The sequence below is a fragment of the Amblyraja radiata genome, chromosome 29 (genome assembly GCF_010909765.2).
Source record: "Amblyraja radiata isolate CabotCenter1 chromosome 29, sAmbRad1.1.pri, whole genome shotgun sequence".
Lineage (NCBI taxonomy): Eukaryota > Metazoa > Chordata > Chondrichthyes > Rajiformes > Rajidae > Amblyraja > Amblyraja radiata.
In genome coordinates, this window is record NC_045984.1 from 24,459,083 (window position 1) to 24,571,946 (window position 112,864).

Genomic DNA, 112,864 nt, shown 5'->3' on the forward strand with positions numbered 1-112,864 from the left:
ATTATAGTAATTGCCTCAACTTCCCCACTGGCAGCTCATTCCATTTACCCACAACCCTCTGTGAAAAATGTGTCCCTCCAGGTTCCTATTAAATCTTTCCCCTCTCACCTTAGACCTATTTCCTATGTTCTTGATTCTCCTAAGCTGGGTAAAAGCCTTTATGAATTCACTCTATCTATTCTCATGATCCTATATTCCTGTATAAGATCACTGCTCATCCTGCATTCCAAGGAATAAAATCCTATCCTGCCTAACTTCTCCCTGAAGCCCTCACAACCTAGTAAATCTCTGCACTCTTTCCAGTTGAACATCAAAAAACATCCAGGGCTTTATTATTATTGTATGTACTAAAGTGCAGTGAAAAGCTTCTTTTTTTTTTTGCATGCTATCCAAAATGATGAGATTGTATACATAAATACAGTCAAGTCAAACTCAAGTGCAATAGATAAACCAAAGGAACATATAGAGTGCAGAGTATAGTTCTTGCATTATAGCACATGGGTTCCATAGACAATTTCCACAATAGGGTAATGATGAAACTCTTTGTAAAACTCCACCTATAAATAAATCTCTGTATATCCAACTGGTGGGTTTGCTAAGATTCTACCTGAAAGCACATAGCTGGATGCAAGTGAAAAATCTGTGTTGTACTGTTCATACCCCATCTTCATTTCGATGGAACCTGCCACTTCATTTCTCGGAGATGCCTGCTGACAGTTGTTGTTCCATTCTTAAAAAACATTGGGCACAATTCCCATTGAAAGCAGAGAATCAAGCTGAAAATGTATTCTTTTGGCAACAAGTGCAGAGGTAGATCTGAAGATTTATTGGGCCATTACATTCCCATGTGAACATTGCACGCAAGGGCTAAGCTCTTAGTTGTAAGTCCTGTCTTTCAGAATCCAACATCTGACCTTGGAAGCTTGCAAGATGTTTTCAGTTAATTCTCAGTTTGGCATCCTGCACAGAGTTAGTGGGTGACAAAAGGTGGGTAAAATGATTTAGACAAACCTTGCTGTCTTATCAGTAAGGATTGGAAGATTGCATTACAATGTAGGAAACATGGCTGTTGTCCAGAAAGCAGGCAACGACCGACTTTCTGGATCTCAATCTTGTAGCCAATTGAAAAAGTTTTTTGTTGTTGTTGTAATTTTGCTTTTACAAACCTGTCCTGATCAGCCAAGAGTATTTCTTTTAAGGAATGCATTCATTGTGATTTAGTACTTACACAATGAGATAATTTAATTAATCATTTATTTTAATACTGAGGAAAAGAGTGACCCTGATGTGTTGAATTTCACGTTATTTGAAAGTCTTTTGGTTAAATCTGAAATGCCCCTTAAATTTACAGGTGATGCAGGTGGTAGACCTGCTACTTGGCAGCACTTGAAACTCAGATTCAATCCTGACCTCAGATGCTGTTGGCGTGAGTTTCCCTGTGACCACATTGGTTTCTTCTGGGTGCTCCAGTTCCCCCTCTTTCTCTTTCTCCCCCCCCCCCCCCCCCCCCCCCCCACCGCCACCACATCCTGTAGAAGTCTAAGAGTCACTAGAGACAAGTCTGAGGATTTGGAAGGGAATAGAGGAGGTCGCGGGTCTTTTTTCAGAAAGCATCCTTTCACAAGAAAAACAAAATGAGTAAACAATCAAAATAAATTGCAGCTTTTGAAGATTTCTTCAGAAAAATGATTGACGACAGTAAACATGGACTTTACTATTTTCCAGTTTCTGAATGTAATGGGAATTAAGCAAATGGTAAAGTTGTTTTTAACAAATGTTTTTATGGAAAGCACGTACTAAAACTGAAGAACCAAGGGTGTAATAGGAAATTAAGGTTATTAATATTTGAAAAGAAAAGGTACAAAGGAAATCATTAGGGCCAAAAGCCAACAAATTTATTTTGAGTTTTTGCCTACATCCTGATATCTCATGAGAGCAGGCGCATTAATATTGCTCACACAGAACTTTCTAGATTCAAATGGTTCTTATGGACAGGAAGATAGTGAGTCTAATCTTGCTGTTTATAAAAGGAATAAGAACTGAAACTGAGCTCTGCCCAGTTAGTTTATTACACTGTTGTGTTCAAGAAGGAGTCTGAAGAAGGATTTCGGCCCGAAACGTCGCCTATTTCCTTCGCTCCATAGATGCTGCTGCACCCGCTGAGTTTCTCCAGCAATTTTGTGTACCTTAGTTTATTACACTGTTGAGAAATCACTAGAGTCCATTAAATATGTAGTAGCAGGTTTGGCAAATAACATTGTGATTGTGGTCAGCATTCTTATGAAAGTAATATGTATTTGATCAATTTGTTAAAGAGTTTTTTGTAGATGCAACTAGTACCAATGGATAATAGTATCTTTCGGTTTTCAGAGACATTTGATAATGTGTTATATTTGGAATGTCATATGGTTTTCCTTTACTTCCCAGAGGGGAAATCCTTCGTTCCTGAGAAAATTATTTAGCAATTTTACTTTAAAACAAGGTTCCTTTCACTGGTTCCAAGAATAAGTGGACTTTAATACGTAGAGATTGAGTAGTACCTAGAATGCAGAATCATGTGTTTTTGTGAAACCGTGTAAGATTATTGGAGGTACACAAAAATGCTGGAGAAACTCAGCGGGTGCAGCAGCATCTATGGAGCGAAGGAAATAGATAACGTTTCGGGCCAAAACCCTTCTTCAGACTGATAGGGGGTGGCGGGGAGAAGGAAGGAAAAAAGGAGGAGGAGGAGCCCGAGGGCTGAGGGATGGGAGGAGGCAGCTCGAGGGCTAAGGAAGGGGAGGAGACAGCAAGGGCTAACAAAATTGGGAGAATTCAATGTTCAATTCTTGAACAAGATTATTGGAGAGCTTGATCGAAAGGATGTGAGGATGTTCTGTTTTCCCCCCAATTGGAGAGTCTAGACTTGGAGGCCATAGTTTAGAGACACAGCATGAAAATAGGTCCTTTAGCTCACTCAGTCCATGCCGACTATTGATCACCCATTCACACTAGTTCTATGTTATCCCACTTTCACATCCCCTATGTACATACCAGGGGTAATTTACAGAGGCCAATTAACCTGTACACCCGTACATCTTTGGGATGTGGGAGGAAAGTGGAGCATCCGGAGGAAACCCACGGGGTCATAGGGAGAACGTGCAAACACCACACAGACAGCACCCAAATTTAAGCTCAAACCCCAGTCTGGTGCTCCTCTACCAGCTGTGCCATTGCGCTGGAAAAAGAGGAGTCTTCCATTTAAGACAGATGAATGATTTCTGCAATCATTTTGAATACCCTTGAGGGCTATGGATAGGAAGCAAGTAAATATGCATTTGTAAGACAATAAGATTTTGGTACTAAGAGATAGATCAGCCAGAGTAGACCTGAATGGCCTAAGTCTGTTCTTAAGACTTTTGAACTTATGAATGATGGAAGGTAAAAGTTTACCCATAACAATGAATGAGGGAGAAAATTGGGTGAACAACTGTTTGTGTTCACTGCCCAGTTTTCTCTTTGGAGACTACACCTAGCCTTATCTCAGTGTAATTTGAAAATGTTTTTACTTTGATGTAAAAGACCAGTTGGCATATTGACAGGGTTTCAGCAGGGATCTAATGACAAGATTCTCTATTTGATAAGGATATTTAATAATAAGGATCTCTGACACTGGTGAATGATGGTTGGTGTGGATTCAGTAGACCAAAGGGTTTGTTTCCATGCTATATCACAAAACTAAATTAGTCTTGCTGGTCTAAAGATAATATTGTGGCAGAATGAAGGTTTACAATCGAAATAAATGAACATTTTGCCCATGTAATTTCCTTGCAATTGCAATAGTTTAATGAAAATGACCAAAGGTGATTTCTGACTGACCTCAGTTACAACAGTGTTCAAAAACACTCTGGAGGTCGACAAAGGTGAGATAATTGCGAGTTGTAATGTTTTATTTTTACAGTGGCACCCTCCACCTTTACAATAATCATCTTTACGGCTACATCTTCTATACCTTAGAAAATAATTCTGCAATGCAATTTAAAAAATGTATACATGACAATTTAAGTAGTGGATAACACGAAAATGGAAAATTGAATGAAATAATGGAATAATTGTATCATTTTATCTGATGGCACAGTAATATTTTTGGTCAAAGTTGTTTTTCCAAAAGAACCACATCCTGCTGGCCGCTATTTATCATCAAACTAAAAATAAGACCACTAGAGCTGCTGGGTCTGCTTTACAACATCCATTTTAAAACTGTTAAACTGAAAGCATTGTTGTAAATGCCTTTTGAGATGGCCCTTGAGTGTCTTCAATGTGGAAGGGTACATTTTAGGATACTTTTGTTAATTATTTGGTGGATGCACATGGTACAAGGTAAGACCATTTTTATGTTAGCACTTTTGGCACTCAAGACTATATAAATAAGTTTTAATATTCTAAAAATCTGGACATGAAGGGGCATTTAACCTGATGCGCCCATGTTTACATTAGTGCCACCGTGTAACTCGCTCCCATCTGTTTGATCGCAGGGTAATCTTTTTAATAATGGTAAATACCTTTTTTTGTGGCTCTCAAACAATTGCACATAAGTTATGTTACAAGTGTTTCATAAAAATTATCATGCTACTAAATCGATTTATTGGTGAAGAGAAAAGATTACACCTGATTAATTAATGATTGTCCTCATAAATACAATTTGTCTAACATTTTATAGCAAAGTTCATGCAAAGCTGAATCAGATATTATCTGAATTTGGTATTAGGAGCATAGGCCACAGAAACAGAAAATAGGTGAAGGAGGACGCCAGCACTGCCTTCGAGCCAGCACCGACATTCATTGTGATCATGGCTGATCATCCACAATCAGTAACCCGTGCCTGCCTTCTCCCCATATCCCTTGATTCCGCTCACCCCTAGATATCGATCTAACTCTTAAATTCATCCAGTGCATTGGCCAGAGAATTCCACAAATTCACAACTCTGGGTGAAAAAGTTTTTTCTCATCTCAAATGGCCTCCCCTTTATTCTTAGATTGTGGCCCCTGATTCTGGACTCCCCCCCCCCCCCCCTGCATTTTTCCTGCATTTAGCTTGTCTAGTACTTTTATAATTTTATATGTTTCCATAAGATAGCCTCTCATCCTTCTAAATTCCAGTGAGTACAAGCCCAGTCTTTCCAATCTTTCTTCATATGACAGTCCCGCCATCCCAGGGATTAAACTCGTGAACCTATACTGCACTGCCTCAATAGCAAGGATGTCCTTCCTCAAATTAGGAGACCAAAACTGCACACAATACTCCAGATGTTTCTTGTAAATCATCATCTTTGTACCTTCTCTCGCAACATTTTATTGTGCTAAGCAGTAGGTATTTAACGATCGCAACTAATGAAAATAATTTATACATCATATATTATCGGAAATCCACTTTATGTGTTTCCCCATCTTTAGGCTATAGTCAAGGCAGATGTCCACTAAGAATCTTTTATTCAAGATCCACCATTTACGCAGTGGAAGGTGGCGTGTTCTCTCTTTCATGCAAAGCAACCTATTGTGAGAAGAGTCCCTCGAAACCAGAGTTGATGTGGTGCAAGCAGACATCAAATGGTTGCAGTTTTCTACCTCATCTGGTTGAATTTGCTAATCGAACCAAAGCCATCCTACATTTTGGATCGGGTACATTGATTTCAGTTCTGCAGATTTCCCCAGTTCACATCAACCACACCGGTATTTATCAGTGTCGGGCCAAGTTCCCCAGCTTCAATCCAATTACTGCGATGGGCCATCTGATAACAGTTCTGGTGATTAGTAAGTACAAGAACATTTGGTATAAGATATTATAATTTCAAATGATTTTATGACATATTTCAATAAGACACTGAACCTATAATTATTATACTTTTAAGAACAGTTTAAACTTCCTCCAATTTTTGTCGTACACTTCAGCCAAGTGTAAGCACTTGAATGCAATTTTAATTGAAAAGTTATTCACAGTTCAGACACATCTGAAATAGTTAGAGCCATTTATGCATTTCACACATTCTTATGTGATCACCAGACCAGAGGTGTCCACAGCGAAAGGCTCTGTTGGCAATGAAATGACCTTTTTCTTTTGATGAAGTTAGAACAGTTTCATGGCATTTTAATCCCATGTACTTTATCACTTAAATGGAGTAATATACCATTTTAAGGACACGTGGAATAAATATTAAAGATGTCGTTTTTTCCAATGTTTATTTGTTACTGGGACTATGCCCATACACTAATTAACTTCAAGTAGAAGATATCCTAACAGAGCCAAATTTAAACGTTGTTAGTGCGTTTATGAATACATTTAATTATTAACACGTAATGCTGATAATAAGCTAATTAAGTTATGAACATGCATTCCATTTTAAGTTCATTATCTTTAATTAAACCTGCTGCTCTATAAATCATTTGGAGCCAGTAAGCATTTATGAATTATTGAAGATAGACACAAAAAGCTGGAGTAACTCAGCGGGACAGGCAGCATCTCCGGAGAGAAGGAATGTGTGATGTTTTGGGTCGAGACCCATCTTCAGACTCTGATGTCACCCATTCCTTCTCTCCAGAGATGCTGCCTTTCCAGCTGAGTTACTCCAGCTTTGTGTGTCTATCTTCGGTTTAAACCAGCATCTGCAGTTCCTTTCCCTTCCATTCCACACTCGAATTCCACTCGAGTCCCACATTTCCCTTTTATCCCCCTTATTTCCCCTCTCTGGCATAGACAGGGTGGGCTGAAGGGCCTGTTTACTCCAAATTGTTTGAGACCACCTTTACATGATCAATAAAAAAATAGGATTTAAAAAAAACTATAATTAAGAGTGGTGTCTCTGGTATTACGTTTAAATTAATAACCTCAACTTCTATACATTATTTATTATCATTACAATATTATTTATTAGTATAACTGCATTATTCAAAAAATATGACTGCATATATATTATTATTAATACATTATTATTCTACAAATAGCTTCTTGTTGTCTCCTAAGAATTCAAAGTGCTTACTCCGGTTTCCAAAATGAGTGGGCTCAGAGGAGACTCCCTGAAGCTGAGGTGCATTGTGGAATTTGATGAGTATTTGAATACAACTCTCACAGTGCACTGGACAAAGGATAACAGATACTGTAACGAGTCGCTGAGCAGATACAAAACCAGCAACCAAACCATGGCAACTGACAAACGTAGTTTTACCCTGACGCTCTCCAACCTCCAGAGGGAAGATGCTGGAGTGTACCACTGCTATGTTGCCTCACATTTGTCAGCCCAGATCAGCGGAATGGGCTTGATCAATGTCAATGTCCATTGTAAGTTAGTCAATTATACTCATGCTTCTATTATTGATGGAAACTCGTAAAGTTTTGTCCACTGTTCAGTTTGGGGCATTGTGGATTAAACCAGATGGTGAAGCTTACTGGATTGTGCCCAAAGTTAGGCAAGTGCAATGAGTTAACGGAGCCAGAGGGACAGAATGGAGGTACAAGTGAAAAGGACGTCATTGGCAAGTCTAACAATCTCAGAAGTACCGCTGAACCGGGGCGTCACAGTGTCGCACCTGTAGAGGTGTTGCCTAACAGCGCCAAAGACCCAGGTTCGATGCGGACTACGAGTGCTGTCTCTATGGAATTAGCACGTGGGTTTTCTCAGGACCTCTGAAGAAGGCTCATGACCCGTAACGTCTCGCCTCCAGAGATGCTGCCTGACCCGCTGAGTTACACCAGCACTTTGTCTAGCACGGAAACAGGTCCTTGCTCCCAACTTACCCATTCCAACCACGTTGCCCCATCTACATTAGTCCCACCTGCCTGTGCCCATATACCTGTATATAAACCTTTCCCGTCCATGTACCATCCTAATGCAGGTTACGAATCATTGACCATCGTGAATTCTTTGAAGACCAACGACCGAATGGCTTTTAGATGTTGTTATAGTATCTGCTCAACCATCTCCTCCGGCAACTCGTTCCATATATATCCACCGCCCTGTGTGTGAAAATGGTGCCCCTCTGATTCCTACTAAATCTTTCTGCTCTCACCTTAAACCAATGTCTCCTGGTTCTTGATTCCACTACTCCAGGTAAAAGACTCTGCATTTTATCTCTATCTATTCCCCTCGTAATCTTAAATACCTCTATAAGATCATCCCTCGTTCTCCTACGCTCCAAGGAATAAAGTCCTAGCCTGCCCAACCTCTCCCTATGGCTCAAACGCTCAAGTCCTGGCAACATCCTCTTAATTCTTCTCTGCGCTATTTCCAGCTTAACAACATCTTTCCTATATCAGAGCGACCAAAACTGAACACAATACTCCAAATATGGCTTCACCAACATCGTGCAAAATACATGAATACAGTCAGAATGAGTGTTTGATTCCACATAAAAGCAAAATCTTAACATTCATCATGTTTTTAGCAAGTCTAATTTTCACCTCTGTAAACTGGTCACTATTGTCTTTTTGCCTTTGCAGCTGTCAATTACAACCTGGTATATTTTGCTTCACTCCTCATCTGCAAAGTAGTCGCTCTGGTGATTATCATCACAGTTGGCCTAACCTTGATTTGCAAAGAGAAAAGGTGAGGACATTGCTCTTTAAAGGGTTCATGACGGCCAAAGATCTGTGACCTGCAGTGGTGACGTAAAACTGCAGATGCTGCAAACCTGAATTAAAATGCAACACATTGGCGGTACTCAGCATCTGGAGACAAAGTTGACATTCAAGGGCGATGGTCTGCGATTGTTTCTTAACTGGAAAATTGATGCTTATTTATATACCAGCATTCTCTGCTTGGTGAGGCTCAGTTCATTTTAAGTGATGACCATTGTAATTTAGGGAAATTTGCAGTAAATTTGAACACAGCAGTGGCTACAAACAGCAATGATACAGATGCCAGGACTTGAGGGACTTCGTTTATAGGGAGAGGTTGAGCAGGCTAGGTCCCTTTTCCTTGGAGCGCAGGAGGATGAGGGGTGATCTTGTAGAGGTGTACAAAATCATGAGAGGGATATGTCGAATGGATGCACAGAGTCTCTTGCCCAGAGTAGGGGCATCAAGAACCAAAGGTCATAGGTTTAAGGTGAGGGAAAAGATTTAATAGGAACCTGAGAGGTAACTTTTTCACACAAAGGGTGGTGAATGTATGGAACAAGCTGCCAGACGAGGTAGTTGAGGCAGGTACTATAGCAATGTTTAAGAAACATTTGGACAGGTACATGGATAGGATAGGTTTAGAAGGGTACGAACCAAACGCAGGCAGGTGCGACTAGCATAGATGGGACATGTTGGTCGGTGTGGGCAAGTTGGACTGAAGGGTCTGTTTCCACACTGTTAAGTCTATAACTATGAGATGCTGAGGTGCGGTTTGAGGGGGTAAACCTGCGGGCAGAATAACAAGAGGACTTCACTGCTCTTCTTCAGAATCGTGTATGGTCCACCTGAGACGAGGCACACCTGAGCCACAAAGCAGTGCCTCTGTCAGTGCTGCACTGCCAGTTTGTTGAGTTGTGTTGGCACGATGAGACTCCACCCAGCCCCTCACTTTCCAACTTGTATGCGACTTCCCAATTCTTCCTCAATTATTGGTGTTGAAGTTCACCTGCCAATCCTACAAGTTTTGAAAATGAATAAAATATCTTAATTTGTTCCAGGCCCCAGCAAAAGGATGACGATGCATCCCAGAGGTCAGTGAGAAACGAAACGAAGAAGAATTTCGTTGTCTAGAACTGCTGCAACATTTAGCAACTGTGGAGCCCGCTTATTTCAATGCCTTGAACATTTTCTTTGGATCTTTTCATCAGTCATTTCATAGGTTCAGTTCAGTTTAGTCTATTGTCACGTGTACTGTGATACGGTGAAAAGCTTTTGTTGCGCGCTTTCCAGTCAGCAGAAAGACAATACATGATTACAATCGAGCCATTTACAGTGTATAGATACATGATAAGGGAATCACATTTAGATAGGTTTACAAAGTCAACTCTTGAGCAGCATCAGACCCACGTTTGAATGCTGACACGACAACCTGCATCTGTTTATATCCCCCTTCTCTTCCTCCGACACCTACTCTCTCCCTCCCACCTCTTACTTCCCCCCCCCCATTCTCCCAACTCTTACCCCCTTCTTTCTCACTGCTCTTACCCCTTTCTTCCCCTCACTCTTACCCCCTTCTCTCTCCCCCTCCTCTCTCTCCCTCCTCTCTCCCCCTCTGTCATCCTGCAGAAGTTAGAATGATTCAGGAAATAGAAACATAAAATAGGTGCAGGAGTAGGCCATTTGGCCCTTCGAGCCAGCGCCGCCATTCATTGTGATCATAGCTGATCATCCACAATCAGTAACCCGTGCCTGCCTTCTCCACATACCCGTTGATTCCGCTAGGCCCTAGAGCTCTATCTAACTCTCTTTTAAATTCATCCAGCGAATTAGCTTCTACTGCCTTCTGTGGCAGAATTCCACAAATTCACAACTCTCTGGGTGAAAACGTTTTTTCTCATCTCAGTTTTAAATGGCCTCCCCTTTATTCTTAGACTCTGGCCCCTGGTTCTGGACTCCTCCATCATTGGGAACATTTTTCCTGCATCTAGCTTTCCAGTCCATTTAAAATTATATATGTTTCTATAAGATGCCCTCTCATCCTTGTAAATACCAGTGAATACAATCCGTCTTCCGAATCTTTCCTCATATGACAGTCCCGCCATCCTGGGGATTAACCTCGTGAACCTACGCTGCACTGCCTCAATAGCAAGGATGTCCTTCCTCAAATTAGGAGACCAAAACTGCACACAATACTCCAGATGTGGTCTCACCAGGGCTCTGTACAACTGCAGAACGACTTCTTTACTCCTATACTCAAATCCTCTCGTTATGAAGGCCAACATGCCATTAACTTTCTTCACTGCCTGCTGTACCTACATGTTTACTTTCAATGACTGGTGTACAAGGACACCCAGGTCTCGTTGCACTTCCCTTTTTCCTAATCTGACACCATTGAGATAATAATCTGCCTCCTTGTTCTTGCCGCCAAAGTGGATAACCTCACATTTATCTACATTATACTGCATCTGCCATGCATCTGCCCACTCACTCAACCTGTCCAAGTCACCCTGCAACCTCTTAGCATCCTCTTCGCAGTTCACACTGCCACCCAGCTTTGTGTCATCTGCAAATTTGCTAGTGTTACTTTTAATCCCATCATCTAAATCATTAATAAATATTGTAAATAGTTGCAGCCCCAGCACTGAGCCTTGTGCTCTAATTTTGCACACTAAACTCCTGTGTGGGACCTTATCAAAGGCTTTCTGAAAGTCCAGATACACTACATCCACTGGCTCACATTCATCCATTTTACTTGTCACATCCTCAAAAAATTCCAGAGGATTAGTCAAGCAGGATTTCCCATCATAAATCCATGCTGACTTGGACCTTTTACTGCTATCCAAATGCATCGTTATTACTTCTTTAATAATTGACTCCAGCATCTTCCCCACCAGGCTAACTGGTCTATAATTCCACGTTTTCTCTCGCTCCTTTCTTGAAGAATGGGATAACATTAGCTACCCTCCAATCCACAGGAACTGATCCTGAATCTATAGAACATTGGAAAATGATCACCAATGCGTCCACGATTTCCAGAGCCACCTCCTCGAGTACCCTGGGATGCAGACCATCAGTCCCTGGGGATTTATCAGCCTTCAGTCTCATCAGTCTACCCAATACTATTTCTCACCTAATGCAAATTACTTTCAATTCCTCTGTCTCCCTAGATCCTTTGTCCTCTAGTACATCTGGGAGATAGTTTGTGTCTTCCTTAGTGAAGACCGAACCAAAATACCCTTAGAATCTTTCTTCTTCTTTGGAATGAAATGATCCTGCATCTTCTGGGTTATGCCCAGAAATTCCTGCCATTGCTGTTCTCAAAAGTATAACCATTTTTATCTGTTAATGCAGACTAATAAAAAAACTAATAATAGTCATAAGTTTCCAATGCACTGTTATAGTCCAGTGAAGTAAATATGTTTAGATTTATATCTAATTTTGTTTGAAGAACATGAGTGACTCCATAAACACTGGAATTCCAAAAGCAGCCTGCGTTTATCTTAGTTGTGACGACACAAAGAACTTCAGAGGCTGTTTTACGGGATTAAAAAAAAGCACAAAATGCTGAACTCTAGCACTATGTGTCCTAGCTTGGTTGTATTGTGCTTATTGGCTGCAGAACGCAACATAGGACGTGTGCAACAAAGTGCGAGACCCACAGCTGGAGTTGTCTGTCATTCCCTGTTAAAGTAATCTCATTGCAGCAGTTCAGCTGCTGAGGTTAGGCAGGCAGATGGAAAAATACAAATTGGTCTGAATTGTTGGAGAGTCCAACAACAGTAGCAATAACGCAAAGATTTCAACAAGGATTTCTCATTAATAATTACTCAATTTTTTAGCCCATTCGTCATTGGTACAGATACACCACCAATATTCCGGAAACTGCTGGTCCGGCACCTCCTTTAATCCGGACAGAATTACGAGGGCGTTGCATGTGGCACACGCTCTTTTAGGCCAAGCGCCTCCGTCCTGAAAGATTAACGGTTCACTTCTTTGTTAATTGTTAATTCTTTATCCAAGATTCTAGCAGTGCATGGTGCTTTAGAGACACAGAAAGGGTATAATTAGTGGTTCAGAGGTGTATTGTTGACTCATTATTACATGGCCTCTCTTGGTCCAGGAAAATGGATGATCCCGCAAGGCTCTGGAAGGAACCAAGGGTGGACCTGCAATAGAGGCAGGTATTATCATAACATTGAAAAATACATTTGGACAGGTACATGGATGGGACAGGTTTAGAAAGATTATGAGCCAAGCGTGGGGAGGTGGGACCAATGTAGATGGGGCACCTTGGTCGGCATGGGCAAGTTGGGCCGAAGGGCCTATTTCCATTCAGTAAGACTCTGGCATTTGGCACAGACAATGCAGCAAATAATTGCCCTGGTGACATCTTGCCTCCTCCAGCCTCCACATTTTGTGGGGCAAATCAGGAAATACCCCCTTTGCCTCACCTTAATGCCATTTGTTAATTTAACAAGCTATTTTAAAGTATGAACCAAAATTGTGTGGTCTGAATTCAACCTAGCGGGTGAGAATCTATGTACCCAGGGTGCGGTGTCAAAGACTTGAGGATATAGTTTAAGGTGAGAGGGGCAAGGTTTAAAGGAGATATGCGGGGCAATTATTTTTAACACAGATGTAGATGCCGGGAACATGCTGCCCGGTGTGGTAGTGGAGGCATGTACAATATTGGTGTTTAAAAGGTTTTTAGATAGGCACATGGATAGGGATGGGATGGAGGGATATGGATCACATGCTGGTTAGTTTATCTTGCCATCATGTACAGCACGGACATTTGTGGGCTGAAGGGCCTGTTCCTGTGCTCTGTTCTAAATTTATTGTCGAATTTCCACTTTGTTGACCTTGCAGGTTGGGGTACCTCTAAGAGACGATGCTATTTTCAGCAACCAGAAAGTTATTGAAGTTCTTGCTGATAATGCCACAGTGCACTTTGCTCAGCGATGATGCTGGCAACCTGTAGAGTCACTTTGCATGCCCAGTATGCAGAACTGCCGGAGATAAAATCTGTCAGACTGCAAAGTGAGATTAAGCAAGTGGGGCTGTGGTTAGGACATTACAACCAACCAAAAAGACTGTCCATCAGGCATACTGTGTGACCAATTTAGTAAAAAAACACCTCATTCAGACAAACAGACCGCAACTCTTAATTGCACTCAGTCAAATAGAGGCCTGACTGAGGCCACACACAAACTGCAGTGCTTCATATTCCGCTTGAAGTACTCAACCCTATGAACCCTTATTGAATCCTCCAATTTTAAGTACACCCCCTCACCTCCCTCGCTCTCTCCTATGCCCCAACACTCTCCCCGCCACTAGTCCCCCTGACCCTCTTTCATAAGGTCATAAGGAATAGGAGTAGAATTAGGCCATTCGGCCCATCGTCATAGCCTAAGAATTAAAGGATGTTATTTTAGGAAGGAGATGAGAAATTTATTTAGTCACGGAGTGGTGAATCTGTGGAATTCTCTGCCACAGAAGGTAACTGAGGCCAGTTCATTGACTATATTTAAGAGGGAGTTACATGTGGCCCTTGTGGCTAAAGGGATCAGGGGGTATGGAGAGAAGGCAGGTACAGGATACTGAGTTGGATGATCAGCCATGATCATATTGAATGGCAGTGCAGGCTCGAAGAACCGAATGGCCTACTCCTGTACCTATTTATTATGTTTCTATGTCTACACCATTCAATCATGGCTGATCTATCTCGCCCTCCTAACCCCATTCTCCTGCCTTCTCCCCATAACCTCTGACACCCGTACTAATCAAGAATCTATCTATCTCTGCCTTAAAAATATCCACTGAGTTGGCCTCCACAGCCTTCTGTGGCAAAGAATTCCACAGATTCACCACCCAGTGACTAAAGAAATTTCTCATCTCCTTCCTAAAATAACATCCTTTAATTCTTAGGCTATGACCTCTATTCCTAGACTCTCCCACTAGTGGAAACATCCTCTCCACATCCACTATCCAAGCCTTTCACTATTCTGTACCATTCAATTAGGCTCCCCCTCATTCTTCTAAACTCCAACGTATACAGGCCTAATGCCGACAAATGCTCAACATAGGCTAACCTACTCATTACTGGGATCATTCTTAGAAACTCTTTTATTCCCCACCCCTCCCAAGTCCACTTCCACGATGAGCCCCCTTCTGGCTTTACTTTTCATTCCTCCTTCTCTGCCTTTTCATCTCGAGCCTTTATCCACCCATTTGCCAGTCAACCCCCCCCCCCCCCCCCCCCCCAAACACAATCAATCTGAAAAAGGGTCTCAATCCAAAATGTCCCCTGTCCATGGCCTCCACAGATGCTACCTAACCTGCTGAACTCCTCCAGTACTTTGTGTTTTGCTCATGATTCCAGCACCTGCAGTTACATGTGTCTACCAGTCAAAAGGTGTTTTGTGTGATACAAAGAAGATTAATATAAACAAGGTGTTGCATTTCAATGTAAACGTATTAATTTTATTCACTTTCAAATGTTTTACAAAGAGCATACCCTAGTCAACTACTCACTACGGCTCGTTAATATTGGAGGTTGAGGCCCAGTAGATTGGCCTGTTGTCTGGCTTGTCTCAGACTCCCCACGGTACTGGGTTTTGGAATCAAGTCTGATAATTTATAAGAGTGATGAATGGCAGAAGGAGTTTGAAGAGAAGAGGGAAACTTTCGGAAGCAAGCGGGGTACAGGGCAGGAGTCTGATTACCATGTGGGTTTGGAGCAGGGATTCCATAGCACGACTCTGGGAGCAGAACACTTGCCAAAGCCAAGTGGTGCTGGATCTGAGTGTGTAGACTTGCACCATGTTGCTGCAGGTTGGGACATTCTGGGACCGGAATCCTGATATCCTCCTCTGTCTGCACAGTCTTTGCAATGGGATCTGCAAGAAACATGCCACGTTTTAGTTTAGTTGATTGCAGGTACAGCAGGCAGTGAAGAAAGCAAATGGCATGTTGGCCTTCAAAGCAAGAGGATTCAAGTACAGGAGCAATGAGGTCCTACTGCAGTTGTACAGGGCCCTGTGTGCAGTTTTGGTCTCATAGAAACATAGAAAATAGGTGCAGGAGGAGGCCATTCGGCCCTTCGAGCCAGCACCGCCATTCATTGTGATCATGGCTGATCATCCCCTATCAATAACCCATGCCTGCCTTCTCCCCATATCCCTTGACTCCACTAGCCCCTAGAGCGCTATCTAACTCTCTCTTAAATCCATCCAGGGACTTAGCCTCCACTGCCCTCTGTAGCAGGGAATTCCATAGATTCACAACTCTCTGGGTGAAAAAGTTTTTTATCACCTCAGTCTTAAATGACCTCCCCTTTATTCTAAGACTGTGGCCCCTGGTTCTGGACTCGCCCAACATTGGGAACATTTTTCCTGCATCTAGCTTGTCCAGTCCTTTTATAACTTTATATGTTTCTATAAGATCCCCCTCATCCTTCTAAACTCCAGTGAATACAAGCCTAGTCTTTTCAATTAGATCCTCATTAGAGAAAATCTGAGATGACGAAAAACATTTTCACCCAGAGAGTTGTGAATCTGTAGAATTCTCCACCACAGAAGGCAGTGGAGGTCAATTTACTGGATGTATTCAAGAGAGAGTTAGATGTAGTTCTTAGGGCTAACAGGACCAAGGGATATGGGGAAAAAGCAGGAACAGGGTACTGATTCTGGATGATCAGTCATGATTATATTGAATGGCGGTGCTGGCTCGAAGGGCTGAATGGCCTACTCCTGCGCCTACTTTCTATGTTTCTATCAAAGATCCTATAGCGAGCAAGATAGACCACTCGACGAAAAATACGTAGTACGGTAATGGGCAGATTCATGGGTAATTTTCGGCCCCATTTCTGTAACCGGCTTCCGTCTACGCACCAAAGATCCTATAGCGGAGCAAAGATACTAGTGCGGAGACGGAAGCCGGTTACAAACTGGTCCCCCGCAACGTTGATTACACTGCGGGTTAGGTCGGGGCCGGTTACGGAAATGAATTAAAAAAAGGCCCACATACCGCTCCATTGCGTACTACACGTCAGCCCATTGCATTTAGCAGGAGTGGTCTATCTTGCTCCGCTATAGGATCTTTGGTTTCTATTATCACATCATAGAGTCATAAAGCGTGGAACCAGATCCTTGGGCCCTACTTTCCCACACCGACCACCATGTCCCATCTACACCCGGAGGAAATCCACGCAGTCGTGGGGAGAACATGCAAACTCCACCCAGACAGCACCCGAGGTCTGGATTGGACCCGAATGTCTGGCGCGATGAGGCAGCAGCTCTACCAGCTGCACCACTGGCCTGTTTATTGACCACTCAATATGAACAAACATCTCAAACATATACCAGGCCGTAAAAAAAACACATCTGAAAGGATGGAGGTTTCCGTTTCTCACCTGTACTTGCAGCAATATGATAATTTTCTCGATTTTCACTGTCGGACTTTGTAACAGACAGACTGGTGGTTCTGGTCTCAGTGACTGACCACTGGTCACAGGTGCCACAGGATTCCATTGAGCCTTCTCCTCCAATGCAATGTTTATCTTTCTCTTGGTGGATTTTTCTTTCTTTGCTTTCACTCGTTTCCCGTTCATTTATTCCCGTCCCAATCTCAACTTTCTCTGCACCCCGCTGGTGTTTGCGATACTTGGCTCTTCGATTTTTGAACCACACCTACATTTAGTGAAAATTTAATATTTTTGTTTAAACCGCTGCTTATGATATATAGAACTATAACTAACAATGATAAAACAAACTTAAATATCATTCGCAATTGTTTCCCAAGTTACATTGGACACGATTTGAAATATTGTATATTTTCTGCATTCTTTTCCCAGGATGTTTACAAATAAGTTAGGATTTTCCTTTGGCTGGAAAAATCAGAGTGGATGACACTTTAGTTTTAAAGGATAAAGGGGACTGAGATGAGAAAAACATTTTTTACACAGAGAGTGGTGAATCTCTGGAATTCTCTGCCACAGAAGGTAGTTGAGGCCAGTTCATTGGCCATATTTAAGAGGGAGTTAGATGTGGCCCTTGTGGCTAAAGGGATCAGGGGGTATGGAGAGAAGGCAGGTACAGGATACTGAGTTGGATGATCAGCCATGATCATATTGAATGGCGGTGCAGGCTCGAAGGTCCGAATGGCCTACTCCTGCAACTGTTTTCTATGTTTCTATGTTTAAAGATACAGCATGGAGGCAGGCCCTCCGACCCACTGAGTCCAGCTGGCCAACGATCACCTGTTCACACTAGTTCTATGTTATTCCATTATCTCATCCACTCCCTACACACCAGGGACAAATTACTGAGGCCAATTAACCTACAAACCTGCACGTCTTTGGGATGTGGGAGGAAAGCCATCCCAGTCACAAGGAGAATGTGCCAATTCCACAGCCAGCACCTGAGGTCAGGATGGAATCTGTGTCTCTGGCCCAGCGAAGCAGCCTATTGCCAACACAGGAGTAATACAAACCAGAAACTGGCCCTTTGGCCCAACTGCTAGCCCCATATTCCCACTGAAATGAAACGTGGCAATATTTACCTGTCCTTTCATTCCTCCCCTTTGCCAAAGCAAAGTGCAATAGCATGTGCCATTTTACCCAAGTATTTAGAACAGAATACTGACAATGTCCCAGCGCAACTATGACCACATTCAGTTGCCCTGACTATTTATCCAAATGGACTGGCTGCAAAAAATGACAAATAGGTCAAACAGAACGTGCCTGGATTCTTGGCTCTGGGAGGTTGATGTACATTGCCAGCCGTTCCCGCATGGCCATGTCGGGATAGCGGGTTGTGTGGAAGGCCGTCTCCAGGGCCTCCAGCTGCTGGGCGCTGAAGGCTGTCCTGCCTCGCCGCCGCTTCAGATGGCCACTGCCAAACCTCGCCTCCAGGATGATTTCTTCAAAACATCAATGAAATAGCAGCATGAAAATCACACTGAATGACCCACCATGCACAAACAAGCTGCACACTGCCACGGCATTTTACAATATGCTTTTCTTTTATAGTGTGGATGTCATTGTTGTTATCTTTTCCTTGTTGATCCATACGAGGGAAGCACGTAGGCGCAGCGGTAGAGTTGCTGCCTTTACAGCGCCAGAGACCACGGTACGATCCTGACTGTCTGTACGGAGTTTGTATGTTCTCACTGGGACCTCATGGGTTTTCTACGGGTGCGCCGGTTATTTCCCACACTTCATAGACATACAGATTTTTAGGCTTCTGTAAATTGTATATTGTCCCTAGTGTGTAGGATAGTGCGAGTGTATGGGGAGATCGCTGGTCGGCACAGACTCGGTGGGCCGAAGGGGCTGTTTACATGCTGTATCTCTGAAGTAAACTATAGTAAAAGTGCAGGGCACCATTATTTCACAATCAATTAACTTCCATGGTATCGATTTATTATAGTAATGTGTACCGAGATGCAGTGAAAAGCTTTTGTTTGAACTTAGAACAGTACCGCACAAAAACAGGCCCTTCAGCCCACAATGTCTGTGCTGAACATGATGCCCAGACCATCTCTTATCTACCTCTATATAAATAATTTCCCTCCACATCAATGCATGCCTGTCCATAAGTCTCTTATATGCCACTAACGTACCTACCTCAACTACCGCCCCAGGCAGCGCGTTGCAGGCGTTTAACACCCACTGTGTAAAAAGGTTGACTCTTTTAAACTTTGTCCCTCTCATTTTTTATTTTTTTTAATAAAAAGCTATGCCCTCTAGTATTTGTTTTTTCCAGCACATGGTGCCCCACCTGAACATTAAATAACCCTCCCCCCCCTTACCAGCCTCCCTTTCTCCACCTCTCCCCTGTGCCCCACCTAGAATTGGGCCGATTTCTTGATTCTCCCTCCCCTTCCACCTACATCCCTTCATCTAACTTCACAAAATTGCAACGCTTCAATCCTTTTGTCTCACACCTGTTGTTTAATCGTTGATGTTTAAGAAGGAACTGCAGATGCTGCAAAATCGAAGGTAGACAAAAATGCTGGAGGAACTTCCGCCCCCCCCACCCAACCCCCCTTCTCCATTGTTTCTCCAGCATTTTTGTCTACCTTGTAATGTCAACCATCTGCCTATAACCTGCTGTGTTACTCCAGCAGCAGCACTGGAGTCCCTGCTATGTCCCCCTTGGCTTTTCCTGGGTTCCTGAACAATGAACACTCACCAGCTAAGTGTTCGGCCACGGTGAGGGTGTGGATGAGTGGTGGCCGCCCTCCCGGCTGTGCTGGCTGCACCTGTTCACCCACCTGACGGTGCAGGTAGAATCCTGTAGCCAGCGAGTTCACATTCTGCCACCAGTGGCTGTTCTCACTATAATAATACACCCTGTTCATGACACTTGGCAAACCTTGTTATAGCGAGAGATTTTAAGTTTTCCTTTATATTTTTCGCAGTTAATATCTAAAAAAAAAAAGAAAATGTGATTTTGCATAATATATTAAACAAAGATATAGAGTGTTTTGATATTTCCCCACTGCCCCCATTAAACAGCTGGATGTTTAACCATTATCAGACAGAATAAGCAGGCAAACGCTACTTCTTACCGTATTTAAGTATTTTTGAGTATCTAGAATCTACGACACTATGTTGAGGAAGTTTGCAATTGCCTGGGCATTCATTAATAGACAGCCACAAAATTGCTGGAGTAACTCAGCGGGCCAGGCAGCATTTGTAACGTCACCCATTCCTTCCCTCCAGAGATGCTGCCTGTCCCGCTGAGTCACTCCAGCATTTTGTGTCTATCTTCGATTTAAACCAGCATCTGCAGTTCTTTCTTCCAAATTAATAGACAGTAATCTACATAGGTTTGTGGATCATTATCCAGTGGCAGATCTCCAAGTCTGAAAACCAGACTGCACTACAAATCATTGACCACGTAATCCTACTTGATGCATCAGTACATTATTTGGGGCTACATTAGTACATTGAGGGAGACCTACACTGTTTAAGGTGTTGTCCTGGAAATTGAAACGTTAAACCGAGGTCCTCTCTTTCCTTCAGAATCGAGATGAATAATCCCACATCAGATCTCCCCTTCCCTTTCAAACACAAGGAATTGCATGTTCTGGTTTACAAAACTAGACCCAATCTGCAGGAGTGACTCAGTGGGTCAGGCGGCATCTCTGGAAAACATGGATAGGTGGCCTTTCAGGATGGGACCCTTCTTCAGACCCTAAAGTTTGAAGATGGGTCCTGACCCCAAACGTCACCTATCTACAGTATGTTCTTCAGAGATATTAGCTGACCCGCTGAGTTACTCCAGCATTTTGTCTTTTTTCACCCTATGGAGGGAGAGGAGGGGGGTGAAGGAGGAGGGGGATGAGAGGGGAGAGGGAGAATGGGGGAGAGAGAGAGAGGAGAGAGAGAGGGGGAGAGATGAGGGGGAAGAGGGAGGGGGGGGAGAGGGAGGAGAGGGAGGAGGGGGAGAGGGAGGAGGGGGAGAGGAGGAGGAGGGGGGGAGGAGGAGGGGGGAGAGGAGGAGGGGGGGGGAGAGGAGGAGGAGGGGGGAGAGGAGGAGGGGGGGAAGAGGGAGGAGGGGGAAGAGGGAGGAGAGGAGGGGGGGAGAGATGAGGGGGGAAGAGGGAGGGGGGGGGGAAGAGGGAGGAGGGGGGAAGAGGGAGGAGGGGGGAAGAGGGAGGAGGGGGGGGGAAGAGGGAGGAGGGGGGAAGAGGGGGGAGGGGGGAAGAGGGGGGAGGGGGGAAGAGGGAGGAGGGGGGAAGAGGGAGGAGGGGGGAAGAGGGAGGAGGGGGGAAGAGGGAGGAGGGGGGGAGAGGAGGGGGGGAAGAGGGGGAGAGGAGGGGGGAGAGAGAGGAGGGGGAGGGCGAGGAGGGGGAGGGCGAGGAGGGGGAGGGCGAGGAGGGGGAGGGCGAGGGTGGAGGGGGTAGAGGAGGAGGAGGGGTGAGAGGAGGGGGAGAGAGAGAGAGAGAAGGGGTGAGAGAGAGGGAGGGAGGGAGAAGGGGGGGAGATTAGAAAGTCAGATTGTTAGAGAGCGGTAAAGATAGATTAGAGATCATTAGAGAGGGGGGGGGATTAGAGAGTCAGAGAGGGGGTAAAAAGACAATCAGAGAATGATGGACAGAGAGAGAGAGACACACACACACACAGAGACAGAAGTTAAGAGCCGGAGATCGTGACAGAGAAGGGTCTCGACCCGAAACGTCACCCAGTCCTTCACAGATGCCGCTGAGTTACTCCAGCTTTTTGTGTCTATATTAGGTTTAAACCAGCATCTTCAGTCCCTGCTTACACAGAGGAATCCTGTCCGGTTGTAGTTTTCAAAACACACGGTGCTTCCTCGCGGCCCCTCGGTCCATATTTCCAACAAGTCGCTTTCTCTTTACAATATTCAATTTTCGATCACGATTGAAGGAGGAATTGACACAGCGCTTCCGGAACTCGGTGCTAAAACGGTCCTTCTTGTGGACGGCAGCTTGGATGAGCGAGTATGACCGAGTGTGTAATTTACAGAAGACTCGACCGGAATGTATGGGTGGGAAAAAAATGAATGCGAGGAATGGACTGTGTTTAATGTAGATCTTTAGGGGTTCCACATGACGGGGGGGGGGGGGGGGGGGGGGCACCCTTGGGTTCTCTCTCTACAAGGCATGTACCAAAAAGTTCTGAAATACGCCAACCCAAACCATAACACGCCTCAGCTGTGAATGGTGCAGGAAGGAACTGCAGATGCTGGTTTAAACCGAAGATAAACACTAAATGCTGGAGGAACTCTGGACAGGCGGCATCTCTGGCGAGAAGGAATGGGTGACCCCGAAGGGTTTCGGGTCCAGACCCTTCTTCAGACACCACCTCCAGTCTATACAAGGGTCTCGACCCGAAACGTCACCCATTCCTTCTCTCCAGAGATGCTGCCTGTCCCGCTGTTACTGCAGCATTTCGTGACCTATCTTCAGCTGTGAATGGTTCTGATTTAACCCATGCTCGCTGAAAGACTATTCTACAAACGCGGATCTCACTCCGAACTAACACAGCAAAACTCACGAACCTTCTAGTCTATTTAAAAGAAAGTTTAAAAAAAATGAAAACAAAAGTTACCAAATGAGTTACTTAAATCTGTAGCAAGAATGGATAAGTTTAACGTGAATCAGTCTGAAGGAGGTGTTCCCCACCCGGGATGTTATCCATTCCCACCACAGATGCTGCCTGACCGCCGAGTTGCTCCAGCCCTGTGCCTTCCTCAAAATATTAACCAGTCTTTTCCCTCCCTAGTTATTGATCGAATTGATTTCCAGCACTTTTTATTTTCATTTTCCAGCAACTTTTATTCCCCTTGTGAATAGCCCAGACCAAAGATCTTATAGCCTATAGGATCTTTGGCCCAGACCACATCAGTGCTCTGCTCAAGATTCCAGCATCTGCGCGCAGTTCCTTCCTTGTGTCTCCACAAGTTCACGTTTTTGCCTGTCTTTTCTTTGCCTGCGTTTCCCAGCTCAAATCCCAACCCAATGCCAACCCCCGACTCAATATCTGCAGCCCCAGCGTGTTATCCAATGGTCAATTAGATTTAACAGTTTAAAAGTTGGTCTCGAATGAAAGTTTCTGTCGCTTTTGGTCGCGGGTAACTCACCGCTCGCTAGGTTTTACTCACAGTTTCACGGGAGCAGAAGTCCTCAAACGCCCCGCTGTGTCCTCTATTCCACTAGGGTATCCCCTCTCCAAAGGGGCTTATTTATAGCGCGACGCTTCCACGTCCTAGCGGCGATGCCCGGGCTTGCAGCCCCCCGCTGGGGCAGGTATGGGGACTGACCGCTAGCCTAGCGCTGTACAGCCAATGGATTTGGCAGAGATCGCCAATGGATCCACCCACCTCTCAAATGAATTGCATTTAATTGAAATGTCCAGCATTGAAATCGGCCTTTGTGACCCACCGAGTCCACGCCGACCATCGATTACCCGTTCACACTGGTTCTATGCTATCCCACTTTCTCACCCACTCCCTGCAGAGCAGGGGGCAATTGTACAGACGCCGATTAACCTACAAATCCGCACGTCTTTGGGATGTGGCTGGAAACCGGAGCACCCGCTACATAACGCAGTGGAGGCCAGTTCACAGGATGCATTTTAAAGAGAGTTAGATAGAGCTCTGGGGGCCAGCGGAATCAGGGGATATGGGGAGAAGGCAGGCACGGGTTACTGATTGTGGATGATCAGCCATGATCACAATGAATGGCGGTGCTGGCTCGAAGGGCCAAATGGCCTCCTCCTGCACCTATTTTCTATGTTTCTATGAAATGCACGATGTCACTAGGAGAACGTGCAAACTCCACACGGGCAGCAAACCGAGGTCAGGATCGAACCCGATTTACAATACGAAATTATTCAAAACAAACCCATCGCCATAGAACAAATGAAGAAGGGTGTCGGCCCTAAACGTTGCCTATTTCCTTCGCTCCATAGATGCTGCTGCACCCGCTGAGTTTCTCCAGCTTTTTTGTCCACCATAGAACAAATATTCTTTAAAATGTTACAATTCTTATTGAGGATACATTCCATCATTGGGTAACATGCAAAACAAATGTTCACTGGACCTCAGTATACGTGACAGTAATAAACTGAAGTTTACTTGGAGGTAAGTTTGTGGGTTTTGAGGTAGCCATGACTCAGAGAGCTTCTTCCCCTCTGCTACCATGCTTCTAAACAGCCCTTCAATAAACTAGATGTCCCCAGCTGATATTCTTTAACCAACCTGTGCTCCCTTCAATCTCTGTGTTCAGTTTCTGTGATTTTTTTGTAGAAAGTGGCCAGAACTGCACAGCACAGAAGCAGGACTCTCCGCCCATGTACTCCATGTCAACCAAGTTGGCATTCTGGGCTACTCCCATCTGCCTGCACTTGGCCCATTGGACTAAGTCTTGTAGAAACAAGATGCTGGTTTACACAACAGGACACAAAGTGCTGGAGACCATGGGTTGGTGATGTTTCAGGCTCTTCAGTCCAACTTGTCCATGCTGACCAAGATGCCCATCTATTCCAGTTCCATTTGCCTGGGGTTGGCATAAATTCCTCTCAACCTTTCCCATCCATCCATCTGTCCAAGCATTAATCTCACAGACCATTTCTGAATGCATCACTTCTGGCAGACTGCCCTTCCATAGGCTCCAACCTTATTGTTTCCCAGCCCCGCACAGACCAGTTCTACCTTCTCCCCAAAATTGATTGTTTCGCTGAACGCCTTCGCTCAGTCCGCCTGGACTTCCTGACCTCCCGGTTGCTAAACACTTTAATTCTCCTTCCCATTCCCACACTGATCTTTCTGTCCTAGGTCTCCTCCATTGTCAGAGTGAGGCTAAACACAAATTGGAGGAACAGCATCTCATATTTCGCTTGGGCAGCTTGTAGCCAAGTGGTATGAAATTGATTTCTCTAACTTCAAGTAACCCAGCATTCCCTCCCCCCCCCCTCTCTCTCTCTCTATCCCTCCCCCACCCAAGTCGCACCAGCTTCTCGTTTTCATCCAACAACTAACAATGGCCTGTTTCCTTAATCATCGTTACTTTTTTGCATACCTTTCATTCATTGTTCTTTTCCTCTCTACATCAACGTCTATATCTCTCGTTTCCCTTATCTCTAACTAGACTGAAGAAAGGTTACGACCTGAAACGTCACCCTTTCCTTCTCCCCAGAGACACTGCCTGCCCCGCTGTGTAAGACCAGCTTTTTGTCACACTTGAACTAAACTCAGTTTAACACCGAATGAAGTGCCACTAAACCACGCTTGCACCAGTGGTTGCTATAAATGGATAGGAAAGGTTCACATGGACAATTTTCAGAGGGATAAGGGCGAAACGTGAGACCATTGGAGTTGACATGGGGGCATCTGAGTCGGAGGTAGAAAAAAATGCTGGAGAAACTCAGCGGGTGTAGCAGCATCTATGGAGCGAAGGAAATAGGCAACGTTTCGGCCCGAAACGTTGCCTATTTCCTTCGCTCCATAGATGCTGCTGCACCCGCTGAGTTTCTCCAGCATTTTCGTCTACCTTCGATTTTCCAGCATCTGCAGTTCCTTCGTAAACAGGCATCTGAGTCGGCATGGACGAGGTGGGCCGAAGGGCATGTTTCCCTGCTGTGTGACTCTTGTGTCAGCCAGATAGATACATTGTCTTGGTTTAAATAGCAACAAGCAGTTAGCAGCTCGCGGTTGTTAAGTTCTAATTACTAGATCTATTAGCTGTAATTGGGACTGGCCCAAAATGGCAATTTGGTCGACATGGACAAGGTGGGCCGAAGGGCTGAAGTCCGTGCTGCACAAAAGAGGAAAATACTTGCGTAGAGAGGGATGCTATCAATCACCATGAATTTCCCACTCAACCAATTGTAGGTACGAAATGACCTCGTTATAGACAATAGGTGCAGGAGTAGGCCATTCGGCCCTTCGAGCCAGCACCGCCATTCAATGTGATCATGGCTGATCATCCCCAATCAGTACCCCGTTCCTGCCTTCTCCCCATATCCCCTGACTCTGCTATTTTTAAGAGCCCTATCTAGCTCTCTCTTGAAAGCATCCAGAGAACCTGCCCCACACCGCCCTCTGAGGCAGAGATCTTATCATTCATTATTTGCAAACCTTATCATTCATTATTTGATGCTATATGATGTCCATTAATTTATCGACAGATTGTTTTGCTATTCGCCGTCTTATTTGATCAAAACAAAAACATCAAGATTATTACAATTCTGGGAGTACGTGGCTTGTTGCTACAACAGCCTTTCGTGAGAGCAGTGTTTATTGAACGTGTTATTCAACATCAACACGGAGGCTATTGTCGCTTCACTTGAGCTCCTCCCTGTTAAAAGACGTGTCAATATGTCCCTGACCTGCAAACTTTTTCAAACAACGTAAAGCTAAACGCAATTTTAGAACAAGCTAGAAAAAAAATTGATGCAATTTGACAGTGATTTTTTTTTTTAAACTTCCCCGAGTTGCAGGCGATCGAGTGAAACGTCGGTGACAACGTTCAAGGCATTCAGTAGGAGGGATTCGACCAGAGCTGGAGAGAAAGGGTCGGCGCTGAGCATTCGAGCCCTGAAAATTGGGAGCGACGTTAACCGAGACCCCGTTGTTTATTGTGAAGTTAATGTTGGAATTGATGGCTGAAAAAGGGATCGAGAAGTTGGCTAACAAATTAAAAAGCAGGATTTGGGAAAGGAACAATAACACACGGCAAATCTGCAGCCATGATGCGACTGACTAGAAACCAACAGGAGAATCTCCAACCCACCAGCTTCTTGTGCACAAGGCGTCGCTTTGTAAGTATCTAATCCGCAACCGACAGCATTTTCGTGGCATTGAGGGATAAACGGACGATTAAATCGCAACTTTTTCTCGCGGCAAATCTTTCCTAATCCCCTGTGTGGCTAAACAAAAGGCCCCCGCGCTAATCTGCCCAGTCCAAAAGACTTGGGAATTTGGGCAAAAGATGATCTAAACGACTTATTTTGTTGGAAACTAATGTAGCTTGACAGGCAAAGAGGACTCGCGGGCGCCCGGCCAGGGACAGGTTATTGATCATGTTACAAGACAGTTATTAAAGAGCAGGCGAATGTGTGTATGGTCCACAAAGAACGACCACTTTGTGAATTGGAGGCCAATTTGCTGGATGTTTTCAAGAGAATTTAGCTCTTAGGGCTAACGGAACCAAGGGATATGGGGAAAAAGCAGGAACGGGGTACTGATATTGGATGATCAGCCATGATCATATTGAATGGCGGTGCTGGCTCGAAGGGCCGAATGGCCTACTCCTTCACCTATTGTCTATTGAGTGTGGAGGTCTGTGATCTTCTCAAAGACAAGAGAGTTGAAATAGGAAGGACGATGCCAGGTATAAGATGCTGGCAATTGGACAAGGTGCGAATCACAATAGTAACATTTTTACACCCCCATTCCTTGGCTCCATGTAATCCATCTTCAGTTCTTTTCTTCCTTCTCTCTTTTAACAACCGTGGATGGATGGGCAATTACACCCACAACAACCCAGACTGACTCTGCTATTCATCCTCCATTCTGTAGGGACTATGTGCGCCATGTTTCTGTCTCAGTCTCCTCCATTCACACTATTCCACGCAGGGTCCATGGTTGTGCAAATCCCAGTTCCTAGACTTCATCTTGCACCCCACTGACTACCCTCTCTTCAATCTTCATCCCAAGGGCCTCCACATTCTAACTTCACCATTTCTAACAAGGTTTTCTTCTGCTCCCCCCCCCCCCCCCTCCCCCCTCCTCCAGCATTTCCAAGTAACTGTTCGCTTTCCAATACACAAATCAATTTTTACCCTAACACCCTACTCCTTTGCACGGGGCCTTGAAGTGCAGAAGATGAGACATCTGCCCTTAACCTCATCCTTTCCCACTAAGCAGGAGTGCAAACGCTACTGGCACAAGAAACAATGACTTAACATAGAACAGTACAGCACAGGAACTGGCCCCTCGGCCCACAATGTTAGTGCTGAACATGAAGCCAGGTCAAGGGCATCTCCTTTGCTTGTATGTGATGACTTTACTTCCACTTTTACACTTCTGTATACACTTTTACTGTATTCAAAGTTCATGACACAGGCCCCTCTCCATCAGGGAGATCTAATGCAGAGTAGGAAATCATTAAGGGCAAGGATGACTAAGCACAACCCTGGGCTTCCAGCTACTTGCCATTTTAAACACCAGGCCCACTGTAAAGCTTTAGCTTCTGAGGCTGTTCAATAAAAACTTAATGAAAGCTGACGGGACAGGATTCCACCTTTGAATTGGTCACCTTGTAGTTTAAATATGTTGTCAAGCTGGAAAGGGAATAGAGAACATTTACGAGGATGTTGCAAGAACTAGAGGGTCTGAGCTATAGGGAGACGTTGAGTAAGCTGGGACTCTATTCCTTGGAGCGCAGGAGGATGAGGGGGTGATCTTATAGAGGTGTATAAAATCATGAGAGGAATAGATCAGGTAGATGCGTAGAGTTTCTTGCCCAGAGTAGGTGAATTGATAACCAGAGGTCATTGGTTTAAGGTGAAAGGGAAAGGATTTAATAGGAATCTGAGGGGTAACTTTTTCACACAAAGGGTGGTGGGTTATGGAACGAGCTGCCAAAAGAGGTAATTGATTATCTATGGCAGGAATTATCCCACCATTTAAAGAAACAGTTGGACAGGTACATGGACAGGACAGGCTTGGAGCGATATGGGTCAAACGTGGGCAGGTGGGACTAGTGTAGCTGGGACATGTTGGCCGACATGTTTGAGCAAATTGGGCTGAAGGCCCTGTTTCCAGGCTGTATCACTTTATAACTCTCTAATTGAGTTAGAGCTCCCATTATGTGCAACGATTCTGCCGCTGCCATTGATACTTTCACTACACTCGTCTCTTTTTTTGTACAAATTTCATTCAAGCATTTTATTGCCCATCCCTAGTTGCCCTCGAGGTGGTGAGGTGCCTTCTTGAATTGCTGCGGTCCTTGAGTTGTGGGTGTACCCACAATGTTGTTAGGGAGAGAGTTTCATGATTTTCACCCAGTAAAGGAAAGGCGATATATTTCCAAGTCAGGATGGTGTGCAGCTTGGAGGCCAACTTCCAGATGGTGATTATAACTTTATAATTATAGGTTATCTCACAATAAAACACATTGCCTGGGGTGATGGTGGAGGCAGATATATGATAGGGGCATTTTAAATGACTTTTGGATAGACACATGGATATACAGGGGAATGTTGGGATATGGATCACATACAGCCAAAAAATAGTTTAAATTGGAATCATGTTGATCACGTGGGCCTTCGGGCTTGTTCCTGTGTTGTACTGTTCCATGTTCCAAACTACATCAACCTACATTCAACTATTTCCGATATGGAAAACATTCAGGAACCTACAGTTCCAAAGGTGTGACCCATGAGCCTGAGCAAGGTCTGCACCTCCAGCAGCTCCAAACAGTGATAAGAGAACTGTTCAAGTAGATTTAAATAACTATGCTAACAAAAAAAACTCAATTAAAAGCACTGCAAATAATTATAAAAATTAATGGAAAACAAAACACATCCACTTACCTTTGTCTACTTTTCTTCACAGGGTGCGTAATCCAAGTGAAATGAACAAAGTCAGGGTTCTTGCTCCAGTTTGCCTTGGCATGAAGCTGACGGACTAAATACAACGTGTACCTGGACATCGGTACTCTGTTGCTGGTCTCAGTAGTAAGTTGAGCCATCAAGTGGCCAATCAGATGTTTGGCTGCAGAGAAACGTTTACCAAGCCAATGGAACTGGTGACAACTGTGGCAATCTATCTCCACCACGTCTATTAGCCTGATGGAGGCAAACGTTTTGTTTTGTTATTTTCCAAACCAAAATTTGAAGACCAGCAACATCTATTTTACAATTAAATTATTTCATAATATTCTCCTACCTTACGCAACATGCATTCAGTGCGTGTCCAAAGCTCATAAAACATTTTTATATTCTGAGAAATAGTGTACTTGCATATCTTAATAAATAATATCTTATCAACTTGAACAAACCATTAATTATATACTGTCTTGAAAATACAAGTACATCTATATGTAAAATAATTTTAGTTTGGTATTGTTCTGTAGGATATAACCAAGCAAGCAGTGCAAGGTGAAGATCCTTTGATTATGGAGGTTATTGAAGAGCAGGGAGGCACAGCAGTAGAGCTGCTGCCTCACAGTGCCAAACCCGGGTTCAATGCTGTCTGCGGATGTTGCCTGTACGTGACCGCATGGGTTTTGTCCGGGTGCTCCAGTTTCCATCCGCATTCAAAGACGTATATGGGTGATTGATGGTCCCAGCAGACTCAGTGGGCCGAAGGGCCTGTTTCCACACAATATCTCTAAATTTAAAAAAAGCACTAACATTAAAGCAAGTGTAATCACAATCACAAAATTATTGCAGATGTAGTTGGGCCATGCATCAGTAATGGCCCTGATGTTTCTCAATGTATCTGGTGAGCAACTAAATAATTCTAAGAATTCCATCCCCACAACCCTTTTAATAAGTCCATTCCATGCTCTGTGCAAAGTACTTCCCGAATCTTATACTGGATTTGTCTTGAGTGAAAACGGGTGCCAGGTTAAATTTCCCCCCCCATTTGCCTCATAAATATATTCAAGACCAAACTAGCCAAGTCTCTCAACACAACTCATATTCAAATAGTTATGTGCCTCGTGAACTGTCTACAATATCTGCTGCTACATGTGCTTATGTGAACAGAATTGGATATATTGCACAATATATTGTCTCACCAGCATACTTTTCAAGGTGTGGTTAGAATGGTGTAGACTTGCTATGTTATTTGCTAAGACAAATCGTTGTCATATCTGTACCAGTAAGACATGTTAAATGCCAATCACCAACTATTAATAGTACTTTTATTCCACCCTCATTCTTAACTAATTCAATCAAATTCGGAGTATGTGATCTCCTTTCACATCCCTTCAGATATTTTTGTAATCACATTTTAAACATTTTGCTCCAGTGACCTATATCTGAAACTTGGCATGGTACTTTAAAAGTTGCCTCCTCACTACAATGACCATTCTAGTTGATAATCTGCAAAATTGAACTTGCATGGGGTTCGTCAATGTGAAATGGAAACAAGATCATGGCCATCCCATTCAGCCTAAAATACAAACCCTCACCTCCGCCTTCACCCTAAGGTAATTCCTCCAAGTACATGTTTCATTTTTGTACGTCCTTTTTCAATTCGTAAGGAACTTTGTCAAAAGTGTTTTGAAATGTGTAACCATTTGTCACTTAGATAATTCAAGATTGGTGAAGAAGGTTCTTTAATTAATGCCCTGTTATTACTGTAAACATTGTTGGCAACACCCGATATTAAATTTCATAATTCTACTTAAGGTAATTGAATAGAATTCAGTTCCACCCTTCACTCCGATAGTGCGTTGGCCTTCAACACTTTTGCCATCTTTAAAAAAAGAGTGCTATTGACATCCCCATAGAGTTGTACATGGTTTGATTTAATTCACTGGTTAAACTCAGTTTATGGAGTAAAAGAAAGTTGCAAGGAAATGTTTGTGTCTCATATGCACTGTTCTTTGTTTTGTAATTCTTCACCAACTGCCTCCTGGCATCATAAAACAAGCAGCAGATATTTAGCCTCAAAGTACGCTCTGATCCACCACTTCAATTGAAATTTGTCAACAAGTTAAACCAGGTATTCTGCACCATTTTAGAAAAATAATATTTTGTCCTGACATGTTTAATAGTCCTTTGCAGTGAAACATGCATTCCAATATTGTTTAGATTAGTTACAAAATCTAATTTTGAAAGTAAGGTGGGTAATATATATATATATGAGCAGGTGAAAACTAGGTTTCTGAAATTTGCATTGGCTTTCTCTTTCTACAACAGATGTTCAATCAGCCAATCTGTCCAAGGTCAATTTGATAATCACCAATCAATATAGAAATTAACATTGGTATTCACTGGTCAGTTAAGCACTTAAAAGCTCTTTACTGCTCTGCAAAACTCAATTGGTGATCAATGCCACCACAATGTAGCTTTTCAACTTTAAGAAACAGATGACAACATAGCATGTGCTACCAAAAGCACAATACTGAAAAAGTTAAAAGACTTCCTGATTACCAAATTCGATCTCCCCGTTCACCTATAACCCAAAGGGTCACGGACATTGTGTGGAGGTCAACAGATGAGGCTAGCCCTTGGAAAACAAATCTACAGATCAGTCACCCAAAATCAGCTTTTCTATCCGTCAGGGTTTAAAGATACAACTGTTTAAGATAAAATGTTGGTCATTTTGAAAAGGATCGCACAAAGTAATGATAATCATCAATTAAATAAACTGTTGCACCAAATGAGTTACTTGTTCAAGTATTTCACATGAACGAGCAATAGTTTAAAAAAAATCTTATTGGCAAAATATTATGTGATTTTGTAGGTCTTTTCAGTTAAGGTTTGCAATCCATTTCAACATCGAAGACCTAAAATGCTTTTCTCCCACAAGCTCAATTAATCATTCTATGACTAAAACAATGAATAAATGACCATCAAAATGTAGAAACAAGGAACTGCAGATGCTGGTTTATAAAAGACACAAAGTGCTGGAGTAACTAGAATAAATTACCACTGCCAGCTAATGCACTTTGTAAATATAGCCCCCAATACCTGCTTCTCAAATGGATCTTTCAGCTCCTGTTTATCACAAACACGAGCTGTTTTGCTGCCTTGCATTCTCTTGAAGATTTCTAGACTGGATTTATCCACTGATTTAATTTTTGTTGTGGCTGTGACAAGCTGCAAGTGTTGGACTGGAAGCTGGCTGCTGTTAGCTCAACTCCTCACAAAAGAAATCTGGTTAAATATTTGATCACAACTACTCCACGATAAATGGAGAAAAGTAATGAGATATAAACTCTCTCGTAAAAACTACCCATGTGAAAACAGTTGCGATGCATCACGCTTTTGAAACATTTATTCTCACTGGTATTGTATTAGCTTAAGCATTAAAATATAAGCAATTGCACAAATTTTTTTTTCACTTTTTTAACAAAAAAGTTTATTGCAAAACAAGGAACGTGAATTACTACGGTATATGTTCTTAGTAATTTTATACACTACAGAAGGTTAGTTTTTTACCCAATGTACACGATTGGATAAGTATTATACTTAAATTGATCAATATTTTCAAATTATTAGCACAGTTATTTTCTGTTCAGAGAATAGCCACAAAAATTGAGGAACTGAACATATTTTTAATACTTTCCCTTTACAAAATTTACTATTTTTCATTCTTAAGGAACATTAAAGGTTCTACATTGTTCTGGTTCACAGAACAATGCACAACATTCACTGAGTTATTCTGAGGAAGAACTATAGCACTTTATATCTATTAAGGTATAAACAAATAATACACAGCACATTAAATAGATTAAGATATTAAGTGGTGATTTGGATTTTTTTTAAATACTCAAAAGGTCATGTTTGCAAATTTGTTTGTACATTTTAAATAAAACCTGTTAATTTGCTATTGCTATTAGACCATAAGATAAAGAAACCTAGAAATCTTGACAAATAATCTCTCCTCTTCCAAACGTACTAATTTTGGTAATAATTACAACACTGCTTTCTAAATGTGCTTATTTATTCATTTTGACTTACCAGTAATCAAAGATTTTGAACCAAAATCAGAGGAAAGTAGGATTGCCCGAACACTACCCTCCCTCCTTTGCTATTCAACAGCAAGCAAGGGGGGCAATTCAGCAGATCAGTGTTTGTTTTGTCCTTGCTCGAACTGTTCTGCCATCATGAGGTGATCTTAGTAGTCCAAGATCAAGAAAGGTGGTTTGCTAAAACAGCGAGTATTGGAGAAAGAGATTCAGTCGGGTGCCCTGAATATGGCTTAGTCTTCTACAGTAACCACTGTCTCACTATATTAAAACCTGGGGGGTTTGGTAGAAAAAAGATGGACAATTATTGCTAAGATAGGGCTGAAAAGGTAATTAAAAACTGAATTTGTTATTCTATCAGTATCGCCTCTGTTACCTTTTTGAAACAAGAGATAAAGCTCAGATAATGAAACTGCATTCAATAAAGTCAAATGAATTAAATATGAACAGTCTCCCCTTGGTTCCTTTCTCAACTCCTTCTGGAGTGAATTCCAGATTCCCCGAGTAGAAGCCAAATTATGCCATCACTACAAACATGCACTTAGCAGTAGAGCTAGTGCAGACTGACCATTCAAAGACAGATAGAGCATGCAGGGTTAAGGAAAAGGCAGTGGCCATTTATGGTGTCTCAACTATTGCTGAGGTCAGGAAACAGAAATTCCTGTATGGTTTTGGACCACAGAAAATGGCATTTTTCTCCAAGCCATGAAGGAGCTCCATGAAAATAATAGGTTTTTTTTTCTCACCGACATATTCAGTACAAATCTTTCTCCTTACTATTTAAGATTGATAAAATATTTATAAGCAGCTCATTCCAAACACCGAATAACTTGGACAGTATATTTGCTAGCTTTTGGTTACATTTTCTGAACTGAAATCTCCAACTTATTTTTGCATCGTAATATGCTGACAGCTCTCCCATACCTCACATTGATTTTCACCGTTTCCCCCTTACATAGACTGCTTTTGAATGGGGAGTAAAAATTAGCTGATTTTTTTAGCTGCAGTATTCATATTTTCAACCACTGCTGTTCATCAATTTGACCTTGAACTAATCATGAAACATTTCCAGTATGGTTCTATCCTACACTGATTATTAATTGCACAAAGGCTAGAGGACAACTTTAAAGTGAGAGGAGCAAAGTTTAAAGGAGATGTGCAGGACAAGTTCTGTTTTTACACTGAGGGTGGTGAGAGGCTGGAACACACTACCAGGGATGGATGTGGAGGCAGATGTGATCGTGGCATTTGAGGCTTTTAAATATGCACATGGACATGCAGGGAATGGAGGGATATGGATCACGTGCAGGCAGAGGAGATTAGTTTATCTTTAGGTTCGGCACAGACATTGTAGACAGAAGGCCTGTTCTTGTGCTCTACTGTTCTATGTTCTAATCAACTGAACTTTCAAGTAGCCCACAGTAATATTAACTCATGAATTTTCCTTGTTTTACATTCCATTAGCGACACCAGCCCTTTATGCCATATGGCACAAGCTATCTGGAACATCATGATTGTCTTCATATCTTGACGTGCAGATCCATAATTACTATAAATGGTCTTTAGAAGGAAAAAGACTCCCTTGCATAAAATCAACAATTTTAGCAGTTACAAGAACAATCTTGAAAGTATCCAGTGATACTTTCAAACTGTTGTCACCTACTTTCAATCTTAAATATTAAAGTATAGGTGTAAACAATATAGAGAGATATTTATACAATTCACTGGAAAAACAAAATATATAAATCGCAACAATCAGGATATGCACTGCACAAGACATTATTTGTAAGTGCAACTACAGCTGTTTGGATTTTCATTATAGCAAGTGTCTTAGTGCCATCCTAAGAGTTTTCTGAAGCAAATCCAATCAAATATTCTGCAAATAAAAGCAGTATTTTTTTTAGAAGGTCATTCCATTGATGTACAAATTTTAGCTATAAAAAAAAAACAGCCAAATATTTTCAGTATAAACACCTATATTTAATTTAACCTTTTTAAAATGCACTGGCATGGGAGTGGGGTGCATTTCAAAGGTGCGTGGGACAAAGCAATGCAGCACATTTTTAAGAATGCGTTCACCAAATATGCTCCCAGCGTTTCCACTTCTATTGCAACAGTTGGCAAATGATAAAAAATAAAGTACAGTACAAAAAGAAAATACAGACAAAAGATCAATATCGTAACAAAGTCAGAATATCAGTCAGTATTATTTAAATATTAGTATGAAATTGGGCAGTAATAAAAGGTTAACCAGTGCAAAAGGGAGACAGTGTGCCTTGCTTGGTCTATAAATGTCTAAAAATGGACCCTCATGGCCAATTAAAAGGGCGTAAGAGCGGTGAAATAATGCTTAACCAAAACGATAGGATAACGTATTCTATTTCTTGGTGGATAATGGGAAAATGAGGACATGACATCTCAAGAACAATCCAATAGATTGCTACTTCAGAAGTATAATGCAACACTAGACTTGGAAGATAACGTACCATGCCTTTCTTACAAGTACATTTTTGAAAAGGCATGTACAGCAAATAGGTAAAGTTATGAGCAGGCACTACATACAAAATAATCATACCTTTAATTTATTTTTCAGCATTGGAAACCACAAAACTGATGAACGGAAACAGAAAAGGGAGGAGAAAGCATATCCATTTTTCTTTCTTAAATCAGAGTTTTAAAAAGCCACTGGTTTTGCACATTTGAGTTACACTTATCCTTACACAATAGTTGCAGCAAGAATGGCTGCATTTCTTGGAATGCCATTTTAAAGAAATGCCATAATGCTACCAAGTCAAATTGCAGTATTTGGACATTTACAATGGACACGGAGCAATTTTTCAGAAAAGATTGCCACATGTACAAAAACAAATAAATACTGTAAACAAAAAAGGCAATTTTGAATCAATCTGTTTCTTTCTCTAAAAAAACCAGCCGATCTTTTCCTTTAGTTTTGCAAATATCCTACGAATCATAACATCCATATCTTGTCATATCCACTGTGAATCTTGCTGACAATTCCAGTCCTCTAGGTGCATGACAAAAGAAGGGACACAGGAGATGTCATCTTCTCAGTTTTGCATCTTCTTTTAATCTCCAGATCATTAGTTCCATACAGGCACTGGCATCTTCACTGGAATCATGTCCTTCAACTAGGTAATGAAAATTAAAAAAAAAGAATTATTGAAGAAATTCACTTTTACAGTTGTGCAAATTTGATGAAAACAACAATGAAAGCGCTGTGCCTAGTTAGGTTTTATAACAACGGTGTTATTTCTCAAGGGAATGTTAATCTGCTATAATAAACACAAAAATGGCTGGAAATGCTCAGCAGGTTAGGTTGCATCTGTGGGAATAGGAACAGAATTCACATTTCAGATCCAAGATAATGAATGTTCTGGTGAAGTGTCTACTACCTGAAACGTTAACTCTGTTCCTCTGCCCAGATATGACCTGACCTGTTGAATGTTCCCAACATTTTCTGTTTTTATTTTATAGTTGCAACTTTACTGATTTCCAATAATGCCCATCTATCATTCAAGAAATATTATTTGAGCCGATCTATTTCTTGCACTAACCAGCAAAGAGAGTTGCAATTGTGGTTCAAGGTTTTGCATTGCCCTATTCATAGTAACATTATTCAATAATTAAAGATTCCCATAAATTTCTGAATAATAAATTATGAATAATACCTATCCAGTACAAAGGAATTTTCAAAAGCTTCTGAGTTTTGGCTTAATAACTTGGTTCTTTCCATAGAAGGATTGCAGCCTCGATATTCCAACAAATAACTCAATGATAGACCAGCTCTTTAAAATCAAATCAATTAATGGATTGCATCCAAGCTTTTAGGAGCTGCAGAAATGATTTTTGTTTTTCGTTCAACTACACACATTTCCCATCTACGGTCATCTACAGCTTAGTATCCTGAAGGATAATGGGATATCACTGGCATATCCAGTGCTGTAGGTTCATGGCAACAATTTCAAAGCCTAAAGTAAACATGCGTAAATATATAACAACATTATTTTCATATAACTAGAGCTTCCAATCCGAGTTCTGACACTGCCTACGTTCATAGATGATAAAAATGTTTGTTTGACTTTGACCACTTACCGTTATCCTGGATAATGCGTTTGAGGTAGTCTGCCATCAAATTTCTCAGTGCTCTTTTATATGGCAATCCCAATCGATGTGGAAACACAATCGCCGTGTCAATCACTGTGCTATGCATAAGCTGAAGGGAAAGAAAGACAGGGTATTGACTCATTATTATACCACATCCATTCTCCATCTATTAATTCAGTGGAATCCATGTGAATTGAACTCCATTTTAATCTTTCCAGCCAAAATATAGTTGAATATACAGTCACATTAACAAAACTTAAATTTGTATAGCAACTTTAATATAAAATGATCACCCCAGAATGTTTCTGGGTGGTTATCAAATACAATTTAAAATCAAGATACGCAAGGAAATATTAAGGCATGTAACCAAAAATGTTTCCAGGTTTTAATTTGTTTTTTTCAAGATGCAAGAGAGAGTGATAGAAGTTTGATTGATTGATTATTCCTTTAATAATCCTTTTTCAGGAAATTACAGTGCCACGACAGCTTCAAGACAAACATAACACCACGCTTTCATACATAACAAGTTAAAATACGTTAAAATACAAGTTAAAATACAATTAATTTAAAAAAAGTGCAGTTATTTATGCCCATTATAAAGTCTTATAGCAGCTGGTAAACAGGACTTCCTGTATCTCTCCGTTTTGCACATTGGTGCAATCAGCCTCTGGCTGAAGATGCTGCTCTTGATCACCTTCAGGGCATGGAGTGGGTGAGTGGGGTTTGTCATTATGGAACCTAGTTTATTTAGTGTTCTGGCCTCTGCCACCTGCTGGACCGTTCGTTGCTCAGCCCCGACCACTGAGCCGGCCTTCCTGATTAGTTTGTCCAATCTGTTTTTATCCGCTATACGGGCGCCATCTCCCCAACAGGCCACAGCAAAAAACAGAGCACTGGCCACCACTGAATGGTAGACACTGCACAGTAGGGGTTGGCAGATATTAAAAGACCTCAGCCTCCTTAAAAAATACAGTCGGCTTTGTCCCTTCCTGTACACCGCCTCCATATGACACTTCCAGTTCAGCTCACTGTCAAGCTGCACCCCAAGGTACCTGTGATTAGCAACCACCTCCACCTCAGTGCCCTTAATGGTGATCGGCGTTGCTTGAGTCCTCCTCCTCCCCCTCCTAAAGTCCACCACTATCTCCTTTGTTTTTTTGGTGTTAAGATGGAGATTATTGTGTGCGCTCCACTCCACAAAGTTACTTATAATGTCTCTGTATTCCTCCTCATTGCCCCCTTTAATGAGGCCGACAACAGCTGTATCATCCGAAAACTTCTGCAAAAAGCAGCTGTTGGTGTTCCATTGGAGATCCGCTGTGTAGATGGTAAACAGGAACGGAGCCAGCACGGTTCCTTGTGGAGCCCCTGTGCTGCTCAAGATGGTGCCCGAGACACTGTTCTGTAGGCGCACGTACTGTGGTCTGAGGGAAAGGTAATCCAAACACCACAGTACCAGTGATGGATCCACTTTCATCTTCTCCATCTTCTCCCCTAGCAGTCGGGGCTGAATAGTGTTGAAGGCGCTTGAAAAGTCAAAAAAAGTAATCCTTACAGATGCATCAGTAGTGTCCAAATGTGTGTACACCCTCTGCAGCATGTAAATGAGGGCATCATCGACACTGATGTTAGGCTGATATGCAAACTGTAAAGGATCCATGTGATTTGACACACTAGTCCTGATGTAGGAAAGGACAAGTCTCTCAAATGTCTTCATTATGTGAGAAGTGAGCGCTACTGGTCTGTAGTCATTGTAGAGAGTGGGATGGGTCTTCTTTGGAACAGGTACCAGGCAAGATGTTTTCCACAGCCTTGGAACCCTCTGTAGACGTAAGCTCAGGTTGAACAGGTGTGTTAGAATACCACACAGCTCTGAAGAGCAAGTCTTCAGTAGCCTTGGGCTGGTGTCATCAGGCCCCACTGCCTTCCCTGGCTTCAGTCTGTCCAGCATCACCTTGACCTGAGCAGTATAAAGAGTCATGGGTGGGGCTGCCGGTGGAGTGGGAGGTGGAAAGAGGGGACTCCGTACAGGTGACATCTCAGGAGTGATGGAGAGAGGGATGGGAGGTGGAGAGGAAGCAGCAATGGTCAGCAGACCAGGTGGGGGAGGCTGGGGTGGTGTGGAGCCGTCGAATCTGTTGAAGAATCTATTCAGATCATCAGCCAGACTCTGTTCACCATCAGGCAGTGTACCACCGTTCTGCTTCATGCCCGTGATCTTTCGCATTCCAGCCCATACCTGCTTCACAACATCTTGCTGCAGCTGTCGTTCCAAATGTCGTTTAAGAGGCGAACTCCAGAATTGAACAATTAAACAATTGAAGGTGTTACAACTAAATAATTAAAGCCATTAATAAAGTAAGAGTTCAGAAACGCGAGAGCAAAAACCTAAAATCTAGAACCCAGCGTGTGTGTGTTTGTATTTTTTAGAGTTTCAAGGGAGGCTCTCTGCAGAACAATGGAATCAGTCCATCAGCTGAATCACAATAGTTATGTCAGTATCTGCTCGATTGCCCATCATTAGACTTCATTTTTATCAGCATAAAACTCAATACATTCCAACTCTATGATAAATTCTCAATTCTCTTCTGCACTTTTGTATTACTTGAATAGAAGCTTGTTACATTTACATATTTCAACTAAGTAGCTTATCATAATCTATAATGGGACATTGGATAATAATACTTTCATGTAGTTACAACTTAAATTCCTTTTCTGCTTCATGTAATTAACAAGGACTTTTAAATAGGTTTTCTTATTGAGAATCATCAAATTAAGATTAACATTAAAACTGAAGTCTACACGGTGTAACACCTTCAGGTCTACACCGTGAAGCTTCCCATATTATACTTTTCTAAATAATAATTCCGATACAATAATCATCTTGCTGCAGAAACTTTACAATAAGTTTTTTTTGTTAGGTACTGCATCGTTTGCTTGAAGGGACCAATGTACAAATTAAGTTTTATCTAAAAGAACATACCTTTAGTGCAAATAAATCACTTTCCAAGCTGTGCCCCATTAATATGGTGGCAGCACTGAACATATTCAGTAATACTGCCTGTACATCACGAATTGTGATTGTTGTGCTTGCCATATCCTCCTCTGTTACACCAGAAAATCTATATGAACACAAAATTTTAAGACCCCTGGTTATAGAAACATAGAAACATAGAAATTAGGTGCAGGAGTAGGCCATTCGGCCCTTCGAGCCTGCACCACCATTCAATATGATCATGGCTGATCATCCAACTCAGTATCCCGTACCTGCCTTCTCTCCATACCCTCTGATCCCCTTAGCCACAAGGGCCACATCTAACTCCCTCTTAAATATAGCCAATGAACTGGCCTCGACTACCCTCTGTGGCAGGGAGTTCCAGAGATTCACCACTCTCTGTGTGAAAAAAGTTCTTCTCATCTCGGTTTTAAAGGATTTCCCCCTTATCCTTAAGCTGTGACCCCTTGTCCTGGACTTCCCCAACATTGGGAGCAATCTTCCTGCATCTAGCCTGTCCAACCCCTTAAGAATTTTGTAAGTTTCTATAAGATCCCCTCTCAATCTCCTAAATTCTAGAGAGTATAAACCAAGTCTATCCAGTCTTTCTTCATAAGACAGTCCTGACATCCCAGGAATCAGTCTGGTGAACCTTCTCTGCACTCCCTCTATGGCAATAATGTCCTTCCTCAGATTTGGAGACCAAAACTGTACGCAATACTCCAGGTGTGGTCTCACCAAGACCCTGTACAACTGCAGTAGAACCTCCCTGCTCCTATACTCAAATCCTTTTGCTATGAAAGCTAACATACCATTCGCTTTCTTCACTGCCTGCTGCACCTGCATGCCCACTTTCAATGACTGGTGTACCATGACACCCAGGTCTCGCTGCATCTCCCCTTTTCCTAGTCGGCCACCATTTATACCTTTATACATTTGGATGGACAGGTATTTTGTTCCCATCTATACCAAGACTCTGAAAGTTTACTTCTCGCATGGATGTAATTTATTCATGCTAGGCTTTAGAGATACGACTAGGAAACAGGCCCTTCTACCCACCAAAGTCCGCGCCGTTCAGCGATCACCCCGTACACTAACATACTCGGGACAATTTTATAATTTTTACCCAAGTCAATTAACCTACAAACCTGTACATCTTTGGAGTGTGGGAGGAAACCAGAACACCCGGAGAAAATCCACACGGTCACAGGGAGAAAGTACAGACAGCACCCACAGTCAGGTTGAACCCAGGTCCCTGGTGCTCAGAGGCACCAACTCTACTGCTGCGCCACTGTGCCACACTGGAGTGCAACGGAATGAATAAACTACACCCATGCAAGTAGTGAACTTTCAAATTGGAAATATAGGAGAGTGAACACCAATTTCCAAAAGCAAGACATTGAACTAAATAATCTAGATGAACTAAAAGTGCTTTAAAGGACACCAAATTTTGAAGGCAAGCGGCTAATGCATTTAATAGCAGAGTATCTAGGACTTGAATGTGTGCATCTGATCATCAAACAATCTGCCAGAACATAAATAGAGAGATTGTCAGAGGATTGTGGGGTTGAAGAGTGTTGTAAATGGATGGAGATGAGGCAAATGCAGGTTTTGATAGGAGGATTTTTTCAATTAAATCAAGGCTTTAATGGCTCAGGAACTGAGGGAATAGAGAAACTGCAGAGCTTTGAATGAGCTATGATTTGGAAATGATGGAAAAGGAGGCAAAAAAAAAATAGAAGAGCATTATATGGTTGATTGCTAAATTGACAAAAGCACAGTTTAAGGATTCTTTAGCAGATGGGTTGAGTCAGGGGCAATGATAGTCAATATTGTCGATGTGAAAGTAAGTGGAATGAGAATTGGGTAGAATATTTCCCAGAAGCTGCACTCAGGATCAAAAAGTGATGGTAAGGCTGTAAACAGCTTGGTTTCAGCTTTGATACTGAACAGGGAGGATATAGGCCACAAGTCGAGACCAAAGACAATTTTGGTCGTCCTAATTTTCAATTTGAATTTAGGTCTTAAAAATATCCTTTACAGTTCCTGAGTGCCCGAGTAAGAATACTGAAAGAATAATTCAGTGTTCTCCTTGGGCACCAACTACCTCTGCTCATTTAACCCCAGTTTAGGTTTGCTTATTCCAAGATGTAGAAAATGTGATGAGCAGATTTTCGCAAGAATTTCGTGTGATTTAAGGTCTAACTTTTGCATGCACCTGAAGGGAACCGCCAGGTAAGATTTTGGGTGTACTCCAGTAGAGTACAAAGGATGCTCAGAAAGGTATAACAAAACAATACATTCAGGAGATGTCTAATGTATTGTGGCAATATGGAACTAAATTTCATAATTTAGAGGATTGATCCCATTCTCAACATTTAGGGCAGCACGGTGGCGTAGCGGTAGGCAGCACCAGAGACCCAGGTTTGATCCTGACTATGGGTACTTGTCTGTATGGAGTTTGTACATTCTCCCCGTGACCTGCATGGGTTTTCTCCAAGATCTTTGGTTTCCTCCCACACTCCAAATATGTAAGTTAATCGGCTTGGTATAAATGTAAAATTGCCCCTAGTGTGGGTAGGGTAGTGTTAATGCGCGGAAGTTGCTGGTCGGCGTGGACTCTGTGGGCGCAAGGGCCTGTTTTCACGTTGTTTCTCAAAACTAAACTAGATCTTCCAAATTGCTTTTCAATAACAGGTTGCTTTAAATAGTTTACAAGAAATCACACAATGAAGTCATACTTACAAGCAAGACATTGAACCAGCTCTGAATTTGACACCATGTCTGCCTGCTGAGTTAGTTAATTATATTTCTTACTACTAAACAACACATATCTTTGTACAGTACAAGGTGTAATTATTTTGTCCATGGGACTGATCAGTGTGACTACAATCAATACCTGTGATCAGGCACTGGAGTATTGACAGCACAATTAAACTACAGCCATGCAAAAAGTAAACTTTAAGAACTGATATATCTCAGAGTGAACGGCAATTTTCAAAAGCAAGATATTAAACTAAATCATTAAGTTTATATTAAAATGTGTAATTTGGGAAGACAGGGTTTACATTAATGTCCTAACGGTTTAAATATAAACTTCAAATATTCCGGAAAGAATCCAGGTGCTACTGGGAAGCATGCAAGTATCAACTTTATAAGAAACTTGTCATTCAGTAAAATATTTTGAGGCCCCAATAGTTTAGTTTAGAGATAATAGTCATGAAAATAAAATATGCTCCACAGAATGACTAGTAACCCTGCTGCTGTGGTCAGTCTTCAGTATTGTAACTAGCTCCTGGCACAATTTTATCCGCTATAGTCAAAGTCTTAAAAAGGTAACTGAAAGCTTTTGTCATTCTGAGCCAATTCTAAAATGTTGCAAAGAACCTCAACTGTTGACTCAATAACATACCTGGTGTTATAATCAACGACCTTACTGTCCGGTTTGACAAATGTATCGTACATCACCTTTAGGTCAGAGTTTACAACAGTCAATCTGCTCAGCTCCAAACCTTGTTTTGTGTAGCACTAGAAAGAAAATAATTAATTTGTTATATATTAAAGAAAACAAACTATTATTATCATGAAGCTTCATATGCACTCATTTATGTAACAATCCTATAAAATATAATATTTTGAACACCTACAAAACTGCAATACTTGTTCAGGATCGATTTCAATGTGGGCTCTTATAATTTATCAGCTTTTCTTTCTTCAAAAATTTGTGCATTGCACCAAATAAATTAAAAATGTGATTTTTAAGCAGAAAGTCAACCCACGTGTCAACGGTAAATAAAGTTTAAAAAATGAACCCAATGGAATATTAAATTGTTATCAGTAACTCAAATTGTTATTTAATACAACTGGTTCAAGACAATGAAAGGACTAAATGTTGATGTATACCTCTAGCCTTTTGCATTCTGCACTGCAAATACACTGATGATAAAACAGTCCTTCTACTTATTTGTGCTCCATAGCCTGTCTATACTATTTTGTTCAATGTATTTCTCTCAAATAAGCCAAGCTCTGTTGAAACTGCTTGTTTAACATTATGGTAAGTGCAGAATAGCAAACCCAGCCACATCAATATCTTATATAGATTTCTTTAAACCCTTTGGTTCCACTTTTCATGCAAGAACACCTAACGTATTAACATGATGACATCAATTCACTAGGTTAACTTTTAAATTTTCCTCCATGTGGGAAATGAATATAGTTAATCTACGAGTTTAGTAATTTGGTGCAACGTATTTATACTTCTTTTGACCCGGTTATATAATGACGATTAATATAGTAGGTCCATATTTTCTACCATTTCACAATCCAGAGCAAAGATCCCTGGGTTTTCATCTGGTGGCATTGCTTTTTCAAAGGTCTTCATAAAGCCAGCTAAGTTTTCTTTGCGACCATCCTGAACATGTTGCTGCAAATGGAAAACATGTTCTGTATTACTCGCTGTGTGCATAATAGTTGTAACAAAACATGATACAGAAGAATCAAATGTTAAAATATTAAACATTTTTATTGTTTAGTTTAGTTTCCAGGAAATCTTAATTCTGTAAATTGTTCTTGTGCAGTTTTAACTGTTAACTGTCACAATCTAGATAAATCCAGAGGTTAAAAGATGGAACAAGTTTACAAAGTCTGCCTCATTGGAACAAACATTAGCATCCCTACTGCTGTCATGTGATAAAAAGTCACCCATTTATACAGAACCTTTCGCTCAAGACATCTCAAAAAGCATTACAGACAAAGTAATACTACAATCCATCATCTGAAGCGCTTACCTTCGCTGTCTGACAGCCTGGAGATCCTATTGCTCCTGCACAGCAGTTGTATTGTGTTTCCCAACCACCAGGTACTGCAGCATAAACAAGATTAGAAGAGAGTCTGGCTTTAATAAAACCATAGAAAATCAAGGATTTCTTTAGACTTCCGCACCAAGAATCAGAATGCACATTAAGTACAAATATACTGAGGTTGATGCTTTATACTGCATCATGGTTAGAAATGTGACTGCGGAAGTTTGTTACTGGGGAGAAAGATAGTTTGATGGTTACTTAGATCAAGCACCTTCTGCGAGCTATGGACCCTGGATTTTTGGAGGGGGAAATGGATGAAGTAGAAGAATGAAAACTAGTCAATTAGTGGACGGCACAGTTGGTAAAGCTGCTGCTTCATAGCCTAAAGGCCTGGGTTTGATCTTGATCTGTGCAGAGTTTGCACGTTCTGCCCATGATCATGTGGGTTTCCTTCCACATCCCGTAGCGTGGACTATTTTTGTGGTAGAGTTGATTATTTAAGGTAAGGGAATCTTAGGACTATTTAATTAAAAATAATGTCAGGCTGACAATCAATACACAAAATATTGATGTTGTTATGTTCCATCAAGAAATGCAGATTAGGATGATTTAGTACTGACACGAATAAACAGTTAAACTCTAACATGGTTTTAACAATTTCCTTGCAGATTTACCAAAGGATCAGAGTATTACTGTTCAGTTTATATGGAATGCACTTCATGGAGAAACCTGACAAAGGTTTTCCGATGATGATAATTTCAAATAAAATTGAAGGGTCTCGACCCAAAACGTCACCCAATCCTTCTTTCGAGAGATGCTGCCTGTCCTGATGAGTTACCCCAGCATCTTGTGTCTATTTTCACATAATGAAATGGCTTGCTGGGATATGTAGGCAGGACGTGCCCACTTGTTTGAGGTGCGGATGGATTGAATAAAACTAAGATTGATGCACATAAATCATGTAAGGAACTAAGAGAACACAGTGGAGTGTTTATATATATTCTGTGATGTATCCAAGAATTATAGGGATATGGAAAAGGTTGCTATTGTATAGTTTTTATTTCCTCAATTTAAATTTTCCTAATTTACCTTTCTGACGACGCATTCGTCCCCAGTGGTAGTTGCATTCTTCTTTCCGTATACAGTTCCCACTAACAGAAACAGCATATTCAGCTCCACAACGGCAGCAGATCCTTAAGGAAGCTAAATGTAAGGAAACAAACTTGAAACATCTACACTTGTTACACTTTTAAATGTAGTTTAGTTTAGAGCCACTATGTGGAAACAGGCCTTTCGGCCCACTGAGTCCGTGCCGACCAGCAACTGAACTATCCTGCACACTGCGAACAATTTACATTTTTTTTACCAAAACCAAATTAACCTAGAAACCTGTACGTCTTTGGAGTGTGGGAGGAAACCGGAGCACCCGGGGAAAACCAATGCGATCACAGGGAGAACGTACAAACTCTGTACGGGCAGCACTCGTAGTCAGGATCGAACACGGGTCACTGGTGCAGTAAAGCTGCAACTCAACCTCTGTGCCACCGTGCCCCCCCCGTGCCCCGTGCCTGCCCCCCCCCCCCCCAATACTCATACAAAAATACCAGGGAATTTACTGTAATTATGTAGCAAGCCAGTATGTTTAAATTATCTCCTTTCCTGAAGATGGCTCACAATGAGATGCTTCCACGGGTTATATATTCCCATGGCTCTTCACTCAAGTGAAGGTTTTTCATGCCCATGCCCAGACAGCAAGATCAGAAGGCTATTCAATAGTAGGGCAACAGATTCAATCATCCAACACCTTCAATTTTCCAAAGGATTTGGTTTTGACAATAATTAGGGCCAGGAATATTTTTATGGGAAAATCAGATGGCCAAAGGAGGTAGATTGAAAAGTTTAGAAGGATGCAAAGAGGTGCACAATTAGGAGGGGGGGGGGGCATGTAGATTCAAGAAAAATCAGGGACTTGGAGAATTTATCAACCAATTTTTTGGCACCGAGTTATAGAGGTATGAGTGAAAACTCAAAAGATCATTTGGATTTCTAAGTTTTAATTCTTGTTTAATTAGGGCACTGGTAAAACTATTTTGGCTAAATTATATTGGTAAAAAGTGTGAAAGCGCATACCTCCACATTCAGGAACAGTTTCTTCCCCGCTGTTATCAGGCAACTGAACCTTCCTGCCGCAACCAGAGAGCCGTCCTGAACTACTATCTATCACATCAGGGACCCTAGGACTATCTTTGATCGGACTTTATTGGCTTTACCTTGCACTAAACGCTATTCCCTTATCATGTATCTGTACACTGTGAATGGCTCAATTGTAATCATGTATCGTCTTTCCACTGGCTGGTTAGCAGGCAACACAAGCTTTTCACTGCACCTTGGTACACGTGACAATAAACTAAACTACTGATAATGTAACTGAATTGGTTGCTTAGTTATGACAAATATTTCAATTTTCACAGCGGTTAATTAAGGTAACTGAATGGAGGAGATCTTTTGTTCATTCATTTTATTTAGTTTTATTTTTAAAAATCTCACTAAGAGGTATACTTTTACTCACGGTCAAGGATGTTCTTTTTCTCATTCTGATTATAAAGCACTGCAACACCCGGTTTCTCTGCATGGGGCCTCGGATAACAATTCTCTCGCAATTGGTCTTCGGTTAAAATATATTCACTTAGCCTGTTGTATAGCGAAGCACCTGCAATGAAAAGAATTGATAGTAATTTAATATTTGAAGCTCCTTTACCATAACTACAAGCTGGTTTTGATGGTCTGGGTCCCATTTCAGATCCATGGAAATGACTAGCATGGCATGGAGCAATATTTTCCTAGCAATTTTGAGTTCCAATTCAAAATAGGAATAGTAGAACTACACTGAGGTAATAAAAGAAGCTTCAAGTTTATAATATATTTGTATATATTTATACAAATATATAATATAATATATAGCAACTGTCTCAGTCTACTGGCTATTGCAATTGTAATTAGGCAAGAACTAGAATTTTCACGTAGATATTTAATCCAGGTAATTGTAAAAGCTGAAGATTCTTGGTTGATGATATGCAGGATGTAGTGATGGGTGACAGCAAGACCTCTGCTTGTTTGAGAGGCCATGAGTTGTTATGTTCCAGGGTCTATTTCTAATGCCCACAGTCATACTCTATAGAGAGAAAAAAAAATTCAATTGAAATATCCACATTTACATTGTAATGTGTGGCAAAGGCTGAAACGTTTGCATACAGATCTTCAGAAACCTGCACCTCCGACAAGGCCAACAGTAATGAGTTTTAAATGCGCCAGCCCAATAAAGCCTTGCTGCAAGTGTGAGCAACACGTGAAATTTATGTCTTCCTTCCATCAAGCTAAGAATCCACCTACACTATCCCCATTAAAATAAAAGAGCTGCACAGAACCAACACATACAAATTCCTATTTTGAAAATGACTTGAGCTGGTGCTCTCTAAACATCAATCCCAAATGCTGTAGATTGGTAATTTTAACAGCCACCACACTGTGGGGCTATGAGACAGAAATATGAAGAGAATGTTGAAGATCACATGGGTTAGATGCCTGCAAAATTTGCACCTGTGGTTCTCAATTTGAAACATAGAGCAAGTTTCTACTATGCTTTCCAACATGTTGTAGTTCATGCATTCATGAGCCCATGATGACTGATACAATGACTCTAGGTTTTTGCTCATAATCGTCACAAACTAGAAGCAACCATGCTTTAAGACGCAGTCATGTGCAAGACACTTTAAAAAAAACACGATGACTAAACACTGCAGGCAGTAGACTTTGCGGAGTGAATAGCTAATCACAGCATGCACCAAAAATCACAAGGTTGAACAAGAGTAGACCATTTTGTCTCTTGAATCCATTCAGTCATTCAATGAGACTCAATACACTCACATTTTTTGTTTTATTTAATAAAATGTCAATACTCGCATTTAAAAGCAATAATTAACCACCCTTTGCTTGCAACTTCCATCCTGAAATACCCAACACTGTCCCTAGTTCTTGACTCGTCATCACAATACATTTTTTTCTAAAATCAATCCCATTAGTTCTCTTTATATCATGAAAACTTCAATGAAACAATCCTTAACTTTCTCTGTTCTGGAGATACTACCCAAGCCCTTGTCTTCCAGTATTTTTGTAAAGCTCAAAATACAATTAGCCTTTTAATTATTTTCTATACTTGTCCTTGATATTTTAATTGGCCATCTTCACGGTCCTCTTGAAGTCATCTCTGCTACAAATCTTGAAGGCACTCTTTTCCATCTCGTTTGATCCAAAATGAACAACTTTGTATTTACCCAAGCTGAAGTATGTTAACCATAACCTTGTTCGCTTATTCAATACATGAATATCTGTGCAATTTTATGACATTATTTCCTCTCCTTGCAATGCTATTGGGGCATATAATTTGGTAAACCTGCATTCGAGTCTTCCCACCTCTTTAACCAAGTAAATATAGTAAACGGTTGACACCATAACACAGATCTTTGCCAGACACCACAAGTAACCTTTAAGTATTTGCTCTTTTTCACCTACCGTCTCCTGGCCCTTACATAATTTTCCAAAAGGTCTACATTTGGCTTTAGTTTTAGCCACAATATCTGGCTAACTAATCACATTAATCTGGTTTTCCCCATACACTGAACAACAAATTAATATGAAGACATTTTATAATCTAAAGCAAAAAAACCTGAATTGACAGAGCTTTGAGTTTAGAGTAGGACTTCTGCAAATTCAAATCCACATTTTCTTTTAAAATGATTAAAGACTCTTCCGAATAAACAAGAATTTAGATAGATGGATTACAAATCATGATAAATTCTTTTCATTTGGCCAAGCAGACATCCTGTGAAAATGTCTTCAAACCAAGTTGCTAACCAATGCACATGTGGAAGTTATTTTAATTTAACTGTTTACATCTCCATTTTAACAGAGTACTCAAGCCTGGTAAGCTTCCAACAAATTGCCAAAAACCAAGGGTGGGTTATTTTGAGGTTTGCAGTGGTATGAAGTTAAGAGTTTAAAAACAAAATTGTGCCGTTTAACACCATACTGCATTTGTAGATTTACTTTGCATGATCATCTAAAACCACAATCCTCCACAAGGAGTTGATGCCAAATTGGATCTCAGTCCACAGTGACAGAACGTCTATTACAGTCCAACACATGAATATGGCCAAATGTTCATTGGATCCTAAATTATTCGATCTGGCTGGCTTGTGTGTTGAAACAAAACACAAGGTGCCCACAAGAGACTGCAGATGCTAGAATCGTGAGCAAAAAAACAAAGTGCCAGAGGAAGTCAGCAGGTCAGGTGGTCTGTACAGGGAAACGGACAGACAACGTCATCCATTCTCTTCCCTCTGTAGGTGTTGCCTGGTATGCTGTGTTCCTCCAGCATTTTGATAGATCCTCAAAAAACTCCAATATATTAGTCAAATAGGATTCCCTGTCAAGTTTAAGTTTATTATTGTCACATGTTCACTGAAAAGCTTTGTTCTGCATGCTATGCAAACAGATCAGATATGCCACACATAGATATAATCAGCTCAAACTCAAGTATAATAGATAGAGCAAAGAGGAAGATACAGAGTGCAACAAATTGTTCTCAGCAATGTAGTGCTTCAGTTCCTTAGACAATGTTCAATGTGCTCAATGGGGTAGAGGTGAATTGAACAGTACCCTAGTTTATAGAAGGACCATTGAGAAGCCTGATAACAGAGGGGAAGAAGCTGTTCTAAATGCATGCTGACTCTGTTTAATAATTTTCTGATCATCCTGCTATCTTATTGAATCCAACATTTTCCGCCCCCAATGTTAGAGTGAAAAGGCCCATAGTTTCCTCTCTCTTCCTCCTTTGTCAAGCCACTCTTCAAACTGCAGAAACCATTCCCAAATCTTCGTCTTGAGAAATCTAATTGAACTTGGCATCCATATACTTTAAGGGGAAGAGAAAGTCTACATAATTATTCTGTGCATGGAAATGGTCTAGAAATGGCCTAGATTCGACTCAAATATGAAACACATTTCTCTATTATTCTATATTTTCAGACCCCCTCAGTTTTTTAGAACGTTAAAAATAGAAACCAAAGTCACACCCTAGTCTCTATCAATGGTGCTGAAGTGGAGATATAGACCTAGGATATAAACAATTTGTCATGGTCCAATCACTGATGCTATAGCCAAGGAAGCACACAAATGCCTCTACTTCCACATAAGGCTAGGGAAATTCAACATATCTCCAATAACGTACAGATGCACCACAAGAAGCATCCTATCCATATGCATCACAGCTTAGTATGGCAACTGCTCTACCATCCGACTATCAACCTCATCTACTGTATGCTTCACACTGCCTTGAGAAAGCAACCAACTCTCTCACTCCCACCCATCCTTTATCTTTTCTCTTCTGTCCCCTCAAGCGGAAGATACAAAAGTTTGAAAGCACAGCCCACTAGCTTCAAGAACAGCTTCTTCCCCATTGTTATCAGACTTGAATAGATCTTGCATATTTCCAAGGATGAATTCCTATCTACCTTAAGCAGCCGTCGCCATTTTTTATCTGCATTTTCTCTGTATCTGTAACACTATTCTCATTCTGTTTATTTTCTCTTTTGCACTATCTGATGTATTCCTGTATGGTATGATTTGCTTTGATGGTATGCAAAATAAAGTGTTTCACTACATCTCAGTACATGCCACAATAATAAATCAATGCCAACCTTAGGAAATAGCAGCCATTTTCATTTAAATAATTAGAAATAGAGAAGTGAAAGACAGCAGTTTTTTTCCCAAAATGAATCATTATACCCTGGCTCCATCATCTTATCTCATTATCTCTCTTTTGAACAAGACTGCAAAGTCTCTGCTTGCATTTTATATTTGGGTATTTCCTTAAATACAGCACTCAGTAACGAAACTGAAGGTCACCAAACGTCCAGTTTATTTTCTAACTTTTTATGTATGAAACCCATTGTTTCATATCCTGTATTTTAAATAGTATGGATCAGGGGTTCACAACCTTTTTCGTCCAGTTTACCCCAGGGAACTTTAATAACACTTATTTCACTCATTTATGAACAACTAATGATGAACAGTCAGTCAATGAGAAAAAATGTACAAATCCAGAATCAGTAAATTTACCCCCTGGGTAGGTGAAATTTACTCCAGGTTGGGAACCCTTGGTATGCATCATTGTGCATAGCCAAAATAATGAGATAAAGCAAAAATAAATAAATCCGTTTTGACAAAGAAAATCAGTGGTCAAATTTTGATCGATTTTGATCAAATGTTTATAGGTGTCAGCTACAATTCTGCTCTTTATCGTAATTGTTCCTTTTGGTTTTAATATTGCAAACCATCAAGACCAAGTTTAAAAAAATAATTTGTTGAATTTTTTTCCAGAAAAATGTTGATTTTTTTGATTGACATCTTGGAGCATTGTGAAAATAATCCTTGCATTCATTCATAACTCTTCTGTCGAAAAGTTATCCTGGGTGTGCTTGTACATCATTCACTGAAAGTAAGCATTTCTCCCCTGACATCAGTCTGAAGAAGAGTCTCGACCCGAAACGTCCCCATTCCTTCTCTCCAGAGATGCTGCCTGTTACTCCAGCATTTTGTGTCCACTGAAAGTGAGCAGTGAAAAAGCTAATGGCATGTTGGCCTTCATTGCGAGAGGATTTGAGTTTAGGAGCAAGGAGGTCCTACTGCAGTTGTACAGGGTCCTGGTGAGACCGCACCCGAAGTGTGCAATTTTACTCTCCTAATTTGGGGAAGGACATTATTGCTATTGAGAGAGTGCAGCGTAGATTCACCAGCTTAATTCCTGGGATGGCAGAACGGACATATGATGAAAGAATGGATTGACTGGGCTTGTATTCACTGGAATTTAGAAGGATGAGTGGGATTCTTATAGAAACATATAAAATTCTTAAAGGATTGGACAGGCTAGGAAAAATATTCCCGATGTTGGGGGAGTCCAGAACCAGGGGTCACAGTTTAAGAATAAGTGGTTGGCCCTTTAGGACTGAGATGAGGATTTTTTTTTTTTACCCAGTGAGTTGTGAATATGTGGAATTCTCTGCCACAGAAGGCAGTGGAGGCCAATTCACTGGATGTTTTCAAGAGAGTTAGATTTAGCTCTTAGGGCTAAAAGAAATCAAGTGATATGGGGAAAAAGCAGGCACAGGGGACTGATTTTAGATGATCATATTGAATGGGGGTGCTGTCTTGAAGGGCCAAATGGCCTTCTTCTGCACCTATTTTTCAATGTTTCTATCAACAGTAATTCAGTTTGGTGTCCCCACTTACATGAGAAACCATGGTTGTCCACATTGCCCAAGATACTCAAAATCAAACAGCATGAATACAAATTTAAAATTCCTTATTGATTTCATGAAATATACATATTAAGCTTCTAAAAAAAAAAAATTTCATTATGGTTTCATAACTTTCAAATCTGGCCATCCATGTCACAGGTTGATACCCTTATTTAGGGAAACATCCATTTACAGGAATACAAATACTAGATATTTTAGTTCATTACTCATCTTACAGCAACAAAATATGAATAGACTGACAAGTTCCAAATGCAAGAATAATTAAAAACTAAAAATTAAAAAATCATTAGTGTGCAATAGCAATGTCAGAGCATTTGAGGACTAAACATAATTTAATTTGCAGCCACTGAAGATCACTCCGAGATGACTTTTAAACTAAGTTTTATATAATATATCACGCTATTGGACACAAAACAACTTAGTTTATAGACAAAAAATATTTTGCAAGAGCTGCTTTAATTGGCAGTCAGCATTATGTTTCCAAACTAATTCTTCAATATTTAGAAAGCGTGCCTTTTAAATCTTTATGGTCACGATTAATAAACTGAGGTGAGAAATGGGCTCAGTAATTTCACAGCTTTGCCACAGAAATTAAAGTCCACAGCTGAAACATTAAACTAATCCATTCACTTACCCTTGAGTTCAACATCTTGCTGCTTTCCAGATCGATTCAGAGTGAAACTTGTTTTCATGGCTAACCTTCCCCCAAGCAATGCTTCATGTGACTGCATCTTCTTTTTTGTGGATACATTAGCTGCTTCTAACAGAGTGAACATGCAGATAGTATTTGAAACAGGGTTGACCAAGATCTGAGAGTGCACTTAATAACCTATTATATAACCCGAAACAATTCAAGTGTAAAATTATAATCTATTAAATATCTAGCTGCTTTAGTAAGAATGTTTAAGTATATTCTTTTAAGTAGGTGATAATGTATTTTACACATTGGGCTTCCATTTTGCAACACTTTTATAAGTGACATGCATCCAATTCCAAGACCTAAAATTACTGAGATGGAGCACAGAATCACATTGAGATCCTGCCCAAAAACAAAAGGAAAATCAAAGCCAGATCCAGTATAAATTATAGTAGTAATGTTAAACTGAAACGGTTTCATAAGGTCAGGGGGTGATAAGTGATAGGATTGACTTAGGCCATTCGGCTCATCAAGTCAACTCTGCCATTCAATCATGGCTGATCTATCTCTCCCTCCTAACCCCATCCTCCTGCATTCTCCCCACAACCTCTGACACCTGTACTAATCAAGAATCTACCTATCTCCGCCTTAAAAATATCCACTGACTTGGCCTCCACAGCCTTCTGCGGCAAATAATTCCATAGATTCACCACCCTCTGACTAAAGAAATTTCTCCTCATCTCCTTCCTAAAAGAATGTCCTTTAATTCTCTAGTCCTAGACTCTCCCACTAGTGGAAACATCCTCTCCACATCCACTCTATCCAAGCCTTTCACTATTCTGTATGTTTCAATGAAGTCCCCCCTAAATTCCAGCGACTACAGGCCCAGTGCCGACAAACATTCATCATTGGTTAACCTACTCATTCCTGGGATCATTCTTGTAAACCTCCTCGGGACCCTCTCCAGAGCAAGCACATCCTTCCTCAGATATGCTGCCCAAAATTGCTCACAATATTCCAAATGCGGCCTTACCAGCACCGTATAGAGCTTCAGCATTACATCCCTGTTTTTGTATACAAAGCCTTTTGAAATAAATATTAGCATTGAGTTTGCTTTCTTTATTACCGATTCGACTTGCAGATTAACTTTTTTGGGAATCCTGCACCAGCACTCCCAAGTCCCTTTGCACCTTCGATTTTAGGATGCTCTCCCCATTTAGTAAATAGTCTGTCTTTATTCCTACTACCAAAATGCACGACTCCACACTTTGCTACACTATATCCCATTTGCTACTTCTCTGCCCACTCTCCCAACCTGTCCAAGCCCTTCTACAGAGTCCCTGCTTTCTCTACACCACCTGCCCTTCCGCCTATTTTCGTATAATCCGCAAACTTGGCCACAAAGCCTTCAAACCCCTCGTCCAAATCATTAATATACAACTTGAAGAGCAGCGGATGTAGTGAAGAATGCTTCACACAAGCATTTTGATAATTATATGCAGAGAATTGTGGAATGTGAATCAAGTGCAGGCAATGCAGATTATGTTTACTTGGCATTATGTTTGGCACATACATTGTGGGCCAGAGGCACTGTTCTTGTGCTGCACTGTTCTATGTTTATTGCAAAGGTATGCCTTTAAATGCCCTATTTTGCCCAGCAAAACAGAAATAACCAGATTTGAACTGCTTTTTAATAAAATAAATATTTATTTTTAATTTAAATCATGATGTCGGCAACTCCTGGAGGATATCAAACAACCCATTGTGCCTTCACCAGGTTAATTACCAGGATGGCGGGACTGACATATGATGAAAGAATGTGTCGACTGGGCTTGTATTCACTGCAATTTAGATGGATGAGAGGGGATCATAGAAACATATTAAATTCTTAAAGGATTTGACAGGCTAGATGCAGGAAAAATGTCCCCGACGTTGGGGGTGTCCAGAACCAGGGATCAAAGTTTAAGAATGAGAGGTAGGCCTTTTAGGACTGAGTGAGGAAAAACTTCTTCACCCAGAGAGTTGTGAATCTGTGGAATTCTCTGCCACAGAAGGCAGTGGAGGTCAATTTACTGGATGTTATCAGGAGAGCTAGATTAAGCTCTTGGGGCTAAAGGAATCAAGGGATATGGGGAGAAAGCAGGAACGGGGTACTGATTTAAGATGATCAGCCATAATTATACTGAATGGCGGTGCTGGCTCAAAGGGGCGAATGGCCTACTCCTGCACCTATTTTTCAATGTTTTCTATGTTTTTCAATGTTTTCAGTTTTAGGAACCCACTTAAGATAACTTGCTGATAAGTGCTAATCAAATCCCAAACACCAAGGTCCTGCAGCTGAATTTTATGCTGATTTTGTAAAGTGCGCAAACTAGTTCTGCCCATAACATTGTTGGGAAAACAAAAACTGACCGCAGGCTATGAAGTCTCCTTAACCATCTGTCAAACCTGTCAAGGATTTGAATACAGCTTAACTATACACAAGTAAAATAGTCAGCAAATACAATAATCACTGCAAGCAGTAAGTAACATGTTAAAAATATTTTAAAATTTATTTGGAGATGCAAACATTTAACATGTCTTTCAATAAGTAAACATGTATATTTTGTAGCACTCCTCATCGCCCCTTACAGTTAATCCTTTAATTAAAAATCAATAGACCCATTGTTCTCACACCCAGATCCAAGCAGGTACATGGTCAGAAGACAGATTTCCCAGAGTAAGTGCTCAGGAATTGTAGCAAGTTGATGCTCCAGAAAGGAAAACAAAGGGCATTCACTACTAGAACAGGACAAAAATACTAATCAGCCTACAAGTTCATGATCTCTGTAACTGTACATAAATCCCAATTTTGTGAAATATAGTTGAGTTTGGCACAGCAGTAACTGCCAGCCATTGGTTTCACTTGTTTTAAGTGATTTTTCTGCCACAATAATGTTTTATATTCCTTTCCTTTTTCTGTTTTACTTTATCTGGAGCCAAGTTGACTGAAGAAAAACAAAGTGCTAAAAACACAGATAAGGGCACAATTTGTGAAAAGAGAAGCAGTTTACGCTGACAACAATTGACTGAAGAAAGTGGAGGACTTATTTGTTCTAAATAGACTAACTTGTGGAGATGTTAACATCTTGGCCATTTAAATCAATATAATGTGATGCTGGCTGTTTTAGTTGGTGAGTGTGAAAATTTACCTATAGTAGTATTGACCAACAATGCACTTTAATAATAGTCTTGGGAGAAACATTCTTAGTGTAAATTGGGGCAAGGCTATAGTGTAAAGGCTATCCACGTTTATATTGACCCCAACACTGGCTCCTTAGATTGTCAGTGGGCCAACAATCACTTCACACTTGACAATTCACTCGAGCTTTATTTATAAACTTGGCTCTAACACCTAAGATTTTGATCAATAACAGGTTGAACTTAACTATTCACTATCCTTAACTCTATGCATTTCAACTTGTCTGATGCCATATCCTCACCCACCCAAAAACCATCACTCACTCATCCCAACCTTAGGCCATTTGTTGCTTCATGCATCTAAGATTTTGCAACCATTAAATGTATGTATTACAAAGTCCACTGGCCAGTCTCTTATCTTCTATCCTCTTTAAACTTCAGTTCACCCCAAACACCACTATCCATATCTTACCTTCTCTTGCTGATATTTCATGGCTCATCCTTTCCAATTTAAATGTCTAATCCTTGTATTAAATTCCTTTTTCGACCTTGTCCAGCCCTTCAATTTTCTACAGCCTACTTAAAACCTCTCTACCTCATCGAACTTTGGTCTTTTTAAATCAGTTTCCTGCCTCCTCGTCATTTGGCTCCATCTTTGACTGTCAAGCCTTAAATCAATCTGGATTTTTTCTCTCTCAATCTCTTCACTTCAATCTGCTCTGATAAAACCTTTCCCAAAATCCCACCTACTTGCACCAAATAATTATTCTTGTGTTACATCTCCATGAAATAATTTAGGATGCGTTCATACAAGGTTTGGAGCAAAATTTAATAGGAAGCCAAAGAGCAACTTTTTCCACTCAGAGGGTGGAGGAAGTTGTTGTGGATGGTAATAGCATTCAGGAGAGACTTGGACCGGTACACAGATTGGAAAATGTTTAGAGGTATATGGGCCAAATGCAGACAAATGGGACTAACTTAGATAGGGCATCTTGGTCGACATGGATGAGTTGAGTTGAAGGTCCTGTTTCCGTGCTGTAATACTGAGTTTATTTAAGGCTTTATGCTAATAAGATTGTTCAAGAATAATGTGAATGACACGACAATTTAATTAAGTTATGTTCTTCCAACGTCAAACCTGCAAAAGGCTCAGTGCAAAGGGTTTGCTATGAACAGACATTTGTTCAGTTTACTGGAAGGCACCAGTTGAACCAAACTGAACCAAACAGTCAATGCTTTCAGGAGAAAAGGTTAGATCATACCATACCAGCTTGACGATAGACAGATAAATATCATGCAGTAACGTACGTTTTGGAGGTGATGGCATGCCATTGCATTGGCTCCTCAACTTCTTTAAGGTGTTTACAGCCACATTTAGGTACACTGTTCTACTGGTACTTCGCTGATACACTGTACTTTCTTCACTCAAAGCCTGTAATTTCAAAATTAGTCAATTTCTCATAGCCATATAAACCTTATATTTAAATTGTATTTTTGAAGAAACAGCACGGATTTTCAATTTATACTTTGGAAAACTCTTGCATGATTAATAGCAAAACGATTCATATCCCCCAAGCAATGTTCATATTTATCATATTTTCAAAACCAGAAATAAGTCTGCAAAAATAAGACAATAGACAATAGGTGCATGAGTAGGCCATTCGGCCCTTCGAGCCAGCACCGCCATTCAATGTGATCATGGCTGATCATCCCCAATCTGTACCCCATTCTTGCCTTCTCCCCATATCCCCTGACTCCGCTATATTTTTTTGAAATAGCCCTATCTAGCTCTCTCTTGAAAGCATCCAGAGAACCTGCCTCCACCTCCCTCTGGGGCAGAGAATCCCACAGAGATCATACACTACCTGATATTAAAAATAATGAAAAGATTGTATAACAATTTAAATCTGTAATGAAGTGCTGGAATAACTCAATAGATTAAGCAGCATCACTGGAAAACATGGATAGATGACGTTTCAGGTTGGTCCCTTTCAATGAACTGTGAATTAAACTGACAGATGAATTAAAAACTGTGTCCCAAAGCAGAGTCATCTTGCTTTAATTCACTCTCTCGCCAAGTTATTTTAATCCCCCTCCCCTTTTCCTAACTCTTTATGGCCTGGCACTATTCTTTTATCTCTAATACACATCTTGAGAAATTTTACTAGTCAAAGAGACCAGATGAAGGGTAATTGATTTTATTCTCATAGAACCAAATCTTTCTCTTCGCACATGCTGTTCCACAGAGGTATATTTTTAGGTCTTATGCTGTGAGCAAATGATAATTGCTAATTAAATATAATTAATCACTGGTTCAAAGGGCAACTAACTGATAGCACAAGTAGCATTAAAACAGATTTTGCTTGGCATGCAATCCTTTAAAAAAAAAGTGTCACATTTCAAATGCTTGGAGATCTCCATGGGGTTTCACCAACCATAAATCTTAAATGATTTCACCATAGAAATTAAATGTTATACCTTGTCAAAGGCCATTTGTTCGGATGTACAGAATTTCAAGCATTCATCGATGAAGACATTCAAATACCGTTGCCTCACGTTAGTTGGAACTTTTGACCCATATTCTGTAGGAATGGTGGGTCTCTTCAAGCTTGACTTATTTGGGGGGGGGACACAGGGAAAGGGTTGGGAAGTACAGGAAATAGTTTTGTTTAATTCCTCGTATTTTTTTTATTTTTTAATGTGTACAATAAATGTCTCATATAGCACAAATCAACACACCACAATTTTGATCCCAATGTAGGCAGAAATCCACACAATATGATTTTGATACTAATGCAAATGCTGCACTATAACTAGAACACTTCCTTAAGAAAATAATCTTCCATATAGACCACACCGGTCAGCTTTCTAAACTGGCTTCAACATGTTGTGTAGTTCATTTGCAAGTTGTTACTAGTACACAATTTACATCAGCAGGCATTTATATATTACTTATCCAATATAGAGAAGCTAAGGGTTTTTAAATAAGAGCATGAATGGTAGGCATTTTGTTATCTTGCGTTTTCAGCAAGATAATTTCAAGTTGTTAATAAATATTTGATTTATTGAAGGTGAAAGCATCAAATGAACAAGGCAACATTAAGAAAAAAACCTGAACAGAAAATCCCTCTATCAGCAGGAATGGAAGGAAGTACACACCGAATTGAATACTGCAATAACATGTAAAACAACTGCTCATTAGGTACTGTGACTATCACACAATCTTCTGGAAGCTCATGATTTGGAGTTTGCATGTTCTCCCTGTGACCCCGTGGGTTTCCTCCCACACCTCAAAGATGTGTGAGTTTGTAGGTTTTCAGCTGCTATAAATTCTAAAAGTGGGACAACATGGAATTAATGTGAACAGGTGACGGTCGGCATGGACTCAGTGGCCCAAAAGGCCTCTTTCCATGTTGTATCTTTCAATCAATTTAATCGATTGTATAAAATGATCAAAGCTTCCATCTTAGTTATGTTATGCTAACAATGTTACGTGAGATGTTGAGTACTGATTCAGAAGGTGTGGCAATACTCTAACCAATAATTTGGCATGAAATATCCAAATGCAATCTTGTAAATACATTGCTTAAAAATAAATACATCAACTCAAATTTAACTGATACAGTATGGGTGATTGAATAACACAGGATAAGGGGATGGGAAAGTAATTTGATTTATTTACAATCATTTGATAAACAATACCACTTCAAGTGACCAATGTTTCATTCTAATTGAAAATAAATATTCTGATCAAAATTGTTCATCCCATCCGAAAATTAAAAATATACCCAAGTACAAGCTCCAAAAGTAACAACTCAATTTTCCGCTCCTAAGGAATATTTTAACCTAACAATGCCTACTTGTTAATGTGGCTCAAAACCACACAAATTAAAATATCATGGATCTAAGCCAAAGTCTATGAATCTGTAATCTAGCGTGAAAGACCAGTGCAGTCTTGATGAAGTGCTGTGCTGGTGAGAGCTGCCTTTCCACTAACATTAGAACCATAAATAATGGGGTTTTTTCCCCAACCACCGCAAAAAACAGACTCATCTTACTGGGGCTTAGTAAAATGTTGCTAAATTCAAATTGCTACCACTTTTACCTCAAACCATTACATTTCAAACAATTTATTGGTTGCCAACTACTTTGAAATGGCCTGCAAGTGTGAAAATTAAATACCGGTAAACATTTTTTCCCTTTTGTAATTTACATCGATATAAAATCTTCTACTTGTAAGAGAAGAAAAGTTAGGTAGAAGAAATTGGGAAATCGCTTTTTCAGGACCCCTGACTTGCAATTTCTTTCAAGTAGATAGAATCAGAATGTTCATTATGCAGGAAGCACTAGATTAAAACTTGGAATATATCAAGCAATTTCTAAATGACATTAAGGTCAGAAAACAGAAACAAATTGGCATTAATTGAAGATAGACACAAAATACTGGCGTAACTCAGCGGGTCAGGTCGCATCTCTGGATGAAAGGAATATTCTATTCCTGTTCTCCTGAGATGCTGTCTGACCCGCTGAGTTACTCCAGTATTTTGTGTCTATCTTCGGTGTAAACCATCATCTGCAGTTCCAACATACCTTGGCATTAATTGTGTTTATGTGTGTTCAATTAATATCTGCAGAACATTTCAATTTTTAAAAGTCTCACCTCAGGATGGATACACCAATGGTTGATGTGCACATTGAAATGTCATTTTGTTCAAGAAAGGTTGAACAGCTATTCCAAAGTTGGAATCATGGCACATTGAACCAGCAGTAACATTCAAATACACACTCAATTCTGGCCCTTTATGGAAAATTCATTTTGTCAAAACATCAATGGAACTACAAAAATAACTATAACAAATGTTGCAACAATTCTATCAAGCCGCACTGGATGAATAAAAGCCACAAGATGCTCAAGGTTACTACACAAGTAAATGAGGACATTAAATGTCAAGTATAAGAATTAGTTTCACTGTTTTAGCTTAAGACTCTTACAAATACTTCGGTATCCTCTACAAAATGTACTTCCAACAGGTCAACTGTCACTGCCTATTAACCTAAACTTCATTTTACATATAAATTGAAGTAAGAAACCACATGACAATATCATTTTTCTTGACAATTACCATTTGGACTGGACTTGGTAAGGAAACTCAATTTATCCTCCTGGAATTGACTGACATAATTCCTATATATTATAGGCCTATTCATGTTGGGCCCGTCCAATATTAGGCTCTCCTTTCTTGCAGAAAGCCCACTTACTTCATACAGCCAAAAAGCCTTCAATGTCTCCACGTCTTTGCTGCTGTGCAGTTTCACAAATGCTAACTAGATCACAGGCTGTGGAAATTAAGGCCACCAACAGACAACTCTTGTAGCTCTTTGACAACTCATGCCATCAAGAGGTCTTTCTCAATGCTTCTCAATGTCTACAATCAGAGACATTTGGAAACAGTTGAGACATTTAATTTTTTTTAAAGTAACAAATCAATTAAAAGCACGTTAAACTTATGAACATTAAAAAAAACACATTAATTAATAAGGATAAATTTATTTCCTTCACTTTGCTTTTTAAAGTTAAGGTCAATGTTTTTCAACTAAACAGGGCTGCTCTAAATGCACCAGCTTTGCCTGGCATTATGCTGTGGCATCATCCTCATCATTGTTGAAAACATCAACGGGCCTGGTGCCTTTTACAATGCTATGTACGACAGTGATCGCAACTTCTACTGAAGTGTGGATGGCCATTTGCTCGCTAGGAGCTCATTCGCCCTTTGACAGGTCTTGTTTTTGGTCCTGCTGGAGGTCCACAGCCCCCTCCTCACCTGGCCGACTATCCGACCATGGAGCAGGTAGCACGGGATTACATGGTACCCATGGCGGTGGGAACTCCCCCTGACCTGACCTGAATCAGGTGCCAGACATGAAATGTATCAGGTCCTTCAGCACGGGGGGGGGGGAACTAGGATAAAAAAGAATGTGACATTTCAATCTAATTGCTGCAAGTGAACCAGAATCAGGAGCTCCACTGACAAAGACATTACAATACTCGAAATAATTCACCATTTCAGGCATGTATGTAGGCCAGTGAAAAAGGTTTACCTTCAAAGTTGGAGTATGAGCTATCCTCTTCTGTGCAAAAGTTGTTACAGTTTTTGATGCCATGCCAATGGCAGTTTGAGGTTTTAAACCAAGTCTGCTGCTTCTTGGGCTGTTAGGACATGCAGTTCTTTTTATTGGCTCTGTGTTCTGCTTCATTGGGGCTAAAGGATTAAAAAAAAAGAGTAAGAACACAGAACTTCAAACAACAAATATCTATATATTATTAATGCTTAACATCTGTTTAAGATCAAAAGCATTTGCATGGGATTGTGTAAACCTAATATAGACAAAGATGAAACTTTTAACTAGCAGTAAATTTAACCGTAAGAAAGATGCTGGTAGGAACTCTAAAGTGGCTTTGGGGGTTGAGGGGGGGGGGAGAAGAGAATCAAATCCTTGAGGAAATGCATCAGAATTCCTGCTCCCAATTCTTTATACCATGTTACCAATGAGTAATGTTAGTTTAGGTCAAAGGAGGATGTACTGCTTCCTTCAAAAACAAAGTCTTTCACTGTCCAGACACACATTTTAAATTGACGCTTTGAATTGGCACTCAAGCTGTACCGACAGCTGATTGAGCCTTTTAACCATTTAATGAGATCTAGCTGTATCTATAACTATCTGTAACTCTCAACATTCTTTCCCAACAAAAATGAATCAACCTCAAATTTTAAATTGCCTCCCATCAATAGCTTTTGTATGTGCAATGAGGGGTGAGAAGTAGGAAATTGGACATTTCTACCAATCTTAAGAGATCCATACTTGAGTGACAGGAATTTTTTTTTTCTTTTAATTGCCAACAAAGCAAAAAAATCTTATAGTTTTGTGATTTCAGTCATACACAAGGGGAAATTTGCACCTACGGGACTGATGTGAGATGATAGTTGAGTCAATACCATTCAACATTTTTTTTAGGTTGACAATCCTAACTAACCACAGAATTATTTTTCAGCAACACTAACAGCATGGAGTGATAAAATGAGTATATAATGCATATTTGACTTCCAAAATTTGTGAAGCTATGAATTTTTATGTGTTGAGTTTTAAGAGTGACTTTTCATTTCACCCGAGACAAAACACTGCGTCATATTTATAATTGCTGTCTTCTTTAGCAAGGAGAGACATTCAAAACTGGCATCAGACCCAAATGACATAAAATTAGACCCAAAGATACAGTACATATACAACGATCACGGGTCACAACTATTCCCAGGAACAAAAAGGAATACTGCTGAATTAACAATGTTATATTCAGATTTATATACAAATAGAAAGGACTGCTTACATTGATTATCTGGTGATGTCGTCTCTGGTTTTGGCATATGTGCAACTCTCTTCTTCAGTCCTTGTTTGACGAAAGATACACTGACTGATTTTTCTACTTCTGCATGCTGTGCAGCTTGTTGATGTGCCATCAGACCCCGCTGATAACAAACCTCTTGGGCAGTAAATCTACGAAAAGGACGGATAACTGGTTTGGCAGGTTCTAGCTGTGGAAAAATAATTTAAGTTATTACCTGCATATGTATAAGGAGAGCCTACAACCATCTCCCAAAGGCCAGCCCCAGATAATAGGTTGAGGTTTAAAATAATTTAAAATCTCTTTAAATCATGTTTTAAAGATCTACTGCGCTATTATACTCCTGAAGTGGCTGTCCAAAGAAACTCATTCATTGCTGGATTTTAGCTTAAATAGAAAAGTCGAGTACCACAAAGCCACAAGTTAAATCATACTGTGGCAACCTGCTTTAAACTTACAGCATGCTGTCTATTTCAACCAACAGGCCCACATAGTTGCTTGTGTTCAACCTTCACCGAAACCCTGTTACCTTCCGGCTACCTTTCGTAAATTCTGTAAATTCGACCCCCCCACCAAGTGAACAGCACCTCAAATTCCTCGTGGGTTGCTTGCAACCCAACAGTAAAAGCATTCAAGGACACAATCTGAACAGTCTGAAGAAAGAAGGACACAATCTGATCAGTCCCGACCCAAAACGTCACCTATGCTCCCCAGAGATGCTGCTTGACCAGCTGACTCCCTCCAGCACTTTGTATCCTTTTTTTTGTTAAACCAGCATCTGCAGTTCCTCGTTACTACAGTATTACAAACATTGAACTCTTCAATTTTAAGTAATATCCTCCTAACCCCTCTCTGTCTTGTGCCCACCCCTGTGCACATCCATTTCTTCCACTCTTGCCCCTCTCCCCCCCCAACTACAATCAGCCTGAAGACAAGTCACCTATCCATTTCCCCCACGGACACTGTCTGGCCTGCTGAATTAGTCTAGCACTGTGCTCACGATTCCAGCATCTGCAGTGCCTTTGGTCTCTGTTACTATGGGAACTACCTTGGAGCTGTCCTTTAATCTGCTAACTTCCTATAGCAATGAGAGTATCTAAAAAAAGGACATTAAGGGTTTGTTGATTTCTGATCCTGTGCTATTGCAGCTACATAAACCAAAACTGATTAGATGGTGGAGTAGAGACACACCTTTTCTTATTCTGTGCTTTATAATTTAACATGGAAGATCACCATTGAGAGAGCTCTTGTATGGCAGGGCCATCTGCCTCTGCCTGGCAACTTGGTTAAGGACCAATTTAAATATCTATTTGCTACAGCTGAGGTATCCTGATTATCATAGAAATAACACTGGTTGCAGCCCTTTATCTCTCGACTACAATCTTGTTTGGAGCCTTGATGTCTCAGGCCTGCAGAGCCAACTACCGTCACCCAAGGTCTTTCTGCACATATATTGTTCCTTATCGTTATTGAGGCAGTTCCATTGATACAATTCTCACACGGTGGCCACCTTGTAAACTTAACTAAAAAACAGCAAGTGTATATTGCTGCTGTGTATGATCACTGGTTAACTTTGTGCTTAACTGCACCTCAAAACAGGGAATATCCACAACAGCCGCAATAGCAATGATATTTGCTACAAATTATTTCCTCTGCATAAAATGTTCTATATTGGTTAAAGGGTACTTGGGCAGTAAAAGCATACAGCAAAATTGCTAAATGCACGTATCGACTTTTAAATGAATCAAATCTTTACTTCAGTACAAGGCGAATAAATGAAGGAATCTAATTCTCTAAAGAGTCTTTGGCTCTAAATCAGTAAAGTACAAGAGAAAGTGGGATTCCTCATTGCTTCACTTACATTTTCTTGCTTTGAAATGTGTGAAATTCTTCTTTTCTGTCCTGGGAATAGTGTAGTTAAATTTGATTCATTTTCTTCTTTACTTTCCAGTACCATCTGTTTTTGTGAAGAAAAAAAAATTAAAAATCTTTATAAACAATTTGTAAGTCAGGGAAAGACGGCCCTCTACATTTCTCATAACATTTTTTTGTATCTTGTATTAAGATGACTAGGTAATTTCCTGCACACATTAAAAATAAAATTGGAAAATTATATTTTAAAAAGTGGCTCAGTAATACAGAGAAAGTACCTCCTCCCATGATGTTCATTACGTTAATGCGGAAAATTGCACAGAGATTAAACTCAGCCAATAAATTAAGGTTTTATTAATACTTCATTTATAGTTATAAACAGCATTTTTTTCATCAGCTCTGCTCAAGTGTTAAGCCCACAGTTTGTAGACTGGAGGATAAAATCTGCTAAAAATCAAAGCAAAATATGTTAAAATGGTATAATCAAACCGATGTACAAAGTGCTAAAAATGTTCAATTCATCCAACAACTATGGAGGAGAAATGACTAGATATAAAGTGTGCCCTTGATCAGTCACTTTCTGCACCACAGCAGCAGGAATATGGCATTTGGAAGGAGGAATGCAGGTTGATGCAAGCGAATCAACTTTTCAAATAAGGATGAACTCAGAATGCGGGAATTTTAGGAAGTTAGACACAAAGTGCTGGAGTAACTCAGCGGGTAAGGCAGCAGCTCTGGAGAACAGGTGCAGGCGACATTTCCGGCAGGCCTGGAAGTGATTCTATGTTGCACAGGACTTTTTTTACCCTCCATCTCTTAGGAAGAAGGTTGCCTAAAGAATGTTTGCACCAAGTGAGATCATAAATAAAAGTCTTGGAAGGTTGTGCTGGGACTGCAGCTGTTCATCACCTTCATAAATAATTTATTTGTGCATACTAATAGAAGCAATCACATGGGCGTCAACGGCAAAGGATGTACAAGAAGGCTGAACATTTGCATACAAATTAAGGTGTTAAAGTTATTTTGTTGGAAATGAGTCTGTGCTTAGATCTCCTTTAGTGTGGTTAAATGCAACAAAATAACAAGCATTCTTGATTAGTACACAGGTGTCAGGGGTTATGTGGAGAAGGCAGGAGAATGGGGTTTGAGAGGGAAAGATGCATCGGCCATGATTGAATGGCGCAGTAGACTTGATGGGCCGACTGGCCTAAATCTGCTCCTACAACTTAACTTATTTGTATGCAGAGCAAAATATCTACTAAGGTTATGGGCAGGGGACAAACATGGAACATCAAAATCTTGGTTATGAAAGTTTGAGTGATCAGACTTTGGGAAAAGTGAAGAAGGAAAAGGAAAATGATTAAATACATGAAACCCAAGTTTCAAATGGTCACATTTTGTGCTCACCCTCGCACTTGCTAATCAACCAGGAGAGGGTGGGACCTTTCGGATGAGATTATCAAACCATGCAATGTACAATTCCTTGAATTCTTTATGCAGGGAACTGAGAGAAAGTAAAAACAATCAAAAAGATAAACTTTTAGGATGACTGGGAATGGAAGATACAAATTAGTGTAGTTTCCGAATGTCTATGCGAATATTTCAAGGCATCAAAAAGTGGGTCTTATCCTACTTAATTTTGAATGTTGATATTCAAATTAGTCAGCTTTAGTTTATCCCATTATCATAAAATGATGAAAAAAAAAACAATTTTGTTGGACTTCCTGGTCTAGTTCTGACTATATATAAAGCAAGGCAGGTTCTAAATGGAATCATGAAGCAGAAAATTAAAATAACATTTTATTTTGCATCCATATGATTTGCAGTTACTGCTTTAATGCTTTAAATACTTGACATTACTTACGTTGCTTCCTAGGGTTACTTTCATTCCGTATTAGAGCACTACAATATATATATATATATATATACACACACACACACACACACACACACACACAGTGCCCTCCATAATGTTTGGGACAAAGACCCATCATTTATTTATTTTCCTCTGTACTCCACAATTTGAGATTTGTAATAGAAAAAAAATCACATGTGGTTAAAGTGTACATTGTCAGATTTAAATAAAAGCCATTTTTATACATTTTGGTTTCACCATGTAGATATTACAGCAGTGTTTATACATAGTCCCCCCATTTCAGGGCACCATAACATTTGGGATACAGCAATGTCATGTCAATGGAAGTAGTCATGTTTAGCATTCTGTTGCATAATAGAAAATAGACAGTAGGTGCATGAGTAAGCCATTTGGTCCTTCGAGCCAACACCACCATTCAATGTGATCATGGCTGATCATCTCCAATCAGTGCCCCTTTCCTGCCTTCTCCCCATATCCCCTGATTCCACTATCTTTAAGAAGCCCATCTAGCTCTCTCTTGAAAGTAATCAGAGAACCGGCCTCCACCGCCCTCTGAGACCGAGAATTCCACAGAATCACAACTCTCTGTGTGAAAAATTGTTTCCTCATCTCTGTTCTAAATGGCTTGCCCCTTATTCTTAAATAGTGGACCCTGGTTCTGGACCCCCAACATCGGGAATATGTTTCCTGCCTCTAGCATGTCCAAACCCTTAATAATCTTATACGTTTCAATAAGAACCCCTCTCATCCTTCTAAACTTAAGAGTAGACAAGCCCAGCCGCTCCATTCTCTCAGCATATGACAGTCCCGCCATCCCGGGAATTAACCTTGTAAACCTATGCTGCACCCCGTCAATAGCAATAATAAACTTTGCATGCAATGACTGCTCGAGTCTGCGATTCATGGACATCACCAGTTGCTGGGTGTTTTCTCTGGTGATGTTCTGCCAGACCTGTATTGCAGCCATCTTTAGCTTATGCTTGTTTTGGGGGCTAGTCCCCTTCAGTTTTCTCCTCAGCATAAAAGGCATGCTCAATTGGGTTCAGAATGGGTGATTGATTTGGCCACTAAAGAATTGACCAATTTTTAGCTTTGAAAAATGCATTTGTTGCTTTAGCAGTATGTTTGAGATCATTGTCTTGCTGTAGAATGAACCGCCGGCCAATGAGTTTTGAGGCGGTTGTTTGAACTTGAGCAGATAGAATGTGTCTATACACCAGAATTCATTATGCTACTACCATCAGCAGTTGTATCATCAATGAAGATAAGTGAGCCAGTACCTTCAGCAGCCATACATGCCCAGGCCATAACATCCCCACCACTGTTTCACAGATGAGGTGGTATGCTTTTGATCTTGGGCAGTTCCGTCTCTCCTCCATACTTTGCTCTTGCCATCACTCTGATAAGTTAATCTTCATCTCATCTGTCCACAAGACCTTTTTCCAGAACTGTGGTTGCTCTTTTAAGTACTTGGCAAACTGTAACCTGGCCATCATATTTTTGCAGTTAACCAGTGAGTTTGCATATTGCAGTGCAGCCTCTGTATTTCTGTTCATGAAGTCTTCTGCGGACAGTGGTCATTGACAAATCTACACCTGACTCCTGAAAAGTGTTTCTGATCTGTCAGACAAGTATTTAGGGATTTTTCTTTATTATAGAGAGAATTCTTCTGTCATCAGCTGTGGCCTGTCTTCCTTGGCCTGCCAGTCCCTTTGCAATTAGTAAGCTCACCAATGCTCTCTAATTCTTAATGATGTTCCAAACAGTTGATTTTGGTAAGCCTAAGGTTTGCCTGATGTCTCTACCAGTTTTATTCTTGTTTCTCAGTCTCATAATGGCTTCTTTGACTTTCATTGGCACAACTTTGGTCCTCATGTTGATAAACAGCAATACAAGTTTCCAAAGGTGATGGAAAGACTAGGTGCTGGGAGCTCTCTTTTACCTGCATTAGGGAGGCATTTAAACACACCTGAGCAATTACAAACACCTGGGAAGCCATGTGTCCCAAACATTATGGTGCCCTGAAATGGGGAGACTATGTATAAACACAGCTGTAATTTATACTTGGTGAAACCAAAATGTATAAAAATACCCTTTAATAAAATCTGACAATGTGCACTTTAACCACATGTGATTTTTTTTCTATTACAAATCTCAAATTGTGTAGTACAGAGGCAAATAAATAAATGATGGGTCTTTGTCCCAAACATTATGAAGGGCACTGTAGTATGAGCTTCTAGGTTTCCTGCTGGCAATTCCTGTTTGGCTGTTTTCCATAAAACTTCAGAAAATAACACACACTCTGAAGATTGATTAACAAGGTGGCTTGGTGATGCTCATTTTAAGTCATGACTTTCCTCTAACCCTTGTTCACGCAGAAGAAGAATAACACTGGAAATGCTCAGTGCACCAACGAGTATTTTTCTATAATTATACACAGGTAAAGCAACAATGTATGAAAATGATCTGAAGTAAACATCCCTTGGGGCAGACCAATCCTCCTCGTGTTTTAGCTTAATTACCAGTTATGTCATGGAGTGTGAGGTATAGAGAGCAATGAATCCTTGGGGGAGATGGGAAGAAATAAAAATAGCTTGCTATTAGCTCCATAATTTTATTATATCTCCTCCCAGTTACATTCCTCCAGAGACAAACTCAACACCTATTTGCAAGAAGCTTGAGACTCAACATTGTCCCATTGGGAGGCCCAAAGTGCTTTCCCTTTCATTTACTCAAATTACTGAAAAACAACAGATCACTAAAGACCTCCAGAGAGAACAGCGAAAAAAAAAAAGACATCACAAATGTACCCATTGGATATGGTGCCAAGATGTTGTTGAGTTGCTGAACAACTCTTGCTTACAAAATACTGTGTTTAAAGTGGATAAATGTGTTGATCAGACATATCACTTTGTCCTACATAGTAATTGAGGATAATTACTGTATCTTGACAATCAATGGCATTACCACCATATTCCCTCTTATCAACATTCTTGAGCTAAATATTAAATGGAAACAGAACTGAACCTGGCACTTAAATGGCATGGCTGGCAGAGAACATCAGATTCTGTCGTGAATATGAAAATGAACATTGGTGGTCATTTTCCAATTTCCCCCATGTTCTTTAGACTCTGGATAAGTTCCTGTGGGCTGGAAGGTAGCTAATGTAACTCCACTTTTTAAGAAAGGAGGGAGAATTAAAACGGGGAATTATAGACCAGTTAGCCTTACATCGGTAGTGGGAAAGATGCTTGAGTCGATTATTAAAGATGTTATAGCAGTGCATTTGGAAAGCATTGACAGGATCGGTCAAAGTCAACATGGATTTATGAAGGGGAAAGCATGCTTGACTAATCTGGAAATTTTTGAGGATGTAACAGGTAGAATGGATAAGGGAGAGCCAGTAGATGAGAGGTATCTGGACTTTCAAAAAGCCTTTGACAAGGTCCCACACAAGGGATTAGTGTGCAAAATTTGAGAACGTGGTATTGGGGGTAGGGCATTGACATGGACAGAGAACTGGTTGGCAGACAGGAAGCAAAGAGTAGGAATTAACAGGGCCTTTTCAGAATGACAGGCATTGACTAGTGGGGAAGGCTTGGTGCTGGGATCCCAGTTATTTATAATATATATTAACGATTTAGATTTAGACAAGGGAATTAAATGTAACATCTCCAAGTTTGTGGGTGAAATAAAGCTGGATGGCAGTGTGAGCTGTGAGGAGGATCCTATGAGGCTGCAGGGTGACTTGGATTGGTCGGGTGAATGGGCAGATGCATGGCAGATGCAGTATAATGTGGATAAATGTGAGGTTATCCACTTTGGTGACAGATTATAATCTGAATTGTGTCAAATCAGGAAAAGGGGAGGTGCAACAAGACCTGGGCGTGATTGTACATCAGTCACTGAAAGTAAGCATGCAGACACAGCAGGCAGTAAAGAAAGCTAATGGCATGTTGGCCTTCATTGCGAGAGGATTTGAGTTTAGGAGCAAGGAGGTCCTACTGCAGTTGTACAGGGCCCTGGTGAGACCACACCTGGAATATTGTGTGCAATTTTGGTCTCCTACTTTGAGGAAAGACTTTATTGCTATTGATGGAGTGCAGCGTAGCTTCACCAGGTTAATTCCCGGGATGGCGGGACTGACATATGATGAAAGAATGGGTCGACTGAGCTTGTATTCACTGGAATTTAGAAGGATGAGAGGTTATCCTATGGAAACGTATAAAATTCGTAAAGGATTGGACAGACTAGATGCAGGGAAATTGTTCCCGATGTTGGGGGAGTCCAGAACCAGGGGTTACAGATTAAGAATAAATTCATTTAGGGCTGAGATGAGGAAAAACCTTTTCACCCAGTGAGTTGTGTATTTGTGGAATTCTCTGCCACAGAAGGCAGTGGAGGCTAATTCACTGGATGTATTCAAGAGAGAGGTGGATATAGCTCTTGGGGTGAATGAAATCTAGGGATATGGGGAGAGAGCTGGAACGGGGTACTGATTCTGGATGATCTGATCAGCCATGATCATATTGAATGGTGGTGCTGGCTCTAAGGGCCGAATGACCTACTCCTGCACCTATTTTTCTATGTTTCTATGTTTCTAATAGCTCAAGAAGAAACTGCAGATGCTGGAGAATCGAAGGTAGACAAAATTGCTGGAGAAACACAGCGGGTGCGACAGCATCTATGGAGCGAAGGAAATAGGCAATGTTTCGGGCCGAAACCCTTCTTCAGACTGATAACTCTAATAGCTCATTTTGTCACAAAGCCAGATGCAATTCAAGAAAGTGGCCCACCAGCTGTCTCCATGCAGTAGCAATAAATGCTGGCTTTGCTAAAAAGCCCACATTCAGTGACTACACATAATAAATAAAAAGCTAAAGAGATATGAAAAAAACCTTGAGGGGCAAAATTGTACCAAGAACATTGGCATTTCAAGGTTTAATATTAAGATAGCTAGCAAAAGTCTGACAAATTATCCAGTTGAGTTTTACTAAGTGACAGTGCGTTTAAACAAAACTAAAGTAAACAAAACAATAAGCAATTTAAGGAAAAAATGGTTGCAGATTACATTCAAACATATTTTAGTAAGCAAGTTATAAGGACAGTTCAAAATTGGTTTCTAGTTTGTATGCTTACAGGAAGAAACCCGAAACCTGGTCTGTCAACACCGATGCCCTCTACAAAAAAGGACAGAGCAGACTCTTTTTCCTCAGATCCTTCAATGTGTGCAATGAAATGCTGTGTGGGGATGCTTTGCATTTTTAATAGTTAATTATTGGGTCTTTTTAAGTATTTATTGCTTTCCTGTATTGTCCATATTGTATTTTATGTATTTTATGTCTGCTTTCGTTCTGAATGTGTGGGTTTGTTGGTTGTTGGCTTCTGGACATCTGAATTTCCCTGAGGGGATCAATAAAGTATTTATTATCATTATTATTATTAATAAACAGATGTCGACAAAAGGGCCTGTCCCATTTCGGCGATTTTTTAGGCGACTACAGGCGTCTGCCAAAAAATTTTCAACATGTTGACAAATTTTCACCGAGAGTGGCGACAATTTGGGCTGTTGTAGGTTATCGTAGGTGCTGTCGTAGGTTGTTGCCAGGTTAACGTAGGTTGGCGCCAGGTGACGTAGCTTGGGCGCCGGTGCCGACCGGTGAATTCCATTGGCCGAGATTAACTTATATCAGAGTGATGGCAAGAGTAAAGTATGGAGGAGAGGAACTGCCCAAGATCAAAAGTATCCCACCTCATCTGTGAAGCACAGTGGTGGGGGTGTTATGGCCTGGGCAAGTATAGCTGCTGAAGGTACTGGCTCACTTATCTTCATCGATGATACAACTGCTGATGGTAATAGCATAATGAATTCTGAAGTGTAGAGACACATCCTATACACTCAAGTTCAAACAAATGCCTCAAAACTAATTGGCCGGCGGTTCATTCTACAGCAAGACAATGATCCCAGACATACTGCTAAAGCAACAAAGGAGTTTTTCAAAGTTAAAAAATGGTCAATTCTTGAGTGGCCCAGTCAATCACCCGATCTGAACCCAATTGAGCATGCCTTTTATACGCTGAAGAGAAAACTGAAGGGGACGAGCCCCCAAAACAAGCATAAGCTAAAGATGACTGCAATATAGGCCTGGCAGAGCATCACCAGAGAAGACACCCAGCAACTGGTGATGTCCATGAATAGCAGACTTCAAGCAGTCATTGCATGCAAAGGATATGCAACAAAATACTAAACATTACTACTTTCATTTACATGACATTGCTGTGTCCCAAACATTATGATGCCCTGAAATGGGGGTGGGGGGGGAACTATGTATAAACACTGCTGTAATTTCTACATGGTGAAACCAAAATGTATAAAAATGGCCTTTACTAAAATTTGACAATGTGCACTATAAACACATGTGATTTTTTTATATTGCAAATCTCAAATTGTGGAGTACAGAGACTGTCCCAAGCTGTAACTTCTCTTTTTTGTTTTTTTGTGTGTTTTGAAATGCAAAGCCATTAGCTTTCCTCATGATATCTGGCAATACAGCCATGCCTGCATACTCAACATAATGTAACAGGTACTAGTGAAGAATTTTAATTGTGTTCAAGTGGAGCAAATTAACCGTCAGGTCCCCAGTTCCAGATTGTGTATCTCCAAGAAGATCCTTTTGGAAATTGATAAGCAACTGAAGTTGGATTGATACAGAAGATCAATGCTCAGTGAAATGGGCCTGTCCCACTTTGGCGACTTTTTAGGCGACTGCAGGAAACTTTGCAGTCGCCACATGGTCGCGGGGTGGTTGCCGGGGAGTCGCCTTCATGGTCGTGAGTAGTTCCCACATTCTGGGAACTAGTCGCGGCCTCATTATAGATGCCGTGAATTTCTCTGCGTGTCCGTGTGTGTGTCCGTCCGTGTATGTGCGTGCATGCGTGCGTGTGTGTGTCACTATGACAGTTGCCATTCCAGTTAAACATCCCCATGATTAATTCCAGTAAAACAGCCCCCATGATTAATTAAGTACAAACGTCAAAACCCTTAGAATTCATGGTTTCATAAAAGTGAATATTTCAAACAAAGAAAGCAATCAGATTCTTACCAGTTTTGAAACTCTGCCCTTATCTTCATTCTTCACTTCTTTAGATTCATTAAAAATCCTTAGACATTCCTCCATGGGATCAGATTCAAATTCAAAATCCTTTTCTAGACTGAGAATGTTGATATCATCCTCAGAAGAGAAAGCCCCTTCACTATTGTCCCCAGTTTCATCCTCACTGGAATAGCTGTTGATATGTGGATTTCTGTCACTGTCTGAATCAGACTCATGATTCACAGCTGTGCCATCTTTAGCAGTGTGTTCATCATTACTACTATCATCACCAAATAAGTCTGTGCGACTGGGTGTTCGCTTTGTCAAGGCTGGTTTCAATCTTCTTTCTCGATGTTTTGCTTTATCTTTCAGAGATTTTGACTCCTTATCTTTGTTTTTAATGTCTACACGAGTTACATTTTTACGTATCAAAGCTTTGGATTTTGTGTTGTCATTATTTTTGTCAATTTTCTGACAAGTTATGATTTTGCCATCATGACATTTGATTTTTCTTGAACTATCTGATAAACTGGTTGATCTGGACTTGGATTGGTTTTCAATTTTTACCCCATTCAGTTTGCTAATATTTGTTTTATCCAACTTTCCAGTAGGACTTCTATCAGATTTAATTTTATGCTTTACTTCTTTGACCCCATTTTTCTCAGACCCTTTGTGTTTCTTTTCAACAAATGTACTATCACCATTCTTACTGTTTTTTAATTTCTCCCCTTGTTTTTCTCGCTTAATTTCTGAACTTTCTTTTGCACATTTTACTTTACTGCTTTTGTCAACTTGCTGTGGGTGGTGTGAAGATTTAATTTTGATACTGTGCATTTTGTCCTTTCTTGCCTTCACCTTTGAACCATCTGGGTCACTTTGTTTATCCCTTTTCTCTTTACATTCTCGTTCTTCAAGTTCTTCCTTGCTACAATGTGAAAATTTAGACGAACGAATGTTTTTCTTCATCTTCTGTTTCCTTCTATTCACCTCCTGTTTGCTAGGAATATTGCAAACATCTTCTACGTTACACTGAATTGTTATCTTTTTCACAGACTGCTTGTTCAAGTCCTTTGCCTTCAGAGACAATATATCTGACCTTTGCCTGTCACAACTTTGTTGATGGTCATTAGTTTGATCATCTTCAGAGTCGGAGAATTCCGCATCCACATCATCGCTGCTTAAGTTCAAACGATGGCAACGTTTCTTTGCTGTAGGTATATACGGTTCTTCCTTGCCGTCTCTTCTGGGCCTTTTGGTCTCATGTTGCTTTGTCCTTTTTTTGATCAGTCGGGCTGAATAATTCAGCAAAGGGTCATACTCTAAATCAGTGCATGGCTTGGTATTATCAATCACATATTTATTACCGGATACAGAAGTAGCATTTTTGACTGGCTTCGTCACAAGCGTTGGGACATATTTCAAAGAATTACCTCTTGCATCACCTTCATCATCTGTATCCAAAGTGTACTTACTGGAATAGGCACTAACAGAAAGTGGAGTAGGGGTGTATTCTACATTACTATTTAGGTGGTAATTATTTGGAGTATATTCTAAAGAATCTATCAATTTATCTACATTAGTTAAAGGTTTTGAGTAATTCTTGATTTTGCTGACTGTCTTTTGTGTAGATGACGTTGAAAGGACATATTCTTCTTTTTCATCGAGAAGATCCTCATACCTTGACAGTTTTTTCTGTTCTCGTTCAACCTCATTCTGAACAGCCTCAATGGCTTTGTTGACCAGTTCCAACTCTAGAATACTAGATTCTGTAAGGTCACCCGAGATCCCTTCTCCATTTCTGGATGAACCCTTCGAAAGTTCCGGATTATATGGATCATATCCATGTTCTAAAAGACAAATTAAAGCATTGTGAATATTAAACATTTGTGACAGATCTAGAAAGTTATTGAATCAATCTACAGGATTTTCAGTATTCTATGAAACACTTTTGCGCCAATATATGCTACTGAGGTCATATTGCATAAATCTAAACTGTCAATGAAATTTCTTAGAAATTCTTTATCAAAGCAAAAATACGGTAAAATATTTTAATGTGCAATGATGCAAGGAGAAAGTTTTTTGAATGAAAGCATTTGGATAGAAGAATGCACCTATATTTTTTCATTACTAAATGAGTAGATAGTTTAATGAACTACTGGCTCACAGCAAAATGTTCGTTGCAAATGCACCAAGACTTTAAAACACAAGAATCTATCATTTGTTTAATTCGCTTGTTGAGAAAGTAATTGCAGCAAAATCAATATAAACGTTTGGGTGCTTTTATTTCACACAATAATCCATCTAATTATTTTTCAAAGTCCCAGGTCTGCCTGCTATGGAGGAAGATGTTGCAAGACGGCTATGATCTTTTTCAAAGAGGTAAAATAGAACTAAGAATTTAATATCTAATAGGAATGGGATTCCAGATGATTTTGATTTGATTCAATTTATTGTCATTGCACTTTTCAGTGCAACGAAATGGTTAAAAACATTTCTATAGTTGCTTCAAAAGCCAAAATGACAAAGGCGTGCAAATTTTTATTACACACTCGTTTACAAAAAAAGTGAGCTGAATTTTTTTTCCTCCAAATTAGGTTAAAAAAGCAAAAGATTAATTAACATTACTTAAAAATGTTTGTAAGATTTTCACCAATATGTGTGGGTATGTACATATGTTTAAAAAATATTGCTATAACTAATTCAGCTACAAAAATGAGCTTGAAGTACCAAAAAGTCTTCACCTGAGGTTATTTGAAAAAAAGCCATCGTCATTGCTGGTAGAAATTTAAACTGAAACTTAAATATATCCATTTTTTAAGAGTGTCGACATCATTTATTAAAGGGACTTTCCCACCCAACTTTTAGTTCCTCAACAATTTGTAACAGTTTAATTGGGACCAGTTTCTGCAGTAAGTATGCCATCATTTTTTTGTTTGCTATGTTACAATACAGGATAAGAACAGTTATGCATTAGATTGTTTTTAAAGAGTATGTAGCAAGACAGGTGTGCTGCCTTTGCAAGAAATTAATATTCCATTGATTTTTCACTAATGGCAAATATTTGTAAAAACTGATTTTCCATTAAATATTGGGTACACAACAATTATCACTGCCAAGTTTTAATCCACAGTGACTACAGTATCGCATCCACCATATCTCTACTTCACTTCTCACTCATTATCAAACATGATCTGAGCATGTACTAATGGAACCATCTTCACCAAGGATGTGAAAAATAATAATCCTAAAATGATGTATTGCTGTATTACAATATATTGAGAAAAAACTAGATGCAGTTTCTACTACCAAATAATTAAATTAGGAATTAGAGTGGTTTTTACCATCTGAAGAAGGGTTTCGGCCCGAAACGTTACCTATCTCCTTCGCTCCATAGATGCTGCTGCACCCGCTGAGTTTCTCCAGCATTTTTGTGTACCTGTGGTTTTTACCTTATTGTTTTACTGTGCGCTGGTAGTCTGGAAGTCTAGCATGCTTACTTCCCCCACAGTCCTTTATTCATTTAATTACCAAAGTTCTATTAGGCTATCTTAAATACACTGCTTCAGAACATTTGGGGACAGAATGTAAACCAGCATCTACAGTTCCTCGTATCTCCTATCTATAGAATTCTAAAGTATTTTCACATCTCAGTTTTCAATGGGAAATCTATTGACAAGATAGAGGAGATGAGAGCTTTTCTTTCTCGCCACCTAAAAGTTGTCGAGTAGTGTTGGAGACAGAAACCATAATCACATTTAAAACATTCCCATAGAATGTGATGCGGCAGAACTCTTTAATGCTTTGGACCAAAGGTGGAATGCAAGATCAGTCGAAATAGCTGTTTTATTGCAAGGATGGCAATAGGATAAATAGTATGAGCGTTTATACACTAGGTGTTAGCGATACAAAATGTATGATTCAGGCACCATGTTATCCCTGTATTTTGAAGCGAGAAAATGTCAGCTACATCCTATATTTGGATTTAACAACTGAGTCTTCGAAGCAAGATCAAGACTCCAGCACGAAAGATCCTGCATTAAATATGGCTTCACAGATAGTACAATTTCTTAGGATCTCTCTTCATTTGTAGAGAAATACTGGTAGAAGCAAAGTAGCATCTCAGCAAGCTGATTCAAGTCCATATTTGACATTTCTGTGCATTTACTAGTAAAACTAGGAAACATTTGTAATAAAAATACAACCCAACCAATTTCAACCAGAAAATCTTTAAGTCACAAGCTAGAATTTGTATGGCAAGTACACAAAGCTACTACTGACCACCTACTTTGTACACCGTGCATAACAAATATAACCCAGCAATTCAAGCAAATTTGGTAATTGCTTTCTAAATAACTCAATGGGTAATACTAACATCAAACACAAAAATACAATGCTTAAATTAAAAACATTGTTCCAAGCAAACAAGTAAGCAGTAATCTAATTCAATTATACTGTACCATACACGCCAAAATTCTGAAACTATAAATTACTTAAATCCGTTTGTTAATATTACTCATCAGTAACGACATTTATATGCTTAATTCACTGAACAAAATTTTTGTCTCAAATGTACCTTCTTACGAAATAAATTAATTTTCACAACTACCTTAAACGGGAAGCAAATGTAATATTTTTCATACAACTACTTTCTTAAACATAAACTTGAACTATTTTATATTACACTATGAAATATGTTTACGTTTGTGCTACACATCATGCGTTGAAAGCATTATCTACCTGCAGTAGGCCCTGCCTGCAGTACACCATGCTATTATATTCTAACATCAAAAATTAAAATCAGATAAATGTAATTACCACAATTTCGATTGTTCAACAGGAAATAAATATACTTGTTCATGTCTTCTTAGACTTTAACTTTGTTGCTGCCACTCATTTTACCTCGCATGTTTGCAGAATGCACAACTGACAAGAGACCACTTGCTTTTCTGCAGATAATTTGTTTGCAGTATCTCGGATCCCAGAGTAACGCAGCTGCTAAAGTCTCACTAGACCATGCCCTAAAAACACCTCTCAATGAGAAAACTCCTTCTACCTCGGGTGATGATACAGTTTCAAGGTATCCTTCAAAATCTTTTATTTTTGCCATGCTAAAGAATTTACTCATTTGTTATTCACACTTTTCCACTGATCCAAAATCCAAAATTAAAACGAAACATGGGACAACCGTCCTCAACTTACAAACAAGAAATGGATTTCTTTCAGAATCGTTGCTTTTATAAAACGCTCAGAATTTAACACCCACAATGTGTTCAATATATTTGTTCCAGGGTGTACTTTGGAGTATACCCAGCAGCCATTCAAAAATCAACACTGAAAGCAGCTTATTTACGCCACAAATTTCCAGTGAAGTGCCAATTCCCTACTGCAGGTCCCTACTGAGGTACCGTAGGGAACTAAACTCGATCAAGTCAAAAATACTTACATGCAAGTCAAGCAAAGCAACTAAACCCAGTAGAGGAGGTTCAAATCTCTCACTGCATTAGTCAGATCCTTTTGAACAATAAAATGTCAGAGGTCTTGCAACAGGTTAAAATAAATATCTGAGGCTCCTAACTTTCCCAATTATCACTGAAATGCTGGGGTAATACAGCAGCGCTGCTGCCTCACAGCTCTGGAGACCTGGGTTCGATGCTGAACTTGGGCGGGGCTGTCTGTGTGGAGTTTGCATGTTCTCTCTGGCCATGTAGATTTCCTCCCACATCCCAAAGATGCACATGTTTGTAGGTTAATTGGTCTCTGTAAATTGCCCCTACATTGTAGGGAGTGGGGGAGAAAGTGGGATAACATGGAACTAGCGTGAACGGTTGGCATAGATGGGCCGACGGGCCCATTTCCATGATGTACCTCCAAACAAACTAAACACCAGGGGAAGACAGACTCATGATTAGCTCACGCTCATTTAAATATCCTGCTCGTCATCTCAGCCATGTAAAATGGGCGCATGTGTGTGTTGCTAAAAACAAGGAAATAAACCCTGGAAGTAGAAGTAGGCCCTCTTGTGTTTGTTTCATCAGATCACAGATCATGACTTACCTCAGTGCCATTTAAATGCCTTAGGATGCCTTGATGTCTAAAATTCAATTGATTGTAGAATTGAATGTACTCAGCAACTGCGTCTTAACTGCTCTTATGGGTAGCAAATTTGCCACGTTCTGGGTGAAGAAAGCCTACTGTGTCCAGGATGGCTAGCTCCTTATTTTAACACCATGCGAGTAGGATGGAGAATTAAATGTGTATGAAGGAATTGCAGATGCTGGCTTATACCAAAGATAGACACAAAGTACTGGAGTAACTCAGCAGGTCAGGCAGCATCTCTGGAACAAAGGAATAGGTGACGTTTCAGGTCAGAACCCTTCTTCAGAATGAAAGATAGAGAAGGCTAGAGCAAAACAGGGCTGGCAATAAATGACCTCAGGGAGAATTAAGTCACAGGCAACTGGAAACTCAGGGCCACTTCTGCAGGCTGAAGTGAGAGAGACAGTTACACCCAAGATCCTCTGCTATAGGATGTTTGGTTACACAGCACAGAAACAGGTCCTTTGCCTAACCAAGTTGCCTAGCCAAGCTAGTTCCGCTTGCCTGTGCTTGGGTTTCTCTCTCTCCAAACCATTCCCATCATGTGCCTGTCCTTATGACTTAAATATCGTAATTATACCCACCTCTCCCACTTCCTCTGGCAGCTTATTTGTCATACACGCCATCCTCTGTGTGAAAACATTTAGTCTCTGGTCCATTTAAAATCTTTCCCTTAATCCTATACCTCTGGTTTTAGAGCTGGGGGAAAAAACTGTGGCTACTTGTCTGACAAAGAGTCCAGAGGCTATGCACAATTACATGACAAACTAGTGGCAACAGAAACACTGCCAGAACAAAATTAATGCTGAAGATCTCAAGGATGCTGCAGAGAAACCTTTTCTCACAAGAACATTATAGATTTAGAGCTATGTAGCATGGAAACAGACTCTACATCACAACTTATCTGTGCAGACTAGCTAAGCCAATCAATTGATTTAGATAGCCAATCCCTCTTGTCTGCATTTGGCCCATAACCCTCTGAGCCTTTCCAATCCACGACCTGTCTAAAAGTTTTATTGAAAGCAGTGTTTAAACCTATATTTATAACCCCCCCCGGCAGCTCTCAGTTTCAAAAGACCTGACCTCAGATTGCCTTTAAATCGTTCCCCACTAAATGTAAACCTGTTCCTTCTAGCTCTACATTACCCCGATCTTGGGAAAAAGTGCCTACATAATTTTAGAAATTTCTATAAGGAAATCCTTCAGGAAAGACTGTTCAATCTCCCAGATCATAAAGTGGCAGTCCAGGATCTGTTGTGACTGGGGAGAAGACGGCTGTTAATGAACCAGTGAAAGAGAAGCATCCAAAGGGATGAAAACCGATCATGCCCTGGACGGGTTGTTGGTTCACCAGGTCCAGATAGAATGTATCACAGGGTAACAAGGGAAGACTGGGCAGATCATTGGACCAAACCACAATCACTTGATTCTGTTGAAGTGGAGACCTGCCTGCATTAATTCCACATCCCTCTATACTGTGCAAATTCAAGTACCCACCCAGATGCTTCATATATGTTCCATCCTTACCACGTCCTCTGGCAGCTTGTTCCAGATACCAACTCGTCTTTGTGTGAACGGATTATCCCTCAGATCCTCTTTAAAACTCCTTACGATAGTTTTTGAGGCTCCTACCATGGCAACAGACACTGGATATCTACCTGATCTATGCCTCTCATAATTTTATATACCTCTCCAGGGAAAACAGGCTCAGTTAATCCAATCACTCCTCAAGGGTGGCACTGTGGCGCAGCAGTAGAATTGCTGCCTTACAGTGCCAGAGATCCGGGTTCGATCCTGACATCAGGTGCTGTCTGTATGGAGTTTGCGCGTTCCCCCTGTGACCGTGGGTTTTCTTCAGGTGCTTCAGTTTCTTCCCACACTCCAAAGACTTGCAGGTTTGTAGGTTAATTGGCTTCTGTAAATTGTCCCTAGTGTGCAGGACAGAACTGGTATATGGGCAATCATTAGCCAGCGCATACTCGGTGGGACAAAGGGCCTGTTTCACTGTACGAGGTAATTCAAGAGTTCTCCTGAGTTTACTCTGATTCGAACTCGGAACATTACGGTAATAGCCATTCGTAGGTACTCGGGGCTCTCGTGGACATTTTTCACAGCGCTGAAAAAACTTCACGAGTTTCCGCATTTCCCGAGTACCTGCCGTTAGCATTACGAGCCTCTACAGGACATCCACGAGCTCCAACGTAGCCGCTACATACATTCTACGTACTTACCACGAGTGTGATTTTTTTAAACTCGGGAGAGCTCTTGAATTACCTCGTACAGTGGGACAGGCTCTTTATGAATCTCCTCTGCACCCTCTCGAGTTTAATTATATCCTGGCTTTAGTGTGGTGACATCCATTTCACAGGATTGAGTAATTATCATTTTGATATATTCAAATTGTTCTTGATGAATGACTACTTAAAACATTTCCTTTCCAACTTTGCAATGGAGCTGTTCATGAATTATGCATTATCGTCCTTTTGTGAAATATTCATTGAAGAACTCAAAGCACAACAACGATACATTTACATTCCATTTCTAGTCGTCTACTTTTTCTTGAAAAGCATTACACAGAACCGAAAAGATAACAACTACAAATGTAGTTTCAAAACTGTCATTGGTAAGAACAGTATTATAAATATTGGAGATCCATTCATTATGAGTATTATATATTTGATTTTGCATCTGTAGTGTTTCAAGAGTACAGGCAATCATACAACACAGTTTTAGATGCTCTACAGCAGACCATTTTAAATACCCAACTCAGGTAATTTCATACATGCAGCAGCACAATTTCCCTGATTTATTGGATTACTGTGAACCTAAACAGGTTTCAATAATCAGATCCAAGATTACATTCACTAGGACTATATAGTTTAGAGATTAAATCATTTAAAAGAAACACCATTTCCATTTCATATAAAGCATTCCACGACACTCCTTGAATGTGAATTCCACCTCTATAATGGAATCCCTCCAATTGGTTAATCTACTTCTCCAAAATACACAAACCAAGATGGGGCTCTCCAGCAAATGGGAGGAAAAAGATGCAAAAGGATTTATGACCGTTTATAGAAAAATGCATGCACTTAAGGTAAATTTGCTGAATAAATTATTAGTACTATATCGTAAGTATGGCAACCTATAGAGATTTTGTCTCCATTATATCTCAGCAGGCAGCGCAAAATTGTTATGGCACCTCTAAAGCCTATACGGCATTACTGTAGCCACAAGTGTGTAAAGGTTTGAAAATGTAAACCAACATTGAAGCAAATATTTAAATGTTTTGCAAACCCAATTTCTTTAAGTCGAGTGACTGACTAGATTGTGGAACTTATTGCCGAGGCAAACAGCATGGATATTTTTACGAGGAAACGTAAGTACGGGAGGAAGAAAGAAACAAGATTTTCACTAATTGTAAGAAACAGATGATAGACACAAAAAGCTGGAGTAACTCAGCGGGTCAGACAACATCTCTGGAGCAAAAAAGATATAGGAAACAGGCCAGCTGTGGCCGAGGTGAGAACGGGTACAGAAGATGGATATTAAGTTTATGACGAAGGGTATTGACCCGAAACACCACCCATTCCTTAACTCCAGAGATGCAGCCAGACCCGCTAACTTACTCCAGCTTTTTGTGTCTATCTCAAGTATATGATCTTTTGTTATCAATTGCCTTCTTTGAAATATATGTTCCACATAATTATAACTAAAAGTAACTCAGAATTAGCAGCTAAAATGGTGACTGACAACTCATTTTCTTCCAAAAGTGTTGCAGTCTCATGCCAAGACATGCAGTCAATGTCTTTATCATAGAAAATAGGTGCAGGAGGAGGCCATTTGGCCCTTCGAGCCAGCACCGCCATTCATTGTGATATCATATGAAATTACATCTAAAATGACAGTTGAAAGTATTGGTCATCGTAAAACTGGTGCAGTACCATCACATTGTACCTACCGTAGTTTTGTCATCAACTTCAAGTCTCTGGCTTCCCACTTCTGTCACACCATCTCACTACTCCTTTCCCCCTCAACTCTTGCACACCACCCTCCAAATTACCTACCAATCCAACCAGTTACTTGCTTTTGGTCTAGATAGAATCAAACATCTCTATATCATATACACAAATATAAAACCATAAACTTTTCAGAAAGTGCAATTATAGAATCAGACCAATTCTGGCGCCAAGTTCCAGGCAAGGATACAATCAGATAGTAAAATAAACCACATGAGAAATGGAGAATGAGAAACAAAAGATAAAAAGTAATTAAATAAAAGAAACAAATAAAGGCAAAAGGCTACAGATTTTTAAAGAAAAAGGTTTAACATTTCATTCAGAAAATTTAAATATCTAAGTATCAAAAGAAAAGCATCCTATAAGACTTATGAAGCAAAACATTCAACCCTTGGACAAGTCTCCAGAAATACTCTGAAGGAAACAAAGTGGCAAATCTGAATCAATGTGTAGAAGGCAGGAATAAAGAAAGATTTAAAAAAATGCAAGAAGTGAAATTGTCCAGAAAAATTGTCAAATTACAGGAAACATTTATCAACAAATTATATGGATGTCATGAGATTCGCTGATCTTAATTTCTGTAAAAATTATCTACAGGACGCTATGAAATGACAAGTAGAACTGCAATAACAAAACATTAAACATTTGAGAATATATATATACAGTTAGAAAAGTTAATCAAGTCTCTGTCTGGCTAGCTGACCATTATAATTTTCACGCATCTCATGGATTCAAAATTACGCTAAAGTTTGATTAAAAATGTTCTAAAATGTTCTTACTGTCTTATTCTGACTTCCTTCAGAAAAAAGTTTGACATATACAATGCTTCAACTAGCAAGTATGGACAGCGCTTCAGAAAATCGTCCAAATTTCACGTTCCATTTCTCAACTTGCTTTCTTGACCGTAAAAATTTCAAAACCTATAAAAGGTATTGAAACAAAGGCTAATTTAGATTAACGTATGATAAAATTTTAAGATGCAACATTTTCCTATACATTTTTGTGCACAAAAAAAAGTTTCCCCCATGGCTAAATTGGTAATAGCTATACCACTATCATAAGGCAGGTGGTTTCTGATGTAATTACTAATCTGTAGTCAGTGAGGTGATTATAGTCTGATTGGGTACAGCATACCCACAATTGCCTTTAATGTGAAAAGTCTAACAAGCACAAAATGAGCAAATTCGTTCACCCTACTCCTTGCTCACATAAAATAAACACTAATGCAATAAATTAACAGTCACACTGGGTAACCAGACCATAATAATGCAAGCCAAAGTATGTAGTGCAACCCTTATACAAAATCCATAGCATTTCATGGTTGAACAGTGCAGTTCAAGTACTTGATGTTTGATGGTTAAGAGCGATTCTATATCTCTAGAGGTAATGCTTCTCAGGCTCCTTGACCTCGGTGATAGCCGCTGGATGAAACCATGGGCAGTGTGGGTCTTTGATGATGTTAGCTGCCTTCTTGAGGCAGGGCTTCTTATAGATTCCCTTGATAGTTTTTTTTGGAGGGGTGGTGGGCTTTGCACTTGGGTGAAGGAAAACATATCCAGTAGCATGTTTACAGAAATACAACTAGCGCTGGGAGAATGGCTGAGGATTTGCAAAAACTAGAAACTATGCGGCTGGCCAAAACCATGCATTTGAAAGAATTTGGCAAAAAAGATTAAATAGTAGAATGTTCACCTGAGGACTGGAAGCTGAGGCTTTACTAAGGAAAAGGCACCTGCAATTTCTGCAGGAGAGTCTCTCACACACACTCCTCTGAACTTTTATCTGATTCGCAAAATAGCCAATACCTCAAGTTCATCTCCGGAGTTATTGTACTCTCACAAAGCAGAAAAGATCTAGATTTTCTGCTCCTATTTAGCTGGTCAGTGTTATAATAGGTGTAATAATCACAACTTTTCTATATTGAAAAATGTTCAAAAATCAGCCAATATTACTACACCACTACTATTCAGCAATCCAAGGGCACATATCAGTACAACTTGACTGTCATGTTATCACAGTAGAGCATCTTGTGCTACACATTGTTCTAAATAGCAGATGAACAATGAATGGCCTCTTAGGCACATTCCCAGAAATAAATCCATGCCCTTGCAACCAGAGGCCAAATACGGATAGTGAAAAACTAAATAGAATGATGTGGATCCTTAATCAATACCAATTCAATGGACTGTCTGCAAGATATTCGCATATATAAAAATTACAATTGTCTTTTCCTACTTACAAAAACTGGAGTAACTTACATAAGGTTTGTAAATTGTTTAAGAAAAAAAACTGCCATTAAGAATAAGAAACACTATGTTTAAAAAAAATACAAGGATAAAACAAAAAATACACCAACATAACAAGATTGGATTATCCATGCATGAGCCTTATCAGTTGTTCATTAAGCGTCAACAAAGCTGAAAAGTACCCTGGAATTTTCGCAGTCCGAGAACATTCAGACGTTTTTGCAATCTGTGCAAAATATTCTCAGAAGTGGGCGAAATTCAAACAATCTTCATGACAATAAAATGGGTCAAATTATCAAGACAAAGTAGTTTCCAATAAGGTGCATTTCTACATGACCTCATTACCTACAGTGCCCTCCATAATGTTTGGGAAAAAGACCCATCATTTATTTATTCGCCTCTGTCCTCCACAATTTGAGATTTGTAATAGGAAAAAAAAAATCACATGTGGTTAAAGTGCACATTGTCAGATTTTATTAAATGCCATGTTTATACTTTTTGGTTTGGAAATTACAGCAGTGTTTATATATAGTCCCCCCATTTCAGGGTACCATAATGTTTGGAACACATGGCTTCATAGGCGTTTGTAATTGTTCAGGTGTGTTTATTGACCTCCTTAATACAGGTATTAGCAAGCTCTCAGCACCTAGTCTTTCCTCCAGCTTTTCCATCACCTTTGGAAACTTTTATTGCTGTTTATCAACATGAGGACCAAAGTTGTGTCAATGAAAGTCAAAGAAGCCATTATGAGACTGAGAAACAAGAATAAAACTGTCAGAAACATCAGCTTAGTCTTAGCAAATTCAACTGTTTGGAACATCATTAAAAAAGAGAGCACGGGTGAGCTTACTAATCGTAAAGGGACTGGCAGGCCACGGAAGACCTCCACAGCTGACAGAAGAATTTTCTCTATATAATAAAGAAAAATCCCCAAACACCTGTCCAACAGATCAGAAACACTCTTCAGGTGTGGATTTGTCAATGACCACCGTCTGCAGAATTCATGATCAGAAATACAGAGGCTACACTGCAAGATGCAAATCACTGGTTAGCCACAAAAATAGGATGGCCAGGTTACAGTTTGCCAAGAAGTACTTAAAAGAGCAACCACAGTACTGGAAAAAGGTCTTGTGGATAGATGAGATGAAGATTAACATATCAGAGTGATGGCAAGAGCAAAGTATGGAAGAGAGAAGGAACTGCCCACGATCCAAAGCATACTACCTCATCTGTGAAACACGGTGGTGGGTGTGTCATGGCCTGGGCATGTGTAGCTGCCGAAGGTACTGGCTCACTTATCTTAATTGATGATACAACTGCTGATGGTTGTAGCATAATGAATTCTGAAGTGTACAGACACATCCTATCTGCTCAAGTTCAAACAAATGCCTCAAAACTCATTGGCTAAAGATGGCTGTAATACAGGCCTGACAGAGCATCACCAGAGAAAACACCCAGCAACTGGTGATGTCCATGAATTGCAGACTTCAAGCAGTCATTGCATGCAAGGGATATGCAACAAAATACTAAATATGACTACTTTCATTTACATGACATTGCTGTGTCCCAAACATTATGGTGCCCTGAAATGGGGGGGACTATGTATAAACACTGCTGTAATTTCTACATGGTGAAACCAAAATGTATAAACACGACCTTTATTAAAATCTGACAATGTGCACTTAATGTGATTTTTTTCTATTACAAATCTCAAATTGTGGACTTTAAGAGGCGAATAAATAAATGATGGGTCTTTGTCCCAAAAATTATGGAGGGCACTGTATTCATTTAATTATTTCAGGAAGTAAAAAGTATTACAAGAACCTTTCACCAACAAAAGCAAAGTTTTATTTTCAAGTTGAGTAAGAAATTCTAATGACAGGAAATTCATAAATAAAATCTTATTTAATACCTTCTGCGTATATGCAGCAGATTAGCTGGCATGCAAATATCACAAATCTTTACCAAAGTCATTTGGACAAAACGCAGCCTGCTGAAACTCCTTGTACATCGTTATAGCTTTGCTGACTGTAAAGCAGCTGTCCCACTGCGGTGACCTACTTGGCGAGTTTAGAAGAGTTTAAGAGAGCTTGAAAAAGTGTCATGTTGAAGACCTCCTTCGACTATGTGGAAGACTAGCTTCGGGAAAATTAGACCCAGGAGAGTGGAGAGTGAAGACGACCTCCTTCGATCTCCTTCGACCTCCTTTCGACTATGTTGAAGACTATCTACGACTTCCTTCGACTACCTTCGACTACCCTCGATTACCTACGAATAACATGCTAAACCTACGAGTGAAAAAAACCCAATTTTTTCCATGGCGACCTTTTTTTAAATCGCGGGCATTTTTCAGCATCTTGAAAAATACGCCACGACCTAGCTGAGGCCTCGAGTAGGCAGGGACTACTCTCGAGCATGAAGGAGAGTTACAAAGATCTCCTAGGACCTCGTGTCGACCATGCTGCGAGTATGAGTTGAGGGCAAACTCTTCTGAACTCGCCAATTAGGTCGCCGCAGTGGGACAGCCCCATTTCTTTCTTGTACAAATTTGACCGCCAACAACAATCAAATTATCTCAACCAATGCCAAAGTTGAGAGCCCAACAGATCTCAGTTTAGAATTGTAATAAATGAAAAAGATCAATACCCTATCAGTCTTTTTTCTTGTTTCACATTCACCGCTAATGGATAGCAGGCAAAGTGCGTACACCAGACTCATCTACATTGCCTACCACTATTGACCACTATCAATGACTGGGGTTGGACTATTTTTAAATATTTTTTTTTTGACGTGAGCAATTGAATAAGGAAGCATTTTCAAGAGAATGGTTTTAAAAATTAAAATGTATACCCATCACGAAATGTAGCAGGTAAACACAAAACTCATGGACAGAATTATCCAAAAATAGAGAAAGATTGGTAGCTATGCTACAGATCAATATAGTACTCACTTTTAGAATCAGAATCATACGGTACAAAAATAAACCCTATGGCCTAAATCCGTGCTGACCATCAAGAATCTACAGTATTTGCACTAATCCCACTTAATTTTCCCACATTCGTCTCAACCTCTCCCACTTCCCATTCCTCACTCCCCCACCCTTACACCAATTCTACAGATTCTCCAACTCACCTGCACATTAGGGATAATTTGACAATTTACAATGGTCATGTAGCCTACTAACTACACAGGTTCTGAATGCTAGAGAATAGCTGAGCATCTGGAGGAATTTCATGTAAAGAGAACATGCAGAACACCAGAGATCAGGATTGAATTAAGATTACTGGAACTGAGAGGCAGCAGCTCTACTTGCTGTGCCAACTATGCCACTCACTGATTCCTTCTTAGGTAGGTGGCCTGAGAAGATGCAAAGTTCTAATTCTTTAGCCAATCCAAACCGGAAACCCTCGATGAACAAGGAGGTTCAGAATCTGCTACCGGCACGCAACAATGCCTTTAAATCCAGGGACACTTCTGCCTACAGTGTAGCCAGGTCGAACCTGAACAAAGGCATAAAAAAGGCCAAAGACATCCACAGGCAAAGGGTGGAAGACCACTTCAATACCGCGGACACCAGAAGCATGTGGCAGGGTGTCAGGGACATCACTGACTACAAGAGCAGCCCCGCCTGCCCCCACGGTGATATCACACTGGCCAACGAACTAAACACCTTCTTTGCCCGCTTCGAAACTGGCAACACCATGAGTGGAATAACCCCGGCCATGGCGGAGGGACAGGCCTTAACACTGAGCACTCAGGAGGTACAGTGCGCTCTGCGTAGGATCAATCCACGCAAGGCTGCAGGCCCGGATGGAGTCCAGGGAAGGGTACTAAAGGACTATGCTGTACAGCTGGCGGAGGTATTCATGAGAATCTTTAATCTGTCTCTATCTCTGGCAACGATCCCCAAGTGCCTGAAAACAGCCACCATAGTGCCGGTGCCGAAAATGTCTAAAGTCACCAACCTGAACGACTACCGCCCGGTTGCCCTAACTCCAATTCCCAATGAAGTGCTTCGAAAGGCTGGTCCTCTCCCACATCAAATCCAGCATCCCTGCCTCACTGGACTCTCATCAATTTGCATACAGGGCAAATAGATCAACAGAGGATTCTTTCTCTCTGGCTCTTCACACTGTCCTGACTCACCTGGACAGACAGGGCACGTACGTGAGGATGCTCTTCATTGACTATAACTCTGCATTCAATACAGTCATCCCCACCAAGCTCACCACCAAACTGCACCAGCTAGGCCTCAGCTCGCCGATATGCGATTGGATCCTGAACTTTCTGACGGAGCGACCGCAGGCAGTGAGACTGGGTCCGCACCTGTCCTCCACTATCACCCTGAGCACTGGCACACCACAGGGCTGTGTACTAAGCCCCATGCTCTACTCCCTCTTCACTCACGACTGTGTTCCTGCATTCGACACCAACACCATCGTGAAGTTTGCAGACGACACAACAGTGATTGGGCTGATCACCAACGGTGATGAAACAAAATAGATAGATAGATAGATAAATACTTTATTAATCCCCTTATTCAGGGGAAATTCTGATGTCCTTGCAGCACACTAATAAAAATACAACACAGTATTCATAAAGAAATTCAACACCAAAACATCCCCCCACAGTGATTCCCACTGTGGGGGAAGGCACAAAGTCCAGTCCCCATCCTCTTGTCCACCCATAGTCGGGCCTATTGAGGCCTCCACAGTCGCCACCACGGCGCCCGATGTTCTCGCCGGGTGATGGTGCTTCGGCGTCGGGAGAACCCCCAGCAGCTTGGGGTGCCAGGAACGGCCGCCTTCCCACCGGAGCCTGCGGCTTCCAAGCCAACAGACCACGCCAGATGGAGCTCCGCACACTGGTGATCTCGGCGAGATGTAAGTTCAAACGTCGCAGCTGGCCGCTCCGCAGAACCGCGGCTCCACGATGTTTTTTCTCGGCGGTACCAAGCATACTGGAGTCCCAGTGCGGCGACCCAGGAAAGGCATCGCCCGCTCCGCAATAGTGCTCCAGCGCTGCACTGCCGCCAAAGCCGATGTTCTGCGCCGCTGCCGACGTTCTGCGCCGCCGCCAACGCCGATGTTCTGGCCAGGTCCCCTCAGGGAAACGTCGCTCCAGGACCCGCTGGTAGGCCGCGAGGATAGGTCGAAGACGCTGCTCGGAGGAAGGCAACCCCTCCGACCAGGTAGGGACTTAGAAAAGCAGTTTCCCCCTTCCCCCCCACCACCCCCCACACATAAAAGATTTAGACCCCCTGACTGTACACTTAACGAACTAAAAATAATAAAAAAAGAAGGGAAAAAAACGGACAGCTGCAGGTGCAGAACCTGGCGGACTGGTGCGCACGTAACAACTTGTCACCAAACACCTCCAAGACCAAGGAGCTGATTATTGACTTCAGGAGGTCCCATAATGGAGAATACGCCCCAATCTCCATTTACGGGGAAAGTGTGAAGAGTGTCCAGCTTTAAGTTTTTGGGCACTCACATGTCAGAGGGCCTCACATGGTCCACCAACACCGCTGCGCTGGTCAAGAAGGCACAGCAACGACTGTTCTTCCTGAGGATATTAAAAAAGACTGGTCTGCCCCAACAGCTGCTGACAACGTTCTACCGCTGCACCACAGAGAGCATAATGGTATGGATGGTCAACTTGATATTCATGGGTTGTGTAAATCAATGGCAAGCTCAGCATTTATTGTCCTTTAACTGCGTGCCTTGGGCCATTCAGAGGGCCCTGCCACGGTTCTGAATTCACATATACAGTTGCTGTGCAAGAATAATAGAATACCTCAAAAATAATTTAATGGAGGATATTAAGTGGTTCACAAGCAAACTCTCTTATATCTGCAACTAAAATATATTCAAAGCCATAAAGAACAATGTTACTTTGAGTTTTATAACTAAGAGCATAAGAGTACCGGACCAGAAATGCAATGAACATATATCACAGAGCGGTTTTAAGTGCACTATTATAGTTTAGACAATTAAGCAACTAAATGAGTAAATAGATTTAGAAGGATATTTCCCACGCAAATTTAAATTATGAAAACACTTCATATTGGGAAGTGAAGCTCAGAGAAAAGTCCATTCGTTTAAAAATATTATGAAATGTTTCTATAAAAGTAAAAACCTGTTTCCTCTGATCATCTTTCATCAATAGTTTTTCAAATTTTAATAATATCACTGAGAAAGCAAATTAAAGTTAGGATAGATTTATTTACATAACTATGAACAAGGGGCTGGTTTGACAAAGACAGTTGAAGCTGAAAACAGAAATATTGGAAGTCAGAATAGTCAGGACCATGCTGAGAAAAATATGGCTTGTTTGAAATGTTTACGAAGGAATTGCATATGCTGGTGTACACCGAAGATGGACACAAAATGCTGGAGTAACTCAGTGGGACCGGCAGCATCTCTGGATAGAAGGAATGTGTTACATTTCGGGTTGAGACCCTTCTTCAGACTGACATGTCAGGGGAGAGGGAGACACAGAGATAAGGGGTACTGTGTGAAAATACGACATCAAAAGAGATGCAGGTCAAGGAAGATGTAGAATAGATCATTGGTAAATGCTGGAGTAACTCAGAATGCTGGAGTAACTCAGAGGGACAGGCATGCATCTCTGGAGAGAAGGAATGGGTGACGTTTCAGGTCGAGACCCTTCTTCAGACTGAAGACGGGTCAGATGCTGCCTGTCCCGCTGAGTTACTCAAGCATTTTGTGTCTAAATTCGATTTAAACCAGCATCACAAGTTCTTTCCTACACATAGAATAGATCATTGTTCGCTAGGAGAAGGTGACAACAAAGCAGAGATAAAATGTAATTGTGGACAGTCAGACTGGTCAGAGAACTGGAAAGGGGGAGGAATGGAGAGAGGGTTTGCAAGGGTAACGAGATTAATAGACAATAGACAATAGGTGCAGGAGTAGGCCATTCGGTCCTTCGTTCACTGTGATCATGGCTGATCATCCACAATCAGTACCCCGTTCCTGCCTTCTCCCCATATCCCTTGACTCCACTATCTTTAAGAGCTCTATCTAACTCCCTCTTGAAAGCATCCAGAGAATTGGCCTCCACTGCCTTCTGAGGCAGAGAATTCCACAGATTCACAACTCTCTGGGTGAAAAAAAATGTCCTCATCTCTGTTCTAAATGGCCTATCCCTTATTCTTAAACTGTGGCCCCTGGTTCTGGACTCACCCATCATTGGAACATGTTTCCTGCCTCTAGCGTGTCCAATCCCTTAATAATTTTATATGTTTCAATAAGATCTCCTCTCATCCTTCTAAATTCCAGTGTATACAAGCCCAGTCGCTCCATTCTCTCAACATATAACAGTCCCGCCATCCCAGGAATTAATCTTGTGAACCTACACTGCACTCCCTCAATAGCAAAAATGTCCCTTCTCAAATTTGGAGACCAAAACTGCACACAATACTTCAGGTGTGGTCTCACCAGGGCCCTGTACAACTGCAGAAGGACCTCTGCCCTCTATACTCAACTCCTCTTGTTATGAAGGCTAACATGTCATTAGCTTGCTTCACTGCCTGCTGTACCTGCATGCTTACTTTCAGTGACTGATGAACAAGTACCCCCAGATCTCGTTGTACTTCCCCTTTTCCCAACTTGACACCATTCAGATAATAACCTGCCTTCCTGTTTTTTCCACCAAAGTGGATAATCTTACATTTATCCACATTAAACTGCATCTGCCCACTCACCCAATCTGTCCAAGTCACCCTGCATCCTCATAGCATCCTCCACACAGTTCACACTGCCACCCAGCTTTGTGTCATCTGCAAATTTGCTAATGTTACTTTTAATCCCTTCATCTAAATAATTAATGTATATTGTAAATAACTGCAGTCCCAGCACAGAGCCTTGCGGTACACTGCCTGCCATTCTGAAAGGGATCCGTTAATCCCTACTCTTTGTTTCCTGTCTGCCAACCAATTTTCTATTCATGTCAGCACTCTACCCCCAATACCATGTGCCCTAATTTTGCCCACTAATCTCCAATGTGGGACCTTATCAAAGGCTTTCTAAAAGATCAGGTAGTTGCTGAGGAAACGGTGTCTGCAGAAAGCGGAAAGGGGTGGAGATGGGAAGATGTGGCTGGTGGTGAGATCCTGTTGGAGGTGGCAAAAATATTGGAGGATTATGTGCTGTATGCGACGGATTAAATGTCCTCATTCTTTAGGGAACGGGGGTTTCCCCTCTTGCATCATAGATAAGGCCCTCGCTAGGGTCTCCGCAATGTCCCGCAGCTCCACTCTTGGTCCCCCTCCCCCCAGTCGCAACAGGTACAGAGTCCCCCTAGTCCTCTCCTTTCACCCCATCAGCCGTCGCACCTCATATTTCGCTTGGGCAGCTTACAACCCAGCAGTATGAATATTGACTTCTCTAACTTCAAGTAACCCTTGCTATCCCTCTCTCTTTCCATCCCTCCCCTTTCCCAGTTCTCCGACCAGTCTGACTGGCCCCGATTACATTTTATCTCTGTTTGCTTTGTTGTCACCTTCTCTTGGCTAACAATGATCTATTCTACATCTTCCTTGACCTCCATCTCTATTTATGTCTCCTTTTCACACCTTACCCATCCTTATCTCTGTGTCTCCTTTTCCCCCTGACTCTCAATCTGAAGAAGGGTCTCGACCAAAAACATCACTCATTCCTTCTATCCAGAGATGCTGCCTGTCCCGCTGAGTTACTCCTGCGTTTTGTGTCTATGGTTTGTTTGAAATTCTGAAGAGAGAGTAGGCATTAAATGACCATGGCCTTGTTTTCAGGCCAATGTGAAATTCTCTGAGTTTCATGATTACTACATGTAAACTTCATATAGTTGTGATTAACACCAGTACACTTAATGGATTTAGGGTTATGGTCAAACAGCACAGAAACAGGCATTTCAGCCCAATTCATCCATGCCATTCAAAGTAAGTCCTAATTGCCTGTATTTGACCTATATATATATCCCTCAAAACCTTTCCAGTTGTGTGTACAATCTATCTAGTTGTGTTTACTGCATTATATGCCAAATACCAAATTTTCCCACTACTCTTTCTTAACCCACCTTTACGGCAGATCGGCTATCCAAATCTTTTAAAGTAGAATTAAGAGAAAGTTGCAGATTATGGTTCACTTCTCAGATGCAAAATCACAGTGTCTCGAACGTGAAGGACAAAGCTGATCACACCAACAGCTGGTCAGATCTCTACAAGGTGGTAAACCAAAAATTTCACTGCACACTGACATATTTTAAGTTACAGAAATGCACTTTTGGGAGACAATAGGTTGGAAACATTTAACCCACCAGAGTCAACGACCAAAAAAAAGAGGTCGGTCTCTCAATGATGTTTCCACTTTATAAATGTGATCTACTCTGCTGTTAAAGGTCCTACAGAAACTCCCTGGTGTTGACTGAAGAGATTCAACGTAATGTGAAACATGCAGAGAAAGGGCAAGGTCTCCTTCCGACGAGAAATGTTTCAAGATTTGGCCACACAAGAATGCCATCCCACTTAACATGCCGCCCATTAACAGGATGACCAAGCCGGTGGAGCCTGGGCTGGGTGTGGAAGCCTGTTTCACACCGTTTGTCCCAACCTACGCCGACTCACCTCGGTCGGCTGCTAGAGGCTGGTCGTCGCCCAGCGGCTTCTCCCTCGGCTTCTGGCTGCGGTGCCTAAAGTGACAATAGGGCCGGTTACAGCCTCCGCCCGCGGTGCAGGGGGGAGAGGGGGAGATGCCACCGTAAAACGGGCACTCGATGCTGCGGAAAAACTCGGTGGAACGCAGCATTCTGCACGGCCTCGGGAATAAGGCATAATAATCCACCCGGCCGAGAGTCAAGGGCAACGGGAAGGGGAGAGGAAGGAGGGGTGTCGTTGAGAGGGTATTTACAAAAATGATATGGATATGTTTTGAGGGGGGGGGGGAGGGGGGAGAGAGAATCCCTCAGCGGCGAACGGACAACCAGACCTCCCGCCTCGGTTGCTGCGTTCCAGCGGCGGCCGCCATCTTGGCTCTTTAACCGGGGACCTGGAGTCGATGACGTCAGGCGGCCGGTTGGGCAGCAACAACAACACACGTGACGCCCAGCCTGGGGTGGGGAGGGAGCGGTTGTCAAGGAAGGTCATGAAGCCACCAGCTTTTACTTCCACAAGTCTGTAATGAGGGAACAATTCCTTCCCTATATTACGTCTACAAGTCTGCAATGAGGTGAAAAAAATCATTCCCCTTCTCTCCTCTTTGTGTGTAAACATCAAGGCAGCCTGTCAGCTCTCAGCAAAGGACAAGCATGGCACCAAGTGTAAAATAGCTGTCAAAATTCTTGGTTCTTGGTCCTCCAAAATATTCCAAATGGAATTTAAACTGGAGGTGGTACCTCATGGTGGTACCCCATCTCCCCCCTCCCCCACACCTCTCTCCCCCTCCCCTCTCCTTCCCCACCCCTCTCTCCTCCCCCTCTACATCTCCCTCTCATCCCCCTCCTCCTCCCACCCCCATCCCTCTCTCCCCCACCCCCCTTCCCTCTGTGTTGAAACTTGTTAAGTGTCAAGATTAAGGCACAGAGTGCTGGAGTACTTCAGAAGGGTGGGGCAGCATTCTCAGGAGAACACGCTGTCAGAATTTTGTTGAGTTTATTAAATGACAAAAGAAGGCACAAAGTGCTGGATTAACTCAACGGGTCAGGCAACATCTCAGGAGGACATGCTGTCAAAGTTGTGTTGTGCTTCTTAAATGTAAAAAATGATACACAGAGTGCTGGAGTAACTCAGTGGGTCAGGCTGCATCTCCGAAAAACATGGATAGGTGAGGTTTCGGGTAATGACCCTTCTTCAGACTGATTGTGGTCCCCCATTGCCTCAATCTTTATCATGGACATCCAGTCCCATTACACCTCATTTTGCCATCAGGAAGGTCTCAAAGTCCTCTGATTCTTCCTTGAACAGAAGAACCAATTTCCCTCTACTAACACTCTCCCCTGCCCAGCGGAACTTGCCCTCACCCTCGACAACTTCTCCTTTGACTCCTCTCACTTTCTCCAGTTAAAGTTGAAGCCTTTGGCATTTCACACGGGCTCCAGCTATGCCTGTTTTTTGTCAGTTACGTTGAACACTCCACAAACAGTCTGAAAAGAGTGCCGACCCAAAACATTGCCTATCCATCTTCTTCTAAGATGCTGCCTGACTCACTGTGCTACTCCAGCGCTGTGTCAAAATGTGATTCATTCTCTGCCTTTCATTGTTTTTAGTTTAGTTTAGTTTAGAGGTACAGCAGGTAAATATGCCCTTTAGCCCAGAAGTCCATGCCGACCAGTGATCCCTGTGCACTAACTCTACCCTGTACACATTAAGGACAATTTACAATTATATCAAGCCAATTAATCTACAAACCTGTACGTCATTGGAGTGTGGGAGGAATCCGGATATTCTGGAGAAAACCCATGCAGGTCACGGGGAAAATGCACAAATTCCGTATGTACAAGCACCCGTAGTCAGGAAAGAACCCAGGTCTCTGGCGCGATAAGGCAACAACTGTACCACTGCTTCACTGTGTCATCTCCACATACCTGAAGATGCTGTCCTATGATAGGACTTTATCTGACTAGGAAGGTTGGGAATAGTTCTTCAGACTATTTTTTAGCATGAATCACAAAGGGGAAGCATTGAGAGATGATCTTACAGAATTCCATTCAGAGAGAGGAGGACAACTTCTTCAATATAGCTATACTTTAAGGAGATTTCACTTTGTGGTGTCTGAAGAAGGGTCCTGAACTGAAATGTCACCTGTCCATTCCCTCCACAGATGATGCCTGAGCCACTGAGTTCCTTGAGCAATTTGTATTTGTCTACGGTAAGTCTGTGCAATTTCATACTTGGCTTTTGAGGTAAGTTGGTACTGTCCAGCCAACTCCCCAGCCTTTCTGCCAAGTTGTCCAACTCATCCTCATGGGTTAAGCTGCTGCTAATGACATGCTGCCATGCAATAAATACTGGATAGTAACTATTCAGTGCCTGGTGCACATACAAGGAATTGCAGGTGCTGGAATCTTGAGTAAATTACAAAGTGCTGGAAGTTACTCAGCAGGTCAGGCAGCATCAGAGGAAGGAAAGAATGTATAATTGACATTTCGGGTCGGGACCATTCTTCAGACTACCTTGTGCAGCTGTGAATGTTTTTTATTTTGAAATCTATCCAGAAAAAAATGGTCACATGCAATTCAGCAATGGAGGACATGTAAGGAAGGGTCTCGACCCGAAACGTCACTCATTCTTTCTCACCAGAGATGCTGCCTGTCCCGCTGAGTTACTCCAGCTTTTAGTGTCTATCTTCGGTTTGAACCAGCACTTCAGTTCCTTCCTACACACTAACAGAATTATTGTTGTCCAATATTCAAGATGTGGGAACTGACCTTCATCATACAGTATTTCTGCATTTTTATATGTTTTGAGGATATTTTGTGGTAATTTTTACTTTTGTTATTAGTGTAGTGTGAAAGTTTAGTCAACCCTGATTTAATGAAAATTAATGGATGATTTATTTTTACAGTAATACCCAGAATCAAATTTCTAATCATCTGAGACTCTGGGAATGTTTGAAATTGCTTTCTTGAAAGAGTTTTGTTCTTACGAAGAAGAGATAATACAGTTCAAGGAAGTTTAGTGATCTGTGGGAGGCTGATGTTTCACTGAGGTCATTGCATATACAATGTAGTTAATTGCATCAAAAAAAAATCCCTCCAGTCTTTCAATATTAAATCAGTGATGTTTCCTGGAAGATGCTAGGCATTTGGCCAAACTGTCTGATATGTGATACAGTGTTCAAAACAGTCCAAAAATGGTTAGCGGTTTGTTGTTCCCTTCAATAGTGAAATTGTTTAATGCACGAAGAAGGGTTTCAGTCTGAAGAAGGGTTTCGACCCGAAACGTTGCCTATTTCCTTCGCTCCATAGATGTTGCTGCACCCGCTGAGTTTCTCGAGCATTTTTGTGTACCTTTGTTTAATGCACGATTGCCTTCCTAATTGGAAGAACTATAGTGAAGTTTATGTTTGTTGCTGACTTGGAATTATCTAAATCTAATTGTTGCATTTTCTTTATCCTATATCATCCTGCCATTACCCTGATCTCAACGATTTTCATTTGTGGCTAAAAATTGATCAAAAATTTGGGAGGGAAAAAGGTGAAAGGACAATTATTAATAATAATAATAATAATAATAAACTTTATTATGGACTCAAGGTCCAGACAAGGGGCAACATTACATTAAAAAAGCATTGCATATCAAATATCATAAATACATATAAAATCTTGGTATATCACTTATAAAAACATCATAATTAATATATTTTTTAAACACAATACTTAAGTTAAAAATCCAGATTAAAAATTATTGCACTGACTGTGGTTGCAATGGGAAAATACGGTAAGAAGAGCAGTCGTTGGCAGCAACAGAAGTGACCAGGCCATCACAACAGTTCAGAGACTAATTTAATACCTAAAATCAAAATACATAATTTTTTTCTCCACCCTTCCCACTTTAATCTGTATTCCAATGAATCTCAGTGTAAACCTGAGAAACAGCATCTTATCTTTTCTTCAGATATGTTGCCTTCCCTTGGTAAGATGGCTCTGGAGCATGACGACTCTTTATGTGCTGCTCCCAGAGGAGGATCTACTATCATCCGGTACAATCGCCCTACTCTCTTTCAACATTTTTCAACCTCAATCAATCAAAATCAATCAATCAAAACTTTATTGTCATTCAGAAATACATCAATATATGCAATTCTAAACGAACTTCCGTTGCATTTGGCTCCCCGTGCAACACAAAAATAAACAGAAGGATAAAATGGATAAAAAGTAAAATAGATATTTTCAACCTGTAAATCTAAATTTGTCTCTGAACTGTGGACGGCTTGATTGTATTCACGTATTGTCTTTTCATTGATTGGACAGCATGCAAACAAAATATTTTCATTATACCTCGATACATTGGACAACAATAAACTAAGCTAAGATTCTGCACTCTTGGCCTTCCTCCATGTATTATACTAGAGTTTGGCTTGATTGTATTATGCACAGTATTATCTGATTGGAATGTATAGATTGCAAAACAAAGCTCTTCACTGTAATTTGGTGCACGTGGCAATAATAAACCTAAACCCTCAGGATAGTATATTGAATTCAACTACCTGAGATAACTTGCTTTTCGTATTTGTATTAGAACTGGATTTTTCAGCCATAAGGTTATTCATTAACACAGTTTTTCTTTCTCTATATACACTGCCTGATCTTCTGGGTATTTCCAGCATTCTCATTTTTGTTCAGGTTTCATCAGCAGCTCTGACGGATTTGAAGCTTTTGCATGTCCGTTTGTTTGCTTTCTTTTTTTTGTCTGCCCTCGTTGTTCTATCAACCAGATAGCTCAATAAATGGAAGAATTACTTCTGCAACCCTGGCCTCATGCTATCCTTTGTTCTGATCCTTCCATCCCCGATTGTCTACTTAAAATTAACTTATTTTCTAGTTACCAAGTTGTGACATAGTCTTTGACCTAAATCTTAACGCTGTTCTCTTTACACCTATCGAGTGTTTTCAGCATTAAGTTTCAGCATTTAGCATTTCAGACAAAAGTATCGATTTGTAGACCTCGAGGGAATACAGTCGATGGAACATTCATGGATTTCGGAAGTTATTGAGCAAAAACGTCAGCTGTGTAAACTCAGCTTTAAGGAATAAGTAAATGTAGCACTTGGGATAGATGATGCAAATCAAACCAAGAATGGGCTGAATAGGACTGCCTCTGATTAAATATGATTTGAAGCTTGTTAGGGTTAGTGTTGGAAGCATTTTGATTGCACTTTGTGTATGATTTGGGAATTAAAAAACTTAGTGTTACACCATTGATGATAGATAATTTGGGTAATGGTGAAATGGGCATATAGGTGACAGATGAAACTTAATGCAGAGTATACTGAAGACATCCATTTAGAAGCGGGTTTAGGATTAGCTTTATTATTGTCATGTGTACCAAGGTACAGTGAAAATATTTTGTTTTGCATGCTATCCAAACAGATCAATACAATTATACATAAATACATACTCACATAAATGTAACCAAACAAAACAAATACAATAGGTAGAGCAAAGAGAAAGATACAGATAGTTCTCAGCATTGTTGCACATTAGTTCCAGAGAGGACTGTGAAATCTGCTCAGATCAGAGGATATCTGATATCTCACCATAACTGTATCCTCACCATAGCTCAGTGTTGGTAGAAGCTGGGGATGAATACAGTGATGTTCTGAAACGTTAATTGTTTCTCTTTCTACGAATGTTGCCTGATCTGTATTTTCAGCATTTTTTACCTCGTACTTTTGTGCTTTGAGAAAGCTTAGGGGGTTAAAATAGCAACACTGAAAAAATGGACAACATGGAGTTAAAACCCAGTGGGCCTGATCTGGCAGTGCAAGTTGGCTGATATTTTTACCTGCATTAAAACAGGGCTGCACATCAAAAGCACGTTGTTGTCTCTAATATGTTTTGGGACATCCTGTACATATGAGGATTTCTACAAAAATGTTGTTTTTAAATTTTCGAACACACTTATCAATTAAGAGCCATTTTTACTCTACATACAGGGCCCTGTGATGTTACTCCTTAATCAACCAACCAAGATCAAACTGACTATATGATATTTCTAAGTTTCTCTTTGGCTTGACAGGAGCAGAAGTTAATTATTACCTAAATGTAGGCTTCATGATCACATGAATGTAGGCTTCATGATTATATTTAGGTATTCATGAAGCCTACCAACTAACCAACCAAGCTTAGTAACCGATGCCTTTCCAAATATTGAGATCAGGGTCATTTACATCGTTAAGGTCACTCCACTTTGCTCAAGATGAGATCACAGCTACATCTCGATTTATTGTTACAAAGTGCAGCAGGCAGTAATCGTTTCAGTACATGAACTTAAACGCTTAAATTGGGACAGTGGGCAAATGAGATTTGATATCTTCAATTCCCACAAGAACCAAATTGCCTTAATATTAATTAAATAAATATTAAATAAAAATTCGTCTGAAGAAGGGTTTCGGCCCGAAACGTCGCCTATTTCCTTCGCTCCATAGATGCTGCTGCACCCGCTGAGTTTCCCCAGCAATTTTGTGTACCTGCCTTAATATTAAGATCACTTATCCCTTTGGAAATTAACTAATTTGGTCTGTGCATCACCTGGGGAGTTTTCCAAGTGTCACAACAGAATTCATACAAGCTCACAGATGGCTGGAGTTCAACTCATGTATTATAAGCGTGTATTGTAAAGAACTATCATAGAAGCCCGAACCTCCCAGCCACGCACCTGAGTTATACAGAGGGAGGACATAGGCTTGTTTACTTCTGCCACTGAAATTTATAATGAAAGTTAGAATACATCTGACCTGACAATGCCACAGTTGGAATAGAGAAATTATATGGAATGAGCTGCCAGAGGAGGTAGTTGAGGCAGGTAGTTGAGGTACTATAACATTTAAAAGATATTTGAACAGGTACGGGCTAACTTAATGGGGCATATTGGTTGGTATGAATGACTTGGGCGAAAGGGACTGTATGACTATTCAGTCAACATTAAAAAAGAGAATAGAAAATCCATCCAATAGTAAGAACGTAATGAAGTTCTGCTTTTGTCAAGTCAGAGAAACACTTTGAAATGTCACATAGTTAGTTTGATCTTGGTTGGCTGATTAAAGTGAAACAACACAGGTTCCTGTATTTCTGGAAAATGACTCTTAATTGACATATTGTGGATAATAAAAAAATTTACAAAAATTCTGCAGAAACCTTCACGTGCACCGAATGTTTCAAAGCATATTACAGCTGACAAAGTGCTTTTGATGTGCAGCCACTGTTTTAATGCAGGTAAAAACAACAGCTAATTTGTGCTCTTTAGCTCCACTAAAGTAAAGTGATAGTGACTGGATAATCTAGTTTAATAATGTTAGTTGAGCCAGAAATATTGGGTCTGATAAATTATACATCTCCCCAGCTCTTCCTCAAAATAACTCCATGGGATTTTAAAAATGTTAACCCGAGAGAAAAAGCTCTGATCCAAGCGACACTGGAGCATCTGCCTAGATTTTGTGGCTGTGCTCAGATCTCTGCAGAGGGAATTGAACTTGTGCAGAAGTGCAGGTGTTGCCAACTCAACGGCAGTATTGTGTTATCATCAATAAAGAGGTAAGAAAAGGGCTCTAATGACAAAAATATCAGCATCAACACCCACTCCTTATCTTTAGTAAAGCTATAGAAGGTTGAAGGAAGTAAAAAGAACCAGGAGATGCGGTGAGAAATCTAATAAGATTTAGATAAGTTTATGTTGCCAGTACCTATCTGGTAACAGTGAATGTTCAGAAAGTTTAAGGAGTCGTAACAGCCATCATCCAAAGGATTGGGGGGTATAAAGAGATGCAAGAGTACAACACTACTACAACTAAATTATTCAGAATTTTTGATCATTCTAAATACAGTTATTGTTTGAACACTCGGACTGTATTCTTTGGCATTCATTCTGCTAAGCACTTACTGATGAATTCAGTCATGGCAGTGGTGTACGCATTCAGGTTGGCCGCAAATTCTCTGTATCTGGACTAGTCCACTGACTCAAAGCAGTTGCGTAGGATGTTATCTGTTTCCGCAGTCCGGCACTGAATGACTTTCTCTACCAGATCTTCTTGTTTTTTCGTTTTTGTTTGTAGGCAGGGAGTAAAAGCGCATCTAGAAGATCAGAGTTCCATAAATGTTGCCAGAGAATAGAGCAATTGGCTTTTTAATGGATGTGTGGGGTGCAAGCAGAAGCCTCCACGTGGCGCATCCCGGGAAATGGCGACGACAGAAACTGTACCACAGTGACTGACTGAAGTAGCCAATTCTGCAACCACCGGCCGTCAACCGTCACTGACTGACCGGAAAGACGTGATATAGAAGATGGCCGGACACGAGGAAGAAGAAATGGATGTGTAGCAGTGGTTGAGGGTGTTCTGGCCCTTGGCTGGACAAGAGACATGCTGTTAGTATTTTGGTATTATGTTCTTGAGGTTGACTACAATGTGCGTACATCTATTTATTGTGTTGTTGAATTAATCTGCTTGTAAAGCTGGAGCAAGTACGAATTTTATTGTTCTTTTCTGTTGAAAATAACTAATGACTTAACTAATTATAAGAAATAAAATAACCTAAAATGAGTGAAGAATAAATAACACGATGCACCCTATCTCGCTCCTACATTCTTTTGTTTCTAAGCTCAGTTGGATTCTAGAGTTTTGAACAGAAATAATTTAGCATCCTTTTTCATGACCTAGTATACTTTTATTACAGAGCCTTCAGATTTTATTTGCTAATGTATGTTCTATTTCTGCTTGTGAGCTGAAGTTCTTTTCAACAATTTGTTTTGTTCTCTTCCTGAGCAGTTGTGCTAAGTGCAAATTCTAATGGTACTTGTCATTTTCAGTTTGTTTAAATTTCACACACTATTTCCAGTTGTAAAAATACCATGATGCAAAGTACATTTAACCCAAAATAGAACAGCAAAAACATATCATGATGCAATGGCAAAATACTTCAACAAATAAAAATGCTGAAAATATAACAGCTGTCTCAATGGGATATAATCTTGGTCAAATTTTACCTTAAAAATAGAGAATATAGGCTTCACAAATGTAGCAACATTAAGTTACACTCCCCGTCCCCACTCTCCGTCTGACCTCTCTGTCCTGGGTCTCCTCCATGGCCAGAGTGAGCAACACCGGAAATTGGAGGAACAGCACATCATATTCCGCTTGGGGAGTCTGCATCCTGCGGGCATGAACATTGAATTCTCCCAATTTTGTTAGCCCTTGCTGTCTCCTCCCCTTCCTCAGCCCTCGGGATGTCTCCTCCCATCCCTCAGCCCCCGGGCTCCTCCTCCTCCTTTTTCCTTCCTTCTCCCCGCCACCCCCTATCAGTCTGAAGAAGGGTTTTCGGCCCGAAACGTTGCCTATTTCCTTCGCTCCATAGATGCTGCTGCACCCGCTGAGTTTCTCCAGCATTTCTGTGTACCTTAAGTTACAGGATGCAGCAATGTAGCTCAAACTGTTTGGAACGTGAAGCATTGTGCAAAGCAAGACTTGAAACCACTCCTGTCATTCATCCTGCTATTCCTAGTAAATAATGAACAGAAGCACATGAGACTGCAGATGCTGTAAAATACAAAGTGCTAGACTAACTCAGTGGCTCAGGCAACATCTCTGGTGAATATGGATAGATGTTGCCTATCCATGTTCTTTAGTGATGCTGCCTGAACCGCTGAGTTACTCCAGCACATTGTGTCTTTTTCCCATTCCCTGACCTTCTAAAACTAATGAACTCAGACTTGAGAAGATTCAATGACATTTCATCCACATCATATATCATAATCATACAGCACGGAAACGGGCCCTTTGCCCTTGTTGACCGAGATGCCCCATCTACACTGCTCTCACCAGCCCGAGTTTGGCCCATATCCCTCTAAACCCTTCCTATCTGGGCAGAGAATTCCAAAGATCCACAATCATCTTAGTAAATGTTTCCTAATCATCAAAAGTAGTCTTAAATGGCCAACCTATTACACTGAAAATATAACTCCCTGGTCTGGTCTGCAGTTACAGAAAGAACCCCCCAGCATCTGCCTTGTCAATCACCATTTCAATAAGTTTAAGAAAGAACTGCAGATGCTGGAAAAATCGAAGGTAGACAAAAATGCTGGAGAAACTCAGCGGGTGAGGCAGCATCTATGAAGCGAAGGATCACTCCATGGATGCTGCCTCACCCGCTGAGTTTCTCCAGCATTTTTGTCTACCTACCATTTCAATAAGAGTCACATTTATTATGAGGCCACCTAAATGTCATCAGCAAAACAGACCACCATCTTCAAATTGTTTTCAGGAATTTATCTCTTAAAAGTAGCCAATTTACAATTTAATCACTGTTTATTAGGTTATCTAGTCATAACTTCTATATTTTTCAATGTTGGTTGTGGTGTATGTGGATTTTCACAAGGATTTTGATAAAGTCCCGCAAATGAATAACACACAAATTCAAGGATTTGGGTGTAATCAATGCCTATTGTTCACAATTTACATCCTAATGTAAATTATTAAATGTAAACAGTGCCCTGGGATGGTTCAGGTCCTATCTGGCAGACAGAACCATCCTAATGTAAATTGTTGTTTAAGGGCTCTCATCTCAGCTCCTGCCTCTGACCCCTCTGTTCCGGCCCCATGCCTGGTGGCATTCGATAAGTTTGTGCCTCTGACATTGTCGGGTCTAGAGGATGTGGTTAGGCATATTAAGCCGTCGGGTTCCCCTTGTGATGCTGTCCCTCCTCTTCTTTTTAAAGAGGTTTTCCCGAGTATAGGGCAGTCGGTTCTCGCCATCATAAACAGTAGCTTGTGTTCTGGAGTTGTCCCCGTAAATTTTAAACATGCAGTAGTGCAACCACTACTTAAGAAACCTGGCCTGGATCAAACTGTTCTGGCCAATTTTAGGCCGATCTCCAAGTTGCCATTTGTCTCTAAAATCATGGAGGAAGTAGTTTATGCTCAGCTGAAACTCTTCCTGGATGAGCACAACATTCGGGAGGTTTTCCAGTCTGGATTCAAAGCTATGCATAGCACAGAGTCGGCTCTGCTAAGGGTTTTTAACGACATCCTCCTGGCAAACGACTCCGGTAATTATGTGGTTCTTGTCTTGCTGGACCTATCTGCCGCCTTCGATACAGTGGACCATGGAATTTTAATTTCCCGATTACAGCACCAAGTGGGCATTTGTGGCAGTGCCCTGGGATGGTTCAGGTCCTATCTGGCGGACAGAACCATGCGTGTAAGCCTTGCTGGCTTTGAATCCTCCTCCACTCCCTTGGCATATGGGGACCCACAGGGCTCAATTTTAGGGCCCCTGCTCTTCTCTCTATACCTACTTCCTCTGGGCTCAATTTTAAGAAGGCATGGCATCTCCTTTCACTTTTACGCAGATGATAGCCAGTTATATATGCCACTCAGGAAAGAAGACGACTATTCTCTAAAATCACTTCTGTCTTGTCTTGAGGACATTAAGTCCTGGATGGCCTTAAACTTTCTGGGACAATGAAAGAAAGACAGAGGTGATTTTGTTTGGCCCCAATGGCTGCCATGAACCACCCTTTGTTGACTTGGGTCCACTGGCATTGTCCGTAAAGCCAACAGTTTTAAACCTGGGTTTTAGGATGGACGGTGATTTTAAACTAGATAAACAAATAGGCGCGGTGGTTAAGTCCAGCTTCTTTCACCTAAGGAAGCTGGCAAAGGTGAAGCCCATCCTCGAGCGGCAGCATTTTGAAACAGTAATCCATGCCTTTATTACATCTAGGCTGGATTACTGTAACGCACTCTACTCTGGAGTCGCACGAGCTTCATTGGCTCGTCTCCAGCTGGTTCAAAATGCTGCCGCTCGCCTTTTGACCGGAACTCGAAAGAGGGAGCACATTACGCCAATTTTGGCCTCCCTTCACTGGCTCCCAGTGCACTTTCGAGTTCATTTTAAAATTCATTTATTTGTTTTCAAATCGTTGAATGGGCTCGCCCCGCCTTACCTCTGTGAGCTGCTCCACCTATATGCTCCTGCCCGGTGCCTCAGGTCAGCTGATCAGCTGCTCCTTGAGGTACCGAGGTCTAAGCGGAAGCTCAGAGGGGATAGAGCCTTTTCTGTTGCTGCTCCGGCACTTTGGAACACCTTGTCGTTGCACATCAGACAGGCATGAACATTGAATTCTCCCTCACTGTCCATCTTCAAATCCTCCATAAAAACTCATTTTTATTCTCTGGCTTTCGACACTGGCTGAGACATTGCTCCTGTTCTTAGTGCTTTTAATGTCTTTTAATTTTTACTGTTTTTAGTCCTTCGTTTTACGGTTTTTAATGGTTTGTAATAACTTTTTGTCCATGAGTTCTCATGTACAGCACTTTGTGGCAACTGCGGTTGTTTAAAGCGCTTTATAAATAAAGTCTATTATTATTATTATTATTATTATTATTATTATTATTATTATTATTATGATTCAGATGAGGATGCTGAATGTGGATAATTGGCCATGATCATGTTGAATGGTGAAGTGAGCTCTGTGGGCTAAATGACCTACTCCTGCTCCCATTTACATGAGTATGTTTTTCCAAGCCTCAAGAAACCTGGCAGCTGAAAGCTGCAGTGTTCAAAAGGGAACTGCTTTTCATTTCATTTCATTTCCTTCGCTCCATAGATGCTGCTGCACCCGCTGAGTTTCCCCAGCAATTTTGTGTACCAGCTGAAAGCTGCATGCAGGAGTTAAACCAGATGTGAACAATGAAAGGCATGGTGTACCTATTGCAAATCTTTACTGTGTCAGAAGGTCTTAAGTGATAGGAGATGAATTAGGCCATTCAGCCCATCAAGTCTACTCTGCCATTCAATCACAGCTGATCCATCTCTCCCTGCTTTCTCCCCATAACCCCTGACACCCGTACTAATCAAGCATCTATCCATCTCTGCCTTAATAATTAAAGTTGAACTGTTGAATTATGGAAAATATAATTTGATGATGAAGTTTAGTAAGAGGAAAGATATGACAAATGTGAGCAATGTTTTTTATTACTATTGGGATGTTGACAAGATTTTCATGAGAATATAGTTACAAAAGGCCTTGTTAGGAAGGGAACAAGGATTTTGGCTGGAGGTAATAAAAGGAACAGGTGAGATATGATACCTTAGGGCTTTTGCCAAGACAACCGGTTCTCAACTTTACTTTCTTTCCAAATGATACCTTAGAATAGACCGTAACAAAATTTCACGGGGTAGAATATGCACAGTTCATGCAAGAACTAATCTTTAAACAGCACCGAACATATTTAATGATAACTGAAGGGGAAGTCTAGAAAGATTCTGGATCAATGAAAAAATAATGAGCTGATAGGGTTAGCTGAACAGGAGAGTCAAGGGCCTGACCCACTTTCACGACCTAATTCACGACCTTTTTTACTCGTGGACATTTTTCATCAGGCTAGAAAAACGCCCCAACCTACTTGATGCCACGAGTACCTACGACTAGCATCACGGCCTGCTACGACCTACCTATGAACCTCCTACGACCTTGTGAAGACCATGCTGCGAGTATGAGTCAAGGGCAAACTCGACAGAGGTCGTGAATTAGGTCGTGAAAGTGGGACAGGCCCTTCAGGGATCTCTTGAAGCATAAATGCTGGCATAATCTTGTTGGGCTAAATGGTCTTTTTCTGTAGCATTAGCCAGAATTTCACTGACTTGTCACATGTGATAATAAAGCATTCATTCAGTAAGTAAGTAACAGGATGTAAGTTAGCAATTAACAGTCCTGCCTCTCCATAAAATCGGCTGTGTGTGTATGGTGGAGCAGACTCAATGGGCCAAATGATTTAATTCTTCTCCTATGTCTTATGATCTTACAATCTAACTACTTCTCTTTGCTTTCTAGAAATCCTAGTAGTTGGTGCTACAATTCTATCTTTCCATATCTTGTCCCTCCATTAATGGTCAACTGTTGCTGCACAAAAATCATTATGTGAATATATTTATTAAGTTCATTTATATTCTAGCACTAGTTTGATAAATAACTTTGTTGAATGCGAAGAAGACTAATAATCTCATTATGCTTGGCTATACATCTCATCACTCCACTAATTGATGTTAAGGGTTGGAGTTGCAGGCATGAATTCTAATAGCATCATCCATTGTTTTAATTACTGTTGCATTAGCATGCCACCGAAATAAGAAAAAAAGGAATAATGAATGTAAATGACATTGTCCAGGAGTTTATTGTTCCATAGTTAAAAAATCCCAGCGATCAACTGTATATATATGTATATAGACTTTCCATGTGCCTGTAACTTGAGGTATAATGCTGATATTTGTAGGATCAGTACTATACTGAAAGGAGTTCCACAATATGTAATTGTGTCAGAGCGCCCTCTGATGGACTTTGACATATCATTCCTCTTTCTTAGCTTTTACATTACAGGTGGCTCTCCTTAGAACCTTTTACTATAACACAAGGTTTTTCAGGAATATAACTACTTGTGTCAATGGGAATAAAGAGATTAGGAGCTGAAGAGTTTCAAATTCGCAGGATGTTCAGAACAAAATATGTTTTTAATAGCTTTACATTTATTTTTTACTGCAAACCATACTGAAGGCTGTTTGCGACATTGTTTAATAGAGTAAGTATGAATAGAAGTGATAGCTTGTTAATTTCTAATGGCCTTCTGCGGCAAAGCTGATAGCGTGCATTGGGCACTAG

The 112,864-nt window shown here is 40.7% G+C and overlaps 1 protein-coding gene and 2 long non-coding RNA genes across 3 annotated transcripts; 1 reads left to right on the top strand and 2 right to left on the bottom strand.

The window, feature by feature from the left end:
* Positions 1-18,337: 18,337 nt before the first annotated feature.
* LOC116989489 lies at positions 18,338-23,314 on the bottom strand. The gene is made up of 3 exons (XR_004416256.1): positions 23,227-23,314; positions 19,786-20,021; positions 18,338-18,511 (listed from the first exon to the last, which is right to left on the bottom strand). It is a non-coding gene; the product is annotated as an uncharacterized LOC116989489 (long non-coding RNA).
* Positions 23,315-26,424: 3,110 nt separating this feature from the next.
* Positions 26,425-30,132, top strand: LOC116989488. Its single transcript, XR_004416255.1, has 2 exons — positions 26,425-26,885; positions 29,686-30,132. It is a non-coding gene; the product is annotated as an uncharacterized LOC116989488 (long non-coding RNA).
* A 3,007-nt stretch (positions 30,133-33,139) lies between these two features.
* On the bottom strand, positions 33,140-98,550 carry rexo1 (RNA exonuclease 1 homolog). Its single transcript, XM_033046926.1, has 16 exons — positions 98,123-98,550; positions 76,143-77,980; positions 67,153-67,248; positions 65,277-65,481; positions 63,992-64,152; positions 60,371-60,505; positions 59,201-59,324; positions 54,710-54,835; positions 48,270-48,410; positions 46,790-46,903; positions 45,686-45,759; positions 45,211-45,321; positions 44,311-44,426; positions 40,887-41,025; positions 37,892-38,012; positions 33,140-36,927 (listed from the first exon to the last, which is right to left on the bottom strand). The coding sequence occupies exons 1-16, from the start codon at positions 98,301-98,303 to the stop codon at positions 36,839-36,841; spliced, it is 3,771 nt and encodes a 1,256-aa protein (XP_032902817.1). The 5' UTR covers positions 98,304-98,550; the 3' UTR covers positions 33,140-36,838.
* Between the last annotated feature and the right edge of the window lie 14,314 nt (positions 98,551-112,864).

Bases quoted from the DNA above. Each gene is read 5' to 3' on its own strand.
- rexo1 (XM_033046926.1), bottom strand. From the start codon at position 98,303: ATGCTGCGTTCCACCGAGTTTTTCCGCAGCATCGAGTGCCCGTTTTAC. The intron at 77,981-98,122 runs GTGAGTCGGCGT...TTTGTCTTTTAG, and splicing joins GCCTCTAGCAGCCGACCGAG to AACATGGATATGATCCATAT. The intron at 60,506-63,991 runs GTAAACCTTTTT...CCCCCAAATAAG, and splicing joins CTCATACTCCAACTTTGAAG to TCAAGCTTGAAGAGACCCAC.